The sequence below is a fragment of the Notolabrus celidotus genome, chromosome 3 (assembly GCF_009762535.1).
Source record: "Notolabrus celidotus isolate fNotCel1 chromosome 3, fNotCel1.pri, whole genome shotgun sequence".
In the NCBI taxonomy this organism is placed as follows: Eukaryota; Metazoa; Chordata; class Actinopteri; order Labriformes; family Labridae; genus Notolabrus; species Notolabrus celidotus.
Window position 1 is genome coordinate 16,110,571 of NC_048274.1, and position 144,179 is coordinate 16,254,749.

The 144,179-nt window shown below is 40.9% G+C and overlaps 3 protein-coding genes and 1 long non-coding RNA gene across 16 annotated transcripts; all 4 read right to left on the reverse strand.

The window, feature by feature from the left end:
- Positions 1–13,542: 13,542 nt before the first annotated feature.
- LOC117810824 lies at positions 13,543–14,933 on the reverse strand. Its single transcript, XR_004630857.1, has 2 exons — positions 14,054–14,933; positions 13,543–13,737 (listed from the first exon to the last, which is right to left on the reverse strand). It is a non-coding gene; the product is annotated as an uncharacterized LOC117810824 (long non-coding RNA).
- Positions 14,934–15,935: 1,002 nt separating this feature from the next.
- On the reverse strand, positions 15,936–26,427 carry LOC117810471 (retinoblastoma-like protein 2). 3 transcript variants are annotated; one of them, XM_034680317.1, is made up of 14 exons: positions 26,291–26,427; positions 24,924–25,003; positions 24,005–24,111; positions 23,597–23,700; positions 23,275–23,403; positions 22,869–23,029; positions 21,717–21,786; positions 21,496–21,581; positions 20,331–20,507; positions 19,395–19,466; positions 18,552–18,612; positions 17,399–17,559; positions 17,083–17,241; positions 15,936–16,957 (listed from the first exon to the last, which is right to left on the reverse strand). In XM_034680317.1, exons 9-14 carry the CDS (start codon positions 20,499–20,501, stop codon positions 16,727–16,729), a joined length of 855 nt encoding a protein of 284 aa, XP_034536208.1. In that variant the 5' UTR covers positions 20,502–20,507; positions 21,496–21,581; positions 21,717–21,786; positions 22,869–23,029; positions 23,275–23,403; positions 23,597–23,700; positions 24,005–24,111; positions 24,924–25,003; positions 26,291–26,427; the 3' UTR covers positions 15,936–16,726. The 3 variants fall into 3 exon arrangements, 2 of the variants coding, with proteins under 2 accessions (XP_034536208.1, XP_034536210.1); XM_034680319.1 differs by having other exon boundaries at positions 21,496–21,578; positions 26,291–26,419; XR_004630786.1 differs by lacking the exons at positions 15,936–16,957; positions 17,083–17,241; positions 17,399–17,559; ... (1 more) ...; positions 19,395–19,466; positions 20,331–20,507 and having other exon boundaries at positions 21,494–21,581; positions 26,291–26,419.
- A 1,714-nt stretch (positions 26,428–28,141) lies between these two features.
- chd9 (chromodomain helicase DNA binding protein 9) lies at positions 28,142–103,855 on the reverse strand. 9 transcript variants are annotated; one of them, XM_034678915.1, is made up of 39 exons: positions 103,721–103,855; positions 98,563–100,215; positions 77,649–78,058; positions 61,789–61,897; positions 58,275–58,412; positions 57,391–57,459; positions 57,090–57,145; positions 56,629–56,746; positions 56,257–56,343; positions 55,847–55,984; positions 54,834–54,955; positions 53,591–53,834; positions 50,841–51,017; positions 50,578–50,721; positions 47,879–48,134; positions 47,224–47,434; positions 46,117–46,312; positions 45,678–45,860; positions 44,482–44,667; positions 44,179–44,289; positions 43,837–44,036; positions 43,506–43,705; positions 43,221–43,380; positions 40,227–40,316; positions 38,974–39,077; positions 38,555–38,672; positions 38,371–38,428; positions 38,152–38,200; positions 37,710–37,956; positions 37,372–37,577; positions 35,899–36,774; positions 35,548–35,714; positions 35,173–35,352; positions 33,990–34,167; positions 33,579–33,718; positions 33,163–33,393; positions 32,736–32,885; positions 32,505–32,609; positions 28,142–32,073 (listed from the first exon to the last, which is right to left on the reverse strand). In XM_034678915.1, the coding sequence occupies exons 2-39, from the start codon at positions 100,105–100,107 to the stop codon at positions 31,087–31,089; spliced, it is 8,946 nt and encodes a 2,981-aa protein (XP_034534806.1). In that variant the 5' UTR covers positions 100,108–100,215; positions 103,721–103,855; the 3' UTR covers positions 28,142–31,086. The 9 variants fall into 9 exon arrangements, with proteins under 9 accessions (XP_034534806.1, XP_034534789.1, XP_034534820.1 ...); XM_034678898.1 differs by having other exon boundaries at positions 35,122–35,352; XM_034678929.1 differs by lacking the exon at positions 103,721–103,855 and adding an exon at positions 102,898–103,271 and having other exon boundaries at positions 33,579–33,715; positions 33,990–34,164.
- Positions 103,856–105,774: 1,919 nt separating this feature from the next.
- Positions 105,775–113,039, reverse strand: aktip (akt interacting protein). 3 transcript variants are annotated; one of them, XM_034679949.1, is made up of 10 exons: positions 112,903–113,039; positions 111,593–111,714; positions 109,712–109,923; positions 109,527–109,591; positions 109,229–109,329; positions 108,374–108,462; positions 107,997–108,095; positions 107,588–107,695; positions 107,388–107,448; positions 105,775–107,192 (listed from the first exon to the last, which is right to left on the reverse strand). In XM_034679949.1, the coding sequence occupies exons 2-10, from the start codon at positions 111,638–111,640 to the stop codon at positions 107,085–107,087; spliced, it is 891 nt and encodes a 296-aa protein (XP_034535840.1). In that variant the 5' UTR covers positions 111,641–111,714; positions 112,903–113,039; the 3' UTR covers positions 105,775–107,084. The 3 variants fall into 3 exon arrangements, with proteins under 3 accessions (XP_034535840.1, XP_034535842.1, XP_034535841.1); XM_034679951.1 differs by having other exon boundaries at positions 109,712–109,920; positions 112,903–113,035; XM_034679950.1 differs by having other exon boundaries at positions 111,593–111,711; positions 112,903–113,031.
- Positions 113,040–144,179: the final 31,140 nt, after the last annotated feature.

The following is a 144,179-nucleotide window of genomic DNA, read 5'->3' on the forward strand; positions in this document are numbered from 1 at the left end:
CCAGAGAAAACAGCCTTGTTCCAAATGTGTGTCAGATTGAATCAGATTCTTCTGATCTGAATGGATGCTTTGGAGAGAAGTTTGCTCAAATCAGCTATTCAGACCGTGTTGCATCAGGCTGGTAGAAGCCCTTTATTTGTGTCTATGGCGTGTGAGTGTGTGCTCCAGTGCTTCATGCCACCCTAGCAAAAGTCAATGCCCCAATTCAGCCACCCCACTCAGAGAAGTATAGACACACTCCTGCTGTGTCTAGTTTGACCAAAGGTTGGGTTGAGTTAGTATTTTCAACGTGTCTACTGCCACCATTTGGCTTGAAAACTCCCCCCTTCAGAAACCAATGGTGTGACATCACTGAAACAAGTGATGACAAGTGAAAGGGGTTAAGGTGACTGGTGTGTGCATGCAATGAAGCCAGTGTGTGCTTTCCCTTTCATTCTTTAATATTGTAAGTACGTCCAATTACCAATAGCATTGATATAAAGGCAAAAACTGTCATCATAGCTTCAGACTTTGCTTTGACAGCCATCTTGGTTATCTTTCAAGTGTTACACGTCTTTCACATCATGTTCTACTTAAGCTCTACAACTCTCCAGTCAGACAGGGAGGGTGTAGAGCAACAACTTTGGAGAATGTTTGGGGGAGCCGGTCCTTTCATTTTTTTGTAAATTTTTCAGGAGTACATGTGTGAAAAGGGCTTTACGTGAGAGATATTTTGACTGTAAAAAGACAGCTGTTGGTATTTCTCACTTGCAGAATATTATTAATGCATGTACAAGACAACAGAAGAAATATTGCTTGGTCAAAAATGTACAAACTTGTTTTAGGCCTCCAAAATTGACTCACTTATACAGTTCCTCAGAGTATTTTTAATATACAAAATAAAAGATACAAATATGATGGTTGTAATTATATGGATAAACCACAACAATGACTCACTTGATGAAAACGTGTTTATACTAAGTAGAATAATCGGTAAAATCCCTTGTGTGTACCTGAAATCGCAGTAGATGTACTTTGATTATTATCATGCTGTTAGTTAATGTATCTTTATATTCCAGTGACTGTATTCATACTACCTCTTCTGCTAACCTCCACCAGTAGCCGGTCACACCCAGTTGAACCTGGATAAGGGGATTAGACCTCAGGCATTATGGAAATACTACAGATCAAAAGAGGACCAGCAACGGTCACACCGCTCACGCAGGTAGACTGGTGGAACAAAGCCTTTTTAATTACCCTTTTAATTGCCCCTTTAACAGTATGAATTAGCATTTTAATGATGGGTATGTAATTAGGGTGGAAAAGGCTATGAGAGCTGCGGGCTGCTAATAATGCCTCTCAGCTCAGAGATCACAGCAACAGGAGACAAGAGCAGCTGCACCTGAACGTCACACACACCGCAGCACTCAGCAGACAATGAACAGATGCCACATTTACTGTACACACAAACACAAAGAGAGGAGACTTCCCTACTCACACACAGAAACATCTATGGGTGCACACGTGTGTGACTGAACAACCTCAGCAGGCCTGTGGTTGCATTAGAACTATTAAACAATAAAGTGATATTAGCCTTGATCACCACTAGTACTCAAACTTGATCATTTGCATCATTTATGTGATGTAGTCTATGGCTGTCCCCAATGTTTTGCCCAAACTGTCAATCATTGTTAAGACTGTGTAGTCCAAGTTTTCTGGTTAGTCACTCTAAATTTCACCCTCCTAAATGTTTTATTCTCAATCCGTTTCAGGGGCAGCAAATTCTGGAATATTTATTCCAATGTGGCGAAAAACTGTTTATCTTTAAAATGTTATAAAGGATGCTTGAAAAAAAGTTTAACCACTGTTATTTAATCATACTCATTATGTTCAACCACATACTCATAGACAGCTGTCCATACACATCACATTCATATTCTGTACTTTTGAATTCTGTTGATGTAATAACTGTATTTATATTAATTATCGATTTTGTATATTCTTATGTTACTTTATTTTTAGTATCAACTATTGTCTTTAAATGTGTCAATTTAGTATTTTATTATTTTCTTATATTAGAACACTATTTGGGTGGAAGTTTCAAATAAGCTCTCTGAGTTTTCTGCCTCTTCCTGCACTGTATGTTATTTATCTTTGCTCTTTTTTTTGTGTGTGTATTTTCTTTTAACCCTCCTGTTATGTTGCGGGTCAGATTGACCCTTTTTAAAGTCTATTTTAGGCAATATATGCCTTCCAAACCAGCTAAATACAGCATTCTCATCCTCATTAAACCATGATCTGTGAGAATTAAAAAAACACCAATGGACTAAATCTTGATTTAAATGGTTAGAAACGGTGTTAAAATTTAGGTTAAAAAAATGTGTATTGGGATTTTTTGGGGTTCTGACACTTTTGGATAATTGAATATGCCCTGGGTCAAATTGACCCAGGAAAATGATTGCTGTTCCAGAGAAACAAACATAACAGGAGGGTTAATTGTGCAAATAAATACACATAAAGTAAATCTGTTTGTTAGATGTGTATTATAATGATGTGAAAAGTAACCTTCAGACAACTTGTTTGGCCTCCAATAAATGTTGTTGCTAACTTGAAATAATTTCATGGAAGAAGCTAAAGATATTAAGATTCCCTAAGAGTGTTTTGTGTTGATTTAAAGAGTCACCATCAAGACTGAGCTTACAGCAAGTTAACTAATAACTTGAAAAAAAAACTAATAGTCTCCTAAGAAAATGTTTTGTCTGGGGCGGCATACTACAGAAAATGTTACCATGAAGAAGTACTTTGTGAATTTTTGCACATACAGACACATGCACCCTCACCCTGCTCCAAGCACACAGCCCATCAGTGCAGCAGCCTCACAGAGGAAAGCTTTAAGGACACTGGTAATTACATCATTTACAACAGGCTTCCTAACAGCTCACATGTAGAGATTGAAAGATGGTAAAGGATGAGAGCAGTTTAGCTAAAGGCTTTCCAGCTAATTAAAAGACCAACGTAGCCTCCAAACGGCTGTTAGGATTCATGCCGCTTGTGTGCAAAAAAAAGGCAGAGATGTATATCTCCTCGTGAAATGTGTGGGAGATGAAACAAGAAAGATCAAATAATGTCGATTGTGTGTGCAAATCGTTTTCCCTCACAGAAACCTTTACCTATGTTTACATGCTAATCGAATTGTTCAGCTGCTCGAGTGACATGAAAGATGTTCTGCTAATGGTCTGATCTCAAGAGGCATGATTTTAAATATGAATAAGTCATAATTTGAATAGGCCTAAAGGAGATGCAATGGAGGAAGAGATTACGTGACTTAATGGCATGAAAAACAGCAGAGGCATACGACTCATTATTATCCTGTATGATGTCTGCAGTCTACTAAATATGAATCTGTTTTTCTGTACTTTAGCAGCTTGTATTATTGCATGATTGACTCTAATGGCATGCTGCAAGATCTAACCTGACACGTGGCCTCTATTTCTATGAAATCTGTGATTAAAAATGTTGCTTTCAGTCTCAAAACCAGCTCCTCCAATGGCTAAGCTTACTCTAATTGCAACTGCCCTTTTACAGGCCACAAACTTGGTTCTATTAAGCACTCCGATTTAGATTATTTAGCCATGGCCCAGTCCGAAATATCAACTCCAAGAACAGAGGACTGGCTTTGTGCAGCGTTGCTTCTGGGAGAGACAGAGGGGGGGTTTCTCAGTATGCTCTGGAAGGCCGTCCTAATTCTTTTTCCCAGAGATGAGGTCACATTCCTCATGGCCCAATCACAGCGAGAGGAGAGCTTGTTATTAACAATCTGCAGACAAACAAACATGCTGGCTAAACGGCATCCATTCAGCAACGGAGCACTAGTCATAAAGATCAAATTCAAACCAACAAATGTAGACACAGAATGGTAAACAACCAAAGAAAAATAATCACCATATTTTGCCCATCATTGCTTTGGCTTAGAACAATAGAGGAGATTTTTCTCTTTCCCCCTTGGGGCATGCAGGACTGTGGTATGATGACACAGCGTGCAATAACACCATTAGCAGACTATTACTGTTATTTGATGTGCATTAAGCAGCTCTTCTACAGATGGTTTAGTAATGTTCAGGGGTATTAAGCTTGTTGTCATGGTAAACACAAAGGCTCTGTAGGGGAAAATGATTCTGATAATTAGCGTTTCTCTCCCTAATGGATTTGTTTCCAGTATTGTTACATGTTGAATGAGCCAGAAAGAACCCATGTCATAAACCAAACAGGCGTGCATTCAAATACACATATTTGTTTAATGTTTTCTTTGATATCTGGCATACATGCAGCATGTCAGTTTTTTTATATATCCTCACAGGAGAGTTGTCTTTTATTCTACAATCCAACCATTTGGATTCATGTCTTGGTTAAAGACGTGAGTAAGTGCTGAAGCATGGAGGTTTGTTTTGGAAGGATGCCTCAAAATCAGTTGACCTTTAGATAAACCCTGTTCCCTTTGGCTAGTGTTGCTGGCTCGATTTCCATTCGAGCACATCCTCTATGGAGTTTACAGTGATACAGGCGGAATCTTTACCCATCAAAATGACTAAATATTAACATCCTTTATTCAGTCAGAAGTGCACAGAAGCAGGTTTCTGAGCAGGCTTCACTGACTAAGAGTTGAAAAGCTGTGATTTGACAATTGAATTCATCGACTGCACAAAAGGCAAAGCAGAGACATATTACACAATACTATTCTTCCACATATGCAGACTGCACATTGGCCAATCTGAACTCATACTTACCTTACACAGGACCATCACACATTTGCTTTAACACCAACTTTTTTTCTTATCAAATCTGATATTTAACAGAGCCCACTCGTCCACATTCACAATGGAAAGAGCTGATTCTGCTGAAGGTCACCTCAACATCAGCGCTGAATGAGTGACATTTAGAGTACATTTCCTGTTTTGCACCATTTTCTTTATAAAGCCTTATTCTACATGTACGCACACATGAACACATGCACACATGCACACCAGTCCACATTTACACACAGTCATATGCAAGGCTTTTAGCTGCTCCTCAGCTTTTGTATTTTTCTGCAATGAGTTGACTCAGTGAACTCATGAGCTATTATCTTCTTCCACCAATCCAAAAATACTGCAAACAGAGAATGGCTAACATGTCTTCATTCAAAAGGTTAACTGGGGTTATTCATTTGAAAACAAAACTATATTGATTGCGCAAATTAAATAGTTTTGAGTCATTTCAGATTAATTTGAAACATTATGATTATGGGATATTACATTACATAGTGGCTTACAACTAAACAGTTCTAAGATACGTGTGACATTACTAGCTTGTTTGAAGTTTGCAGCATAGAACTCTCAATTATTGATACCCACTGCACAACACAACAATAAAACATGATATCACTACAGTAAAGGGTTTAACTAACCTCTGGACTACAATGCATGTTACTTAATGTACAACACAAGCACAACTCCATGCAAGCCACGAAGAACAAAGCAAAGGCATACAAAAATAACAACAAATGAGCATCTTCCAGCCATAAGCTACAATCATAGACTGTATAAAATATGGACATAGTATCTGTGACATCACCCATCCATTTCTGAAGCACTGTTTTGAGGCCAATCAGTGACGGCAGCCATATTGCTGCTGTTGAGCGATTGTGATGTAAAGAGGCGGGCTTTGAGCCTCCTAGCCAACAGTTACAGTGTTCCCGTCTGTCAATGAAGTCAGCTGTGCCTCTCATTGGAAGACTCGTAATCTTGATATCTTCGAAATTGCTGTGTTAGAAAAAATCCCCCCCCAAAGTGTGTGCCGATCGAGAAATGAGCTATCCAGACTACACTCGTCTTTTGTACCAGGATGTAAACATGTTTATTTCTGCTGTAAAGATCGTCTTTTTTGAATTGGTGTGTATGTGGTTTCCGGTACTTCCGGAGCCAGCCTCAAGTGATCCTCGATGAACTGCAGTTTTTAGCACTTCTGCATTTGACTCATATTTTTAGACCGGAGGTTGCCACTTGGTCACAATCCTCCAGCTGTTTGCAAGAAAAGACTGGAGCAGTGCTTGAGTAGAGAAGAACGGGTTGGTTTTCACACTTTTTACTGTTTTGGTGATTGCTCATCATCAAAACATCTTTCAATAGTCATTCCTACATTAAATTGAAGCTTAAGGTGTTGGCTTGAAATGTGTATCCCTCTCATTTTCCAACTCATTGTAACAAAGAGGCAATTAACTATCAAAGACACCCCTACCCATTGTGACAACCAACCCCATCATGGGGATGGTTGTCACACACTATGGGGTTGGTTGTCACACACTATGGGGTTGGTTGTCACAATGGTATTTCAATGGGAAAAATATTTTTAAAAAGCCAAGAAGGCAGAACTAAATTTGAAAGTTTTATTGCACTGACAAGTGATAGGCCTACATAACTTAATGCATTTTAACATAAAATGAGCAGGGAACATGAACAGGAAACACATCTTTAGGCTGGCCTATATAACAACATAAAGAACCAAACAAATAGGCCTAACAATAATGGCCTATTCAACTAGGCTACATGCAGTCACTGTCTGAGTTACAGTGATGGCAAATGTAGGGTCTGCACACTCCAACTAATTTCACCATGCATGATTTTGCCAACATAGTGGTTGGTTGTTACATGTGACAACCAACTCCAAAGAGAATGTGACGACCAACCCCAAATGGAATTTTTTGCTTGCATCAAGGCTAACAACCATCTAACAACTACTTAGCTAGCTAATAAAAATCTAAACTATAGCTTCCCCTCACACTTTGTAAGGGTAACACTTTGTTTTGTTGTTTTGTTTGTTTGTTTTGTTATAAACCCATCATTTAAAAGCCTAGAAGAAAAATATTGAGGAGCTGAATATTTACAATTTGACATGAAAAACGCAAAAAGTCCTCTCACCTCGAGTTTAGTTGTCTTACTCCAGAGAAGACTATGTAGATGAGCTCTGATCCTAATACTGGAAATGTCCATACCCCAATTGAGAGACAGTGCCCTCTGGTGGTGAGACATAACGCATGTGCCAACCAGCCCGTGTGACAACCAACCCCGTTCTCCCCTACACTTTACTATAAAGCTGATTCATTTTACATTCCTTCGGAAATAGCAACACACAACTCCTGTTAGCTAGCAGATACCTGTCACCTGTAGCTAACTTTGGTCACAGAGCATAATTGACAGGAGTAGCTTTAAGCACACTAACTGACAGTATGAAAGCACTTTCTTCTGAAGGTCTTCTTCTATACCTGATCTCAGTGTCCTCTCCACCACGTTAAATTAGCATTCTCATACTTGAATTAGCCATATGTGAGTTGCAGTTGCAAGCATCATTCATACCTGTATTCACTATCAAAATGGACATTGTCATTTTTTTTTTTCTCTCTAAATGTCACTCAGTCTCCCTTGTCATGAGAAAAATAAAAGTCTGTTATTAGCTGATACGTTGTACTCGTTCACACAGGCTTACCGTCTTTGACTAAATCTATTTTTACTCAGAAACTTCAGTTCAATAATTTTTTGTTTTCAATACAAATTAGTTAAATGCTTAAACAGTAAAGGTTGGCGTCGTCACTGGTGTTGTATCATTATGAAGAATAAATATAGTTTAAGTTAGTTCCATGTAAATCTAAATGGAAAGCACACTGATGTCTTGACGTTCAGTATGTGTAAGTTTTTTATTCTATAACACATTGATGGTTAGCACTGACGCCTCACAGGAGCAGGTTCTGGGTTTATATTCTGGCCTTCTTGTTTGGAGCAAGAATGTAACAGATACTGCTCACTGTAGTGAGAAGAGGGTAGCTTTTTTCTAATTTCTCCTGAAAACAATAATTTTACCATCTCTGATTAAGTGGCCCAATTATTTTTTTAGAAGTACTCTGACATGCATTGAATTATATGCTCACCTATACTGTCGGAGTTGAATGAATCCTCCATTAATAATTCTTTATTACTACCCTTTTCTTTGTTTGAGACAATTTTAGCAGAGACTGTAAAGCAGTGTGTTTATTGTATTGAAACTGAAGTACAGTGTATTCCCCTTCAAAGTGTTGCTGAAAGATTCTGCTGTAAAATATCCCAATTTGTATCTTCTTGTTGTTTTCCCCAGTTTGTCAGAGTGTTACACAAAGTGAAAGTTCTTTAAAGCTCTTAATGGGTCGTGAGCACAATAATGGTGTTTGGGCTCGATGTGATATCTTTACATGGAGTTCAGTATTCCTGGTGATGCCCGTGTTCCTTGCTGGCACTTTTGCCCCTGTTGTAATAAGATGGTATTTCTTGTAACCCTGTTGCAAAAGGACATGTCTCTTTGTGCTCCCATCCAGGATAATCAAGTCATCCTTGTCCACATGCCTCCCTCTATCTCTCCTCCAGCGACCTGACCTTTATCTACAGCTAAATCTTATTTGCCTTCAGGACTTTATAAGGTTTTCCACTCGTTCATAATCTATTTGCAGTGTCCTACAGACCTTTCATTGCTATGACATTTGACAAAAAAAACTTAATGGTAAGGTATTTCAGTCCCTGCATTTATTTGTGGTCGACTTTGAGTGAATCCTTCTGGAAGCAGTGAGTAGATGGATTGTGAGCAGCTTTGCCCCAGGTGCATTGTGCCTATAGTTCAAGGAGATTACCTTTTTTATGGATGTATGCTCCATTAAGCAGCTCCTAAAATCCTAAAAATACTCTAGTCCCCAAAAAGTTTGTGGAGTTGCTTTTGTTTTGTGTCCACTAAAGGGAGAGTCAAATAGAATCTGTAACAGAGTGATGAATCCTCAGTGATTCCTGTCTGACATTGTCTCATAAAATGACATGACGATTTTCTCCTTCTCTCCAGAGGGGCGCTGACAGTGACTCACAAAACCCACATTTTGAATGTTAAATGGATGACGTTTAAAGAACACAATGTGAAACACTTTATACTCAGCCTCACCTTTCTTTCACACTATCTAGTTATGGATTTTTATAAAGCATTATTGACCTTGTGTGCCACTTACATTTTTTCATTGGTTTTACCTCCAGTTTTGTCCTTTTCACTCCTGTTAGAGTGAAGAGAGTGGTTGTTGTGAGCAACAGAATTTGTAGAAGTTTTTGATTGTAAAAACCTGACAAATGGAGGATCATACTTAACATGCATCACAGCAGCTTCTTGTCCTCGAAGGCCACCTGGCACTTCAGGAATGGGAGGGGTGAGTAAGGGAGCGTGTCAGACTGCCAGATATCACTAAATATTCCCATTTCTTCACACTGTACCTTTTTTGTGGGACAACTGAAGAGTAACAGGAAATGTGAGGAGCAGAGAGTGGGTGAAGACATGTAGCAAATGGTCGAGGCTGGTAGTCAAACCTGCGACCCCTACTACCGCTGTGACGAGGACTATAGCCTCAGTATATGGGGCACGCTTAAACCGTTAGACCAATGGTGTCCCAACACACCCTGTACCTTTAAGAAAAGTTTATGTGATGTGTAATTTTCTAGTTTGACCCATGCACTATTGTTATAAAGGGAGGAGCTCTATGACCTATACTGCAGCGAGTGACCAAGAGGAGCTCTCAAAGTTATGGCTTCACTTGGTGTCGCTGTTGTTCTGTCCATTGTTTTATACAGTCCATAACTCCCACATAAAGTCTGCTTTGGTCGTGACTCAAATTCTGAACTAACTTTTTCTGATTCTGTCAGATTTGTGCTATTTAGATCATTTGTTTTAGTACTGAAGTCATTCCAAAGGCTGATTTATACTTCTGCGTCAAATCGACGGCGTAGCCTACGCCAGAAGTCCGCGTAGCTCCCGTACCTACGCAGAGGCCTACCCATGTAGCTGACGTACACCTCCTCCAGAATGTAACCACCCGTAGAATGGACGCGGACCTCAAGCCCTGGTTGGTCCACTCGGTCAATCATGATCGGTAATCATGTCTGTATGATAAACAGCAACATGTATCAGCTGTAGATTAACATATACGCTCTGAATCGCTGTGGAAAAGTAAACCGAGATCGTAGCGGGGCCGGAAGCAGGCGACCGGCTATCAGAGAGACCACACTGCCCTCAAGCGTTTCGGTGGACAATTTCTGCGCGACACGGACACATCGACGCACAAGTATGTGGTGCTCATGTCCGCATCAGCCCCTGCTGCGTAGAGGCAACGCAGAAGTATAAATGAGCCTTAAGTCATAGTCTGTTTGTGCTGAACTGTATCATATACTTTACCATATAAATGTATGTAAATTCTGAGATCTGTTGCAACAAGGTAAACTAAAATGCATTCACATGACCATACATGATATTGCATTAGTAATGGATTTTTTTACGACTACAGTTGTAAAGATTTTCATAAAGCTCCAGCAGTCTTTCTTTCTGTACCTGATATTATAACACTGGTCAGATATTTGCTGATATGCAACGGCATGGTCATACATGTTCCTGCTGCTGAAGTTGAAGTGATCAGTAGGGTAACCACATGTATTTTTTCATTAAACCTTTTAAAGCTACTCTTAGTCACTTTTGGTTTAGGTGGATTTGGCGCCTCCTGAGGACAAAACGGCATTTCCCAACTCTATGTGATCTCAACCCAAAAATGCAAAGTAATGATTTTTGATGATAAATCTAATCCTGCTTTCTTTTAAATGTGAATCTTCACCTTGAAAATGTCAATAAAGGCTGTTTCTGCAATCTCTTCGTCTGACACCAACCCCACAGCAGGAGTGACAGACCTTAAAAAAAGAAGAAGAAGAAATAAAGAATTAATCTGTTTCCTTCCTGATCATCTCATTTGTTGTTTTAAGGTTATAAAAAGACATCAGTATTGATTTCTGTCTGTTTCATCGCAAGCTAAAAAAAATCGTCTCAGGAGCTTTATGTATTAAACTACATATTCTGTATGTGATAATGACAAGACAGTGTTCCATTCAAGCCCACTACAACACTGTTATATGCTATTACACTTTGTTTAGTACTTACATTTAATAGCTAGATGATAACTGATCCCAAAGAGAAATGTACCAATAAGTGTAAGTTAATTCTAATTAGAATAACAAGTGTAATGTCAGTACTACAATCCTACAATGGTTCATGTTGATCTGCAGTGTAAATATAAGACTATAGTGAACAGGTATGCTCATAAAACTGTTCTGTAAAAATACAAAAGACAACATCTGAAGTGAGCAGCCTGCACATCAGAGAGAAGATAGCTGTGTACAAATTGCCCTGACATTGAAACGCGCAGTCTTCCAGAGAGGTCAACAAAACAAATTTAAAAGGGGAGTAGTTCTTTGAGAAAGCCTTTTGTGTTATAAACCGGCACTCCAAAGGCCTCCGCCATACTTCAAGATAAGATTGATGTGACAAGGTTTTATATAAATATGTTTTTGTTAAATCAAAATAAAGAAACACATAGCTTTTTGAACATCCAGAGATGCTTTGCTGCATGGCAGTGTGAATAGGATGGTGTCTGTACTTGCAGTTGTGATGTTGGTGGTGGAGGGGGAAAAGGAAGAGATGGAGGGGGTGTTGGAATCAGTGACATTCTTCAAGGCCAGTGTAAGATTAAAGACCAGGGCTGTCGAGCCTCTGATCATATATTCACAAAAGATACCCTGTGAAGAACATATCTTTAAAGAGAAGCTGGCTGAAAATAAGACTGCTACTTGTGAATATTTTGTGGCAGCCCATTATACATATCATATAAATGGTCCATTACCGAGTAAGGAGATTACACCCCGGAGAGTTTTTTTTAGTTACCCTTCTCATTTTCTGTTTGCCCTCTTTTTTTTGGCACAATCCCGTGAGCAGCTGCATCCAGTGGCACGAGTTTGTCCTCTGTGATGTTTTATGTGTGGGAAACTTCATGAATCTTTGGTTTGGATTTGACCAGGAGAGCTTTATCTTTTTCTTCTTCTTCTTCTTCTTTGATTGTTGAGAATCCCTCCAACATTATAGCATAGTGGCATTGAACTTTAAGAGCACTGATAAAAGAAAAGGAGAGGAAAAAAGCTAACAGCCTTGAGTTTAATGTGCAACCAGAAGCAGTTATGCAGAAATGAAAAATGTCAATAGTGCTCCCTTCCATAATATTGCCTATTTCACTGGCACATAACACTGGCCTGTGACTCATGAACATAAATTTAGTGCACACAGTACAGTAAACTGAATAATGATTAATATAACTTTCATCTTGGGTTTGCTTCACTTGGAGTGGCCTTGGGTCCTTTAATAGTCATGGCACAGTGGAAAATTTAATAGCTCACTCTGCATGTCCTTCAAATAAATGTTTCCATAATGGATTTTCACTGGTAGCTATATGTATATACTTAAACTGCACCGTAAGATTTGCCCTTTTTCTATATTTCTAGAGAGAGTTCATCAAACTTAAACTCTGCTGGATCTCAGCGTTACAGCTCCTGGAAAGGAACAGACAATGTCTAAGCTGCTGAGACGTATTAATATAATAATCAAGTATCTCAGGTTGTTTTTAATTCAATTGTCTTTCTTAACATTCCCTGGCTTTGTCAATCAATGTGTCTGCCTTGTCTTTAAAGCGACAGAGGAGTTATCCATTCTGGCACCATTAAAACATCAATGTCTCATTTTTGCTTAATGGCAGAGGAAAGATAATTGGCATGTGTGCATGCATATTAATTAACTGATAATGAGACGATAAGGCCTCTTCTCTATCTGCAGATGTGGAACCACTAATCAATTGGCAGTGAAATGGGCTAAAAATGCGTTTCTTTTATCCCACTACTGAAATTAAAAACCTATTTAGGACCACGTTTTCCAACAAAGTGCTTTTCATTTATCTTCTCCAGCACATTATTCAATCACACTTTCCATTTGTATAATGGTAATATTTTCATGTAATTTCCCACTGCCTCTGAGATGGGTATTTTTGATATGGCTTTGTAAAATGGCTATTCCATTCCAGCTCCATTCACCAGCAGGTAATAAACTTACAACCTATATTTCAGATTAAATGTCTTCAGCAAATGGAGCCAGCCTCAGATGTCTCAGAGCAATGTATAAAAGATCACTTCTGTCCTCTGGTGGAGGCTGAAAGTACTCCATGAGTGTTAGTGCATGCCCCCTGGTGGCCAAAACAGGGAAGTGCTTGAGTATTTTTTACAACCCCCCTCTTGGCAGCATGTCATTATTTGCTATATAAACCTCTCACTGTGTGTGACTGTTCAAATGAGCAGCCTTCTGATATGCAGAGCATGTTGGAGAGCTGGGAGATATCCACGGCTGAAACATAAGCTGGCTATCTTAAAGGGTTGCTGCTTTAGCCTGCAGCAGAATTGGAAGCGTTTGAAAGAGTGTGTTGTAACTATCAGCCCTGACCAGAGGTGTGTGAGCGCTTCAGAGGAAGAGACGAGCAGGATGAACAGAAAACAGCTGTGAAAGCTAACTAAGACATGCAAATGATAAAAACACTGCAGGGGGCTTTACAAAGATCTGAACAAATGCTTAAGAAGAATAAAAAACGCAGGAACGGTACACAAAAACACCACAGTAGTATTTGATTCAGTGTGTTTATCACAAAATAGTCTGTAGGTTATGAACAGGAGCTGTAATTCTTCAGAAGTGTGTGTATTTGTGTGTGTGTGTGCGCCTGGTCCAGATGACATAAAGGTTGATGGACAGTAGTGCAGCGTCGCCTCCTCCTCCTGCTGACAGGCCCTCCTTCAACCCGGACAGGCCAATCTGTACACACTGCGACACAGACACACACAGCCCGTCTCAGTCACCACACAGCCCATTTGTCATGTCAAATAGCTTCAGAAGAGACATGGTGGTCAAGTTATAGAGGTTATTGTATCAAAGTGACCCCAATGCGATGGTCATAAATTGCTTGCTTTGTGGTGAGGTACTTCAACCTTGTTCTATTGATAGAATTGATAAGAGTAAAAGGACAAAGTCAGCTGATGGGTGAAATAGGAAAACATTTGTCATGTAGATTTTGGATACATGACATTTTATCAGAACAGAATTCAAAAACACAGTTTTTAGGTAATATATGCTGTCTTACTTTGAGAGAAGTTAAAGATGAAGTGTTGATCGTGCTCAGCCAGAACTCTCTGTTTTCTCTTCCTTTTCTTTGTCTGTTGTTCCATTAGCTTCCTCAGAAGATGCCTCTTTGGTTGAAGCGGCTGTCTTTGGCCTCTCCTCGGGTTTCTCAGAGGGATCCACCACCATGACTCCGCGGCTTGTGTTACAACCCATGATTGAGCAAAATTTAAGACCCCACAGTGTGCTGTTCAGCTGTTCAGGACTCCAGAGGTAAATAGTGTTCAAACACTGGTCATAACCTTTAAACCTGCACACATGTTGTGGAACTAGTGCCTTTGTTCTCTATGGCAACCTATAGACACCTTGAGTGTGAGTACCTGCATGTGTGTGGTTTTATTTTACAGGCCTTTGACTGTGGGCCATAATTACCTCCTAGGCAACAGTGGTGGAGCATTAACTCGGTGGCATGCCAAAGCATGGTTACTGACAAACACAGAAGGGGATTGGGTTTCTATCAGAGCAGCTACTGTCACCAGCTTTGTCATGTTTAATGTGGTTAAAATTTCTGCTTTCATTCAGTCATAGGATTATTAATTCAATGTGACCACTTAGCTAAACTAATGTATTTGTATTATGTATATAATGGATTATTTTGCACAGGGGGAGTGGATCTGACGGTGAAACGGAAACCCAAAATGTTGATCACAACTTTGGTAGAAACCAGAAATATTTGACCATAAAATTGAGGTCTGTTATAGAACTTGCGTCGGAGAGTCATTAGCTCTTTATCAACTAAAGTAGCTTTAAACCAGCACATCTACAAGGTTATGTTTTGCTTTCTTTATAAGGTTTAATAGTCCTGCACCCTTTTCAGATAGATTTACATCCAGTTAGGGTTCAGTCTTTGGACTCCCGAACGGCTCTTAATTTAGGATCTTTGAAGCCGTATGTTTTACCTTAACTTTGCAAAAAATAAGGGTTTGTGTGTTTAAAACCCTTTTACGTACACTGTTTTCATGGAAGACCTTATAATTGCACAATTTGTGCATTTATTCTGTTACAAAACCATTCTTACTTTTGTTTAGTATTTTAATCAAACTTTTTCTTGTACAGATTAACAAAAAACTGCAAACATATCCACAGAGCAGAACCAGAACCAACTCAAGCAAACAGAATCAGAACCAACTCAAGCAAACAGAGCCAGAACCAGAACCAGAACCAAACTCAAGCAAACAGAACCAGAACCAAACTCAAGTAAACAGAACCATAATCAAACTCAACAAACAGACCCAGAACCAAGTCAAGCAAACAGAACCAGAACCAACTCAAGCAAACAGAACCAGAACCAACTCAAGCAAACAGAACCAGAACCAAACTGGAGCAAACATTATTAATGTCCTCAGTGCAGGTTGGCTTAGACAAAAATCAATGCCTCAGCTTGGGATTGGCTGATCCGATTTATCCTCTCAGTGAGTATTTGCTCTGTCTTCGTGAAGACTCACTCAGAAGGAACAGATGTAGCCACGATACACAGCCTCCCCTCCATCACCTTTATCCTATATCCTCACGTGATTGGCTCTCAGAGCCGCAGCTTTTGATCATGACACATCACTAAGGGTTAGGGTTAGGGCTATGATTAGGGTTATAATCAGGGTTATGATAAGGGTTAGGGTTAGGATTAGGGTTAGGGTTAGGTTTGGGATTAGGGATTATTATTATTATTAAGACACTACAACAAAGATACCTTCAAGAGTGGCTGCTTTTAAAAACTTGGGACTTTTGACACAGGTACCGTCTGAATTGAATAAAAAATATGTCTGACACTATTTTCATAGCTAGTTAAAACAAGTTTTGTGGATTATGGTTATGAACTGTTAACACTACAAAAGTACACATGGCAAAGCAATGCAAGGTAAGTTTATCTATAAAGCACCATTCATACAAAGAGCAATTCAGAATGCTGTACAGAGTTAGAAACAAAACAAAAACCAGAACAGTAACAATCAACAAAACATACAGCAAACACTTAAAATTAGGAGGGATTATTACAAATGATCCAAATTAATCAATTAATCTCAGAACTTTTTCACAAGGATTTAGAATCAAACATTGAATCTGTTCTGTGTCGTGTCGCAGCCCGAGCTGATGATGATGGTTCATTTTTCCAAACACACATTAATGAAGATTAGACACTAGATCATGATTCCTTCAAGCCCTAAACTTCAGTTCAATTGACTTTATGTCTTCAGATGAAGCTCAAAAACCCTGATTAAAAAATATTCTTGCAGTCACAATGTTAAGGACAGATTGGATGTGATAATGAATGGGAGTTTTTATATCAAAATTATTTGATTCTTAAATTAATGTGATGCAGGACAAAAAAAGCTGAGGACATAATTCACTAGAAAGTTCTTAAATTGATTAAAACCTAAAAGTAACAACAATAAGTAAACATTGCAAAAGCTGTAAGTGCTGTATGTATCTTATAAAATATTGCACATGTACAGTATTCCTATTAATGCTGGCCTTGATCTGTTAACATATAAATATAGTTGCAGCACTTTAACTCTTTACAATTAAAGCAGCTTGGACTATAGACAGAGAGTCTGATTTTTGGAAGAATTCAGTCAAAAGAAAGCTCCATTGTGCTCTCCTTGAAGCATCTGATGTTAGTACAACCTTTGAAACAGAGCTAGACTTCACGCTCCTCTCTGCTTGAGAGCAAGTCAGGCTGTGGACCTGCTCGATCATTCTCCACATCCCTAAGTCGCCTGAACAAGGCTGACTGATTGGATGAACGACGCCTCCTCCTTGGAGGTCCATCATCTCCTTCTTCCCCCTCTTCTCCCTCCATTGATAAAGCAACACGGGCTCGCCTGACGGGGACACTGCCACTGCCCATGTCATTGATCTCACGCAGAGGCTGTGGAAGGGGGAGAGTTAAAGAAATAATTTAAGTTAATGAAGGTCTAATAAAATCAGCTATTTACTTCTGCATATCTACATCATACAGCCACTTTTATGGTCTAAAACATTTGTTGCACAGACCTCTGAACTGCCAGAGTTGAAGGTGTAGGTGGGTCCTGAGGTTTCTTGGGGGGTCATTCCTCTGTCGAGTGGTGAAATGAAGATGTTGTAGTCCCTGTGCAGCTGGCGAAGAGTTGTTCTGTTCTGCATGGGATATGGAGTCAAAGGAGGGCTGCCTACCTGCAAAGGAGTTGCAACAAAACCTCATTTTAAGAGATGAAATGAGACGGCGCATCATTAAATACATTTTCTTATAAGTTGAGTTTTTGTGAACTTGGCATTCTTTAGCTTTTTAAATTTGTTCACACAAAATTCAGACTCGAGATTGTTCACTTACTCCAACAGGTGCAGCAAACTGATTGGCAAAGTCTGACATCCTTGGAGAGTAGACATTGTTGAAAAATTTAAAAAGGTTTCCCCTCTGCTCCTCACGGGGTGCAGGATAATGCGCTGATGGTGTGTCAGGAGTTGGAATACCAGCACATTGGTCTTCATTATCTGTAATCAACAGTGAAGTAAATGATCACTTCTCATTGTACTGTAACAGGCCCACAGAATTAAACGTGTCAAATACCGTAACTCATGTGGGATTCAAAGGGCAGTAATATTAGTAGAATCCAAAGAAACTGTGTGTTTTGTGTTTAATGCTGGGAAATATAAAGGCTCCACTGTCATTTGAGAGGTATGTGAATATTTGGTGTTATTGTTATCATTTTGTGTGTTTTGAGTGCAGTTATATAACGAGGATGTGAAGTAGAGGACGGAGAGGTACAAAGGACTCTGAGGTAAACAGAGGTAGTAGCGCCAGGCTATACTGCAGCTACTGCATACACAGATTGTTTAATGATACAATAATTGTATAGATTCATGAAGTTAACGAAACTGTGTGGATGCCTGAACTAAAGGCGGATTGACATGGACCTCCACTTGGATGAAAAGGTATGTATGTTCATCATATTTCCAAAAGAACCTCCTAAGTGTTTAACACAGACAAGAAATCAAGTCGATTGTGAGTGGCAATGTATGGCTGATGCGTGCATGTTCCACCCTGTGTGGGAATGCTTAGCTAATATCTTTCTGTGAGTCGGAAGGGGCCCAATCTCAAGGTGAAACTGTTTTTGTGTATTATAAATTGCCTGTTGTTTTGAAACTGTGGCAATAAAGTAAAAAAAAAAGAAAAGAAATCAAGACGAGTGTTACAGTACATTTAGAGACGACTGTTGAATCAGAAATTACTGATATCTCTCAGATAGTACTGTGACACATTTTGGTAACAGCCTGTCTGAAAAAGGCCACTATCATCCCTGTCCCAAAGCAGACCAACATCAGCTCCCTGAAGACGACAGACCGGTCGCACTGACACCCATCCTCTCAAAGTGCGCTGAGAGACACTTACTTACATATCAACCTTACCAACATACTCATGCCTGGGAACTGAGGAAAAGTCAAACTGCCACGCTAATGGCAGTTTTCACAAAATTAATTCTTACTGTTGTTTCCGGAGAGGGAGTCTTCTTCGCTTCCTCCAGAAATCAGTACATCTTTGCAGACCTGTGAACAGGAAACGTCTGAGTTCATTCAACTCTTAAAGTAAAAGAGCCAAAACAAAGTCATGCACGCACAGAGGCAGACCATTTTAATTTGTCAACACTTAAAGCTGCTGTTGGTAGGAATGGTGTAAAAAATGTTACTTTTTTTCTGCTGGGTTTGGAGAAAAGGTCATAATGCCCATCTGTACTCATCGGGAAGTGGAGTAATTTGAGACTTTGCGAAATTTCTGCGTTTTCCAATGCCTTTGTATCAAGCAATGTTATTATTCCCCTCGTTCCCGTTATGACGGACCAATCAGAGCTAATCTCCAATCCGCTGTCCTGATTAAGGGGCGGCCCCTACTACATCCTCCGATTGGTTATGAGTCCGGCACTATCATGACTACACACACCGATCTGTGTTGGTGGGCTAAGAGGAAATCTGGTTAGGAGGGATAGTGTTGACATTCGAAGTCCCTCTCTCTGAACAGATGTTTACTCTGTGACTACCAACAGCAGCTTTAATCAAATCAAGAAAAGTCTGATCTGATAAAGCTTTTATAGTGCAGTATCACCTGAAGCCACAGTTATAAATCCAAACTAACTAAATACTAATGCAAACTATCTTCTTGGAATGAAAATGTACTGATGGTCAAGTTTCTGTATTAATCACCTGGTTTTATTCACAGGTCAAAAAGAACTGAGATATTGACTGTGATGTGAATGAGACAAGGTAATTTCAGTCTTATCCTTAACAAAGTTAGTGATGATGAGAGGAATAATCTTAAAAGAAAAGAAACATACGCTTTTGCTGATATGTGGCTGAGACTTGTAGCACCTCACTATGTGCTTAAAGGGTATCTCCTCATTGATGGCCTGTAAAAGAAACACAAAATCTGTTAGTAAATCATAGATTATATGCTTAAATACATTTCTGATTTCAAGTGTTACATGTGATTCAGTTATTAATTTGCCTTGTTTTGGAGGGATGGGAATTGCTAACCCTTGTTGCTATTGACACCATTATCAAGCCTCCTTAACCCGAGACCTTATTAATTCCATCTTTCAGTCTTTTCTATGATTTGGTGGATGGATGAGGGGACAATGTGTTTCCAACAGAACTGGTTTTGGTTTTTTATCAAGTGACTGTTTCTGAACACAAGGATTATCAGACTCGATAAGCTCTAACGTTATCAATTTTCTGCTTTTAAAAATTCTGGAAATGGGTTTTTAATAGAACTGGTTTTGATCTCCATCCCTAGAGAAGAGTGTGGGACAACATGCATCAAAGGGTTGAGGAACTGGTGACCGCTGCAACAAGGACTGAAGCCTCTGTACACCCCAGAGCTAAACTTGCGCTCCTGCAGTTACGTATTTTGGTAAACTTACAATCCCACTGCCTAATACTGTCAGGAACGAGGGGGATTGGGACGCAATTGTGACCAAGGGGTTTTTAAAGTTATCCTGAAGGAATGACCATACAATCACAAGTGTTAAGAAGGGGAGAGGGAAAAGACCAAATAATATTGAGGAGAAACAAACAGTTTACCCAAACAATAGCTCAGAAAAAGAGAAACAAAACCACTGCTGCCTTGCAGCTGACAAGAACCAAACCCAGGAATAACTCCTAATACAAAACAGAAAGGTGGCTGAAGTATGCCAAACACAAACACTTTTAGAGAAGTAAATATATGTCTCATTCAAAGAGCTGAGACTTTTCTCAGATATATTTCAGTCCACCTTGGCTATGATGAAGATGGCACACATGAGCAGCTGGTCCAGGTGACGGTCTTCCATTAGGTGAGGGAAGTTGACCAGAGAGTGCTCGAAACAGGTCCAGATCTTTACTCGCAGCTCATCAGAAATGCCCAATGTGGGAAACCGCTTCGTCAGATGCCTTTCCGCCAACATGTAAACCTGAGACAAAGAAGAAACAAAAAACACTAGGCTGAACATTATATAATATACTATATGTTATTTAGAAAAATAGGTTAAAAAAGGGGAAGAAAATGTTCATTGTGTGTTAGGTACACAAAAATTAAAGGAAATACATGCAATACATTTGCAGTGCTAAATCATTTCAGCCAGCAATACTTTGAGTAACTCTCTTAAAAAGGAATATTAGCATAATAATATTATGTTGGTGAGAGTCAATGTTTTAGTAGCTGAAGTATCCTTCTTCTGTTTTAAAGTTATTGAGATTTCCACTCATCATTTTGAACTGGCTTTGGTTGCATCAAGGAGAACAATCCTTGCAGAGAGCAGATGAGGCTTAACACATCAGCCAAAATGCAATCTTGGAACCCAGAACTTTGGCAAGATACTAGCTCTGTTATATGTCAGCATTTATGGGCAGATATCTCTATAGGCTCTAGTCCCTGAAGCTATTCAACAATTTCAATCTGTGCACCTCAAGTTGTTAATCAGCCCTCACACAATGACCAGGACAAAGAGGGGAACTCTGATATGTATACATTTTCTCATCATCTATTGGCTAAACCTGAGGCTCTGAAATAAACCCCAGAAAAAAAATATTTTAAGATAGAAAATAGAAAATAGTTGACCTGTCCCGAGACTGGCCTGTAGTCAACATTACCACATGGTAAGACTATATACTATATACACCATATACTGTGACAGTGTTCTAGGACAGGAAAGGACAAGGAGTATTTACAGTGTGGACACTTGCGGTCTGGGTTCTACATGATGAAGCACATGATGTGATGTGGACTGCATCATTTTAAATGGTCGATGATGCAAAGTACAAAAGGGTCTCTTCATACACTTTTTCCCCTCTTGATAGAAAAGTGAAGAGTTAATGGGTTCTGAAAAGTACTTATCCAGAGCCACAGGACAGATGATCATTTTGCACTATAGGAATCTACTTGTTGGTAGATTAACTGACCTTACGAGCAAACACAGTGAGGGACGTGCTTCTCTGTGGTTTTTCAGCTGATGTGGAAGGCTGTTCGTCAGTGTCTGCAGACACTGCTGTAAACAGAGTTTACCAGTTAATACTCAACAAGGACCCTTGTGGTTTCAATGTGCAGGAATATCAAATTGATCAATGTTTTTATTAATTACAATAATGTAATCAGAAAGTATCTGTTACACACTGAATCATACCTTCTGGTAGGTTTCCTTCAGGTTGCACATCAGATCCATTTGGGTCCTTCGGTCTGTTAGGAGGCGTCACCTGAGTATGACACAGACCCATCATCAAAAGCTCCATATGCTTTTGATACTACAATAACAACACATTTAGTGTAAAAACATATTTTAGATTTTTTTTTCAATATCCTTCTCACAGATTATACCAACATGAAGATAATAGAGTTTCATGAATTAACCCTTCAGTTCATTTCACACATGTACTAAATGCAAAGGTAGAGGTGGTACGCACATCAAGAACTTGAAGCGCCGGTTGCTTGACAGAGATAGCAGACGTGAAGGGTAGATGAGTCTGCACACCAGAAGCTGCTCCAATCTCACCACATGATACTTCTCATTAAATTCTATTTAGAGCAGACTCATCTACCTTTCACACATGTACAAAACCCCTGGAAATGTTCCTAAATTGTCATGGGGGGCTGCGTGTGTGAATGCGAACATGCCCTAGACCTGTCCCGAAAAGTACCATAATTTAAGAAAGCGAGAGAATAAACTTGACATGTCTTCAGCCCTCTGTCTCATTAAAAAACTCAAATTTACCGCATCAGCAAATGCACTGATACTTCCTTGTGAGTAGGAGTGATGCTACACATCTCTCATGTGTGAAACAAGCAGAAGAATGTGTGTAATGAACTCTAATGCTGATCCTACTATGTCACTAATTCACCCTTTAAATAGAAGGAAAGTAATGAACCATGGACTTTGGACCATGTTTTAGTTGGTCTATGGTGCAGTCACTTTCTGTGGTCTCAAGATAGGAATATGCCACCTGTGTGTCTGACCACACCTCATACTAAGACCTCACGTCCATGGACGCTATCATGGGTGAAGTTCATCTGCTCCATAGGCTCCAGTGTCTCTGAGAGCCAAGCCGCTTTGTGCATAGTAGACAATAGAGCCTATTATGTTTTCTGCTATTCTGTTTGCATTATGAATACATCCTTATATAGTTTCTACAGTATTGACCTGGAAACAGTCAAATTTCAGGACCTGAACATCTTTAGTTGTAAAGAAAATGGTTCATTAATGGAAAGGGTAAGAGTAAGGGTAATTGATAACTTCTGGTATTGATTTAATGTATTTCTGTGTGATTTATGCATTGGCAACCTGTTGGCAGGTAGGCAAACGGCCCTCATTGGCTCTGATTTCCTCCCACAGTGGTGAGTCACTGGTCCAAGCCAAGCTCTCTAGAATTTCCTCCTCCACTTGGGCGAGATGACTGAGTGCAATCTGAGCAGCTGCTCTGCCCGCAACACTGGCTCAATCACCTGTCAGACAAGGTAAAACAACATGGAGAAGTGAGGTGTCGTGTGGTTGTTTGATACTTGATACAATTTAACACACTGTTAGTGAAACTAAATAGGCATTGAAGAAAAAAATGACCAAAAAAAAAGAATGGTCGCATGTGAAAATTGACAATGCATTAATATTATTGTCTAAATAACAAGATGATGAATATTTGCAAATCGGGGGCATCCCCACTGTAAGCAAATGTAAAAGTTAGGAAACAAACTTTTATGTAGTGGTACGGTGCCAGGCGGAAGATCAGAGGGATTTCACATGGCAGGTTGATCAATGATAGAGTGATCTCTAGACAACAGGCCACAAGACACGACTGCTGCAGTTCATGGTTCAAGAAGCTCTGCGACAAAAACAAAAAACACACAAAATAAAAAGAACACTTTCTAAAACAGCAGCAAAAAGGTCTAAACAGGTTATATGATATATTTTTCCCTCACTTCACTCAGTCACTGCTCATACAGTGCCCTTAGTGTACAGAAAGACTTTGTTAGACAGCAGTTCTAGTTTCAACCACAGGAGGGCAGAGCACTCACCGACATGTCACTGATGCCCAGCCGTTTACTCTCTTGAATGGCAATCTTCTCCAGGATCCTGTAATACCTATTCCCAGCTTGATGACGGCACTCATCTGCTGACTCTGAGAGCAATATCACATGGGTTATTTTTGAAAGATGTCAACAACAAGAGATTCATTTCAGAATTTGATCCCTGTGTTCAAAAAGACAACCCCCTATTCTCATGGAATACGACATGTGAACAGGAAGTGTTTCCCTGCTGTACTCAAAGGGACACTTCTGTTTCTGGTATATTCAGTAAATATTCAAAATATGCTATGTTTGTTTCTCTGATAACTGCCATCATAAGAATATGGGGTATATACAGTATTTGACAACAGCAACCCCTGCCCCAAAGTATATAGATGATTTAATATATTAGCGTACCGTTAGTCCTCTCATTTTCTGCATTGTTTCTGTAGTGCTGCAAGAATACGCTTAGCATGCGTCTCAGTCTGGTCTGAATCCCCTCTGCTGGATCTCTGGAGCAGGCCCTAAATAAGGGGGGTAAAAAAAAAACAATACATTAGCGCATGCTTTAAATGAGCAGTTGGTGGAAAACACATGAAAAATAATTTGAAGACCTCTTACAAGTCCCTGCAAGTAAACATAATGTTAACACTTTGTCATTTTTTCTTAATGTATATCTTTTTTCACATACACTAAATATTAAATACAAAAGCAGCCTCTCTTACACTGCATGCAGAATCAGAAGTTGAAATGCATAATGCATGTAAAGTTTGTTTTATTGCTATTATCTGTATTAGTAGCTCTGTAAAGCCGCTGTACGCTAACATTACCTTAACCCAGGGGTTCCCAAGTGTGGGTCGAGACCCTCTGGGGGGTCATGAAATGTCTTCCAGAATGTTTTGTTTTTTTAAGTTATCTAAAATTAGTACATTTTACCCTTTATATTAAAAAATATTAACAAAAATAGTAGGTAAACTTGAAATTTAACCTTGAAAATAGAAAAAGTAATGAGTTTTCTCCCTTTCTTTTCGCCAGATGACTCCTAAGTTTAGGGTTAGTAAACAGTTAATTATCAAAAGCATCAGTAGCAGTAGGTTAATTCATAACAGCACAGGAAACACAACCACATGCTCATATAGGTAGGCTTATTTTCTGCAGACCAGCTAAATGAAGCCACGTTAAATCACTCTGAGGGACAGTGGGGGTCACAAGTCTTTGGCACCTATATTTTGGGGGTCGTGGGCTGAAAAGTTTGGGAATCCCAGCCTTAACCTACCAGAATGTTACTTTTCTATGATCCCATACAACAAAAAGGATACTGCATGAGAGAGCTTACTTGAACATGGCGGTCAGGCGATCACTCGGGCCAAAACTTGGCCTTTCCAGGTTGCCCTCAGGTTCAGCGCTCATGGTGACCTGCACACAGAAAAGGTAACAAACAGGAATCGACTTGATACACATGGTAGCCACTTTCCCTTTGGCGTCATTCACAGGGTTGGAAGCCCAAACTCTATTATAATGTCACTGTTGTTTTCCATGTTTTCAGTTAAATTAAATCAAGTGTAACTTATAATCATCTTAATCGTACTACTTCAGGACTGACCAGCAACTAAAAGACAATCAACGGGGAAACACTTTATGGAAAATGTTTAAATAATATATTTGATTAGTAGTTGTGGTCAGCCTACAGCTAACATTAGCATTCATCCCTTGCTAGATGATGAGCATTAGTTAGGCACTGCCTAATATATATTATCATCATTGATAATATATGTGCAGACTTAAATGATGAACCTTTTACTTTTTCTTCTTTTAATGTAGGGAGCATATACTTGTTAATTACACAGCTGTATAACAGCAAGCAACAAGCTGTTATTTCTTGCAATTTTAAATGTAACGACCGGCCCAATTTACATTACCCTTTACATGTTGCACTGTTCTTTTCAGAAGGGGTGGAAGCTGAGAGAGGGGTGGTACAAGTTGTGGGCTGTGATTATGCTTCTTTATCAGAAGAGCATCACATAAATACTAGCTGTCCCCATAGTCTGTAAATAAATGGCTGTGCTCCATGTGTGCAGGAAACTGAAAAAGTCAATAACTACTCTTGAGTCATTTGTTTATCTTGACAATCTTGTTATGGAGTAATGATCTAAATGACAGTGCAAATGGCACTGAGTCACGATCCTTACTTAGTATTTATTCTATCTTCTTTTTTAATTATTTTATTCTATTTTTCTGGTATTTATTTGGTTTTCTTTAAATGATTGATTTTATATCATTTTCATTTTTTAAGTATTTCATATCACGTTCCTCTATCTTGTGTTTCTACTTCCTCAGTCAAAATCTAGTTTGATCAGTATGAGGATTTCATGCTTTACATGTTGAACATTTTTAAAGGTCGCACCCATTTCCTGTTGTCTTCTGACTGCCCTGCTCTAAGTTCCTTTAAATGGCCTTACTTTCACTTTCCATTTACTTTCATTCACGTGTTTGGACCATTTAAAAAAACACATTTGATATGACGGTTGTTAAAACTTTATTTATTTTTAATATAGTCATTAGTCAACTTCAGAAGGTTAATCTATAGCAGCATTATAACACTCTGCTAAACTCAACTTTTTATACTTTATACTAAATCATCTTGACAGCTTATTCTGATATAGCTCGAGAAAACTCAAATAAAACAGACTTAAAATCACTTACCAGAGTTGGTTTAAACAGCTTTCAACTTGTTCTTACAGTAAATAATCCCCTGAATAATCTCTTTGTAGAAGTGGACTTCCTCCTTTCCGGGTTGTCAACCTTCCACCGAGTGACGCAGAATTCACATCTCGCGCCTCTCCCATCAGCTGACTATGGACAGGCCCCAACATATCACCGTACATGTGGCGTTTGATTGGCTGCTGTAATCAGGAAATGTTTAGTAATAGGTCCATGTGCGCCATCAAGGGGAGGGACACTTTACAAGACAAAAATACACTGGGTTGGAAGGCCTTCATATGTTTTTAAACTGTAGCTCTATAGCAGGGTTGTCAAACTCATTTCAGTTCAATTGGATCTCAAGAGGGCCGGACGAGTAAAATCACAACATAATAACCTAAAGAGAAGGACAACTCAAAAGTGTTTCCTTTGTTTTAGTGCAAAAAAGTACAAGTACATTCTGAAATGTCCACATTACATGAACTATCTTTTTAGAAAAACAGCTGTTCCCATAGTAAAATAAATTTAGAGAGGAGATCTCAAAAGTGTTTCATTTATGTCTCCTAGACAACAATGAGATCTGTTTGAAAGCAAAATGAGGCTATAGCTTATGTCTCCTGTTTCTCATTCTTGCCTCCAGAAAAAAGTTGCAAAAAGTCTCAGCTTAGTCCCCCTTTCAGTTCAAAAGGAGATCTCGTCAAAATCTGAAATGATTCTCAGGTATTTCTCAAGTTTTGTGACTCCTTTTGAGCTCAGGTGGAGAAATCAGGGAGCTCTCTCAATTATCTCAATCTAACCTCATCCATTTGTTTTTGTCAGACTCAGTTTATGTGTCTCAAGTTGAGCTCAGATGGAGCAAAGAGCCCGAGCTCATCTTTTCATGAACACTTATAGTGCCCTGCAAAGTTAAGATTTCAATGTCTTGTCTACAAACTTAGAATTCTCATTAAAACATTTGAACCACTTGCAAGATCAGCTATTTAGATGCCACATGCGTGTGGCACTTGGTTCCAGTCCATTAGAGCACTAAGGGACTAATGTTGAGTGTAAACAGCCAAACAGCGGCTGTCAGTCTGCATTCTGATATAGTACACAGTATATGTCTAGTATGTAGGGATGTACTGATTTTTTGCCAGTTTGTTCTCAGCCGGGCCTCGCCCTTCTCAGTCTCTTTTGTCAGGGTTGAATGTGTCCCTCTGACAACACCCTTGGCCCCAGCCTGCCCCCCCCCCAGTAAAATTGGTCCAGAACCTCCACTGTATGTTTGACACCCCTGCTCTATAGTTTTGACCATAACTGAGGGGACTGATGCAGAAGTGTAATAAGTTGCTTACACCTGTATTTCCATTAATGGTGCAGTACCAGCATTAGAAAGACCTGTGCATTATCCTATCTTATTATGACAGGGACACCTTCACTTCAGTGGGATAATAGTTATGCATACTGTAGTCTACCTGGTGACAACACAATTCAATTTATATACATGATTTGTACCATTGTTTTGGGCAGTACTTGCTGAACGCTGTATTTAAATGATTTCAGTTAGCACTGAGGAACCATGCCAAGAGTCTTTATGGCGGCTGGGACTTGTGCTTTTTTCTGATTTGGAACTCTGGCCTTTTGATAAAAGGGACACTATCACATACAAAAGGGCGTGAGTTCAGAGTTCAAGAACAATATTTCAAACTATTGGTATGTATTTTTATGAAACTGAATGCTAGTGATGCCAGGTTGAGAAGCAAATTGCAAGGGGACACTTAAGAGTGCACACAAGAGAGGAGTAAAAGTGACTGATATATGCAATTTCTTAAATGAGGACCCCCGGATAAAGCAACAAGCACAGGCACACTTAAGTGATAGTCAGAAGAATATGTTTAATAAAAATAATTAAACCTCAATTTCCTCTATAGAACTTCATAGAAAGTAATCCAATAAATTACAAACGACTTTTTAAGACAAGTTGTCCTGCACTACATAAAGAATTATTTTGACTACACAGACCACAACTTGCAAATATTACAACTGTTCAATGAAATAAAACAAGACAAAAAACTGACCAGGGTGACATTTAGGATATTATCAAGCCTGAAATAAAAATACAAACCAATGATGCTAGTTTCGTCATCTCAGTAATTACATGTATGCAAACTGAAAGAAAACCTCCCTGTACAGCAGTAGTGTGTTTTGTCTTTCCTCTTGCATATTGGTCATCGTTTACTTTTGTCTGATTCAACATTGCCTCTCTAGCATTTGCAATGTCTTGCGAATCATTGTACAGTACAAAATAAGAAAACAAGGTAAGCAAAATGAAAGCAAAAAAAAATCCAATCTTATGACTGCCATCGTTTCCATTTGTGTCCTATAGAGGTTTAGCACTGTCATAAATCCATCAACACATCATCGCGGAGCAACAAAAAGTAGCAAAAGTCATCAGATCACCTACAGCAGAAGTATAGCGATGGCTGGATGTTTTGCATAAGGGCACTACAAGTTTAAAGAGAACAGGGGTGCAGATATACAAAAATGACAGTGGCATGTTTAAGTTCACTGCTCAGACATAGAAAAATACTGTACTGTTAGTAATAATATCAAAAGAAATGCTGTTGCATTGCAAGCAAAACCCATGAGGAGGTCTAAATAACAGGCATATAAGAAAACTGCTTAAAGCAACATTAGAGATCAGACATGTCTTCAGCCACTCCAGATTAGATGCTACAGCAGTACTTAAGAACTAAATAGACTGAGTTAAGTCAGTGGAGGTTTACCAACACTGGAGGGGCGCTCTGTGAGTTCAAACACAAACCTGAACCTCTGAAATTATTTTGAAAAGTGTATCTAACAGTCCACTGTGTAACAGCAGTCCTAGAGCAAGCACTGTTGTGCTTGAGAGGGTTACAAAAAGGTACTTCGGCTCAAGTGTTTGTGTGTATCCTGGTTACAGCTGAACATTGCCATGAGCAGAGATGATGACGAACAAAATGATAAACACAGCCAAGCACTAAGTGAAAAAATGCACAAACATGGACACTTAGCACAAATCTGAGCTGTTCATTAGTCAGACGGAAGAGGAACGATAGAGCAAGGTACAGGATAAGGGCACTTCTACACCTAGCTGAAGCTCCATTTGTTTTTTAAAACACAATTCGAGCACTGAGTGAAACAAATACAACAAGCTGCAAACGCCCAGCAACACCAGCTGCTGCCAATATTTCGCCTTTCCAGAAATTAGCCTGTCTGGCACTGCATGCGTCAGATTGAATGCTCGATCAATGACAATCACCACAATCATAGGCAAGATTTGAACTATTTTGTGCTTGTGCCATGTGCGTTCTGTAAGACTTTGGTAGACAGGCGAACATGCAATGCAGAATCCAAAAAGGAACTGAAATTGCCAATCCAGAAGTGTTTGAAGTTTAAAACATTGATATCGTATTTTCTACTGGCTTGCAAGGCCCCCCTATTTTAGAGACAACATTCAGACTGAACAGTTGTGGAAGCAGTAGAAAGCAGGTGAGAGAAGCAGTCCAGCCAAAGAAGTCAGCACAGTGGAAGCTCTCAGTAAGAACAAAAAAAGAAAAGAAAAATAGCCTCTGACATACACATTTTAGCAGAGTAAGACTTTATGTACATGGACAGCAAAAGACACACCTATGCACATGTAAATCAGCACAGTGAAGCCAATCATTTTAGCACAGTCGAGGTAAGATGCAGTCAAATACGGCGGGGCTGTAGTAATAATATCCATGAGAGAGACCACTAAACTCTGTCAGGACCAAACAAGGTCAAAGGGCAGTTTTTGGCACACAGTAAAAGGTTGTTTTCTGTCCCCACAGCTCGAGGAGTTAATGAGACACTGTAGTTAAAATCAACAGATGTGCAAGTGAACGGAGTAAGCTTACTGTGAGAAGCTAAAGTGCGCCTTGGACTTGTGACATGTTCTTAAGGTGATGGTGAAAATAAGGAGTTTTCTTTTTTTTTTGAAGCCTTTAAAAAAATTAATCACAGCAGAATTTTGATCTACCTTGACGGATTCAAGCTTATGTTGTTTGTTTGAAGAAAGTAATACTTGAACAGATTTCCCCCCTACATTTGAAGCTTTGTTAAATAGGGAGCTTCAGGCAATTCTGTTTCCCGAAAAAAAGGATGTGAACAAATGCAGAAATTAACTCTCCGACATGATATGAAAGGAAGTGAGGTTGAGTTGTGCACTGGGTTGGAACATGGCAGACAGAGAATCTACAGCTTCAGTGACATTCATTAGCTGCCCAAGTTATTGCTGACATATCTAATGTATGATCTGCAAAGCATAAGTGTCAACAAACCTGTAAAAGTTCTTACTATGTACAAGAGAAACCAAAGTGTTTGTCAAGTCTCATTCTCCCAACCCCTGACAATCAAAATATATTAATAGTACAGCTCAACGAGCATGTTGATGTAGTTTCACTTTTTTAATAAAATTAAATCCTGACATAATTACAATAATGCCTTTTTTTGTTGTATTTGTACATAATCGTGTGGTACAAGTTCACAGAGTTCAGAAATCTACTAAAGTCTGACATGCAAAATGTCTCAAAACAAGTACCATTGAACAAGAACTGAAATCTCATTTCAGTGTCTTTAAGTCAGTTGTCTGTTTTTTTCATATTTTTGTGGTCTTTATTACACAACATTTGAGTTAGTTCTTGTATTTACATGTAAAGAAATCGCAACATAAGTGCTGGAAAATCCATATATATGTGAATATATGTATACATTTCTAGGCAATACATAAATAAATCTATAATTATATATTCAGAAGGTCAGTCCTCATCACTGGAGTCTGATCCATCGGATGAGGAAGAGGAGCTCCCAGACTCTGATGAAGATGACTCGGCTTTCCCCGAACCTTCAGGACCACTGTTCTCTTTTTGCTCTGCTGACTCCTCTTCTTCTTCATCTTCCTCTAACTCCTCGTCATCCTCCTCTTTATCCTTGTCTGCTGCTCGCACCTCTGTCTCCCGTGGCAATGACTGAGAGGCTGCAGGCTGAGGAGGAGGAGGAGGAGCAGGAGAAAGGGTGGGGTCACTGTTTGAGCTCTGCAGCTGTGTGGCAGACACAGGAAGGTTAAGGCCTGGAGTGAGAAGCATCCCTGGGTACAGCATACTGGAGAGTAACAAGGGGTTAAGAGACAGTGGGTGACTAGAGGCTGCAGAAACAGCTGAAGCACTTTGTGGGGCTGCGACTGAGGAAGAGGAGCTGGAAGTGGAGGAAGGGGTCGTGTTTGAGCCCTCTGTCCTTTCTCCTTTGGTGTCTGAGGTGTGAGAGGGGGCTTTAGAGGCTGAAGGCTCTCCTGCAACACCGCCGATGGCTCCCTTTGTCCCCTCTTCAGGGCCTCCAGTACTCTCCTGAGCAGGCTTCCCCAGTAAACTGCTCATGCCAATGAGGTTTGGGATTCCTGCCATGCCAGAGAGCATCATGGGAAACATAGCAGCCAGGTTACTTGCAGCCAGGTTGCTAGCATCAGATGGCAGCCCCATTAGACCTGCAGTGAGCTGCAGGGACTGTAAGCTCTGGAGGTTTTGCTGGAAGGCCTGCAGGCTGGCGAGGTCCATTCCAGAGAGGAGGCCATTGGAAAGCAGAGGGTTCAGACCCAAGGCTGCTGGGTTGGGTGCTGCTGCCGCCGCTGCTGCCGCCGCTGACGCTGCTTTGGCCAGAGGATTCTTAGGACGACGTCCACGACGGCTCACTTCCTCAGGAACTATTGGGCCTGTTAGGATCCTGTCAAACATGCTCTCTGGAAGATAACCCTGGAGAAAACACAAACAATATCACAGAACATTACAAATCATCGTAATGAAGACTCATCTTAAGAACACTCTATGACACAAAAATCCACAATTAGGACATGTTTATTGGGTTAGAACTGATGCAGTGAATCGCCTTCAACCCAGTCCTACTCTCACTTAGACTAATGATCAGTTTTGGCTATAGCTTTTGCTTTACCATCACTGATTTAAACTAAGTGGAAAAATAACACCCTAACATGGTAGCTGAACATATTATTTCTGTGAAATGCTTCCAAAGGATTACTTGCGTGGCAACTTTATGACACTGCTTTAGATTTAACTGTAATGTATCTAATGAACTGCCTGTATATGGCCACTGTCCAAATAACCTTTCTTTGAGTAAAAAGGGTCTGCAAAAGTGTGATGTGATGGATATGTAACACTTGACGCACCGACTGTTTGACAACATCCGCCCATTCAGGTGGGACTCCATACTCGGGGTTCTCTTGAAGGAACCGGCACAGATCTTTCAGAGGAGGAGCAAAGGCTCCACCGACCTGCAGGACACATTACAGGCAAAATGAACCAATGCACAAAGCTCTAAAGATGCATATTTCACAATCCTTTTAAAAGCGTGACACAAGTGTTACATCATGATAGTCTGTGAAGACACTCCAACACACCTTGCGTGCATTTCTTCTGTTGATAATCTGGACCCTTTCTTCTCCCGTCAGGCTGTTCACATCGATCTTGTTGGGGTTCCTGCAGCGGTGCCTTTTCTGCTTAGGTCGACCGTCCTGGAAGTGGAACTGCATCTGCATCTTGTTTACCCCCTGGACAGGAAATGGAAGAACAGCCATGTTAAAACAAAACTGATACATTTATTAAGCAGCCATGCTTTGTACCCACCTTAACATATGCTAATCTATCCCTCTAAACAAACAGCTCTTTCACTTTAAAGTCAACCATTTCCAAAGATGTTTCTGTCTTTGAATGATAAATGAGACTCTCCTTTATAACATAACCACATCTTATATTAACAAAAAGTCCTTCCTGTCAACAACAGCAACCTTGAAAGATGCAGCGAGGAGGACATAAAGAAGTACTCACAGGGATGAAGGCGCCTGTGTCTGCCACAAAGCCGGGATGCTCTTTCAGCCACAGATCTAGGTCCTTTCTCTTTGGAGCGTCGTCCCCAGCAAGCCGTGTTCCATCTTTGAGGTTGATGACCGGGACTCTACTGTCAGTGTCCCCTGGGATCTGATTGGCGCTCTGGCTGAAGCCTGGCATAGGAGCCACAGCCATGCCCACCTGGCCAATACCCCCCCACCCAGGAGGCACCTGGAAAAACAAGGTTCCAAAAGAGTTTCATGTTAGTAAGATAAAATGTGGTATAACTGATCATATGTGGCACATTTAGGGAAACATGACAATGATTAATATTAATTATTGTTCACATTAACAACAGACAGAAATATAAATAAACCTGTGTCAGAAGCAAAATGGAAACAAAGACAGCGGCTTACCTGCTCAGGAAGAGGAACTCTACTCCTGTTCATAAAGAGCAGGTCCATCCCCTCCACATTCTTCCTCCTTCCCCTCCTCCTCTTCACTACTGGCTGGCCATCCACTACTCCGTTTAGCCTCATCTGACCGGTAAGATCTGCTGATATAAAAACAGCCTGTCAGCTTTGATCTAGTTTCTAAGTTTTTGGACGATGGTGAAGTGTAGTTCACGTGTTTCAAACTGAGCGCACATTTTTTCTGTAAACATCTAAAAATTAGGCCTGCAAAGGCCACAGAAGATGACAAACTGAATCAGTCTTTTTACACTTTGCTGCCACCTAGTGGTTGTAAAGCTGAAGCTGGATTTTGGACTCGACACATTCTGTATTGCTCAGATCTTAAGGCGTTTGCTGCGTTTCAAATAAACTCACCAGGTTGGAAGCTGCATTGGGGCTTGGTGATGTCGGCCAGGCCTGTGTCTGAGGCGCTCTGTAGTTCATGAAGCCGGGCCAGGTACTGCTGCTGGGCCTGGGGAGCCTCCTCTGACTCTAGGGGCCTCTTCAGAGGTAGACCTTGTTTCTGGAAGGTCAGTTTAAGACCTCCCTCCTGCTGGACACAGAGAACAAAAATGTTAGACATATAGAGGGAGGGAGACAAAAAATCAGGGGAAACAAAGTAAGTCGTAAACAAGGAGAAACTTTGGGTTTTATTTATTTTAAATTCCTCCTCAGGCTGATGTCTGCTTATAGGAGCTTTGGCTTTCCTCTTTATTTATCCAGAGATTTAAGGATCATACATTTAATGTGTTTATTGTTGTTTTTATGTTGCTAATGCTTTAAGATGATATACCTACATTTCAATGTATCATTATTTATTAAACTAATTAGCTTACATTAAGAAAACATATATTTTGTTATATACTTGTTAGTAGTTTTGGGACACATGGACACAGGGAGGAGCAGCTAGCAGGGCAGTGGGTTTAGTCTAGTTATAGTTTGCACTGGATCGGGAAGCCATGCTGAAGAGATAGCTGCTGTCAGCTTTTAATGTTTTGAAGGTAACAAGCAGCAAGTGTTTGAAGGTTTAATTTGGGAAGAGATCAATTTCAAATAGAAACACAAACGCAAAGAAATAGAAGAAAAGAAAATCTGAAGCCTGTCAAGTCAATGGCAACATGCCTCGATGCATACTTGAAAACACCCACAGACGAGGGCTCCATTTCAATCAGATTATAAGCACGACCCCTTCAGTATAGAGAGGCTTCAAACTGAACTCATTATGTTCTCATGACTGAGTGATTTGTGCTCATGTAATCACAGCCTCAGAGCCCAATTCAAATTGAGTGTGTGGGAAAAGAGAGGAAGGCTGTTATTAAATTAATCTCTCCTCCTGCCAGGCAGTCAAAACCACTAATCATACCCAAAGGAAAGAAGGAAGAAAAACCAGAGAAACATGCTGAAGGCGGCAGCTAGCACCAGTCATGGCAGCAGAAGTGGTAGGGTCCTAGGATTAGGGCGAAGCAGAGGAAGGAGGTGGAAGGGGATAAGGGAGAAATCAACATACATCGTTGAGTTTTACTGAGAACTCCTTGTTTTCTGCAACATGCTTGGTCACCTTTGACCCCTGTGGTGAGGAAGAGGGGTCCTCGCTCAGGCTGTTGGCATTGTCCAGGAGCTTGGTGGTGTAGAAGGAGGCGACTGCACCTCCGGGCTCGTACACTCGGCGTGTTCCAGGCCACTTGCCCTTTAACACTGCCTGGCAGATGCTGTCCAGGCGGTTGATGATCACACGATCCTGAAGAGACAACAGATGACTTTCAGCACAATCAAACTCTTTGATCATTTAACTAAGTAAATAGAATAACTTTCATTAGATGAAGCACCCTTTATAATCTGAATACTAGGCATGTGATACAGATTCTTTGTAAATAAAGAGTGTTGTTATTGATATAAAAAGTCAAAGGAATCTCCCTGATGACCAGGATTTTACCTTTGGCCAGTAGGAAGCAGCGAGCATGTACCCTCCTCCCTGGACAGGATGTGAGGGAGTGTTGATGCCGTTCTCATCCACATGAGTGTCTTGTGTTTCATCCTGTGTAGTGCTCAGAGACGCCACACTGTCCTCATCAAAACCTTTTACAATTGTTGCTGCAGGCACTGAGCATGTGACAGGACAGAGACAGACATGAGATACAGAGTGCACACCAGCAGAGGCAAAAATATCAGGTAACATGCTTTGTTTGAACAGTGGAGCTGGTTGATATGTTCGATCTCTCCGTTGAAAAAGTACAGCACTGAAGTTTCTTGTAACCTACACAACGGGAGGATTAGATGTACTCACCTTTCTTCTTTCCTTCCTCTCCCTCACTATCACTATCATCAGAAGAGGATGAGGATGATGAGGATGACGACGAAGACCCAGAGGAGCAAGATGAAGAAGAGGAGGAAGAGCTAGACCCAGTATGTGACGAGGAAGAAGAGGAGGATGACGAAGAGGAAGAGGAGCGTGATGAGGAGCTTGAAGAGGAGCCATCTGAGTCAGACTCTGAGCCTCTCCTCGCCTCCCTGCGCGCTCTCTTGCTGGCCTTCTTGGGTTTCCTCTCGGAGGAGTTGGGTGTGAGAGGTTTGGTTCGTGCTGCCACCATCTTCTTCTCGCTCTCTTTCACCTCAGTACCCGGCTTCTCCTCCAGACCTGTGGGAGTAGCCGGTGCTCGAGGAGGACTCCAGCTCTCTCCTGGCTTCTCCTTGTCTTCCTCCGCTTCTGACGCTGGCTCCACTTTGGGAACGACCGCACCTGGCTCGGGGTCTCTCGGGGCGGGTGGAGGCAGCGGTGAGCCTGTCACTGCTGAGCTGTTGGTGTGGCACTGAGGGTGTAGAAGCGGGGTGGATGTGCGCGATTGCTGATGTGTAGCTTTCGTTTGGCTGTAGTTGCGTTGAGCAGCCATGAAGCTGAGCTCGGGGTCTCTCAGGATGTGGTAATCTGTGCGGCTGACGCCATGTTTGGCAGCCCCGATTAGCAGGTCACGGTCATGAGTGCCTGCCTCCCACCACACCGGTAGGTCAGAGCTCATCTGGCACAGCGGCAAACGCTCATACAGTAATGAATGGCGGAGGACTTGCTCCCTCACCTGGCGGAGCAGCTCTACTCTGTAAAGAGTTCGAGACGCTCGCTCCTCTGTGATGGGCTGGATGGTCAGAGACGGGTCCACCGCAGAGTCTGGAACAAAGACAAAGAAAGGAAAAGAAATGCAGTGAGTGAGAGGAAGCAGAGACTGCTCTACAAGTACAACCCAAAGACCTGTTTGTGCCTGAAGTTTAAACATCACACTGTTTGCCTTTTACAAATGATTAACCTTATCAATCCCTCGGCTGCTGGACTGTTGAGACAGCGCTCTTTAAATGTAAAACTGACCTCGTTTATGGATACAACCATTGAAAGGCAGCAATGGGAGTCAAAAATACTACATTAACTTAAGTTGTGTTAATAACACTATAGCGAAAAAACAAAGCTTAATTCAGTTTGGATAAAACATTTTTAATTTAAATTATAGTTAATTTATATAACCTGCAAATGACTGGGTTAATATAACCTGCTAAACTATACCATTTACTGATCGGGAGTTTTTTAGGGTGTCAAAGAAAAATTAAGTGTTTACACAATCTTCTTTCACTCTATGGTTGTCTATAAATAAAGACTGATAGTTATGTGTGTGTGTGTGTGTGTGTGTGTGTGTGTGTGTGTGTGTGTGTGTGTGTGTGTGTGTGTGTGTGTGTGTGTGTGTGTGTGTGTGTATAAGCTGGTAGACTTGCTGACCTCCTTCTTTGGGTGGCAGGCGACACACCCTTCGGCACATGGCGGTAAAAGCACACAGGTATTTCTGCAGGCTCTCGTCAGTCTTCTTGTGCAGCCGAGCCATCGCCCTGAACTTGGTCCAGTCAAACCGGGCCAGGTTTGGGTCAAAAACAACACCAAATGTAGAGACCACACGGTAGAAGTCAGCCTCTTCTCTTCTGGTCCATCTGGGATATTTAAAAAAAATATGTATCTCAGATTCTGCATACAAAATAATCTGACATTTCATTGTTCACTAATCCATTCCCTGTAGGTCCATTTAACTCTTTACCAAACACTGAACTGTTTCATGTTCTGACCTTTGCTGACGTTCAATCTTAGCCACCATCTTGGGGTTTAGGGTGTCGTTGAGAGTGGGGGGCAGTGGGCAGAGTGGAGCGGACAGTATCATGGCTGGCTGGGTCTGAGACTGAGTCTGGTGGATTTGGAGGATCTGCCGGCTCTTGGTGAAGCGCTGTGAGGCCGTGATCAGACGCCTCAGCCTGGCGGTCAGCACCGAGGATGAGGGCCAGTAAATGGTTTCATTTCCTGTCACTGGAACTGCATCTGGAGCAGAATATGACACAGTATAAGACAAATGCAGTTCAAACAATCAGAGTGCCTTTATTTACTTTGTGTATTAGGGTAAACACGATACATGGTAAACGTGTCTTAAAATTAAATATTTAAATATAACAACTTTTGAAATGGTCTCTTGGCTGTAGGAAGCTTCTGTTTATTAAATCTGCATCTAATACTGACCTCCTGCATTGTCAGTGACAACCAAGTCTCCAGGTGAAGAGGCGTCATCCTACAAGAGAAGAAAATAGCTTTGTTAAAAAAATGTTAAACCAGTTTACAAGGCTTCAAGACTGCGATTGATGAAAAGATAAACAAGCTCAAATACATGGCATGTAATAACAAAGAATAGTTGGGTCAAAATGTTCTAAAAAGAGACACATCTGGTTAATTTAAACTTACCTCCATATCATCCTTCATCAGGGCTGGAGCAGGCTTGTACTCCGGATCGTCCACATCCCTACAAACATACAAACAGAGTTTGTGTGATTTAAAGAAAAATATCACAACCCAGCTGACACTGTTTTAAAAAAAACTTTAAGCAAAGCCTAAGATTTACAGCTCAGGACGGGTACATTGTACTCACCCATCCATGAAATCATTGCCTCTCTGTTCAGCAGCGATGGCCTTGTCATCCGGTCGGCCCACCCGCTCTATGAAGCAAAGGGTCGAGTCTGCACGAATCGTGTTGTACTTCTCGTAACCTGTGCATGCACACGAGGATCGCAAATAACAGAGTCAGCAAATGATAAAACATGGAAACTCTTAGATATGAACTTAAGAATATACACAAGCTGTGTGATTTCCCACAACCAGCTGTTACTAAATGTGAAACACACAGACACTAAGGGCCCACATTTTCATTTCAAATGTTCCCCTCTTTTCCTCTTCTGTAAACTTGTCATAACAATTAGTCCAAGAAAAACTTCACATAACGGGTTAGTCACAGTCTTTTAAGGAGCATTATTAGAACAACAAGTCACAGTAAGAGCTGAAGTTTCTTACCATGCTTAAAGATGCCCAGCAGCAAACACTTGTCAGAGATGGCATCCCACCACAAGGCTGGCAGCTCTGAATGGTCGGGCTCTGGCACCCAGATCTTTATCTCACTAGATTGCAAAATGAGAAGAAGGAAGAGAGTTTGTCAGATACTAGCAAGAGCGTGCATGAGACGCAATGAAGTAAATCCATGCATATGAACCCTGGCATGCTGCCTTGATTGAAAGACAAGGGCTCTTCAGATTTCTATCATTTAATTTAAGTAACTAAAAACCAGTACTGAAACGATATTGTAGAAATGTTTTATCCTAAATATTTATCTGTAAACATATTTTTATTTTACTCATATCCATAACAGTGCTTTCCTTCTGAACTCAACCACTCCTGTGATCTACATTATTCACGAGAGGTTTATTGCCAAGTGAGCTCGCACACCCAAGGAATTTGACGTGGTGAATGGAACACTGGTACTTAACAACAAGACACTAAGGACAATAAATATATAAACCTCAACACAAATCCATTAATTCTAAATAAAAATAAAATACTATCTGTACAAAGAAAGGTATAGAAGTACTTTTAAAGACATAAAATAAGTTAAATTAGCCAAAGCCAGAGTACACATGTAGTAGATGAATATAATTAAAATAACTGAATTGCTATAAATGTAATTTAAGAGCCTAAACAACCAAACAAAAAAAAGGAATGGAAAATAAATTAATATAATATAAATAAAATAATTAACAGCTTTCCTAACTTGATTTAATTGTTCGTGTTGGTTTTGATGTCTTCAACAGCACTGTCTAGCTCTGGAAGTCTGAAAAAATACCCCTTTTCACCAGCAGGTGGAGCTCTAAAACCGTCTTGTTCTTTTAGCAGAACCGTTCTTTCTTCCTTCAACAGGTTGATGCCAGATGCCAACAACCACACTTGCTACTCAAACTGAAAAAAATAGCCACTTCACCTGGTTATTGGTACACTAGGTATAAATAATTAACTATTTCCAAAGAAAGATCCTATAGTGTTGTGTTAAAGCTGCTAAATCCATCTGTATATTTGAGGAACTGAGCTTATCTACACCCTGACTGGTGAAGATCTGTACTGAAGAGAGTGTAAGGTGCTACTGTGCTGTCTGAAATGCATTGTTTGAATACAGTGGTCGTATTTCAAGCTTTTAGAGCAGTGGGAAAACGTCTGCCTGGCAAAGTAAAGGACAGGATGTGTGATGTTAGGTCTGAGTAGGTCAAAGTTGAGCTCACCTGGAGTCTGCGCCATCCAGCACGTTCTGGGCCTGGCCTCCTATCACCTCTTGTTTCAGGTAGTAGAGCATTCTGACCCTGAGCAGCACCCTGCACAGAGAAAACCCACTGGTCACAACAAAGCCCTGACCACATACAAACGCTGAGCGAGCAGTACACACACACACACACACGCACACGCACACGTACACGCACACACATGCACACACAAACCAACCTGTTGAACACCATGCAAATGGTGGAAATGTGTGATTGTACCACACAGTGTAGAAAAAGCATACATTCAGATGAATTCATCAACATCTCTAATGATTGGTGTACCAGTGATCTCTGTGTTCAGCTATTAATCATAAGCTGGCCTTCCTAAGAGCTCGCCACAATACAGACTAAGCCAGATCAATTAATGTGAATTATGGTTTGACTGAAGTCGACAGTAGTATATAGGCCTCACAGGGAGTCATGAGCATTTCCACGGCTGGGCTTTGACGACTGAATGAATAGTCAACAGTCTCTCTCCAGTCGTCATGTGGTCGTGCTCTGGCAGTAGATGAAGGCTTGGAAGCCGAGGCTGACAAGGTAGAGGGAGGCTGACTCACAGGGGAGACATTAGCTCTGTGATGCATGATCACACATCACAGCCAGCAGGCTTTGAGTGAAGACACAGTCAAGTGGAGGGAAATGTGTTTGCGCTGGTGTGCCAGGCTGTAACGTCTGGTACGCCCTGAGATTTTTTGCATTTTGTCTGAACACAAAAATGATTATTAAATTCTGTCGTGTAATGTCTGCCGTTGGAAAAAAATGGGCATGGAGGTTTTAAGGATTTCTGGCATCGGAGCGAGACTCTCTGTGGAGGATTTGCACGGCTGTGTGGTTATTAGCCGTCTTACAATTGTTCTTCACAGTGTGGTGTCATCTCGGAGGATACAGTGTGCTCCTCTGACACCGTCGAATGATCAGTGAGATTTATGAATGAGGCACTCTACAGCCCCCTGTTAAGACTGATGAGGAAACTACTCACTGAGCATAATTAAACTTGTAAACAACTGAAGTCTAAGCAGTTTTAAAATCAGGAATAAAACCCAGCAACTTGAAAAAATACCTCCAAACAAACTGTGACCCTGTCTTCTTCTTTGTGCTTGAAGCCACTCATCAACAAACTTCATCGTTCATTTGGCACTCCAGCCTGAACCTGTTGTCTCTACTCCTGCAGAGGCCTCTCAACAGAACTGGTTTTATTAAGACGGCACAGAAAAGTGTGGACTGCTTCACTCACTTACAAAGTATTTCATACAAGGCATTCCTCCTCTTTTCACGCTGTAAGTCAGCTAAATATTGTTCTAAATGAGCCTAAAATCTTCTCCTGATTCACACATAGGAGTATTTGCAGGGCTTCCATGTCTGTCTGTCTGTCAGAGTGATGAATGTCTGTGGTGACCTGTCTGCACTTGTGGCTCTGGTAAATCAAAGTCTTCAACTTCCTCCCTCCTCCACCCTCCATCCTCCTGTGTGACTGGACCCGCCCAGGAGCAGCTGCTGCTGCTTCCTCTGCCTGTCAGCACGGCCCTTCATTGCTCTCCTTCCAAGCCTTTGTTAGTCAGTGTGTGTGTGTGTGTGTGTGTGTGTGTGTGTGTGTGTGTGTGCATGTGTGTGCAATGTGGTTCAGTCAGAGGCTACGCAGGATCTCAGCCCAGTCATACACTGTCTTTCAGAGGCAAATAAGCCAAGTATGCATTACATGAGAGGCATGCAAAGAATCCCTTGTGATCCATCCACAGAAAAAAATCCATCAAAATCCAGAGTAACAGAGAGATACTAAGTCACTGTTCAACATCTGACTCACAAACACACAGACTCCATGAAATTGTTCAATGCTCAGGCTCAGAACTGTATCCTACATTTGATATTTATACAGTAAAGAGTACAAATGGGAATCTGCCTGAGGAAAAAGCCCTTCAATCTTCTACAAATCTACAAACAAATCTGTGTACCAGCTCTGTCCTACTTCAACTGTCCGGTTAAGGAGGCCAATCAACACCTCCTCCCCGCCCCCCCTTTCACCCCACCAGTCACATTCCAGGTCCTCAGAGTAAAAAATGCAGAAGTCAGCAAACCCTGCTGGGCTGTGTGTCCCCGTTTACCCGGCGTGTCACATATCAGATAATCCCTGGATTCAGCACAACTGGACCAGGAAACAAAGGAGAACTTTCTATGGAAGCGGCAGTGCTCTGTGTCCAAAGCCTGATGAGCACGAGCACCCCTTTTAAAAAGGACCAGCAGCCTTCTATTCAGCCTTATATCTCCGCAGCCCATGTTTTGATAGCAGCCATCTTTTTCCCTCTGTCTCTAAATAAGAGAGATCTATGGTGGCCATTAGCCGGGCTGAAGTCTCATTAACAATCATATCAGTCAGCTGGTCTCGAAGTGATGAGTGTCCGTTAATGAATCAGTCTGCTGTCAGCTCCAATAGATGTTTTAGTGTCTCCTAATTACTGTGGCTTGGAGGTGCCATGGTTAGAATTTGAGCCACGTGCAGATTGTATTTTCATTTTTCACTTAGGCTTCATTCTATTAGAAATAAACTGATACAATCTGTGCTAGAAGAGAATAATGACCACCTGCCAGTTTCTATAATAGCACAAAGGTTTAAACACAGACACAAGAACAGACAATCACACACACTCTCTCCCACAGGCAATGAAACAAACCAACCCTTGACTATTAATCAATGTGTGCTGTGAGCAAGTTAAATGCAGAAAAACATTCAACGCTACAAGTCTCTCTTTTTATCTAATGACACTATTTTAGATCATTCATGAATATTTATCTGTTTTATTGTGGTGGATGCCTGTAAGGGACGTTTATTCTCATACTCTTTAGGATGTAAGTGAATTGGCTCTTCCTCTAACCAGATAAGTTAAATAGTATCTCAGCTGTTGTAAAGTGAACTTGACTGAAGTGTAAGTTACATGCTAGGTGGAATAAAGAGCCGCCTACTTGTTGCAGTGGTGTTTGAGGTGTTTCTTGTAGCCATCGTCCTGAAGCATGTGCTCTGGGTTGTGTTTCCGCAGCCACTCTGCTTTGTGAATGTCAAAAGAGCTCGACTGGGTCTTCATCTTCTTTCCCTTTCTGCCACGAGGGACCGGGGCAGACAAACCTGGAGGACACAAGGAGATGGAGCGTTGTAGGTGCCGAGTAGGAAATGCAACCTGAGCCTCTATATGAGTGACTGTGTGTTAAGATAAGGTTAGTTATACTCAAGCTGCAAGTCCTGAGACTCACCCAAGTGGTTCTGCAGCTCTTTGGTTTGTCCATCCTCAGTAGGGGCGATCAGGTCCCACATGAAGCTTTTGATTTTGTCGTCTCCACGGTAATGGACCAGGCAGTAGGCCAGCAGGGCCCTGCAGATGGACTCCACATCCCACTCCGTCAGCTGCTTCTTAAACCGCCCATGGTTCAGAATATCCTTCCAACGACCCCAACTGGACAGCAGAAGGAAGAAGACTAATTAAAAAAAAATCCTCTCAAAAGGACTTACTTCTCTAACTTTTCAAGAGAGTTTACACTTGTATAATGGAAGTTACAAAATACAAGGCTGCAGTCATCATCTCACCCATAAACCAGCAGGTTCTTCTCCACTCTGAAGCACTCTGTGCGTCCATAGCTGTTGAGACGGTCGTGGTTTCGCCTGAGCTTCGGTTTGGTGTCATCACTCTCGCTTTCGCCCTCTGAAAGCTCGGCTAATTCGTCCTTCGTAGCACTGAACGGCCTTGTCTGCTTTCGGACACGAGGAGTGTCGATCACCAAGCTGTTCTGTAAAGCGGGAATGGAGATCAAACAAGATTTCAGCAAAGGATCCTTACACAGATACACAAAGACTGCAGCTTGACATCTCCAGTAATGTTCTCCTCATGGCTAGCTTTGTAAAAACAACTGTATACGTTGTATAACTTACTCTGCCATTGACCATTTCCATGTCAATATCAGCCTTTTTGGCCCACTTGTCCCAGAAGTTGGGGTCATCCAAAGAGATGTCTGTGCGGTTTCCAGATGCCACAAAACTAGCCTGAAAAAAAACATTAGAATGGCACTTTAACAAAACATTATCAAATCGGCAATGTGTTTTAAATCGTGCATTTGAAAAGTACTCTATGAAATGTTAAATGTGCATTTTATCTTACATGTGTCTGACATGATCTGAATGTTAACAGAATCAAAACAGAATAAAGTTTCAGTTTTAGGGCTCTCCAACTGTCACCTTAGCGAAGGTCGACCCTCGTCCCTCAGACTCGATGGTGATGGTTTTTGTCCTGCGCTGGAGAATCTGGTCGATATCCTCCTCACAGAATTTGGCCCCTTCATCCTCCTCATCCATGATTGCCCCATATGCACCACGTCGCAACAGATCCTCGATCTCTTTTTTAGACAGCTGCTGCTGCTGAGCCTGAAGACAAAGAGTGTGTATAGATGAGACAAATGAGAATCAACAATATTGGCCGTACTTATTAAACAATTGATCTGAGTTACATCATTGAACAATGTTGGGGTACAACGCAGGGTACAGAATTAGAACCCTTCAAATTTTGTGACACACACAAACAAAAACAGTGCAATCAAACACACACCTGTTGTGTTATTAGCTTCGTACCACCAGCAGCCCTGCATCTAACCCCAGCAGCTGTTTATTAAGCACAGTCGGGTGTGGAGGCCTGCTAATAGCTCAACCTCCTTATACTTTAGATAATTCTCGGAGAACACCAACCTCAGTTAAACATCCACCTACACACTTCACATGTTGTTGACACACTCCCTCACAAAGAGATTAGACTCTAATAGGATTGGTTACACTTTAAGCAGAAATTTCAAGAGCAAGCTCCAAGTTTGAGGGTTTGGGCACATTTGTTTTTCTTTGTTTGCCATCTTCTTGTTGTCTGCCATCTGTTTAAGCGTTCATCTGATATCACTCGGGACTGATGATATAGGAAACTGACAATTGACAATTAGAAGGAATCTGTTCACTTATTCTCACACAGTTAAAACAGTAACGTCTGAGAATGTGAGTGAAACAAATGCTTTCATGATTTTCCCCAGTAATAACTGAAGCTAAAGCGAAGTACTAATTCAACATCCGTCTTGATTTTAAGATTGATTTCTTTATAAAGTGCTTATCTGAGGAGGAGAAAGGGTGGATAGATTCAACCAATAAAATAAACAAAAACAAAACAGCACTCTATAATTATCACAGTGCCACACCAGGCTTTTGCGGTTTCCAGCTTCTGAGTGGAGCCGTTTGATAGTGAGATAGCTGAACCGAAAAAAAAAATAATATGCAGCCAGAAATGAAAATCCCAAACAGACCCTCCTCTTTGAAAATGAACTGAGCATATTAAACATGATTAAATGATTTAATTCCCCATTTCTGTTTCAAATCATTTGGAAAATTCTCAAACTTACCCCTCCCCCAGTGCCTCCTCCCAGACTGTTATCCCGGCCGCTCATGCTCTGCAACACTGCTTTGTCCAGGCCCAGCTTGAGGCTGGCTCGATCAAACATTTCTCTCTCGTACGAGTTCCTGGTGATCAGACGGTACACCTTGACCGCCTTGTTCTGACCGATCCGATGGCAGCGAGCCTGAGCCTGAAAAGGAACAGAGAAAATGAGCAGAGGCAACTACATCTGTTGTCACATATCCAGATGATGGTATGTTTTATTATTGACTGATATCTGCTTTTGATCTTGATTGGACGCACTGCATAATAAACAGGTGTTTACCAGAGCAGATGTCAGATATGAGATTACTATCACAGTGCCAACCTAACCAGTGCCAGAACATGAATATCAGTTTGCTGTAACTGCTGCTGTGAGTGAGTCAGTTTATGTTGGTCTTTCCTACCTGCAGGTCGTTCTGCGGGTTCCAGTCAGAGTCAAAGATGATGCAGGTGTCTGCTGCAGTGAGGTTGATTCCCAGGCCACCAGCCCTTGTACAGAGGAGGAATACAAAGCGCTCTGAATCGGGCTTACTGAAGCGGTCTATCGCTGCCTGCCGCAGGTTCCCTCGAACACGTCCATCTATCCGCTCGTACAAGTACCTGCAACACAGGACATTTGAGCATAAGGTATCAAACCACTAAGTGTAAAACATATTGTGACATATTTTTATTTTGGACAAAAATGACTACTGAACATCAACATATCAACATTGTGTTTGTTTCCCTTGTCTAATTCTTTAAGTTTGCAATAACTTAACAGCACTCTGGTCTTTAATTCTTTAGATCTTCTACTTTCATTTTACTTTCCCTCCACACTTTGGAAACAGCACTCTCTAAGATAAAACTCTGTAGGTGTTATGCTCTTTCATCTTGTGTCCATTCTCATCCCCTCCCACAATCCGACCCCCTGCCCTCCCTCGGGTAATCCACTTCCAGTCAGGAGAAGACTCACAGAAAACACTGCTAGTCTCACGCAGTGGAGCCCCGAGGGCTTCAGTAACCTGCTGCTGAACCCTGTCTGAGGTCTGTGTTGCACTGCACCTCGCATGTTTACAATAGTTTAGGGTTTGCGCCAGCTGCTGGTGAGACGCCAGGAGAATGAAAGAGGTAGAAACTGATACAAAGTCAGGAGAGAGCTCAGATTGTAGACACTCATATTGTAGCGTTATGGGTTTGATACAAGACAAATTATTGATCAGCACCTGAATAATCTACCTCTGTGCCCTGTGGACAGTCTGTCAGTCTTGGAAGAGACACACTATGAGATCCAGAGGCAGATCTATCAATTGTTTTGTACAGTAACAGGTAAAAGGCTGTAAATTGTCAATAGTAAAATCAAAAGTTATTGTATATCTCCACGTTTCACTTTTTTTGTTTCAAAGCTGAAATTGCACATAGAAGCTGAGAAGTTGAAGACACAGGGACATCCCCCAAAATTCAAACAGTATGTTTGTAACCTGAAAAAGTAACATCCTGCTTTTCCCCCCAGTACTACAGTCCTCTTTGTTTACCTTCTCTGAATGAGGTAGTCTTCCAAGATGTCCAGGCAGCGCACCATTTGGGAGAAGATGAGCACCCTGTGCCCTCCAGCCTTCATCTTAGGCAGCAGCTTATCAATAAGGACCAGCTTTCCTGCAGACTGTACCATAGCCTGCAGGTGGAAGTCCATGGCAGTGGGGCTGTACACCTCCCTGAAGTCCTCCAGGATCTTTTCTTCAGCCCCTGACACACAAAAGACACAGAAAAATCAGCAATGCTGCCCTTCTTGCTTCAGATGGTTTTACCCAGATTTTGTGTATCAATCCATAGAGATCGAAACTCATCTTTTAGATAGCATATGAAAAAGAACAGCTGAAGCATGTGGTGTTGTGTTTTTGTTTAGATGAGATCAAAAAAAAAAACTGGACCGATTCTGTGATGAATGATAAGATTTAAATGACTTTTTAAAGGTACAATTACCAGGTGTGGAGTCTTATATAATGATCACTTAGGTACCAAATTACAGTGAGTACCTTAATCTTCTAAACTGAGCTCAAAACACTTCCTGAAGACTAAACAGGAAATTGTTGAATTGCAGACCTTCAGCTGCGATGCTTGCCAAGATCACAACTTCCCATTCCAGTACCTACATGAACCTGTATTTAAGTAAAATAGGGACCATCCTACCTTTGATGAGGTAGGGGTGGTTGCAGCACTTTCTCAGCTCCATCATGGTGTTGACCAGGTTGGGCATGTTTGCCTGTCCAGCTCCTTTAGCCAGGAAAGAGAAGTTCTTCTCGAGGATCGCTCTGTAGTATTTCTTCTGAATATTTGTGAGCTCGACCTCGATGATGGTTTCCTCTTTAGGGGCCAACTTTTTCTCCACGTCCTCCTTCAAACGACGCAGCATCATGGGCTTCAGGATGCCTTGAAGCTTCTGTACCTGTGGGCACAAAAATGAATAGACAGACAAGAATCAAGTTCTATTCAACAGCAGCTGCCTCTTCATTTCTTGTTGTGGAATCTTTAAAAAATGGACAACAAGACTTTCTGTTTACATGTTTAATCCAGTTATACATAAAAGCAGGATTTACCAAACATTAAAATACAATCGTCTACACCTAATAAGTACATTTCAAAAATTAGATTATCATGAAAAACTCATCTTTCTTTGTAATCTAATCAAAAAAGGCAAGCATTGAAATATTCCACAATCACTGGATGTCAAGTGAAATATTTAAATCCAATTTGTTTTAATTATGATGATTTTGGCTTCTAATTCATGGAAATCAGAGATCTAATATCTTAAATTATTAGAATAATTCCTAAGATCAATCAAAAATTGCCACATTAATGCAAAAAAAATACATTTCTGTACTTCAACTTATTCTAAAACACAGTAATGTCAAATTCCTGCATCAATGTGGCATGGCATGGAGGCCATCAGCCTGTGGCACTGCTGAGGTGTTATGGAAACCCAGGTTACTGTAATAGCAGGCAGCCTTCAGCTAGTCTGTATGTTTTGGGCTGGATGTTCTTCATCTTCCTCTTCACAAATATCCTTCATATTCTCTATGGGGTTCTAGTCAGGCAAGTTGGTGAGCTAATTCATTACAGTAATATCATGGTCAGAAAACCATTTGGTGGTAGTTTTGGCGCTGTGGACAGGTGCTAAGTCCTGCTGGAAAAGGAAATCAGCATCTCCATAAAGCGTGCTCTAAAATCTCCTGGTGGACGGCTGTGTTAACTTTGGACTTGATAAAACACAATGGACCAACAAGAGCGGATGACATGGCACCTCAAATCATCACAGACTGCTGGACTTCAAACACAGCTTGGATTCTGTGGCTGTCCCTCCAGACTCTTGGACCTTGATTTCCAAATGAAATGCTAAGTTGACTTTCATCTGACAAAAGGACTCTGGACCACTGAGCAACAGTCCACTTCAGTTTCTCTTTCACCTGGATAAGATGTTTCAGACATTGTCAATGATTCAGGAGTGGCTTGATAGTAAGGAATGTGACAGTTGTAGCCCCTTTCCCTGAACCAGACCTGACCCTCATCCGTGGTGGCTCACCAGCCTCAGTCCGCTCCGTGTGAAGCTCTCCCAAGTTCTTGGATCAACTTTTCTTGACAAATCCTCTCAAGGCTGTGGTCATCCTTGTTGCATGTGCAACTTTTCCTACCACACTTTTCCCTTCCAGTCAACTTGCCATTGATATGCTTTGATACGGCCTTCTTTGAACAGGCTTTTTTTTTTAGCAACGACCATCTGTGACCTGCTTATCTTTTATTTTTTTGAGCTGTGGGGCAGAAGAATTATCCAAATGAAAATAGAAAAATGCTTGCAACATTTTTAAACCGTGTATGAGTAATTCTCAGTTTCTTAAATAACATTTGGAAAATACTGAACTTTTTCACAATATTCTAATTATTTGAGATGCACCTGTATATGTATTCTTCTTACAACAAATGTCAGTATATATCCTTGTAATGTGTTGATATAGATTTAGTGTGTGGGCTCACTACATTTCAGATGCCTGTATTCAGTTTTAAAACGTCTTCAGTAGTTTTTCCTTGTATTTGATACACACCCCCCTACCCTTAAATCAAGACTTTGTGCCAACAGTACCGCATCACAGCTTAGTAACCACTAGATCCCCAGAGGCAGGTCAGCTTTCCCCAACCACTGTTCTCTTTTTTATTGCACACACGGGCCCTTGTCTAACATGAGTTATGTCTTGAAAAGTTCAACATTAAAGCACCAGCAACTTTTACTATGAAAAGGATTTCACATTCCCCCTGGCACAATAAGCTTCTAGATTTAGTACCGCGTGGTGAGTGCTAGATGTTTCAAATATTTCAACTTTCAGCATGAGCACCAAACTCCCAACATGCTCTAGTGGTCTCTCCTTGAGCATCTCTTCCGCCTACGAATAAAATGCCAAGTAGCAATGTAACAAGGTAAAAAGCCTTTCCTTTGTGAGCAGTTGTGTCAATACATAGTCCAACAAAGACTGGCATTAATATCCCATTATCTGTTATCACTATTCACCAGATGTTGCGCGTGTGTGTGTGCAGAAAATGTCACTGTGGCCTGGTTAGAAAAAGCTTAACTTCAAGAGTTCCATGTGTACCAATAGGATCTCATATCTGAGTAATGATGTGTTTTGTGGAGCTATGAAACAATAATTCGTCCATCCTTTTATCTTAATTATAATCACTAAAACATATTGTTTCCTTCTTTAATATGTATATTTTCTATGAGACAAAAAGGAAGCAGACACTTAAATGCTGGCCTAAATGTGTCACATGGAATTTCATAGCTTTATCAGTTCAGAGAAGACACATATGATGTGCTCTAGTCTGTGTAGCAGCGAGCTCACCTGCTCCTCAGTCTTAAGGTCTCCAAACTCCTGCATGAAGGTGTTTTCTGATGGAAAGCGTGCCGGCTCCAGGAAGTGGAGCAGACTGAAGAGTTCCTCCACAGTGTTCTGGAGAGGAGTACCTGTCAGCAGGACCTTGTGCTCCTGCATGAAAAAAAGATTGTTTAATTCTTTACAGCACATTTAATTTGTTAAGAGCACTCCTGAATGTAGATATTATCTTATAAAGCTGCAGAAAATTGTCATGATTGATGTGTGTGTACCAGGTTCATGAGCTTGAAGCCCTCTAGCAGCTTGCAGTTTTTGTTCTTTAGTCGATGGGCCTCGTCGATGATAACACAGCGCCACTCTATGGCATTGAGCTCAGGACATCCTCCAAGGATCATCTCAAAAGTGGTGATAACAGCCTGGAACCTATAGGCGCCTCTTATCGGACGGCCCTGTGAAAAAAAGAGAGCAATGGAGAATACAATTAAAATTGGAACATTTAGCCTTCCTGAATAAAAATTAAGAATTCCAGGAGATTATATTTCTGTGCTTTTTTACACACGATATCACGTCTTATTGTTTTATAAAGATTTTTAAAGAGATATTTCATTTTAGAGTTGCTAAATAAAGTATCACTGATGATGCTGAAAGGGTATACAAGTGTTTAGAAGGTTTTGTAGGTTAGCAGGTAGGAAAACCAACACCCTTATCCTTCTTTTAAGTTCTATCCTCATGCCTCTGTCAGAAAAACACATGGCTTACTTTACTCGACGTTTCCCTGACACACCTCTTACATCGGAAATTATCTACAGCACAACCAGGACACAGCACAAGCCGTGGTGAGTCGAGCTGTTTGTTTATTTGTTTGTACGTCTGGGGAGGCTTTGCTTCATCCCGCCTCTCCATTTGTATCTATCGCCTTGACAACCCTCCTCTAGGGATACTCAGTTATCCAGTAACCTCCTCCCACAGCCAGCCAGCCAACAGACTGATGTGGAGGAGCCTCTCTCTCTGATATGCCTGAGCAGCGCTGACAGAGAGCTCCCCTTGGGGGCTGCTGCGGTGACATCACAGGCTGCCTGGGAGATAGCCTGGTGGCGGCATCGCTCTGTTCTGCTCTCGCTCGCCTTAATTCCTCCCACGGTTCGTCTGAACGCTAAGAGCTCCTAACTGCCTGTTGTGGCACATCACATGGCCTGCCAACCACAGGAAGTCTTAGCCCATGGCTCACTAACTACCTAGCAGCTTACTTATTGTGAGGCATGTGGCCTTCTTTGAATGAAGTTCATTCTATGTTAGTACTATGAACCTATTATACAGAATAATGTTCTCATGCTCAACAGGCCTCTCTGGCACTTGAACTTAAATTCAAATTATAGACATTTTTCTCACGACTTTTCATTTTACATGTATTCAATAGAAATCATTTTTCAAACATGACACAATAGTTCACACATTTACTTCTCCTTTTTCCACTCACTGCTTTCAATCAGACTTTTTGTTTATTCCCTGAAATATTAACTCCCCGTCAACAGCAGGCTGCTTTCCAGTTTCTTCAGATGATTTTTTTCCTCACAAACATTGTGCTAAGTGAGTTTGGATCATTAGACCCAGAGATCCTGTTGTTTTTTTTCCTCTTCCTAATATCCCTCTTCTATTATAAAACACAGGTCCCCTGTTCCTAAACATATCATTGCATTACTCAGAAGACTTCATGCTGTTGTTGTTTGATGAAAGAAAACACTCTGGTCTTTTTAATTGAAATGAACCACCGCTTTCCAGTCTGGAGGTAAGCAAGATGATGCTGCTCTCTGCTCGCCTGTCTTTAAAAATGGTAAGATTAGATTGGGTTAGGTCGGGATGAACAAAGCAGCCTCTCAATCCTTATTATTTTCTGTAAGATCAAAACCAGCCCTTGTTTCTTTGCACTTTGGAAGCTGGTAGCTGAATTACAAGGAAATATAGGCAGGGCTTAAATAAGCATTTTGCCTGTGCTTATGCCTTTTCAGTCATCACTTAATACATTATGATGAAAATTATTTAAATATATATGATAACTACTACTACTACTACTACTTCTACTTCTACTACTACTACTACTTCTACTACTTCTACTACTTATAAACTAGCCGAGCTCCTCATGGCTTAAAAAAATACAGACTGCAGTAGAAAAGTGAGTACTGTTCATTAGTTCTTAAAACATGCAACAGCATCTGTAACCTATAATGTAAATTATATATGGATGGAATGTATCTAATAAGAATTGTGTGATGTTACTGTATATTATTTAGAAAGGGGTGGGAGGGCCGGGGGGGGGGGGGGTTACTATTATTCATTAATCACTGTTCAATTGATGCCGTGCTAAACACAACCAAGCCTTTTTTCTATTTATAAAAACTAAACTATATAACTGATTGTTTGTTTTTGTCCTGTTTTTTTATTATTATTATTTTATTTTATTTATCTTTTTGTCTATTTGACTAACTGATCATTACCTTATCGTTTGTAACTTATCTGTGGCTGTTTTTTCTGTACGCCAACTGTCATGCCCTTTTGTGTTTTGTCATGAGTGTTGTTGTTCAATAAAAAGACCACTGAAAGAAAAGAAGTGTGTAATGTATGCTGAAAAGTACATTCTTTAGCTGCCATGAGCGGACTAAAAAAACTGTCAGTTTTTTAAAGAGCTTATTTCTGCTTCTTAAAAATATAAATAAGTTCTTGCTCAAAGTGAATACATTTTAGAATGACATGAATTATAGGCTACAAAGAGGTATGTCTCTGTATTTAAAAAATTGTATTTTGTTTTCAAACAAATATAAACACAGAAACATAGTGGCAAAAGTATGAAGGAGCCTACATTTTAATTGTTCCACTACCTCTGTGTTATATGATGATGGTTCTGCTCAGATATTTAGCGAAACACATTCATAATTTAAGATCTTAACATGTATCACTGTGAAGGAAAAAAAGGGGCAGACTAGAGTTTTCCAGGTAAGTTGTACAGTAAGAATTGAAAGCAGTTTACCTGTGTATCCCTGAAATGCATCTCGTACTGTTGGAGCATCTGCCTGCTGACCATGCTTCCGTGATAGACAATGACATTGAGATGGGTCCACGTTCTGAACTCGCGCTCCCAGTTGGCTATGGTGGAGAGCGGGGCAATGATGAGGAACGGCGCTTTAATACCCACACGATAGATCTCCTCTAGGAATGTGATGGACTGGATGGTCTTTCCCAGGCCCATCTCGTCTGCCAGGATGCAGTTTCGTCTGAGGAGGGGTAGAGATGACGAGGAGAAAAGGAAGACATAATTAGGGTTTCATGCTCTGTTTCAATGTGCATACAATATGAGACAAAAAAAAGGTGAAACGTGGAGAAATAGAAGCACAAAAGGAGGCAAATCAGAATAATCCCACAATGCTAAAATAATAAACAGTGAACTATGGAGGAGAAAAAGACATCATCAGCAGTAATAAGAGACCAAAGAGAGGAGAAACACCATAATGGCAAATACTACTGCCTGTGCTGCGTGGTGTACTCCAGCTAACCATTTATTCAGCTGTCCAGTGGGTGGGGGTATTATATCTTGATGCTAATTGCAACGTGCAGATATTCCCACTGGCCTCTTAAGCAGCCCTCTACTTCTGATGAATCTCTCTGCGTAGGCAAACACAAAATCCTGCATGCTCACACATAAAGCCAATTCCCAGGGTTAATGCAAGCACACTGACACCATGTGCTCCCGGATTCTGCACTGTGCAGCGCTTCTTTTGTGATCGTAGGCGAAGAAAAGCTATCACTGCTGCAGCAGTGTGCACCTTGACAGGAAATTTGACTCTCCTTGCAGGCCCAACCAAATAATGTGAATACAGCCAAAACACGGTGTGGTCCACACACAACAATGGGGAAAGTGATTCATTATTCATTATCTGCAGTCTCAGTGCACCCAGAGGATTCCTCTTGAAATATAAAATGCCGGCGTAAAATCTCTGAATGTACATCAATAAACACACTATAGTCTTCCATTCGCCTGGGATTACTGAAGCTTACAAGCATATACGGTATTTAAAGAGATGCCATTTTCCTTGAGATTTAAGCCATGTGCTAAACCTTTTACTTGTCTTTCAATTTAGAAGTGTGTCTAAGCTATTCAGGATAGGACACACATGCAGAATAGCAGCTAGTCCCTGTCACAGTGAATTAGCATGGCGTCTTTATGTATACATGCAGACAACAAAAGTCCATTCACAAAGTATTAAAACACTGACCTGTTGTACCAGTTGAAGAGGAGCCAATTGACCCCCTCGAGCTGGTAGTCCCTGAGGCTGTTGCTGTTCCTGTATTCCCTCGACTGATCCCTCTTCTTCCAGTGATTGGCCGGGGGCCTTTCCTGTGGAACACATTTTGAAATTCGCTTTACAACTCCATTCTAAAAGGGGAGAAAACGTTGCATGTATTGTTCACAAGGATTGATACAGGGTTTTATTGGGGTTGAGGAGAGCTGGAGGGAGCTAGTGTTTCATAGGAAATGCAAGTCAACAGGTAAGAACACAATCAGGATGAAACTGCTCTTGGTATAAAGTAGAGACATGGCTGTAAACCTTATGTCAGATTTTTGAAGGAGGTGGACTTAGAGGCAAAACAACAGGTGTGTCAATGACTTCAGCTGATGAACAGAGGAGATGGCATGAAAATCTCAGTGCTCATATGAGAGAATAATTAAATGCTGCTCTGTGTAATCTGGGTGCTAAACTATGCTACAAAAACAACCAAGTTTTGTTGCATGGAATCCAACCAATGAGTTATGGTTTAAAAAAAGATTTATCTAAGCCTTAAGCGTTTGTTTTCTCTTCCCTTCCATTTGTATTTGCAACACTTTGTCCCTGGTAATATGTTAGTTAAGAAATAGCTTCTGGGAATTAACAATTAAGGTTTTAGGGATCACTTGCTGTTCTTTAATATACTTGAAGCAGGTGTTTGCTGAATCTGCCGAGATGGTTCCCTCCCCAGTTTGAGTGTGGTTCGGTAAATGCTGGGTAATGAGGCTTAATAATTTCATGGTACAGTGTGTTGGGTCAGTGCCGTGTAAACACATCCTCACCAAAGATTTTTCTACATCAAATCTACACTTCAAAACAACACCAACACACTTTCTAAAGATGCAGCGTTTTTAAGTAGCACTTTAAAATACATACAACTGAACTAAAGAGCATGAGATCAATAGAGGAAGAGAAAAAAAAAACATGGTGAGTGGTTAAGATTGCCGGTTGTCATGGCTTACCATCCTGCGAGAGTCTGCCTTAGCTGCCTGCAGCTGCTCAAACTCCTCAATCTTGCTCTGATCTACGTCGTCTTTCAGCTCCCAGGTGCTGTCCTCGTATGGCAGAGAGCACCACTTCACCAGGTAGTACACCACCTCCTGCAGCAGGCAGACGAGAATTAGCACAGCAAAAGACTGGAGCGAGGCCACGATCTGCTTTTATGATATTAACAAAGGCTGCAAGGAAGCCCATTAGGATGGCCTTGGGCACTTCTGGTATACAAAGACATCACTGAAGTGGAGGAGATACTGAAAAGAACGGCTTCACAAAAAAACTGAAAAAGAGTAAAACCTGTTCAGGCATGTCGACACAAATAAACTCACACGCAGCGCACAGATATGATGAACCAGTGAAAGACGGTTTACTTTACCTCTCCTGTGTCTTTGTCTTCACAATATGACACCTCCAGTACTCTGTCTACCTCAACATAGTCGGGGTTAAAGGGGTCCTCTTCCATCTGAGAGAGACAAGAAGGACAGAAAGAGATAATAAACCCGAGTGCCTTTTCACCATCTGGAATCTGAGAAGAGCATCACTACTGTATCCACCGGGAAGTTAAGAGATTCTAATCTATGCACACAGATGTGCCAGCCCACACAAACAAATAGAATATAACAAATTAAACATCTACACACACAATATCTATATGCACAAACACTCCACACACACCTGCTGTCACCAAAATGAGGATGACAGCATACAGTATGTCTGCAAACACAAAAACACAAACAAAGAGCCTTACATCTGCAAAGAAGAGTGCCCTCTGTGCCTGTTTTATCTTGAAACGTTTGATCTTCTGCTGAATCCTCTTGTCCTTCACCAGCTGCTGCTCTGTGGCCCACTCACAGTGTAGGTAGGAGCTGACATCCAGGCACACACAAACACAAAATAACAAAAACATACATTCAGATTGAGGCAAGAAACTCGAAAAAACACTTCAAAGTAGATTCCCAGGTACAAAAATCGAGGCCAGACGATGTTATCAGGTCTGTCGCTGACTACTCATTCATATTTGGTTATAAGAGTGTGTATGTTTGCATATATGATCACACAGTTCTTCTCTATCATCCTTTGTCAATGCCTTTACTAAACACGGTTTTCTAATCATACATATATCATGACATACATACATTTGTCTGGTGTCATTCATGTTTACAGTTTCTAACTAACAACCAAGAGATCAAAGCTGAATAATGAACTCACTAGTTTTTGTATTTTACAAAGAACTCCTCCATTTCGACCACCATGCCTGGAGAGACCTGTGTGGAGATTGAAGTAGAAAACATAGACTGTAAGAACTTAAAAGCTGTATTAGGTTACTACAACTACACCTTTTAAAAACACAGTTTTACACATGTTTAAGATTTTATAAAGACACAGAGGTTACAATTATGTATGGAGACATGCATTTAAGTTCTCACACCCTAGCCAAATACGTTTGTCAGAGATGAACTAAATCTTCAGAATGACAACATTTCAGAGGAACAAAAAACAACAGCAGTACCTCCTTTTTGGTGATGCGTGAGGACATGATTTTGTCGACAACTGCAGCATCTTCTTCACTTGGATTCTCCTGCAAATGTAGTGGACAGATATCTTTTAATATTAACTTCATTCACTGTTCATTCAAATGACATATTATACAACGGCTGAAATGTTCATGAGCCTGAGAAAAGGTTACTACACACAAGAAACGCACTACAGTGTGGAAAGCGTATCTTAACTGAATGAGTGTTTTTTTTTTCTTTTGTGATTTTCAAAATCAAGAGAGGAGGTTAGAGGCAGCTGTGTGTTGTATAAATGAGTCCTCCCTTCATTTTCAGTTTGTATGGAAAAGAAATGCCACTCACAAGCTGCCTCCTCATAGATGAGCCACTGAGAAATGTCTGATTTAGACAAAGCAAACCAGGATAAGAGTGTATGATTCCATGTTTGATGTAACCATGGGTCTTTTTTGCAGAGCTGTTACAACACTGCCCTCTTAATTTTTCTGCTGTTAAATCTAAATATAAAAAATGGGCAGTGAGTGTGTATCTCTCCTCTTTGTACGGGGAGACTGCAGGGGTCCTGGTTTGCACGTCACAATGTGGTGATGAAAAGAACAGGCTGTGCTGCACTTCACTGAGCATGTAGAGCTCCTCAACAAATTGTTTTTTGTTTGTCAGTACATAGTCCTTTTCAAGAGAATCTACATGGATCATTGCTTCAAAAAACAGTCCTGTGCATAGACTGCTGTTTGGAAGACAACAAACACTTGTGTGTAATAGCTGTATTATTTATCAACAATGATGATTTTTAAGCTGTTTCTGCACTTTGCTTTCTTAAAAATAAGAATGGATATGAAGCTGATCGCTGAGCTTTGACGGAGTTGTAGGCAGAGACACTTACTACAAAGAGTTGAAGAGAAGACTCCTTCGATGCTGCTTTCTTGGCTTTGACAATAACCTTGACTTCATCATCTGACAACCTGGCCTCCAGCTCTTCAGCGTATTTCTTTCTCTTCACCTGGCGATTAGATCGCCTCTTCTAGAAAAAAAAGGCAAGGTGGAAGAAACACTTAATGATATTCAAATCTATTAAAGTTCAATTTCAAATCTAAAAATTAAAACATACTGCATAGGCTACAGGGTACAAATTTAGTGACATAAGTGAAAGGGAAAAAAAGAATCTCTTAGTCTCTCGAGTGCAAGTGAAATGGAGTGAGGTTTCATCTGGACTGAGCAGGTGTGAAAACGGCTTGAAACCATGATCGGATCAATGATCACTTTGCAGACCGATTAACTGCCCCCTTACACAGCATTACATGAATATTCTCCTTTATTGTTAATGACCACTACTGTGAGTAATAGTAGAATACAAGAGCTCAGCAGTAAATCACTGACAAAAATAGAAAAACAGAGTACACTGCCCACACATTGGTAGTCATGGCTGATGTACAACCACAGTTCCATAAGAGTTGGATGCTGTATAAAATGTTCATGGTTTGTAAATCATTCAGAGCCTATATGTGAATTAAAAGCAAAGACAGCTTGTGAAATGTTGAAACAAAAAAAGTAATTGTTTCCAGCTTCTGTAGTTTAGAAAGTTAAATGTTGTCCCATTCTTGCCTGAGATAAGAATTTAACAGCTCAACAGTTTGGGGTCTCCTTTGTTGTAATTTTTGTTTCTGTCAGATTCGATCTGTCCAACCACAGGGCAGATTCCATTTTGCCTCAGTCCATCTTAACGGGTTTGGGCCCAGAGAAGTCACCGGCTGGATTATGTATATATATACATGGTTTCCTCTTTGCATGGTGCCATTTTAACCTGCATCGGTAAATTGTTATTAGATGTGATTTTGTGCTCATGCAGTGAATTCTACTACAGAGTAATGTCTGTTTTCAATGCAGTGCCACCTGAGGCCTGAATATCAGAGCCATCCAGTATTGGTGTTCTGTTAATGACATCATATATTGTAGATGATACAATCCACAAATTCCCAGCAATTTTACACTGATACCGAAACTGTTGAACCATTTGCTCACGCAGTCTCTCACAGAGCGATGAATCTCTTCTCATCTTTACTTCTGTGAAACTCAGCCTCTCTGGAATGCTCTTTTTTATAACCAGTCATATTACCAAACTGTTGCAAATTAACCTAATTAGTTGAGAGATTTTTCTTCAGGTGTTTTTTTTTCAGCATTACAAAACTTCTTCAGTGATCTGTTGTCCCTTTCCCAACTGTTTTGAAAATAGTTGCTGGCATCAAATTAAAAAATGAGCATATCTTTTTTGTGAGTTTTAACATGATGCTGTCTTTGCACTATTTTCAATTGAATACAGTCTCCACATTATTTGCAACATTTTACCAACTCTTTTGAATCGGGGTTGTATAATCAAGGTTTTGCTGAATCATGTTGTTGTTCCAAATATGGGATCAATTAAAATCAAAGTGATGGCAGCAATGTCCTAACATTGAGGTGGGTGCTGTTTAAACAACATTTAGTTTTTAAATTCTTAAATTTCTTACTTTTCTAGTACATCATTGACGTTATCTATAACTGAGATGCAACACATAACCCTAGACGTCCAAATGTTTAGCAAAAGCCATTTTCTTTGATATCCCTGTATGAACAACCTTTACATCCATATCATGTTTCTTTGTAGAGAGAGGAAAAAACAAACTACAGAATCATTTAGCATCACACCAGTTTAGTAACAATTATGAAGTGGGCTCCCCGTCCTCCTGAGGGTCATAAAAGCACAGAACACATAACCAATCTGAATTTCAGTGAACCAAGGGAGGAATTCAGAAAAACATTCTACTCAATAATGTATAAAAACCCCACACAAAGCTCAAGCGCTTTAAAATGCAGCTTCTTTCATATCCTTCCTGTCAAGCCTTTCTAATTATCACATGCGTGGGCTGCTGTATCCTGCATCAATACATGAGCCCCTCCTAATGATAATATGTAGTTAATTAGGAATAAATGCCACTGAGCCAAAGTTAATTAGGTGTGGAGTACAATATCCCCATGGAGTTATACCCTCACATCCTCAAGCGCGAGCTGACCAGAAGCTGGAAAGTCAAATCAGCCACATGCCATGACGATGAGGCCGAACCCCTGCGGCGGCCATGCTTCTTTGCTAGCTGTCGGCCACGCTACCTTGACTTCTTCAACGGGATCATCCTAAATGAGTCATCAACAGACTGTTCTAATTAAGGCCAGGGGCGCCTGTTAACGAGTTTAATTAGATCACAAGCAATAGTCCGGATAGGACGTGAACAGGAGAGAGAGAGAGAGGTTGTGGGGCAAAAAAGGGGAACAAAGTTGCTTTGCATCCTCACTCAATCAGACAGGTCACTTCTAACAGAGCAGATATCTGTCATGACTTGGCAGTGAGCAAATCAGCTCAAAACAAAGGACAATGCTAAAGTGCAGTAAGAATTCAGACGTCAACTACATCAAGTATCAGTACAGATCAGAGCAAACCAGAAACAGAAAAGAAGTTGCTGCTGAGGTTCATCAATACCACACAGTAAAGGTAGATAGATAGATAGATAGATAGATAGATAGATAGATAGATAGATAGATAGATAGATAGATAGATAGATAGATAGATAGATAGATAGATAAAGTTTTTAACATAAATTGAAGGAAACATTCACAGCTTTATCTCTATATTCAATAATTAATCATTTCAGATAGGATCACATCATAACTCATTTTGCATTGACTAATATTCAATATACATGATATGTGCACTACCAAGTATCTGACTTTTACATTCAAATAAGAAACTGTAAAATACTGCCTTGCTTTTTCACTGTTGGGTTCATCGTGCTATTTCATTAGGAAGCTTCTAATAATCCCCCACGGTATTTTTTTTATGTGTACTTAAAAAAAAGAATTCAACCTCTGGTGGGCAATCATTAATTGTTTCAACAATACCTTGTGTTCAGTAGAAAATAGAAAGTAGCTGTGATCACTCTGGATGTGAAAAAAACAGAGTGATAATTTAATTTAGCTAAGTGTTATGTTATCAAACTAATCATAAAAAGGCCTGCAGATTTTTCAATTTCAATGGCTGCTGTGGAAACACAATTTCCTATTAAGTAAAATTCTAGTTAATTCATGTGTGTATGAGAGGTTTCTATTAATGCTCTGTAAGCTGTGATTCTGATCAAGAAATCATCCACGCAGACAAAAATGTGATCTTGGGATAGCCACCCACTGCATGACCTCCCTGTGAACTACAGAGTCAATCCTCCCGGGCTCAAGCTAAAGCTGGGAAGCCTTTCTCTGAGCAGTAAGCAGTCAGACTAAGGACACCACTCAGTAGTGACTTAGACTGTCTAGGTCTATATGTCAGTTGGTGTGTTGTTAAGTGAAGATGTCTGTTTGTGTGTGTTGGATCTTACAGAGTCGACATCTTTAGAAGTGTGTCGAGTGGGAGGGTCATCATCCGACTCCTCCTCTGAAGACTCAGGCTTTCGTTTTTTCTTCTTCCCAATCTTGATGACAATTTTCCTGTAGGAGGGAAACAAATACCCATATCATTAATATGATGAGGAAAAGACCACAGTGATTAAATCATCTATCACACAGTGATGTCCTTCACAATATGTGACCAGTATCAAGATTTAAATCATAGCTGACAATCGAAGTGTTTGTGAACTAAAAAAAAGGCCATATCAACAGTTTTGAAATACTTTTTCTTTAAGACCCTCTCAGAATATGCTAAAAAAAATCCTTAATCCAGATTTATGCATGTATGTTAGTGGTGCAACGGATCACCGTTGATCCGTGATCCGTTCGGATGCTTCTCCACGGTTCGGCACGGACGTAGTCCGCGGATCGGTTGATGAAAAAAGTTGCGCGTGTTCATGTGATGACTGCATGTTCAATCCACTCTCACTCGTCAAGCGCAGCGGTAGTCGTGGTAAGTGAAGGAGCAGAGGAACTTGAAAACCCTCCTGCATCTCTTAAGTCACATGTATGGGAGCATTTTGGGTTTCCCTGTGAAATACAGTGAATGCTGAATGTGCTTGAGCCACGTTATGAAATTCCGTTGCGCACCCACTAGACCAGAGGCCGTCAATACGCGGCCCGCGGACCGCATCCGGCCGTCTATTTGTGGTCCCCGAACTGTTATTCCTTCACTCTGTGTTTTGGTCGGGTCACCGCGTGTTTACTGGGACTTGTCTCCATGTCAACGATACGCAGACAGGCTGTTACTGGGTCACTAACTCGGGGAATCCACAGGATGCGTGTGCGCCGCGTTACGGCTGCGACACGGCTCTGCTCCGTCCCGGGGCTTTCGCCCTGGTCCATAGGATGCGTGTTTGGAGCGGCGCGCACTCCGGAGCAGGAAACTCAAGATCCCTGGAGAACTCCAAAACGCGCGAGAACAACACAGTATAAACTTTTCCTCGTCCATGGTGTCGGATATCTTTTGAGACTGACGTCTGGCCCGATGCCACAGGTTATGACGTAATGTTGAAGAAGTGGTGAAATTTACGATCTTGTGTTTGCACATGGTGTTTATTTTGAAAGTGAGCGGATGTTGCATACGATCCTCGTGCCTGACTTCCGGGATAGTTCGATCATTTCTGTGTCGATTGACGCGTGCTGGGCGCGGGGAGCGGCGAAAATAGACTCCCCGCGTATCTCTGGCAGAGCGACGCGGCGGAACGCTCCAGAGACGGAGCTGAGACGCGCCGCAGCGCGCCCTGTGGACTCTAGAGCATTGACTTGAATGGGAACCTATTTGCTGCGACGTGCTCGGCGCAGCCGTAACGTAACGCGACGCATCCTGTGGATCTTGGGCTTCACTCGGGGAATCCACAGGATGCGTGTGCGCCGCGTTACGGCTGCGACACGGCTCTGCTCCGTCCCGGGGCTTTCGCCCTGGTCCATAGGATGCGTGTTTGGAGCGGCGCGCACTCCGGAGCAGGAAACTCAAGATCCCTCGAGAACTCCAAAACGCGCGAGAACAACACAGTATAAACTTTTCCTCGTCCATGGTGTCGGATATCTTTTGAGACTGACGTCTGGCCCGATGCCACAGGTTATGACGTAATGTTGAAGAAGTGGTGAAATTTACGATCTTGTGTTTGCACATGCTGTTTATTTTGAAAGTGAGCGGATGTTGCATACGATCCTCGTGCCTGACTTCCGGGATAGTTCGATCATTTCTGTGTCGATTGACGCGTGCTGGGCGCGGGGAGCGGCGAAAATAGACCGCAGCGCGCCCTGTGGACTCTAGAGCATTGACTTGAATGGGAACCTATTTGCTGCGACGTGCGCGGCGCAGCCGTAACGTAACGCGACGCATCCTGTGGATCTTGGGCTTTAGAGTCCAATGCTGCGAGTACAATTTTTAACTTTCACTTTCATTTATGGAGCAGTTCGCATATTGGCACTTTGCCAGCTGTAGGACCCTAGAATCAAACGGTGTATTCCAAGTTTGCAGCTCAAAGAAAAGTGGACGGTGAAAATCAGTGATTGAAAGAAGAATAGAGTGAAATTTTAGAAGTTCCTCTGCTCCTTCACTTGCCATGCCATGAAATGCAGTGAATGAGGCAGGACGGCCCACAGATAGGGTGCTTTGCACATGCAGTACATTTTGAGTTGAATGTTGTTTTTATTTAATGGGCAAAGTGTTTTACAAAATAAATGGAGGGACAAAGTTATATTTGTCTTGTCTTCTTTTTTTTTTGCTGATCCGAAAAATGATCTGATCCGTGACTCAAAATCGTGTTTTTTGATCCGTTGCACCCCTAATGTGTGTGAAGGCAAACAACAAAACAGAACCCAAATACTGATAGAGATCTGAGTTTGCTGCGTCGAGATCAGAGCCTGAAATTGAATTTTACAGTGTGTCTGCATGCAAAGACTAGGTGAGGTATGAAAGTGAACGCATGGACAAGGTATTTCATAATAAAAAAAAGAGCAGTTACTTTTGTTGACCCCTTGATGTGTCTCCCTTAAACTGCTGCAGCATTTTATCATTTATTCCAGCGTAGCTTCAGATTGCATTTTTATAAAGCAGGGACCGTGGAAGTTGTCCCCCATCACTACAGAGAGATGTCTTTATGGCCGGAGAGATCAGGAGCAACAAATACAGCATCCTATAAACTTTGCAAAATACTATCCATGGCATGTGTGTGAGAATTGCAGAACTTTCCAGAATATCCTAGAAAGAACAGGTGGATATTTATGAATAAATACTGAAAATATCCAGTAATTTTAGCACTATATCTTAAACTATTTTGACTCCCTTTAAGTGGGGTGATAAGGAATTGCCTGGATAAAAGACCATCTTGGATTAGAAGATAAGGATGAGCCCGTGTTGTCACGTAGACATTAAAAAAAGGAATACACAGGGAGAAGGTCTGAGGAGAAGTAAGACCTCTGAAACAGTTTGTGGATCTACTGTGGACTACATTTAGTCCTCTGCAGGGGCAACAGAGTAAAGCAAGAAAACATAGATTTGTATCCACTGCATTGCAGTCCATAAACAATATGCATATGCAGCAGTCGCCTATTCTACAAGAATGGCTCTTTGTAAAGCTGTCAGCATTACATGTATGACCCCAGCAGTCATACAACGACTGCTTGGGGACCAGCTCAGGTATGGTGTGGAAATGCTTACACGTATTAGCGAGCTCACTACGAGTGCTGCATGAGTTTATGGGGAAAGGAATTCAGTGATTTACTAAAGCTCCCACAGAGCCCGAGGATTGAGACAGGCATCATTTGATAGTCATTTGGCAAACATTTTCTCTTTAAGCCACCGTGGCTAGATTGCAAGTTTTCAAAATTCTCACCACGGCCTCGTGTACAATCGCAGCACAAAGACAGACTGCTGGGATCTAATGATATCAGATAGCAGCAGATTGCAGTGTGAACAGACACAAGCTTATATTTTTCGCCTGTGCTTCATCCTCTTACTCTCTCTTCCCTCTTTCACACGCAGTCGCACATTATTTCAGTGACCCTTCTCTATATATTTTCTCACCACATATGCACACACTTCCTATCTTTCGCCTCTCCACATGTATTATCTTGGAAGGCACAGGCGCCAAATCTCCAAGCTTGGTGTGATATTAATGGGGAAAATAAAATACAAACACTGCTATCGTACTGAAGGCATCGTTCCTCTCTCACTCTCCAGTGTGCATGCATACATGTTACAAAGGCACACAACCAATCATGCTCTGAACAGCACACACACACACTAACAATCACATGCTCTCAGACAGACTGTTGCATGAGCGGGTATGTCTCCAGTGAGAAAGATGTCCCTGTGGGGCTTGTTCACATGAGATAACATTAGAGACTCATATCATGTGTGAACACAGATTCCCACGCTAGCCAACATCTTCTTCTGTTAGCCAACAAGACATTCTGTTAAGACATCAAGCGGGCCAACGAGACTGGATGTTAGCCCTCACAACAACCAATGAGCTTGTTCTGCAAGTCAGACGTTAAAATTACACATTGCTCTTCCTTTAAGCGGTGCATCATGTATTAGATGTAGATATAATGACCTAATATGCTTGATTATTGCTCTCCCATTAGCGCTCCTAGCTTTAATAAACAGTGACAAAGAGAAAACTGAGCAATGTTGGTGTCTCTCTTCTTACAGTGTGGATATAAAACACAGAGTGAGTAATAACTATACTAGAATATAAAATGAGCACCTGCCACTTGCTAAATGCAGGGTGAATGTTTGCTGTGGAGGGGACATTTTTCAGGTCATCTGTCACCACAGCAGAGAGGATATTTCCTTTGTTTCATGCTATGTATACTAGAAGCGTGAGTGAACAGTAAAACTGTTTGGCAAACTGCCATGGTGGTAGAACCTTGCAACAACAATACAATTAATATTTGTTAACTGTATATGTGTTATAAAGCATTGAACATATTTTCCAAGTGCTCTTTTGGTCTCTTTTTTACTCACTCGTTTATGGATTGACTATTTCTCAATGTAACTGAGATAGAAACATTTTCTCAGTCTGTGAAAATGTTCTTGACCTGCCCGAGGTTAAAGACTTCACAAAAGCGTTAAAGGTGGCTAAAGCTAGGGTTGCAGGGGGTGGAAAATTTCCAGTAAATTTCCATAAAGTTTGCGGTAACTTTCCATGGGCATTTAAGCTGGGGAATTTTGGAAGTATTCCAAATTGGAAACTTTTCATGGGAATTAACTGGAAATTGAGGGTAATTTAATTGAAATGTATCATATCCAAGCATAAATATTTGTTTTGTTATAAGCAGACATCCATCCAAAAAATAAATCATCTGTGCATGTGATGGAGGAATGCACAGTGCATGTAGGGGGCATGGTCTCAATAGCCCTGCAGTAAGCAGTGTGCTATGTGCATGTGATTGAGGAATAGATATTCAACTGTACTTGCATTAAATCTGGTTGTTTTAGTCAGGATTCTGCTAAAATATATTTTCCTAAACTATATTTAAGTTCCCTATTAAGAGCCAACCTTCAATTTAGTAAATCCCTGGTTTATTTCCATAAATTCCTGTTAATTCCCATGCAAAATATCTAAAATTCACGGAAATTTGAAACCCTAGCTAAAGCTAAATCAGAGATGTGAGCATTTTTAACTCTTCTATACTGATCTATAACAGTTATTTATTTTTTTACCACAGTTGTTATTGTATGCATGTTATTCGATGTAATCTTGATATCTTTCTTTCTTTTCTTTATCAAACTAAAAGCCAAACTAGCAAGCTATAATCTCTTTATGCAAAGCATCAGTTACTACAGATGTTTGTAACAGGCAGAAGTTGGACTGTAACTTGCATTCTCCCTATCAAATGAACTATATAAATAAATAAACCCTGATATCTGTCCTGAATGATGTATGGAGTATTCATATAATGAGAAAAATAAAAACAGAAAGCATTGTAAATGATTCTCTTTAGTTTCTCTGAACGTTTCTGTTGTGGAAATAAAAAACACAGAAACAGAGGACAGCAATATTTCCATATACAGCTCCAAGAGCTGGATATACAAACATGCTAAGCTTGTCAAACTAACTCGTCCAGTTACCACATAGAAACAACACCTGGTTGTTGTGGTTTTCAACAATTCACCCACATTAACGCAGTTTCCGTCAACAATGAAGGCTTGACTGGAAACAGGATAAAGGCGTCTGAGAGGCCGTCTGGGTCAAAGACATCTCTGGGCACATGATACCTTGAAGACACACCTTCCTTCAATGAAGCTGTGGATTCCTCCAGCAGCACCGTGCTAAAGACATGTCCCATCTTTTCAGTGTCCCGCCCCCTCTGCATGATATTACGTTTCACAAATCCTCTTGACAATGACACTTTATGGTTGCCAAGCAACGCGCCCTTGGGAGGGTATTTGGCAATGTGGGCGGTAATGTTCTTGGTGACATCACTTCCTGTGAAAAACAACACCAGTACATGTCCACTCACACTATGAATGGCTGAGGAATGTGCCAAGTCAGAGTGTGACACAATGGAGAAAAAAAATTAACCAGCTGTGCCACCGAGAGAAGAATAGAGTAAAAAAAAAGAAGATAAAGCAGCTGAATGGCACAAAACACAATGTTCTTCCTCCACCAAATAAAAGCTGGCTGGGATACGGGCCTTGCAGAATAACAGTGTCACATTACCAGGCAGCAGCTCAGCAGCTAACAGAATATAACAGGGCTAAAGCATCTATCTGATCCACATATGGGAAAACCTGAACTGTGAAACGAGAGACTTGAGGGCTGTGAAATCATCAGTTTGGCCAGTACAGGCAGAGAACACTGGTGGCTCCTTTGCACTGTGATAAACTGCCCGTACGCATGGCGTTTACAAGAGCAACATGGCATAGTAAAGCTTGATATAATGAAAGGCATATATTCCACACACACACACACGCACACGCACACGCACACACACACACACACACACACACACACACACACACACACACACACACACACAGACACACACAGACACACACACACACACACACACACAAAAGACATAAGCCACATCTTAGTAATGGTTACAGCCTGTTGTTGCTGTGGCTGACACACAGGACCACCCAGGGGTTTACTAACACCAGCACTAACGCACACGCTCCGTTCAACTGGGAAGCCTCCCCACAAGCTGAAATATATCAACTCAAACGACAAGGAGGAAACGATTCAATTCATCATCATGGTACTAAAAGGATGCAGTTAGTTCTTCTCTTTAGGGTCAGAAGTGGATAAAGAGCTTCTGCACAGGAAGTTCCAAATACTGTATGAAACATATGCTGACCTTGAAAAATAAAAGAGAGATGTCTCTGTGTCAGTTAAAGAGTGTAATTATAAGTTGCTCTAAGAACATGGCAATCATAACAAAAATCTAAGGGAAGAAAATTGAAACACTGGCAAAATGAGGGTATATGTTTTCTTGCAATGTGAAATGAAATTCAAGCTGAACTCAAACTGTCTTCTCTTGTAATCCAATCATTTTAAAAGAAGTAGAAAACCTGTGATTGGCCACATACATAAGATGGACTTGCTGTTAAACCAAGCAAACATATGTTGAAGTATTTCAGCGCTGGACTACAACCCGCTCAGGGCCTTGAATGTCTTGCATTCTAATCTATAAGAGCACTCACTTCACTCATGCGATCTTGCCTTGCACAACAGTATGGTGTAATGTTCAAGTTTGCCTTCTGAACAGGGTGAATGATTTTCGCAAGCCTGCTCTTAAAACTGGTTTCTGGCACACCGAGGAACATTAATAAATGCCAAACCATTTGGCAGGAAGCTTTTTCAACAGCTGTCATGTAATTTTTGTTGAATCAAAATAGTACAAAAAGAATATTATTGTGTTTTGTCAAAAGATGTAATGCAGAGACACTATTTCAAATATGAAAACATGGCTTACTGAATCTTAGTCTGAAAGTATGAAGATATGGAATGATCTTTTATGGGTACTTATGTGACTGATCAACCAACACTAAGCAACTATAACCCGGCTGTGTTCTGGTGATCTAACAAGAAAACTATAGGCAATATTCTATAAGTAAAGAGGAGGTGACGCCCTTCTTTAGAATCCCTGTAATGATTTAACTGTATAGTAATTTATCCATCATGATATTGGTGTGCTTTGACTTTAGTAAGTCATGCAATGTTTGTTTTTCTGTGATATACACAGTAAATGGCACTTGGTGATTGGAGTGTCAACAGAACGTCCTAAGTATCTTTTGTACAACATAGCATCCTCTACCATCAGTGAGTGAATGGGTATGAATGGGTGAACGTGACGAATAGTGTAAAAGCACTTTGAGTGGTCAGAAAGACTAGAAAAGTGCTATATAAGTACAAGTACAATTTACCATTTATAATAACAAAGAAATGGGAATGAAATCAATTTGTTTAGAAACACCTCGACATAAAATGAAATGAAAAGCATTTTAAGCACAAAGGTTTATATTCTATTTAAATTATCCCCTTCAGGAAAGTAGCCTGTGGTGGATACAAAATGAATGTCTTATTTTAGAATTCATATTTTTAGATACTACAAAACATATCATCTTTCAGTTCTCACCGCCCCCCATATCTTTGATCTCTAAGAAGCATGTGTGTTAGCTCGAATTTCACAATCGCACACTCTGACACCACCTTTTTCCTTTCTGTACAGTTAGAGATGTACAGTATGTGATTATGGCTGATGACCTGATATGCTGATATTTTTTTTTATTAATTTTGTACTACACTGTGATACAGATACTAATATTGATCCAAGTAGATCAGTAGCCTGCACCTTTCACCTGAAAGGCTGGTTATTGGGAGCAATGACCTCAGTGACATTTTTTAGATAGCTCCTTTACCTTTGGGTGCTCGCTGCTATATTTCTCAGCGTCATCAAATAACAAAAGTAGAGGCAGCTGACAGGTTTTGGTACCGACGCTATTTTGTCTATAAACTCTTGGTACTTCAGGATGACAGTTCATGAAATGCACAATTAATTTGGTAGTGTTAAAAGGAATGCTGTTTTGCACCTCCTTGCATCACTTGCGCAAATAGCTATTTCATTGGCTGTTACCGATCCCAATGTTATGCCTGTAATATTGTGCTTCCCTAAGTAGAATGAATCTCTTTTCCACCTGGTTGGTTCCTTAATGTTTGTTGCTGGTGGAGAGAAAAGTGATTTATTTGCCTCTCCACCAGGATTTAAAGAGGCCATCCTCCAGACATAATCTTGCATCTCTAATTAGACTACAGCTGCCCCTGATCTGACATTACAGAGCGATCCTCGATGATAGGCCACCATTAGCTTTTTTCCTGAGAGTGATAGCCTAGTTGCTGTTGGAGGCTTACTTGGCTCCCATCCTCCTATTGTGCCAAATAACCTCCATCCCTTGTCCCCCCAGTGATGTCCTGCCCTACTTGGCATGCTGCCACCGGGAGTGTGCGTGCGTATGTGTATGTGCGTGGCTTTGGTTATGATGGATTCAAGTTATGATAGTGCTTCGTAGGCCGACACTGCAATGTGGTGCTTCAGCATCTCTGACCGGCCTTTATCGCCTCCAAGTGTGCCTACCTCAGAGATTCTGATTGTGTGTTACTGAGTCATCCCGGTAACAGCAGCTAAGTGTGGCGTGTTAGTGTGTATTTTTCTCATCCTGAGGGGCTTATTGAGACAGTAGAGCTGGTTCTTGACAGGAAATCCCCGTTCTTATGAATGGAAGGCTATAATCTCAGTGCCACACAGCACACAACTGGAGACGGTAGTAAAAGCACCATCAAGCCTCCTCTCAAAGACAAATACTCTATCAGCACAGTGCACATGGACACACAGGGGACTGCTGCTTTATACAGCAAACATTTTAAAAACGGGCAACACTCTCACACACACAAACACACACACACACGCACAAGAATGTCAGCACAAAGACATGCAACACAGACCACACAAACATGTTAATATATCCCACATAGGCACACGTGTGAACATGCACGCATCCACTCCCTAGCAAGGGATTAACAAGGAAAACACTCAATTAAAAAAACAGCTTTAGCCCTTCCTAATGAAAAACTGGGGGAAAAAGAGATTAGACGGCTTGCAGGCAGGCACTGAAATATGAACAGCTATATGCTGCAGCATATACACCAGACTTGAACCTCCATTTTCTATCATGTAATTGATCTCACAAGCACCATTTTGTTTGATATTTTGCTGCAACCCTGCTGCTTTGTAGTATCAGCATATTTAGGACATGCCTGGTAACAGCAAACATCGGATGCACTGTGCTTTGAGCAGGCTGATGGATCCAAATTTATATGAGGTGAAAAATATGTAAGGAGGAGGGGGAGGGAGAGACAAAAAAAAGGGAGTAAGTGGCACTGCGCTTTCATCTGATGATTACATGAGGTTATTTTTCAGCAGGTAGGCTTCCTAGAAAAGTAAATTCCTGCCTGCAGAGAGATGTGATCAGTGAAGCCTTGCCTGCTAAATAACCCTTGCCTTACCCAAAGGTAGGTGTTTTTGGTAGATATTTCAATGCACAATATTTTACTGTACAGCAAAACCTACAAATGCCTTTGTTTCATTTGGTAAAAATGACATGGCAGAAGATTACAGACTAAAACACAGTCTGTTTGTGTTAGAGGTATCGCCGTACAAAAGACAGGACGGTGTGTCAAACCCTCCTAAAAGCTGAGGGGAAATCTGTAACATGCTCAAAATGATGAATGACACTTCAGTTCTTATTTCAATGAAGGCCTTCAAATGTGAAAGAAGAGAAGATGAAACAACCAGGAAACGAAACTGAATTCTTGTTTTTTCAGAGGACATAGAACAGAAGCTGCATCAATGTTATTTGTTACACCAGTTACAAATTCAAAGACCTGAAGAGTGCAGATTCCTACATCTTTCAAACTGCATCATAATGAACTACTTGTATGTATGTCACTGATCAGTATACATAAAGTTGTATCAGACATTCTTAATCAAAATACTCCTGATGAGTTATGAGCTTTCAGGAGACACACACCTGTATTAATTGTTGACAGATCATTTGAGTTCGTCCCCAGGGTGACTTCCCCTTTACTTGTTGATGTGTTTCATGTCATTTGTCTGAAGGCTTTTGGATCTGGAGTCTGTTACAGCTTTGATAAGGTTCAGATCCGCAGTTATTCTGCTGATAAAGAATGCATCAACTGAAAAATGTACAACTGTTTCTGAAGCTGAGGCTGACTTTAATGTACTCCATTTATTTGAGCAAAGTAAAACATCAGTTGGAACTGGAGTAATGAGAGTTTGTTATGTAGTTATGCTTCACTAAAAGACCTCCGGGTCAGGAGCTTGATATTGAAGCACTTTAATATCCAAGTAAAGATGTTATTTTTTGTTTTGTGAGTGATCTTTTTCTTGGCTGTGTGTCATGTTGCTCGTCCACCTGTCAAAGCGGCTGCTGCATCCATATTTTAATCAGCTGCTTTCTTCTGATGTTTCATCAGACAGACAGATTTTCCATATGATGATCTGACCTCTAACTTGTTTGCCAGGCGGCTGGCACAGCGAACCAGCGGAGTAATCCAGAAGGCATTTGCCAGCAATTAAAAGGAACTGATGAATCTAGTGGAAACGCAGGTAGTAATGACAGCATGGTGGTCTCAGAGAAGCAGACCCTTAAGTACAGAAACAATTAGGTTAATAGTCTTATCTCAGGCCCCATTCCCTGCTAAAAGAAGGGTCAGATGTAACCGAAGAGCGAGCACACACACATATACACACACAACCTCTCGCTCTCTGAACACAGGCCAGCACACACCCTCAACAGGGCAAAGTAATGACTCTAGTGGAAGGTTAGTACCTCTGCAGCTAAGATGCATTAATATTGTATGGGGAGATCCTGGGTGGTGCATGCATGTGAACAGGACTCTCCTGCAGAAGACACCTCTCCTTGGAGCTTTTGTTATCATACACACAGACTGTCTTCATCACCTCGCATTAGCAACAGAGAAGCCATCCCTGACTGAAGCTGTACACACAACATCCTCCTCTATGGAGATGCACACACACGCACACACACACGCACACACACACACACACACACACACACACACACACACACACACACACACACACACACACACACACACACACCCTATTTTGTTACATCTGGTGGTTCAGAATACATCTGGAGCATGAAACTCAGACTCACAAACATTTACACAACTCTCATAGGACATGATGTGTAACAGAAACTACTGGAATGATTATAAATTCACAATGTGGATGTAACCCTGGCTTTCTTAACCCTGCTGCAGAGTTATATTACAACGTGTTTGTTTGTACCACTAATCTAGCAGGCATCCTCTTGTTAGCCTTGTGTGAAATCGCAGTTACTACAAGGCTAAGATGTCGTGATTTATTGTGTGCATGTCTCAAAAGTGTCAAGTGAGCCCAATTTCTCCTTCGCACAGGAATTTCTTCTTTCACATGCATTCCCCTTTATTCTCATTCATTCAGGAATTATGTACCTTAATGGTGCTGAAAATTGTACATCTGTCTTCTTTGTTTACTTCAAGTTGTTCTTGTGCATTAATATGTCTGATAGAAACTGTGAGCAAGGATAATGAGGACACCTGGTGTCTGATAGCGTCGTATGTATACGTGAGTCCTCGTGTTTACATTACAGTGTCATTAGCCTGTGACTGTTCAGAGTCTGACTTCTCAGGATTCTTTGCAAAGACTCGCCTACATCAGGTTTATGATCTATTTTTAGATGATTAACACTTTAAGACAGAATTGAAACATGTACTTTGCTTAATTGTCTTTACTTTGTTGTTCAAATTTTGATTGAGAAGATGAAGCCCTGTTAGAATGAGTATTTGCTAGCTATGAATATTCACACTTCAGACAAAAAATTTCACACACGCCCACGAGCCTCTTGTCATATAACGAGGGAGATATACGTCTCTTCTATGTTACACCAAGGGTTGGAAAATCCGAACTTCTTCCTCAATTAAAACAAACTGAGAGGAGCTCAGAGGGTGTGACAGCATCTTATAACACAGTGAAAACATTCTCAATCACTCCTGTGCAACTACTGAAGTGTGAGCATTCAGGTTTCACCAAGAAGGACAAACTACAGGTTCAAATTCAAGTGTGGCAAATCCCGGCATATCAATTGTCGCAAATCACGACTGGTCAGAGGATCAGCTAGATTATGAGCTCACTGTCCAATAGGGCTGTCAACGAATATTCTAAATTCGAATATATATTTGAATATTTAAAAAAAAAAAACGGAGATTCGATTGTGAAAATTAATATTCGACTGTGTAAAAAAACACATCGGCGGCTGTTTTGCGAGTGGGCGCACTGCATGACGGGTCAGGGACAGGTCACAGGAGTCGCACATGCACAGCGTGAAGCAGACTGCAGAGAGAAATCTTCCGTCCCCGGATCCTCAGTGCGCTCTGAACGCGTCTTTTCCTCCGCTGGGAATACAGTGAATACAAAGAGATCGGGCCTCTTCACACTGACTGTCTTGTGTTTTTGGCAAATAACCTGTCAGGCCTAAGACCCTACATTGACAGTGGACTAAAAGAGCCCAACAATCAGTGACACTGGGATAAAATGCAGTTTTTCCTCTCTTTTTTTTATACAAGCGCCAAGAATGTAAGTGGACTACTTTTTCGTTTTTAACTTCAATTAATGTTAATAATATTTGCTTCAATCACTGAATGAAGCCTGCCTATATTAGGGACAAGGGTCAGGACCTTTAATTGTTCGCACAAGTCTTGTTCAGCACTCACGCAGTGAATTGCGCACAGAGAGGGGAGGGGGGCGAGCGAGCGAGCGAAAAGTCTCTGGTCTTAAAAGTGTTACGGTATAGACCATTAGGTCATTTACTTGTTTTGTAATGTGTAGGTATGTTTAAGGCATGTTATATCTGAAATAAAAACACATATATAAGTAGTTATCTTTTTGTATTAGTTTTCCCACCTGTGATTGACATAATGCGCAAATATAGATATTCGAATGGTTCGAACCTATGTTTTTTTTTTAGAGCGAATATTCGAACGTCATTTTGGAGCAATTTTGACAGCCCTACTGTCCAATCAATAGTGACCTTCATTGTTTTCTGAAGACTGCAGTCGTTTTATAATCACATTATAACCGTCATCATAGAAAAATGGGGGAAGTAATTATGATTTTAAAAGAATTGTAATGGAGCCTTTTACAACACGTGACTAAATGCTGAATCTTAATGACACTCTTACCTGACAGTTTGAGGAGTGTCTTTAAGTCTGACCTGAAATAACAATACACCTAGAATGTGCATAGCTCAGGAGTATTCACTGATGCTGTTAAGCTAGTGCTTAATACAAAGCAGCACAGACGTATTTCCTTCCACTCCACTGACTGAAAAACACTGATTAAGAAAAAGAAATCCATCCAAAAATATATCAAACAAGCATATTACAAAGGTCATGGCATCTTCATTTATTTAATTATTTTTCTGATGACTGTGTGAGTCTCTGATCTGGCCGCAGTGAATGATCTGAATGTGGAATGCATGATGTAATGGAGGCTATAAAAGGTTGACTGAGACAATATTAGGCTCCATAAGCAGGCTACGTTTCACCCTGATCTAAAGCTGTTTCTGTATGTAGGCCAAGTATGGTTACAGTGAATCGAAATGGGTTACACAGCACGTTACCTTGGAACAACAAGAACTGCTATCAGTGACACATTTAAAGGACAGATTTCAGATCACTTTCCAGCTGCCCTTCATGTGAAACAAGTCTTGTGTTTCATTTGATTAAATGCAGATAGTTTAATCCGCTGTGTCTCCACCACTGCAAAGTGGTGAAGAAGGGAAAAGGAAATTGGTGTAAGCACTAACCCGACGAGGTAATGTTTAACTTCCTGATATCAAAAGCCATTTTTCGGTTGTCATTTTTAGTTACACAACCAAATTGGGCTTTCATTTATTCAAAAATCAAAGATCAAAGATGTCCCAAGATCAACCAGACTACAGAGACGCCTGGGTCACAGTCAACTTCACAAGGGAAGTACATCCAACCAAAGCTGATAAGCTTGCGGGACTATCTGAACGAGTGATTCCTCCATCATCTCATTGTCACAATTTTCTCATTTATTACACACACAAACTACAAGTAAAACCCATTATCTTCTACAGCTCATCTCCCTCTGCATAGCTCATCTAATTATTAATCAACACAGCTGCCAGCAACACATCACTGTAGACCGTTGTCAGTCATGGCTCATGCAAAACACAAGCCCTCTCAAACACTCATGAATGTTGCTTTTTCAGAGACACATCCTGACACTGCCGTTTCCAAACGTTCACCTTTTTTTTCTCAGCTCTCTGCGACGGCCCTCAGAATTTGCACCAGCTGATATTTCAAAAGCTTGCGCTGGGTGTGGCTTATAGCTGCACACTGCTTTAATAGGGGGATGGGAGGTGGATCACTGTATCTATACATCAGCACTACCCGCCTGAATATACTCAGCAGCAGAGTCTCACATGTAAACGCAGCCTTTGTTTGCTCCTCCTCTGTCTTTGCTGATGACTGAGCCTGCTTTATTGTTATTACATGCAGTAAATTCTGTTGAACTTTGAGCGTCCATCCTGATAAGCATGGGCAGAAAATGTTCACTGAGTAAAAAAAATGTACCAGCAAAAATCAAGCTGTATAGGAGCAAGTCAGATCAGTGAAACGACAAGAACTGTACGTGCATTACGTGCGTGTTTGCAATCCATACGAATGCAATCTACGGTTATGCATGTTAACTAGAAAAATGGTGAGATAGATCCACCGCTTTTCCTCCTCTTAGAATGATAGAAATATCACTGTAAAATAAAGACTTCAGTTTTGTGTCCTTCTGATGTTCTTTTATGTTTTGAGTTTCTCATTATTACTGTTATCATACTGACCAACATTTGAGTTTAAGCAATAGATTTACAGGTTATGGAATAACAGCTCACTGCAGCCCTGTCTCTGGGATGTAATGTGCGTAAATCTCTTTAGGTATGCTGGTACACTGACTGGGGGTTTACCCACTGCAGTGGCATATGTCACTTTTTTTATTCGGGCTCATTAAACGCCACAGTGGTTAGGCTCTGGTTGTGTTAAAGGAATTTCTACACTGCTGTGGGGAGGGGAGGACCTGATCAAAGCTCTACTTACTGGATTATTTTTTTAAAATAACGAGCATTTCAGAGCTTTACAGAAGAGTATTAATGGCTGCGATTACATACCCGATCTTGGCCTTCTGCTTGGGCTTGGAGGAGGGTACAATGCAGACCTTCCTGGATACCTTCTCTTTTGGCCGTGCTTTGCCGTTTCCTTTGTGCTCGCGGTCACGGTGGCTCTTGTGCTGTGACGAGGAGCTGGGGAAGCTCTCAGGGCTCATAACTCTGGGGATATTCTTCTCCCCGCGCTGCCGGGCCTTAGCGATAGCCTCTGATATTATTCTGTTTGCCTTCTCCTGCTTCTCCAGTAGGTTTGACTCCATCGGATGATGCGTCCTCCGCTGCGACCTCTTCTCCGCTGGGGAGCTGGATGAGGATGAAGATGATGAGGACGAAGAGGACGACGATGAGCTGCTCTTCAGTGGGGGACTAAGGACCCGTACCTGGCTACTGGGACCATTGGCATTCTTCCGAGGCTTAGGAAAGAAGGGGAAATATAAAAAGGACAATTAGAACAAGTGGGGACACATCTTCTTAAATACTACAGACATGGTGCTACAACATATCTATTGTAGAGGACACACATCCAACATGAGATGCAGGGATATACTCGCTGAAGAAGAACCTATAACACACAGACCTATAAAGCTGACACTTGACCTTTAAAGCAGAGCTGAGTGAGTGAAGCTCACGGTTTCCACAGATGCACTACTGTTCAGCAACAATTCTAAAAAGTCAGAAAGACACAACTGAACTTAGTAGATCTTAAAAATGGGCAAATATTTAAGTGCTGCATGCACAGACTCAAGTTTCGGAGCACCTTATCACCAGGCAGTTTTTGACATATAGAGGAACCAAATAAGCCTACCAAATTTGGGGCTATAAGGATCCCCAATATAAGGCTACAAGGGTGTTCTTCTGGCATAAAGACTGATGCTATTTATACCGCATGACTCCATGTTTTGTAACATGCAACATGTAGGGTTATAAATATAAACACTATAAATACCAAGTGTTTTAATCATGATGGCTGAGAACATATGAGGCCAGTATCGAGTCATACAGCTCCGCTAGTACGTGAGTAACACCGGAAAACATTCACTTATTTCTGAGAAAATGGTGCCAGCGCATTGAGATGCCATTTTACTCTACAAAGAAATATCCTAAACTGTGACTAACCCTTTATGGAAATACAATATACTGTGATGATACAATGTCACCACTGCAACTACCACTCATTCAGAAAAACTACAAACTACTGGAGGCTGTGTGTGAACCTCTCAGACAGCAGAGCTAGTTGCAGTTCCCGTCACAGATGCTGGGGGTGGGGGGTGGCCCGCATAGCTCCGCATGATGCTCACTTCAGCTCTCAGCCTCACATGTACCACTACGAGCAGACTTTCACTCTGAGTAATGCTACTACTTCCCCGCAAGACTTCATTCAGATCAGGTTAGAGAGGGCTCTGAAATTCTTACACAATGTGACACAAACACTCGGGCCGTTTTTGAAACACCTGAAATTCTTTCTGTTGTCAGCTATTCAAAAAGGGTAGAGTAAACACAGACTCCATGTAGCCGGTTACAGTGAGCCTCACAGACATAAATAATCCAGCCTGGCTGATACATGATAATACGTGAATAATAGATGGTGTGGCTGCAGTTATGCCTACACAAGCGCCTTGAGGTGGGCCTTGGGCCCAGCAGAGAGGGAACCCATAAATGGATGACCTAATCTAAAAATGTGTTGCGTATGCCTACATGGCCAAGGCACAGGCAGCTGCTTTTTTTTTTTCCACACAGCTCACTAAGTAAAGAGAATTAGTTTGAAACCCACCAACAAAGTGGGGGAGGGAGTTGAATAAGTAGCGATTCATTTGGAAGGAACGGGTAAAACACACACACACACACACACACACACACACACACACGCACACGCACACGCACACGCACACACAAGACCTGCATTATGATTTTCACGTGTGCAACAGTGCTGAGACTATTAGGAAAACATTTACTGGATCTTGCTGGAATGTTCCCATTCAAGTAAAAAGGTAAAAGACGAGAGGGGGAGGGGTTGAAAGTAATGCTTAGGAGCGGAAGAACATGAGAGCACATGAAAGAAGCAGCGAGAGGAAGAAAATATGAAAATAGGCTCCTATCAGAGGGAGAGAGAGAGGGAGGGAGAGGGAGAGAAAAGATAAAATGCACCAAATCTGAGAGCACTGCAGCTGTGTAATACATCTATAAATAACTGAAATTACAGCCTGCCAGCACTGCAGTGATTTCAATCTCCCGAGCAGCACGTAGTCCCATGGAAACGGTGGAGACCATTACAGCCTATGAAAAGGTAGAGTAAGCTCCATTTGGGCTGGCAAGCTCACCCTAGTTCTCACCCCTTCTTTTCCACATGTAGTGAGCAGTCTGATGACTGACAGGTTCAACTCACGGAGGACACACACACACACACACACTCTGGCACACACACACAGACACACTCACACACCATGTACTACACTAACTACAGTGAAGAGCAGCTCAGGGGGAGGAATTCAAAAAAGTACAGGAATGGGATGTATGGAATGAGTAGACAGTGGGGGTGGGGTTGAGAAAGTGTGCCTCGATAAGGTCTAGCACAGCAGAGCAAATGAGTATGGAGGGGAGGAAAATAAGCAGCAATGAGTTCAAGATGGCGGCAGTGCAGCATGAGCCAGTAGCAGAGGAGGTTGTTCAGTTCCTGCCGGCCCCTCCTCTTCCCCCCCTCGTCCCTCCTCCCTCCCAGCTCTCAGAGCAGCTCACTTACCCTTCCTCTTGGCCTCTTCACTGTAGACATGGTGTTTTTTTTTTTTCTTCCTCTTTCCTCCCCCCTCTCCAACCGGCTAACAAAAGCCTTGCCCTTTCGCCGGGTTTTTTCCTCTCTCTGTTGCTCGCTCACGCTTTCCCCTTCACAAACACACACTCTTTTCCCTTCCAACAGTCGTTTTCTCTCACTCTTCCTAGAGCCGTGCTGTCCCCCCCTCCCCTCCCTCGCTCCTGGTTTTGCCTCCCCTCCTCCTCCCCGGTCAGCTTCTCTCCTCAGGCAGTGTGAGAGCGCTGGAGCCGTTCGTCTCCTCCTCCCCCAGCGGGCAGGGCTCAAGAGGAGCGCATGGGAGCTCTCTCTCTCTCTCGCTCTCTCGCCCTCGTTTGTCTCTTCACAGGGTGATGAGGGAGCAGCGCTGTGGGCGGTAGAGGAGGTGCGTGGCAGTCCAGGAAGCTCTCATTCTGCCGCTGCGTGCTGCTTCACCGTCGTCCGGCTTCAACCAAGTCTCCCTCACTCTTTCTCAGTGTGTGTGTCGGAGTTGCCTTCCCCTGCCTCCTCTCTCCTCCCCTCTCATTGATTCCTCTTTCCGCTTGCCTTTCGAGTGCGCTCTCCGCTCTCTCTGAGCCGTTTCCTTGTATATCTCACTCTCTCTGGCTCTTTTTTTGCTCTGCCGTTTCCCCTTTTGAGCCTCTCCTGGTCTTCTTCACCAGCCAGGTAGGTTACTCCATTTATTACTCACAAAAAAGGCTTTTGTGTTGGCTTGCTCGCTTGTTTGGCCGGTTGTTTTTTCCTCCTTTTTCCCACTTGTCTTTTTCCTTGTTCTCCCTCGCTGCCCTCCCCTTCTCCCCGGCTGGGGCGTGTATGGTGAGCTCGAGACTCTGGCAGGCAGAGCGGCGGAAAATGAAAGCACAAAGCAGCAAAATGCATCAGCATGAATATTAGAGATGTCGTTAAAACCCAGACTCGTTTTTCACTCTCTCTCTCTCGCTCACTCACTCGCTCTCTCACTCTCTCTCTCTTTGTAGGGAAGTAGGCCAGCAGATGGTGCTAGCAGTTATTACATTAACTTTCACAACTTAACCCCCAAAGTACTGGATTTTGCCCACACCACAGATTGTCAACATTGACGCTTTTTTTTTTTTGCACCCATGAAGGTCACTGCTGATGATTTGCTGATTTATTTATGAAGGAGCTTCATACAGAAGGGCTAGATGTACACATAGATAAACAAAATAAGGAACTGACCAAAGGCATTCTGATATTATCAGCACCCAGAGAGACAAGAAATAAATGCAGCAGACTTTCATTCCCTACCAGACACAGTGTCCAGGGTTCAATGACTGGCTTGAACCCTGCGAGAGGTCAAGGCCTCATCACCCTGCTGTGACTTAAAAAAAAAAAAAAAAAAAGGAAGAAAACAAGAGAGGAAACTGTGATTCCTCCAAGACATGCAGCTCTTCCTGTGCCGCAGAAGAGATATTGGAGGAGTGAGCCAGCTTCTGAGGGGACTCCTGTCACCATGATGCAGGAGCCATGTGCACTGGCTGGCACATGGTATTGGGACTACACAGAGATACAGGGCTGGCCTGAAGCCAGGTGCAGAGCACAGCAGTACTGGGTCAGGGCCTGAGTTACTGACACATACCCCATCAGCTTTTAAATCTTCCTTTGCTCTGCAAAATCATCTGGACAGGCTTCTTTCCCAGTCAAAACAAAATTCACTTTGCACGCAGCTGGCAACATTAAAGTACAGTTCTGAGCAGGACTGCTGCCCAAGAAGCTGATTGTGGGGATCAAATCATGTTTAATGCCTCCTGATGAGTAAAGCTGATCAGAACACACATCTAATATGTTCCACCATATCTTCAAAAGCTAAATAAATCTTGAGCAAAGTATATTTCGGTGCATTTTCAATGTTTAACTTTTTTTGTTTTTATGACAAGGGCCTGACATCCAGAAGGGAACATATGTTATTTTGTGTTATTTGTCTCTAATGTGTCATATTTTTCCTTCCCCTCTCAGCCTAAAGCACACAACACTGGTGTGAATTATGTGGGTGAGCTGAGCAGACTCCAAAACAATATGGCCATACATTTCATGTTGCACAGATAACCTTAATAAAGTTTCAAGCAACTGACCAGGAATGTTGTGGACAACCTCATTTTAACTGTGTGTGCGTTCAGTGTTTTTTGTGTGTGTGAGTAAGTAGAGAAGAGGGAAATAAAGAGGAGCTTTCTACCTATCTCAATGAGGTGTGTAGTTTTACATTTTACAGCACATGAAGAGGCACGGACTGCCACAACAATGGCAGTTCCTTTCCAAGCATGTGCAGCAGCAGATCCACCTGCCAGACCAGGCCTTGGAGTTTGGACTTTAAAACAGACCATATGCTTGCTGGGAGCTGAGAAGCAGCGTCCTCTCCAATCTAAACAGATAATGCCCGCCTGGGTACAGTACAGAGCTTGGGGGTGAGCATAGTCTATACACGCAGGGGACAGGGCAATGGGTTTCAAACCTCATACGGGCACTTGGGCCTTTCTAAAAAAAAAACTGAAAATCTCTTCTATCATGAACAGTTAAACTAAAAATAAAACCTCTGTCCACTATTAGGTGTTCTTGGTTATGTAACCTCTTAAATCACAAAAACAAAAAAAGTCCTTTCCACTGATAAGGTGGAAAAAATGTCTGGAAAAGGTGGAAGCAGAGTATCATCTCCCTCAAACCACCGAACTAAATTCCTCCAGCTGCCTACTGGGTATTTGAACGGGTAAGGAACGAAACAGACATTTAGAGAGTTTGACTAACACCTTGTTTAAATCCATTGAAGTCGTTCACCATTTTCGCCATTATTAGCAATAAACCAATTCTTCTTTACTGGTAAGGTGTGCTTTTGTTTCAAAAAATAGAGAAGAGAAAGGAAGAAATAAAAAAGAGAATAACAGTCAACACATGCTTCAACAGTCACATGGCACAAAGCCACTTGGCAACTAAACGGTTAATATGCAAACAAGCCTGGCAGCTCTGTATGAGGGGGTGTGGCTTCATTTTAGAATAGAGGAGGGAGGGGAGAGGAGGAAGGGGAGGGGAAAGGGAGGGCTGGTAAAAGGAAGCAAAAGGGAAAAAAACTGTGTATGTGTGTTGAGAGAGAGAGAGAGAGAGAGAGAGAGAGAGAGAGAGAGAGAGAGAGAGAGAGAGAGAGAGAGAGATTTTGGAGGCACAGGTGTCTGTCTCTGTACATGCCATTAGTTCCTCACCAAAGGATCTGTGTTAGCTAATAACCACAGCTCCCTTTTCTCGATAGTACCACCATGAGAGTCTCCTCTAAGTCACCATTAGGGAAATAAAAGCTTAGATCAAGCAAAGGCTGAAAATGACGAGATGGCTAGCTCTCACCGGTGCTTCAGAGAATACAGCTAGCTGCTACTCTCATACACAGAGACTTAATCCTTACAAACAGGAAGATAGTGTCATTAAATCTCACCGGTACTGAAGGACAATACAGGAGATACATAGATCAAGTGTTTGATCCGTTATTCAGTTTAAAACTTCCTCATTAAAAGGAGTAAACAGTGCTTGTTTCACATAAAGCTGCTTGCTGTGGTGAATAACCCGCTGTAGTGACCTTGGGAAAGCCTTTCAAAACCACACAAGATCATGGACACTGTTTTGTGTCTGCCTTCCACGGGTTCAGAGATAATTTGAAGAACGATTTTACGAATAAGACTTTGAGTTTAAATAGGTTAAGCTTCAATAAGAGTCAGAGTTTGAGTTACTTGTATGAGAAAAGGCCCTCTCCTGCAAGTGTACCACAAACAACATAGATAGCATGTACACATCAGGCCTGATAACTGTGTTTAAACACCTTCACCTTGAACCTTCGTCGAACCTCGCCTCCCTCTTCACACTTTGACGAAAACATTTCTCGGTGCTGTTTACTAACAATAGACTTGGCCTTTGGTCCTTTTTTGCGAAACTAAAGTATCGCAGAGACCTCATCGCCAGATCTCAAACCTATGGCTTTGTTAATAAACTGTTAAGTCTAGGTGTGAAAAAAAAAAAAAAAGTTGAGGCCTTCCTAATTAAGCCTGTGACAACAGGCCAGTGTGCCTCCACAGTGGAGTGTAAGGCAGAGGCAGGGGTTGATAAATGAAAGGAGACATGATGCACAGCATTGCTTCCTCAACCAATTAAATACAGCACCATGCATTAATGATCCTTTATTCAGGGCCAAGAGGAGCCAGGCCGAGCGTGTTCCCCTCCAGAGAAGCTGCTGTAAGTCTAACAGAGCATCATTACTACAGTCTGGCCTGCTGGACTGTGAGCACACAGCCGTACCACGCCTGGTAGAAGAGATGTGTGAGGGGGAGCAGGATGGTTATGATAAGAACACAGAAAGGGGAGGATTGTTTGTAATCTCTTTGAAGGAAAATAAACAGAAGGTAACTCATTCTACTTTTGAAATGACTTCCAAACTCATTAAGGGACACATATCTGTGATGCTGCTATGCAGTCCCAGCAAAAATGAGGATCCCAAACTAGATATGTTCAATTTATATGAACAGTTTGGTTCACGCTCATTTGACAACAAGTAGGACAATTAAGGATGGGTACCGAATTTGGTACTTTTATAGGTACCGACCGAATTCCGTCGGTACTACCGAGTACCAACTCACGTAAAATCAAACGGTACCATGTTTTGGTACCTGAACGCATCCCTTTGACTGTGAGGGAGTGGAAGAGGAGGCGAGTTTCCATACTTTTGCCCTGTAATAAAGTTCAAGACTGACCGGGTGGACGTCTCTGCTCTCTGCTCTGTGCATCTGTGCGGGAGTGCGCCAAACAGAGCCTGCAGCTGACAGGCGCGCACTCACCGCGAGGCAGAACTGCAGGATTAAGTTTATTTTATACAGTCTATGGTTGAGAAGGACTCTCTCGCTCCGACTACCTGCCCTGTTTGTAACCGTTCCTGTGTGCGTGAATGCCCAACAAGTAAGTTGTGTGTCCTGTTATTATAAAGAGACGGAGAACTGACTTTTCCCCTTCCGCAGGCATTCACGTGTGTTCATTGATAAACTTCAGAAAGAGCAATTAGACACCACAAGCACGTGTCAGCTAATATATCTAATCACCTATATAATCCTGTTTCTGTTAATTTCATGTTAAATTAAATAAAAATGTTAAATTAAACAATTAAACGATTTCATTTTTTTTAAATTAACATTTACTACCACATAAACACAAAAGTACCGAAAATTTGTACCGTTAAGTACCGGTACCGATTCCCAGGTACCGGTAATCGGTACCGTATCAGTTCAAATGTGAAAGGTACCCATCCCTAAGGACAATAAAAGCTACATGATTACATTTGAACATACAGGCAACAGGTACTACTAAATATTTCCTTTGATGCTGCCCCTTATATTGATGATCAGTTTGGGAATTGTCTGCTGACTGTAACTTTCTGTTGGTTTAATATTACTGTATCCACAGCATACAGGTCCTCAGTGTTTACATCCAATGGTCCACAAGGTAAAAAGAAGTAAGCACAGTTCAAGCATAACGACTGTTTCCCTTCAGAAGAAGTGTGTGTGCATCTAACGGCAGTATTTTTAGTTAACACACAGTACATACAGAAATACACACACACACACAAACACACACACGCAAACACGCACACGCACATGACACACACGCACACACACACACACAAAGCTCAAATGAGCATAATCACAACAACAAACAGCAACATTTTCACAGTTCACACTCAAACACCTTGTTTCCTTCCCCCTTTCACACACACACTTGGTTAACCATGTAAATAAAGAGTAATGTGGGTACAAGTGACCAGCTGCTGTACTGTAAGAAGGGACAACATCCACACTGCAGTACAAGCAGCTTTAATCCAGCAGTCCTTAATAAAGATGGCACACAACCTTCTAATTATTTATTCTGCTAATTAACTCCCTTAAGTTAATCAAAATCAGCTAAGCCGTTTCCACTGCTTACAAAAATGTTCATTAGTGCAGACAGATCTATCTGAGATGTTAAAGGCATCCCATGATGTGCCTTGTTGTCTTGCTTGGACGGAATGAAACACTAGGGGGTGACTGTGAGGAGGGAGGAGGAGTGCATAGTAAGGAGAGAAGGCATCAGCCTTCATCACCTTGGTGTGTTGGCTGCCATATCAGATGCAGGACTGAAAGTATACATTCTTCATGAATTCAAAAAGACAAAGGAGAAGTTGGAAAAGTCAGACATAACCCATTATTCTATCTTACAAGGTGTGAAATCATTGATCTTGTCCAATCTCTTCAGAGCAGTCTTATGTCTTAATTCAGTCTGACTTTCTTAAGACGCTCACTGAGGCCGAGGTTTGAGAATTGTGCACAACACAAGACTCTCATTTGACTCTTTGTCAATCAGACCCAGTGACTGAGAAGAGCAGGCAGTGGTTCTAACTAGGGCAGCCACCCCTCTTGCATCTTTAAGTGTCAGCTCAGAGGGCAGTCACTCAGCAAGATTTAAGACGATATTTCAGGGGTCAGGCCGGTGTCTAAGACAAAGCAAACATCAGCTAAAGGGGAAGCAAGACGCCGTCTACCCACAGAGGGACGCTAATCACAATCAATCTGACTGGTATACAAAGCAGCAGAGGGTGCAGACAGTGGACCCTTTTCAAACACAGCTCCCCACTCTCAATACAACTCTTTTTATAAAACTACAGATGTTTGTTCTAAAGGTAGCTAGTGAAGTTATCATGTACTATCAGATCTTTGTTTTCACCACAACATAACTTGTTGAATTGCTTCAAAACAAACAAAAACAGTAACTGCGTGCTGTTTTTCTCTGAGAGGAATACTGAACTTCTGCTCAGGTGTTCGTCAAAGCTAAACTGTGATGAGCATAGATATTTTTCACTGAGAGACTTTTTACATAGCTCACTTTGCATTTTGATTTGACTTCGGAAACACAACACTGACATTTCTCTGTGGGATTCAAACGGTACTTCTAATTCTAATGAGTCCTGGTTCCCAGATTTCAGTAGTTTTATTGTACAACAGAATCATAATCAGAGAGGAAACGGCCAAACCTAGGGGGGAAAATGTGTGGTAGAAAAAAAATTATACTTTGAGCTATAACTGGCGTGTACTCATTCAGAAATCAGAATTTATCCAAAGGTAACTTATTTAAGGTTTTATCATTTCTTTGAGACTAGACTCTTTTGCGAGCTAAGCGGACCTGAAAGTACTGTTGGCCTCCACACCAGTGACAGGTGCTGTATGATTCATCTGCCCCTGAGGAGAGAGATTTGTTTTGCATACTGAACAGCTCAAGGTTTTCATGTACTTAATATGCTGTGTCACAAACAGAAACCATAAAGCTTCTCTGAAAAGGGCTTGTTTTTAGCAGTGGATGTTCTGTGTAATGACGCAGCGCTCTCAGAGATGGCACAGCAGGTCAGACACCAGGCAGTGAAGTGAAGCTGAATTGTGCAAAACAAGCAAGCCGGATGATCCCATTCATTAATGGGTACATCGGCGCAAACTAAAGAGAGGAGCTGAGAGGAGGTCCCTGAGGAAGAGAGAGAAAGAGAGAGAGAGAGAGAGAGAGAGAGAGAGAGAGAGAGAGAGAGAGAGAGAGAGAGAGAGAGAGAGAGAGAGAGAGAGGGAGAGAGAGAGAGAGAGAGAGAGGGAGGGAGAGAGGGAGAGAGAGAGGGAGGGAGAGAGGGAGAGAGAGAGAGACAGACAGACAGACAGACAGACAGAGACCGTGAGCAGAGGGTGGTGGTGGTGAAGGAGGGGAATTCAGCGAGGGGGCTGACTGCCAGACCTTTACAACTCCTTCATTATCAAAGCTGTGCAAAGTGAGAGCAAGGCCAATGCCTGCTTAAAAAAGGAACTCACACAGAGGCAGCTATGTACATCTGCACAGGAGAAAGACAGAGCGAGTCAGTAATCGTCCTGCAGCCTTTAGGATATGATGAAGAAGGGATTCCTCTTCCTCTGCTCTGTTTTGAACCTCCTGCTAAGTGGACTAAAACATGTTTGTGAAGTGAATATCTGCTGGGATAGCAGAGGCCACACACTGGTTTCAGATAACAAATATGGGAATATCATATGCAGGTTATTAGACGAATCAGCTTCTGTGGAAATTATAAAAGAATACTGTCAAAGGACTCCAGATTTAAATTAGCTCTAAGCTAACTCTGGTACAATGCATCAAATGGCAACATTTATGTTCAATATTCTACATGGTCCTAGAGCTGGGCGACATTGAAAATGATGTTATCACAATGACATTTTTAATTTAAGTTGATATTGATAATTACCACGAAAAATATCAAATCATTATTTCATTTAAATTTTAAGGCTGCCTTTTGGTCCCGAGCGAAAGTGGATGAAATCAGACAGTTTGTTAGCTTGTGTCTGGATTAGGGATGTACATTTTAAGTATTTCCCGTGATCGATTTTTGGAAATGTTAACGATCAATTATCGATTAATCAATAAAGAATATATACATATTATTCTTATGTGGAAAAACAAGGCCGGATATGTTTTTTCGACCAAAAAAACACTGATTATCAACAAGCAGGCTCAAAAAAATATTCTCTGTGGACATAGACTTATAAAGTGAAGGCTCATAATACTAACAGAAACGTACTTCAGACTCTCAGTGTCCAGTTTTCTGTCTACTCGTTCTTATTGAGAAAAATAAACGTGTGTATTCCGTGAGGTGTCAGCTGTGAGCGCAACCGGGTCAGAATTAGTCTAGCTGCAGAAAAGCCCAGACGTCTCTGATGTTGCTGCTCTGCAAACATAGCGTACTAGCAATTCCCACCAGTCTCTTGGATTTGTATCTAAAGGTGGGGAAATGTCCTGTTTAAAGTTGTCAACTTTTGTGTCGTTGTTGGCAGCAGTTGCGCATTGATCCTCTTTAAAAACGCGAGACCTGTCACTCAGCTGCAGCCGCCAGCTGAGCGTCTCCGCTAAAGGTGCGCAACACCTTTAACAGCTGATTCACATCAAAACATGCTTTAAACTTACAACACCTCCCTGATAGATGAGTGTAAAATGAGACCACATGTTGTCCGTTCCACGTGACGGAAAATTGAAAACAAAAATGCGTGTTTCGAGTAATGTCTTAACAATCAATTAATTGATAATCAATTAATTGTGTGCATCCCTAGTCTGGATTTCATTTTCTGATAAGCTTGTTGGATCCATCATTTTTGACGGCACTAACAGGAAGCAGGTCTTTTGTGCATGATGAGATGTTTGTGAAGTTTTCGTTAGTAGATTCTTATTTTTCTCAGGTTGAGGTAATTTACATAATTTGATTTAAATTTACAACAAAGAAATATCAAATTGAATACTGTGTATCAGTTTATAGATTATTATTTTGAGTTGTGCATACTAAGGGTTACGGACGAAGTGATAATTTCACACAGTTCAGTGAATGCATCACGGTTATTCATGACAGTCGTGGTGTACATTAAACGTGAAGGTGTCTCCGTGCGCTTCCTTTACCCACATCCTGAAAGTATATTTAATGGGGGGTTCAGTTGGGGGGTGTAATTATAAGTTTAAATATATTGATTTTTTTTAATCAGACATATTATATTTATATTGAGAAAAATTATATCATATATATAATTATCGTTATTGAATTATCGCCCAGCCCTAAAGGTCCCTTAATAAATAAAATTGAATAATACAGACAACAGGTAAAACTGAGGGAGACAGCTGGTGTGACAAATTTTGTTTTGTCTTATATGTATGTATATAAAATATATATTGGATCAACATAGATATTGATATACACTTAATTTCATTTTCATGATTATTATTAAATAATTAATTAATTAGTTAGTCTATATATTTTGAGCCAACAGAGAGATAAAAATGACAGTTGAGTGCTGTTAAATGCCCACATAAAGGTTGTGTAATCAAACTAATGCAAAATGTTACATTCATGAAACAAAATATTAAGTCTACTATTTAAATCCTCAGTTAAAAATGGACAGACTGGACATTAAGGTGTTAAATGTCCTCCTGTGCTGTAAGCCACATTACTTTGACATTATAGCGTGATTAAGTAGTGGACAAAGCAGATGAAGACTTTGCAACCTACAACCATTTAAACCGACAGAGAAAGCTGTTAGAGGAGGACTGGATTGATTCAGTATCCCTTAGTTTCTGCATTTCATCCAATTGGGACTGTTAATACTCACAAATCCACTCATGTGAGTACAGCCAATCGTGGTGACAATCAGAGTGACTGCTCAGTGTGAGACAAAACAGACGACAAGCCTCCAGTGATGACACAGAAAACGGCTTGATGAAAAATAAAGACAGCCCAGGCTAAAACTTTCCCATTGAGACTGACCATATCTCTGTCACTGACCTGAAGAAATCTACTGATTAAAAAAAACTAAAACATGAGGGCCGGTGTTTAGTCAGATGATACTTTAGTTAAATGACACCAACCCCACACTGCTTTTGAGTGTTTTTAATATTATACACTTTTTGACTTTCACAGGTAGTGATGTGTGACTGTGAAAAGAAAACGGGATGAGATTCTCTGTCAGAAAATGTGAATTTCACATGTACGAGAGTAAGTCAGAAAAGATTTAGGAGATCACTTAATGCCAAAAACAACACAAACGCAAAGTTACTCATACTCTACAGGTAAGTCAGGTTAGTGAAGATTTGATCAAGTTTAACAACAACAAAGTACCCCCATTTGTTTAATTAGATCTTGGCATTCTTTTCTATATAAAGGGGAATGATACTAAAATTATTTAATGTGAAAATACGGGAAAAATAAATTGTATTATGGAAGTTTAACAGGCTTTCTTTAGCAGCACCTGCAGTTTTGAAGAAACGTTACAATTGTGAATTTTTTTTTTTTTTTGGGGGGGGGGCATTTTAAAAGAGGAGTCAGACTGGGTTAGAAACTGGGATGATATGGATTCAATTTTTATTAAACTCTTGCTTGATAAAGTAAAAAAGTTTCATAATCAGTTCAACGTTACATTGAAATTTACACCGGCAGCAAACTTTTGCAGAAAGTTGCATTAATCTAACATTTGACACGTAATAGATAATACAGTGATTATAATATAGTGTAAGGTCCCAGTCATTTCGGAGGAGAAGTGAAACGTCTTCAAGAATTTCTACCAGTCCAGTTGCCTTACGGGTCAAGCTTTGAATTACCATGACCTGGATGACCGACAACCTTTACATACAGACATGCACAGATTGATACAACTTTGCATGTTGCGATTTGAGTATATAAAAATAAAAAACAAGATTTTTTGTTCCTTTTTTCTGTTTAATCATTTCTTACTCAGCAGAGTGGATCTCTTTTAAGTGTAGGAATGCTGACACAAAAAAGGTCACTTCCTATGAAGGAGTTATATTATTACAGCAATGCTGGGACACAGCACATATTACTGCACAAACAAAGAATAGGCACACATCAATCAAGATGGACTACAATAGATTGACTCCTGTGTGGAGAAAGTGAAGTAATTTCTCAACTCTGTTTTCTTATTAAAAAAAAGGAAAGGAAGATTACTTTTGATGAAGTACACTAGCAGTCAAAAGTTTGGATACAGCTTCTCATTCAAGGGTTTGTATTTATTTTAATTGTTTTAAATTCTGTAGATTAATACCAAAGACATTAAAACTATGAAAGAGCACATATGGAATTATTTAATCAACAAAAAAGTGTTAAACAAAACAGAATATGTTTTACATTTTAGATTCGGTAAAATAGCCCCCTTTTTCCTTCATGACAGCTTTGCACACTCTTGGTATTCTCTCAGTCTGCTTCATGAAGTGGTCTCCTGGAATGGTTTCTGATTAACATCAGCCTTGTCAAGAGTTCATTTGTAGAATGACTTGCCTTCTTAATGGGTTTGAGACCATCAGTTGTGTTGTTCAGAGGTAGGGTTAGTGGATAGCTCAATTTGACTACTTTTGTAATCCAGATTATAGCAAAAGCAGATTATTTCATAGTTTTGATGTCTTCAGTATTAAACTACAATGTTGAGAATAATTAAAATAAGTAAAACCCATAGAATGAGAAGGTGTGTCCAAACTATTGCCTGGTAGTGTATGTTAAGATATGAAAAATGCCAGTGCTTATTGATCAGGGCTTTTTACATCTCTACAACCATTCAAAGCCACATTCAAAGTTAACAGTGAACTGAGTTCATTGTGTCAACTGGACTCAAGTGTTATAGAATGCAATCATAGCGCTCAATAAACAAAGTCTCGTCTTACAACACTGGCACCCATGGCAACAAGCTAATGACTTCCTACTGACATGAACCTGTTTGCTGAACTTACAAATCAGTAACCAGCAAGCCAACCGTCGTCTCTGTTGACAGTGTGACCGACACTAAGTCTGTCAAAGTCAAATTGTGTAAAAGGAAGACATGTATCGAGTGAAACAGAAAGGTGAAGTAAAGTAGCTATAATCTAAAACCCTCTTTTTAACTTTTCCTTCATATTCAGGTGTTTTATTCCATTATGTTGTCAGGCAATCCTTTCCTTACACCACAACATGAAATCTTGTGTCACTAACAAGGACAAAGGGGTCATCAGATTACTCCTTCATGCTTTTTTACAGTCCTCTATAGCAGCCTAAACTTAGTCTCTAATACAACAGATTTCCATTTCCTCTTCCTCACGTGAGTGTAGAGTTTTTCTAAACATGGACCACTATGGTGGTCTAACCTCCCGGCGTTTATGCCAGTCAAACGTCAGAGAACCAGTCCAAAAAAAAGGTTGTGTCATCTCTCACACACACTCACAAATACACACACAAATCATTCCAGTCACATACAAACAAAAAAAAAACCATCACATTTGACTGCTGAGCAAACACTCACCCAGCCATCACCCCTAAAAACTATTCAAAGCCATTTAATCCCCAGAGACATAGGCAAGAGAGAGAAGGAAGGACAGAAAAGCAGAGTAAAAGAGCATACTTTAAATTCAGACCTACTGTGCACTTTTGGCTGGCAGCGTTCCCACATGCTCCTGACACACTCAATCCAAATACAACTCCCTCCTCCCTCCCCCCTCTCCCAGCTTCTCCCCCGCCCCTTCCACTGAGCCCTCCCCTTCCGACCCACAGCAACGACCGCCTGACTTCCTGTTTACCTCTGACCCCTTTCGTCATCCCCGCCTCTCGCCTCTCATCTGGCAGGCCTCCAAACAGACAGGCCAATGGGGCCGGATGCAAACAGACAGAACACTTGACAGAGAGAGCACGCTAGAAAAGGAGAGAGGGAGAGGGACAGAGGGAGAGGGACAGAGAGAGAGGGACAGAGAGAGAGAGAGACAGAGAGAGAGAGACAGAGAGAGACAGAGAGAGAGAGAGAGAGAGAGAGAGAGAGAGAGAGATAGAGAGAGAGTGAGAGAGAGAGAGAGAGAGAGAGAGAGTGTGTATGGATGTTGGGGGAGGTGATCAGAGAAAGTGTGTGAATGACACAGCCTATCACAACGCAGCCACTGAAGTAGCAGGTTTCTCAAGGGTTTTTGTATGTGAGTGTGCAAATTGTGTGTGGGTGGCGCATGTGGGTGGTGGGGTGAGGGCCCGGGTGATGCATGGTGTCATGTTTCAGGGCTGATTATGGCATAGCTTGCCCAGTCTGGTTACAAGTTATATAAGCCTGAGAGAGGTCAGCAAGTTAAGTAACAAAGCTAGCATATCAAACACTAGTACACTGCCAACCATACTTCCAAGTGCGTACACAAATATGTTCTAAGTTGCTTACTCGCACAACAAGCTCAGAGGCCAAGGCAGGGTAGAGAGCAATGAGCAGTGATACCCAGTCAGATAATAAATCCAACCCAGCAACACAAGCAGGCAGGGAGGAGGCACCTGCTCAGTGTCACTGCCAGGGGGCCTGTAGTGGCTACAGCAGCTCAGACCATCAGTATCCATCAATCTCCACTTCCATCTGAGTTTATGTTCTGGTCAGCAAAAGAACCATTCACACTATTTGAAGCTTAGACCTGATCAAAATTACTGTAGTATCAAGTTAGTAGCAGGGGAAAAGACCACCAAGCAAGGCATCAAAATAGCTGTATTAGGAGTACTGATATACTAGAAAAAACTGAACAGACAAAAGCAAAACAAGAATAATAATCGCCTAAAATCAGAAACACTTGACTGCAAGTTTTGGGCCCTAAGATTTCGGAAAAAACGGAATCTACTGTTAAACATGTTGAAGCGGCCAGCAGAAACACCGGCTACGTTTGCAAAAAAACTACGAAACTCATCTCTTACTCCAAAACACAGAGCTGAACAGTTCCCAAATGACTTCTATGTGTCAGGTGACGTGCTTATTTGCAAATTCTGCCTACATACTGTTGACTGGAAACGTAAAAATACGTGTGATGACCACTCGTCCAAAAGCCATGGGAAAAACAGAAAAAAAATGAGTGCTATAAGCACGTTGTACTTAAAACACTTATTGGTACATTGTTATGTTGCAACATTGTGTTTTGACTTGAAATACTGGGCAAAATTGTGTAATGATGTGTTGCATCAATAAATGTAAGGATTTTTGCATTTCATTAACAGACATTTTATTCACTGATACAAAAAGCACACACTATATGGTGGTAAATAAGTGTAAAGGGTAAAAACGGAATTCTAAAAAAATGTAATGGAAAAAACGGAATTTGGAAAAAAATAAAATTTCACAGGGCCCTAAGGCTAAATGGGAAAAGAACAACTTTCAACTGTAAATGTAATTAAATCTTGTCACCGTTTAGTGTATTTATTCAAGTACAGCATAAAAAATACACTAAACTTTGCCAAACTCCCCTCAAGAATATAGCAGAGGCTAGTACAATCATTGAAGAGAGAAACAGCTATGTTCAAACAAACAATGTTAGTTTAATTTCAGATGGCTCCTTAGGTACCAAAAGATAGGACTGATAACAGGATGCTACTTTGTGTACAGCAGGACGAGGTGTTTTGAATGTGCTGCTGTTGCCCCACAAATCTACAGAACCAGTTTCCCTTTTGCCTTTGGGGCTTAGTTTAATTTGTTTCTTTATATAGCTCTAACAGATCCGGAGGGATTGCGATCAAGGAAACAACGTAAGGAAGACACAAATCTCCCATTGACAATAAACCCTGATTGGAAGTACAAGTTTTAATCCAATGGAAGAAGTTCCACCACGTCAGGCTGGGCAGAATGGCCTTAGAATGATATCTCTGATTAAGGTTCATCACAGCTGATTAACTCTTTAAATTCATCTTGTACTGCTGCAGGTGTTTACAGAGTTCAGTTATCTTGTGCAACTTGCAGCGCCACACACAGCTTCCAACTGGCTGCCTGCCCCTGTGGAGAAGCCGTAATATATAGAACATGCTGCGGCTTCATTTGCCACAAACTGAAAACACTCTTTAAAACTGATGGTGCTTTGCTCCAAGTCAGACCCTGCAGAACAGAACCACTTCCACACAACACTGACACTTCCCTAGCAAAATATTCCTGACTTTTATTTGGGCTAGCACATGCTGCATTGCTGAAATGTTTTACCTGTGTTTGAAGACAACATGTGTTGCTATTAAATACAGCATGGAGTCAACACTATGATGACCTATGGGAGCTTTGTCCAAGACCTTTACAAAATCCTTCAATGTGTGATCACACCGCTAAATATTGCAGTGAGGATATAATTATATTAAAGCGGTCAGCTCCTCTGATATTAATTGGTGCCAATTAAGGGATTTAAAAAAATGGATTCATGGAGGGTCTTGATGCAAAATTATGGGGAAAACCAAACCTGTGTTTGCATCAAGACCCTCAGGAATCCTTTTTTTTTCTAAAACACTGAATTGGCACAATTTAACATCAGAGGAGCTGACAGCTTCAACTTTAACTAACTGCATTAAAATTGTGTGAAAACATGGGCACAACACCCACACATTATTGAATGGAGTCGTCTCCATCCATTTTTTAAAACTGTACACTACTTTTTTATGAAAAAGATATATTTAAATTTTTTTAGAACAAATTTATTTAATGACCCATCTGCTCACCGTAAACAGGCATGGTTTGTTGGGTTGACACTGGTGGAATCATGTCTTGGTGCTTCGCTGGACCAATGACAACTTTCAAATGTTGTCCTTAACCACAAATTCAGATTAATTGATTAAATCTATTAATTGTCAGGCCCTACTGCAACGTGGCATTGATTTCTAATATTGTCCACAATGTTTCAACTTACACACACCACTTAAACATGCACAAAAACCCAAAATAATTCAGTCTTGAGTTTTTGACTGTTCGAAACATGAAAGCCGACTGCTAATTCACAAGAACCACTGAGAACTACAAACTGGCATCTGGCTCAGAAAGGTCTTACCACAAATTGCAGACAATATTTACAGGACAGGCTTGTGTTAAACACACATCTGTTCATTTGATCCATAGCAAAAGACATTATTTTTGCCCCAATTAATCTGTGAATATGGCGACCTGGGACAGCTACTCAATCTTGAAACCTGCGTTCTCATCACAGCTGCAGCTGACCATTAAACCACTGGAAATCCTAATTAGCTGCAATCACCATGGGATTGAGGAGTGGGCAGATCCCCTGATGCCTTGCCTGTTCAGCAAACACACTATCAGCAGGCTCTTCACACATCAGAGCACATGAATAGCACAGTCAGCCTGTAAGCATCAACACAGGGCTGGATGTTGACACAGACAGGGGAGAGGCTGGCTCGTATGGCTGCAGTTCATGGACCCATTTCAATCAAGGACCTCTGCAGTGGTCAAATGGCCGGTGTGGATGGGCTGTGGTTAGGCAGATTACCAGATGTATTGTCGCCTTGTCCCTGTTGTCACTTGTTCAGGATATTGGGGGATGTAACGAGCATACTGCTAAAATGATGGCATTGACATGACATAAAAGTGTAGTGTACGAATGCATGTGTTGACTATTCTATAGTTAGTGCAGACTAACCGGTGGGTTTGTTTAGGGTAATGTCAAAAAACACTTCATTGTTTGCCTTGGCCTCTACTACTGTGTCAATCTTGTGCATTAGTGGGCCATTTAAACCACAAACATTTTTGCACAAAGGTTTATGAGTTCCTGCCACAATGGCTAATTAACAATATTTATTTTTTAGAAATGGTACTGCTGAAATTTCAAAGACATCATAAAAAAGAAAAGGGTAAGTCAGAAATCACGTCTTTCTTTAATGGGTAGACCGTGAAGAAACATCTGTTGCTTTGCTGCTGGTCATGTGTCACTTGTGGCCCAGGTGACAGTGCGGATGCTGCTAGGATACAATCCAACTGAGGTCCAGGAACCGCCTGAAGCCTGTTACAGCCAGCTAATGCACTCTCCCAACCTCCCCCTCTTCTCCTCTCCCTCTCGTGCTCTTCCTCTCTGTCTCTTTCCCTCCCTTTCTTTCATAAGCTCCCCTTTTTTTCCATGAGCTACTGCTCTCTCCATCTCCAAAAACCCCTCCCCCCCCCCCATGAAGTGCTAACCACTCTCCCTCCACCACGCTCTTTTCTTCCAACCCGCTCTCTCACAAGTGCATGTGCACTCAAACACACACGTATACAGACACACAGAGACTGTGGCAGCTACCACAACAGTGCGCAACCTCCCCCACACTCCAGCGAGGCAGTGTGCAAGTGCCTCTGGCTTGCCCTGACCCACATCTTGATATAGCCCTAAGTATGCTTACAGCTAAGTCCTGAAGACACTCCTGCCACTCTTAGCCTAATCAGGCTTGACCTGCTGTCGGCACACAGGGCAGATACAGGCCAGGCTGGACAGACCATTATCATATTCAGAAGCCTTTCAGATGGCTCTAGGTGCTGCTTCTCCACCTTCCCCCACTCCACCACTGATTGCAGGTTTCCTACCAGACATGCACATGTGCTATCTGGGATAGTTAGTTAAACATTACACAAATGACCAGATTCTCTGCCATGCTGTGCTGAGAAGAAAACCCCCAAAAAGCTTTACGTCAGCAAAGAAAACTCTCCAAAAGTAAGGAAATGCATCTACATCATTCAGTTCATTCAAGGATTCCCTCAAATGACTACTCTCATGCACTAAGCTAAAACAAGCAATGCTTTAAAAAAAAAGTTAAAATTGAACAGCCAAAAAATTTAATCATACCTTCCCTCCTCTGATCTCCACAGGTGGGGGTTTCCTCTCCTCTTCTCCCCTCTCCTGGCAGGGCTTGGGCCAGGAACAGTTGGATTCATCCTGTTGGCTGAGCGCAGCCTCCAGCTGGGGCATTAGGTCAGGCAGGAGGTCAGGAGGCTCCAGGCTCTCCAAGTCTCCATCCTGTGCCTGTGATTGCAGGAGATTGTCTCCCTGTGCTTGGTATCCATTAGTGTTGATGGCCCTGCAGCTCTGGGGCTGCTCCGAGGGCAGGTGGTTCATGATGCTGGGGTAGCAGCTCATAGAGTCACCAAACATCTCAGTTGACTTGCAGTTGCCTTGGGTTTCCCCAGGCTTACTTTGGGCCCGGAAGGGACATTCCTCTGCCTGGCTGACTGAAGTCCTAGAGTGCCGCTGACTCATAACAGCTGTGGGTGGAAACTGACATACTGTCCCTGATAGCTCCAGCACTGTAGTAGTGAGTGGTGCGGTGGTGGTGGTGTTGGGCCTAGACGCTAAGGCTGTGGGCTGCTGAGAGAGAGGGGATAATTCAGGCTCTCCAGGGTATGCAGGGTACTGAGCCGGTTGGTAAGCAGTGGCGGAACTGACAGAGCATGTGGGCAAGGAGTGAACCATAGATGATGAATGCATGGGAAAGGACAGGTTAGGATCTTGGGGTCCTGATCCAGAGAAAGCTTGACCTCCCCTAGTCAGCCGGTAGCTCCCCTGTTGCTGCTGTGGTTGTAAGCATGTCCCACCCAGAGAAGCGTTCTCCTGCTCCATATAGGGCTTACTTGGTAGAGCCCTTGAATGGAACCTTGGTCCTCCAACAGCGAGTTGATGTTGAACCTGCTGAGTATGGTGAAGTTGCTGTTGGCTCTGAGGTTGACCCCCCTGATGAAAGGAGAAGTTACGCTGCTGCTGTTGCTGCAAAGACAAAGTCTGCGTGTTAATTTGATGGTGCTCGTGCTGGTGCTGGTTTAACAGCTGCTGCCGATGGCTTTGCTGTTGATGCAGCTGCTGCTGCCGCTGTTGTGGATGCTGACACGGGTGGTGCTGTTGCTGCTGCTGTGTTTGTTGTTGACGGACATGTAGTTGCTGCTGATGACAAAGCTGTTGTTGCTGTTGAGATAAGGGGTGGTACATAATCCCATTCTGGTCTTGGTTTCCCCACATTGGACTGCTACTGTTACAGTAGAGCCCATTGGATTGGGATACTTGGCTCATGGCGACATTGTGGTACTGACCATGCTGATCGACATTCATGGCCCCGCCTCCACCACCTTGGCCCCCAGGACCAGAAAATGCCATTGGATTCTGTCCCTTAACACCGATGTAGTGACCCATCTGCTCACCGTAAACAGGCATGGTTTGTTGGGTTGACACTGGTGGAATCATGTCTTGGTGCTTCGCTGGACCAAGAGGCCCCACTTGGAGGGGCTCAAAGTCAGCACTAAGGTTTAGCTCATCCACAAGTGAAGGTGCTGAGGGGAAGCCATCATCATCCAGCCCTTCCAAACTCCCAACAAAGAGGTTGGGATCATTAAAGAAGTCCATGGCAGTGCCTGGAGGTGAACTGGAACCTCTGAAACCCTACTGGATCCAAGCTGGTCCCAATGAGCTTCACTGTGGCCAGAGCTACAGCATGTCCATTATATCATGCACCTAGCCAGAAACAGAGCAAAAGAGCATTTAAACACAATTATTATATGAGGAAATGATAACAGGGAGTTTTTGGAAAGTCATGTATGGTCTAGATCTAGATGAATATCAGATCAAAGTTTGTAATCAATCACACATCATCAAACCCAAATCATTTTCAGTCTGATATGACATGGCAACTTATTAAAGACACTTTTCCACTATCAATTTTTAATCACCTCTTTCCTTTAATCGGATGATTGCTGGCTAACAGACATGCATTAAAGTCTATGGAGTAAAAAAAGAATAAAAGGGTTCCAAATGACAGGTAATAACTAGGCCAAAAGGGTCTGGGAGAAATGTGGTACTGCCAATCAGCTATCAGCCCTGCCTTTCATGTGTGCAGCAAAGCAGCTGGTGCAAAGCAACCACCAGCCATCAGCAGGTGACTCTTCCTGTACCCCCCCCCCCCCCCCCCCCCCCCCCCCACTTAACACACACACACACAAAAAAAAACGCACCTCAAATCCCCCACCCCCACAACCAATGGTGCTGCCTGCCCTGCTACTGCAGAATGTGTGGGAGGTGCAGACAGCTGATAGAATTTCAACAGCTAGGGACACAGGCAGATGAGGTCCTTTGAGTGTGTGAATGTGTGTGTGTGTGTGCGCGTTTGTATATGTGCTTGAGTGTGTGATCTGCAACCACAGACCAGCAGAAGATGACAGAAGCTTACACAGGTCAGTCATTATATGCTGACTTGCCAGGCACACAAAATCATAAATAAACGCACTGATATTTCTCCAGTATCTCAGACTCACTTGTTGAGGCACTTATTTTATCATTTGCAAATGTGAAAGCTGAAATTGCCATCAGATTGATGCGTGGTAAAATACATAGGATTAGGTATTTTCTATCTTCATTCTAAAAAAAAAAAAAAATACTAGGATTTGGTCATGGTTGTGAGAATAGAATGTACTGCTTGGTGTAATTCAGTAGAGGACAAAGGCTAGACAATAAAGTAGAATGCTTCTGTTTGAATCCCAGTACTATCTTTTTTAATTTAATTCACACTGATGAACTAATTTAATTGGCACAAGTACACTAAAATTTAAGTAATTCAACCTGAATGAACATTCAAACATTAACATTAACAGAAATATTAATCCTAGACAACACTTCAACCACTACCCGGGTGAAGATGTTTTCACACAGGCATGAAGTCTGTCCTGTTTTTAGTCTGGGTTATGCGTCCAACCTCAGGTTTCCATCAGTGTTTTGTTTACTTTTCTCTTGAAATGTGACTCTTTCACTTGTCATTTTCTTCACTTGGATGACAATCTTCTTAGGAAACATACTTATGATTTTTATCAACAAAGAACACAGGAGGCACGTGGGGTTAGCTTCAAGCATACGGACAATATAACGTATGTGTGAGTACAGAGAGGAAAATGAGCATGAATGCCACATGTCAGGTATGATTTTAGTATTGCAGAAAATTGCTGCAATAGAAATCATACTCACATGATATCTAAACTATATCAAATGAAAATTGTATTTAAACTCTACAAATAAATCTGGAAGTCTTTTTTTGGTTTATGCATAGAAAAAAGACAATGTATGGACTACCAGAGTCATCTCCTTTCATGATTAAAACATATCAACTAATATGTACCTTTTTCTCAAAGTGAGAAAAGAGTTTACTTGCTGTTTGCATAATCCAGTTGAGATCATTAAGACTTTTTAGAGCACTATAAGATGATCCACTAACTGCGAACACTAGCACTATACCCCTGCATACAACACTGTCCAGCAAGCAAACCGTTCATGCTGGAGCTGAGGGGTCCAAAATAATCAACTTTACCTTGTTCATCATTATAACCGTTGCTCTTTTGCAGTAAAGATTACACACTGTATCAGGTGAATGGGTAATTTGTATTTGGTGTGTTCACAGCAGGTTTAAGGGCTTAAAGAGTAAAATATTCGGCCCACTATGAGACTCATCATGGCAAAAAAAACAACAGCTGTTTTTGTAGAAAGATAGTTCATTAAATGTGAACATTTTCAGAATGTGCTTGCACTTTTTTGCTCTAAAACAAAGGTACAAATTTAGAGTTGTCCCCCCTTATAAGTTATTATGTCATGATTTTACTGGTCCGGCCCACTTGAGATCAAATAGGGCTGTATGTGGCCCCTGAACTGAAATTAGTTTCACGCCCCCGCTCTAAACACTCCCAATCTGACCCTGAGGCACACACATGCCCGCCTTCCAGCTGTTTCCTCCATAATTGTGACGTTGTACGCATCATGCAAGCACGTGCAACACAATATCCACACCTGTGCGTAATTGCAGGCCTACCTACGTCGCCATCGCATCCCTGGACTTATGTTACACATTTAGCCTAACTACAACTGAGCACCTCAGTTTGAAAGCTTTAAACCAACAATTTTAAACTAAACACAAATCCAAATTATAGTTAAGCCTTTAAAAAGAAAATTTAAAAGCATAAAGTTTGTCACATTTGGATGAAAAGTAGACAAAGTGTTGCTATGACTGGAGCTGCATTTCACTTGGTAGTCCACTGAAGACTTACAGTGTAGTTGAAATAGTCACAAATATGTTAATTAACACTCGGCAACAGGTTCTTCACGTTGTCATATCTTAAGCAGAACATATCGTCATCATCAAAAAGACACCGGGCTCACCTCTGAAGTCAGCCGCATCCTTTCATCTCCAACCAGCAATGGCTTCAGCTCCAGCCAGCGCGGTGTTTGATAAGCCAGCGAGGCGGCAATTTGTTGCGCTACTTTACGCGCAACTGCTCACCAAGTGAAAACAAACGTAGAAGCACAAGGGAGAGTTGATTTCCCCCAAATATATTCGTTACCCCCGGGTTGTTTTAGGCAGACGGTTCACATGTGCTCTTCAATGGAGCCTCACTCGAAAAGCCACGGGATTCAAGAGGTGTCGTGACGCTTCCACACTGAGAAAGAGGAGGAGGGAGGAGGAGGAGGAGGCCGGAGATGGATGGAGAGGTCGACAGTGACGGTGTCCATGATAATACTGCCAGTTAGTTCTCGGCTGACTTTCCGCTTCATTTAAAGTGAGGCTGCCAGTGAAACAGCTCCTATAGTCATTGCGTTCACAGGTGCAGTTCTGGTTCAGCCCGGCGGCTGGTCGCTGTCAGTTCAGGACCACCTTGTACCAAGAACCGTACAGAGTAGTGCTTATGAGCTATACGCGCATTTTTAAGTTCCCCGGCAAACTTTGCGAATGAATAATGACACTTTGGTGTTTAAAGTGCGAACATACGGGGAAACAAGTGCGGACAAGTTTGTGAAGTAAACGATCTGACTCTGCTGTTGACTGGAGATCCACACTCAGCAGGACGGTGTGTCATCAGACAGCTGAGGCGAGCCCTACTCACTGACTGTCAGACATTTGACAGCTCCTTGCCTGAATGAAATCCAAACTCCACGAGAATCAAACACCTCTCAAAAACTCACCAAAATAAGCTGTATTCCTTACCTCAAGTTTGGATTCAAGATGTAAATAGAGGGAGAGTTATCAGCGAAGTTGTGACTGTGTTGTTAGTTGTACTCCTGCTGGCGACCACGGCACAGCGGCTCTAACGCTGCTGCTGACGTGACTCTGATAACACCACATTTGCATAAAAGTGACCCTCTTCGTGATTGGACCACCGATAATTCGCCGTAATTTCACCTCTTCGTATAAAATAACAACCCGGTTACTCCGGTATGAATACTTTTGGTAAGGTCCCGCCCCCAGCGATCCCAGCAGAGCAGCTGATTAAATCATGGATTCGTGCGTAAAGTCCTTATGTTGACAGAGTGCATAAGATGGCCGCGTACAAGCCAGAGCCAATCCAGAGAGGTTTTACTTTCGCACATGCACCACAGTCTCTCCTCAGTATGAACATGACAGGAGTGGGAGAGCTGCTTTCCTCTGTGGTTACATACTGACATCTGCTGGCAGGCTCGGTGATTGTCCTCAGAGAAGTGATTCCAGCTTTCTTAGTTTAGTTTAGTTTATTCACACATCATAAAAAATGTACATCTATATATGTCTGTAAAGGTTCTCAGTCGTCCAGGTTATGATAATCCAAAGCTCGATCCCTAAGGCAACTGAACTGGTAGAAATTCTTGAACGAAATTCTCTTCTCTTCAAGAATTTCCACCAGTGCAGTTGCCTTACGGATCAAGCTTTGGATTACATCTATATATATTCAGTAAATGTGTTCACAATGGTTGGATGTGTGGAAAGGTACGGAAGAGGATGAGGGTCTCTGGAAAAAATGTTTTTTTCAAAAGAAAAGGTCAGTATTATTATTGTTCTGAGAAAAAAGTCAGAATTCTGAGATTAAAGTTAAAATTCTGGGATTAAAGTCAGAATTCTGAGGGGAAAAAAAGAATTCTCATATTGAAGTCAGAATTCTGACTTTCTTCTCAGAATAATAATAATAATAAAAAAAGGTTGGCCTTAATCTTTTTTTCTGAGAAAAAGTCAGAATTATGACTTAAACCTCAGAATTCTGTCTATTTTTCTCAGAATAATAATATATATGTTAAAAAAAGTACTTTTTTTCCAGTGGCCCTAATCCTCTTCCGTAGAAAGGGGTGACCCCAAGGAAGCTACTTCAAGCTTTTAATAGGAGGCACAATTCCCCACGAATAAAGTGGCAACAGACAAGATACAACAACATACTAACAGACAACAAACACACAACAGACAATCCCAATATTGTGGTTACACACATAGATTAGTGGGTGCGTGGTTTGATCCAAATTGGGCCCAAAGTGTAAATATTTTGTGTGGCCACCATTATTTTCCAGCACTGCCTTAACCCTCTTAGGCATGGAGTTCACCAGAGCTTCACAGGTTGCCAATGGAATCCTCTTCCACTCCTCCATGATGACATCCCAGAGCTGGTGGATGTTAGAGACCTTGTGCTCCTCCACCTTCCGTTTGAGGATGCCAAACAGATGCTCAATAGGGTTTAGGTCTGGAGACATGCTTCACCACTCGATCACTTTTATCCTCAGCTTCTTTAGCAAGGCAGGGGCCGTCTTGGAGGTGTGTTTGGGGTTGTTATCATGTTAGAGTACTGCCCTGTGGCCCAGTTTCTGAAGGGAGGGGATCATGCTCTGCTTCAGTATGCCACATTACATGTTGGCATTCATGGTTCCCTCAATGAACTGTAGCTCCCCAGTGCCGGCAGGACCCATGCAGCCCCAGACCATGACACTCCCACCACCATGCTTGACTGTAGGCAACACACACTTGGCTTTGTACTCCTCACCTGGTTGCCACCACACACACTTGACACCATCTGAACTAAATAAGTTTATCTTGGCCTCATCAGACCACAAGACATGGTTGCAGTAATCCATGTTCTTAGTCGGCTGTCTTTAGCAAACTGTTGGCGGGCTTTCATGTGCATCAGCTTTAGAAGAAATGTGAGGGGTGTACTCTTGGTTCAAGGGAACTGATTACTCTGCACGTTAACATATTTTAAATTGAGGTGGTATCAGAATGCAAAAACAAAAAAAATCAAATCACAGTAGTTTTTGATCACTTTATTGATTTCAGAGGAAAGCATTAATTCTTGTGACTCTATAATGCACTTTCATAAACTTGAGCAGGAATTATACTCAGGTTTGGAGAAAGCAACAGCCCTAATGACAGCATGTCAAGTACACTGAGATTTTGTCACATTTTTTGCCTTTTATTGCAATTATAAATAGATTAAATAGGTCAAGCACCAAATCTGCTTTTGTGATCTTGAAGTAATTCTCACCAAGCCAGAGCCCTCAACATATGAACATATCAAAAAGTGTGGAAACAGTCTTACACACCAGAAAAATGTGTATTCTCATAGCTGGAGAAAAACTTAAAGATTTGTGCTGATCAGACACTACTTATTAACTAAAGCTTATCAAAATACATGTCTGGTTTTTACTCAGACCTATGTAGGAATCCTGCAGTAACTTCTTTGACTTTTGAAAAAGAAAAAAACTATAAAAAGAAAACTTAAAGTAACACTTTCAAAGAAAGCTAAAACCAAGCCATTCACCTCAAAGACCCAAGCATTGACACAGACACATCTCTCAAAGTCAAAGCTGAGCACAGTATCCATTATTTACACACCAAACCTTTAATATCAAACGATACAGGAACATTCAAAATGATTTAAAATCAGACAAAATAAAATAAATGAGCTTACTTATTTAGCATCTCTTGAAGATCCATACTTTCCTGCTCTGCGTTATACATATATATTAGGAACTATGTAAGACAACAGTTTACACAGTGGGACTAAAAAACGAAATCATTGTCCAATAATAAAACAAGTCAATAAAATTGGGTTCTGTGAGGAGTGTCGATTTGGATGTTTTACTCACACAGCTGTAACTAAAACATTCCAAGTCTGACTAATGAACAGTCCTGAGCCAATTTCACAAAAGCAGTGTAAGTCTTTTTTTTTTTTCCCACTCAACTTACCATGTGATTGCTATCTCATACTTTTTAGCTCCTTCAAGGACAGCATGACATGCCACCTTGCCCAACATGTGCATGGATCTGATCATCTAAATGAGAAAGCTCTCACTGCATCACAGCCTAAATGATGTTGCTGGGACATCCATTTGTCGTCATTGATTTACATATGATACAAACTTTGTTTCCTTATTCTAAAGCTGTTTTGAGGAGATGCCTACAAAGCTTTTAAAGCTGAGCAATAACGTAGAGATTTAGTGTAAAGTTCTCCCACTGTGTCAAGGACCCAGATCCTATAAACAGCTGAGGTAAGCCAATGGCATGGCATTTGATGCATGTGGATCCCTCTAGTGGCTGCTTCGAGGACACTGCAGCCTCAGCTCTGGGGAGAGCTGTCATCTTTGCTGAAGGGCTGCGTCGATCCAGGCTTCACCCAAGACAACCCTGACACCTGTGTTCCCTTGTGGTGATCCTCAGGCCGTCTCTGGAACAACAAAAGCAAATTAGCAGTGACACAACAGACACAGATCGACCTGAGTGCTGATAGCTCCTGATCTTGCTTAACCAAACCCAAGTTTTAGTTCCCAGAAAAGAACTGCAAGGGACTAAACTCTGCTGCTCATAGCTTTTGAAAGAAATAGAAATAAAATGGTATACTTAAATGTATTTTTTCACTTACTTTGTATGTGAACATTCGCTCTTTCGCCTCGTCATGTACAGCTGGGTTCCATGGAGAAAAACTTTCAAATGGGAAAGAATGGCAACGTGAGATATCAACTCCCTCCCTGTTGTTGTGTAATCATATACAGTAAGGTAACAGGAAGTCTCTTTGTGGTGATTAGGGTGGAAGAATGCTGAAACCGTGGTAAGTTCACCAACCTTATTGCGTAGGGGTCATCTATTTTGGGCTGGTCAAAAAGATGACTGTTGCATAGTTTTACGCTATCTACCACTTTGCTTTTGAACAAATGCACATCCTTTTCATACCTGAAAGAAAAAAACAACAAAGTTAGCCTTCAAGACCAAAATGAGGCGTGGAATTTGACGAGGGCTTCTAAAATACGGCTGTCGTTAATAAAGTCTCCAAAAGTTTGTTTATGATTTAGCTGTATGTATGTAGATTGACACTTTTGGTATGTATACCCCAGGTAAAGTAACTACCAGTGTAAACATAAAATACAGACTCAATGAATGGCTTGTTAATATCCCACAGCATAAGGGATTACAGTTTGAATGGTTCATCTCTACTTATGCATAAGAGCAATTGAAAGAATGCCAAGTCACTCACAGCACTGCAGCCTCTGGGTTAAGGGGTTCTGTGGTATTGATCTTGTAGAAAATTGTACGTGCATACATCAGGACTTGCCAGATGTGGTTGTGGTTCCGTCTACAGGAAGACAACATTAGCAGTTCACAAGAAAGTTCACCGTCACAAGCAAAACAAAAAAGGAATAAACTGTCTTCATACCATTTAAGATTTGTAGTTGCAGTCATCATAACCTTGTTCTAGTTCAATTTATATTCAAAGATATTCTCACATGGATTAAAACCACACATATCCAGCTCTTCTTGCAGTATACTGAGTAATTTAGTTGTCAGTTAAACAATGACTTAAAGAGAAAATGATAGGGGAGTAAATTGAGAGAGAATAAAAACAGAAAATACCTCCATTTGGTGAAAGCTCTTCTGACATCAAGCTCTCCAGACACAGGGTCAACAAGTGGATGGAAGACTGGGATGTCAAATACTAATTTCTGAAACAAAGCATACGAAAATTTAGCTACTCTACGAAACAATAGTACAGGCATCAGCTAATTGTTAGCACTGAGGAACCTAACTCAGTCCATTTCACTGAAATTAATGAAACTAAAAAAGAAAGAACATAAAATTGTTGTTTGATAGCTCAAACATGAATTAATGGACATATTAAGGAAACAAAACATGGACATTTAATCCTAAACAATCACAGACTATTTCAAACAAGACCTAATAAACCCTGGCCATAAGACTGAGTCTTACCCGGTCTTGATGTTGGGTCTTTGCTAATAATTTCAGAGAGTATGGTCTAGACCAGGGGTTCCTAAACTTTTCAGCTGCGACCCCCAACATATAGATGCCAACGTGAGCATGTTGCTGTGTTTCCTGTGCTGTTATGAATTAACCTACTGCTACTGATGCTTTTGATAATTAACTGTTCACTAACCCTAAACTTAGGAGTCATCTGGCAAAAAGAAAGGCAGAAAACTCATTACATTTTCTATTTTCCTGGTTACAGTTCAAGTTTAGCTACTATTTTTTACTATAATGGGTAAAATGCACTAATTTTAGATAACTTAAAAAAAAAAAAAACATTCTGTAAGACATCTTACGTCTCCCAGGGGGTCCCGACCCACACTTTGAAAACCCATGGTCTAGACCTGCTATGTTTTTTAAAGCGTCTTGAGATAACCTTTGTTGTGATTTGGCGCTATACAAAGAAAGATTGATAGAGATCGATTGATAAGAAGAAATACAACTTACTGGACATTCTCCATCTGGATAGTTGTCTGGAATATACACAGTGAATTTGAAGACTCCATCTTGGTACAGTCCATGTCTGATGAATATGACCCCAAACCACACTAGACAGCAGGAAACACAGAGTGTTTATTAACACAGGTATGAAGCAAGCTTAACCAAGCATAGTGAATGCATGGAGCATTTTGAATTGAGTCATTTATTTTACAAAGTAGATGTTGATCATTCAAGAGGAAATCATCCGTAGCCCCATTTAGAGTATGTACGAAACATGCTTGATATTCAAGATGAGGGTCCTTACTTAGTGCTGATTTGTAGGATGGCTGGACATAAATTCCAGGGAGCTTCTGCTTAATCACCAGTGTACTGCAGGTCACAGGGAAAGAAGTCAGATAAATACAAAAGAGATTTCAATCCATGAAACTTTTCTTCTTCTACTGAAGTATTTGGAAAAGTACTCAAAGTTAAATCCAGACCAATACGTACAACTCAGCCAGCAGAGAGTACTCCAAGTAAAAGGGGCCATAGGACGCATGTGTGCCATTGGCCGACTGCACTGGAGTGCCAGCTGATGCAGGTTTGGTAACCGGTGCTGCATTCTTAGGAATAGGTGGAAGCTGTTTTTTGCCGAAGGGAAGCCGGGCTGGACTGGCTCTCTGCTCCACGTGCCCGCTCTGTTCCTCGTTGTCAGGTCTCTGCTGTTTTTAGAAATGAGTAATATAAAAATGAAATAAATACATCAGATGAAGAAAATTTAGCTGTGTAAAAAAACAATAGGCATGTCTTAACAGCCAGATGAGAAAAGGCTACAGTTTGAGAGCCACTGTGTGCACTCAGGGTAGTGACTGAGGTGTGCAGTGACAATATTAGGTTTCCATCTAGTATGCAGCTTATCAAGAAGCAGTGTCTAGACAAGTACCTGTACAACACCATCACTACTTACTGATGCTCTTCAGAAAGATAAGAGTATTTACCATACAGGGTCACTGTACACACTGGGCATACAGCTGCAGGATGCCAGGAATGCATCAGCCTCAACCAATGTTCTGATGTTTACTACAAGTGTGCAAAAAATGCTGAAAGTAAACTTTCAACTAGTCGTCATTGATGACTTCACCTGACTGCAAAATATTTTTGGAATGCTCATCTGACTAGGCAGGAAAATATTAACTCACACACTCAGGATACATTGTCACCTCCCTGCCTAACCAGGGTTGCGCCACCATGCCAAATACACAACCCCTCCCTTTGTTTACAAAAATTCACACAAGAACTTGCCAACTGTGTTCAACTACTGACACAAGCAGGCAGAAGTAGTCTGGAACACAGAAGTATTTGGCCACCAAAATGTAAATAGTACTACTTTGAAGGAAGTAGTGAATTTCTAAAAAGGTTAACTTTTCTTCCAAATGAAAAATAAAAGGAACCACACCCTCAACTTGAGTGCTTACAATTCTAATCCAAAGATTCCTCAGGAAATTAATGAAATAGATAACAGGTACAGGACTGAAGGACTCTAATAAAAGGCTGAAGGTTCTCAAAACATACACTGTTCAGAGAACATCTGAACACCAAGCTTTCTAAATTATTAAATCACTGTCTAAATTAAATTCATACAACAGTTCTGAAGGTTGAATCTTCATATGTACAACATCTTAGTGATGCTGTTACCATATTTGTGGAATTTGTTTAAGTTTCAATACAATTACAGTTTAATCTTCCATTTTCAGCAATCATATATATTTACATATAATACTATAAGACCTTGGATAGATCATTTAAATTATTCTTTTTTGTAATTCTCTTTTTATTTAAATATATTTTCATTATAACACTTTTCAATACATCTTAACATGAAATGTTCTCTCTTTTTTTAGTAAAACAAAATATGTATAAAGAAAAAGGAACCAAAAAAACCCAACAACCTTCAAATCAATTGATATGATGAAGTGACTGATAATAGGATGTTGTTAAAACATCTAGTGAGAATTCACCTTTATGAAAATATATATCCAAATATCTCAATTCTAAAATCACTTCTTTTCCAGTCATATAAATCAACTGGCCCTTCTTTAAAATTGCACTTTAAAAAGGTGGTGTATATGGCTGTTCCTTAAAGTATTCTAACAGAGTCAAGGCATACATTACATAACCAACACATAAAAATAACCTTTTTTTTCCAAATACAAAGAGTTGAATGCATTTGCTGTCCAATCATTTCACCCATTATTGCTAATGTAAAAAAAAGTTTCGGGGATTGAGTTTGTTTTACAATGTATCCACAATCATGTTTTATGTTATTCCACAAACTATTCCTGAAAGTTTTATGATTGGTTTCTGGTTGCTGTAGTTTGAGTGTTATATTACCTTACGACTTGTATTTGCAGACATGCTCCAGAAGGGGTTAAGGTTCATTACTCATTAAGAGGTTCGGATTGGTGTCCCTCTTATGTCGGTCCTACGACAAGTGCTGTCCGGGCCATCCGCTGCTGTGATAGAAAACAAACATGTTTAAATAGACTTGTGATGCAGTTTAAGTCATTAAAACACAAACAATGAAACAGATATAGGAGTGAATGATGCTGACTCAATAGTATGAAGATGTGATTGTAACTACAGGACATGATCAAAACTTGACAGCTATCATTAACCTTCCTGTCGTGTTCGGGTCAAATCTGACCGATTTAAAATTCATAAATATTGTGTTTTACATCTGATTGCCATAAGGCCTCATGATATCCTTCACACTGTGCACTTGAACATATAAAAGTGATGATCACCACTTTCGTTGGATTTTGGGTGTTGTAAAGCAACCTTGTTACCTTGTTGCACCCCAACACACACAACTTCATGTTTAGGAGTTTGGTCTCTGGTTTTCCATTTCTTCTTGTCCTCACATGTTCAGTTTGGAATACATTTTCAGTGCCTATTTGTATTTTCACTGCAGTTATTCTTGTTAACCATTACTCTGAGACATTGTTCACATCTAAAAAGGGTGTTGATTAAAAACTTTGTGGTGATTGATGTTTTTTTGTGTTAATTTAAGAGCAGTTAAAACGAACCGGTCAATTTTGAACACTAAAGTAAGGGGAGGAGGATGAACATGACAGGAGGGTTAAAGGGTTTGGACTTCCAGTGTTGACAGATTTCAGAAGATTTTAAAGAGCTATGCTAACAGAGTTACTGTCCTGGAATGATTTAAAATGAGCGATTGTTTGGGATAGCTTAGCTTTGTGCTAACTTGGCTGTTCCATGAAGTATCCCTACCTACATTGAAAGCGTGTTTTTGTAGCTAATGTCATCCACCGAGGGATGTTAGAAGAAGATACCATTTCATTTTGTATCACTTGCTATAATTATCAAAGTACCCCTTACTGTTTATAGTATCATCTCACACAGTACGAAGTTGTTGTGCTAACGTTGCGTTAGCTTACATTACAGAGCTACTTGAAGTTAGCTTGTTAAAACTATAGAGTAAACCCTGACTAAATACTTTACAACACCTTAGATGAGCTAACGTTAGAGTTAGTGTCCGATGACTGACATTGCCTCACCTGCTTTTGTTCACTTATTAATGTTACCTTTAACGTTAGCTTACAATGCTGCCTTTTGCATTGCTAACTATTCGATTATTTATACATTTTCAGCACCTCCAACATGTAACTAATATAACTCACCGTAGTTGGTAGATAGCTGTTGAGTCTCCTTAAAATGGGTGTTAACGTGTTTCCTGGTCAGATTCTTTGGGAGAGTGCTAAGATAGCGTTAGCTAAATACTTTGACAGACCTGTGACAGACACACAAACCGGAGTTCAATCTAACTTAATGAGGGGCGTTTCCGGGGTTGAGGGGGGATTCCTATTGGTTGACGAGACAAACGTCCTGTCAGCTGATTGGATGGCACTTCCGTCATTTTAACATTAAGCGTCCTTCATAAAAACAGGACTATGAAATCTCCCCCCAAATGTATTGTTTCTCTAAATTATTTCAAAATATACCTAAAATCATTGAAAATAATGAAAGGGCCAAGAGCACTTAAAATATACAATCCCCTAAAATAATTCCTCACTGAATTGTGTTGAATATTTTATTTTGCTTTTTAGATTTAAACACAAACAGAAAATAGACATATATATATATATATATATAAAGTACAGAAAAGAAGAGAAGGAGGCCTACTTTATGAGAGTTAATATTACAGAATAAATATAGACAATAGGTAGTTCCAAAATAACGTAAAAAGAAAGTTATTAAAACAGACGAGAGACAAAAAACAAAAGATTTCTGTCCTCACTGAATTGTAAAATGATTCCCTCTCCTTGCTCAACTAATTTTCTATATATGCATAATTATCTCATTTACCTTAAATTACCAACTGAAGCTATATTGTTTATGTATCCTTAATGATTGTTTATGTATGATGCTCCTTCTGAATGTACCCATTGTTTGTTATGTACATCTAAAATAAAGTTGAAAAAAACAAACAAAAAAAACATTAAGCGTCCGTGGCAGGGGTACGGTAACTTACTGCTGGCACTACTTTTGGTTTCCTAAAAAACAAAAAAAAAAAAAAAAGAAGAGAGAGAGAGAGAGAGAGAGAGGAAAGATTATACAGGGTCACATCCTACAGTTTTTGATTAGGTTGTTAAAATATTCACACCGCAGACATTTTAAATCTGCAAAGCAGGTAGGCACAGGTGTGTATTAATCAAGCTTATTTATCTTAGCCCATGTCCACCAATTTTCCCTTATTAAAGCTGCTATTGGTGGTTGTAATATAAACATCAGTTTGGAGAGAGATTTCGAATGTTCTATGAGGAAGTAGTGCAAGCTTCCCAGACAATCAGGACAACCTAGTAGGGGCCGCCACTCGACCGATTGGGACAGAGGGTCGAAGAGTAGCACTGATTGGTTTGTGATAACGGGAATGAAGGGGAATAATAACATTGCTTGATACAAAGGCATTGAAAAACACAGAGATTTGGCCGTAATCTCAAATACTTTAATTATTGATGAGTACCAATGTGTATTGTGACTTTTTTCCAAACCCAGCAGAAAAAAGTATAATTTTTACCCCATTCCTACCAACTGCACCTTTAAGTGTTAAGCTCCCAAAAGTGAGATAGCGTGCAAAGTAGGGTAATCTAAATGGTTTTCTATTGTTATTAAAGCAATTGATGTCCAAATGTTTGTTTTGAAGAGGGGAATTTTTGTGTTACCTGGCAATCATCTTGCCATATTGACAATGTTTTTAATGAATAGGCTTACAAGAAAAAAAAAGTGAATCAAATTCTGCATTTATTTCTGTTTTGAAAAGTGTATTTATTTACAAATATTATATATTACATTTCAATTATTGCCTTTACTTGATTAAAAAAAAAATCATTTATTTTCGGTGGATAATGTTTTCCTTATCATTTACATCATTCTCTTTTTATTGTCGGTTCCATTAAAAAAAAAACATTAAATAGGCTCATTGTAAAAAACAAGAGTGTCATGTTAACACTTATTATACATATTAGTTTCAAGTACTGTATGTCAACTCTCCCATAGGAAAAGACTTATAAGAATTAGATTTATTTTAATTTTTTTGTCCTTAATTGCAAAATCCCAAAATGCATATTTTTAAAGTAGTAAATAAAAACTGTTTAATAATAGTAACAATAGGCATTGTCTACTGTTCATGTGCTTTATCCATTCAAACTCAGACCATTAATGTTATTTTTTTCTTTGCATCCTATAGATTATCTGATTACTTTTCACTGAAGTTTATTCATAATTCCTCATAGGCAGCAGGGGGCACTTTAAGAAACATTAAAATGATACACATTAACTTAGCCTTGATTGTAATGTTTCGCTGTACTGCACAGCAAAAGGCCCTTGAGGGTTAAGTGCATCCAAGCCATCTGTGTTACACGTTTCTTTAGTTTTTGACCACGCTTCATTGGCAGTTCATCCTGCTGATTGATTGATTTCCTAACAATTACTTCTAATTATTTTTCGGTGTGAAAAAAAAACTAATTTAATGCATGGGTGACTGTATTAATTGGGAGAAATGACATCGTCCAAGTTTCAGAGTAAATACAAATTATTGACTCCATTATTGCTATCTGATTGTATATTGTCCCAAGTACACTTCACTGACAAAGGTAATTAGTGTCCTGTTTCTTCATTGGGGCAGCCAACAATGCAAGGTCATCGTCACTCATTTGACACGTACAAATCAAAGACCACCTCAAAACAAATAAGTTTATGGATGCTTTGCCTTCATCGACATTGAGATAAACTGTCTCACACAAACAAACGTTCAAATATCCACACCAGTGCTTTTGTAATGAGTTTTTTGTCTTTGCCATGGATTCTTTATCTAATCAACTATGATGACCTTGTTTGGTCAAACAAATATACAAATTAATGTAATTAAAGTCTGGAGATTGAATTAACTAATTGAATATGTGACCCTTTGGATCTGGATTGTCATTTAAAACAAAAAAAAATGGTGACAAGTGCATTTAAACTTTAAACATAACCTTGCTTTCTTTTTCTTTTTTCCTTTTTGTTTTGATTTGGGCTAGATCAAGTTATACATGCTCATACTGAACATTTTTTTTCTTAATTAAAACATGTTAGACTGGATTTGAGAAAAAAAAGCCCTATTCTTTATGAAGATCCACGTCCTACATTTAATGAGGGGACGGCCAATCCACATCAGATCTTTTTAAACATATTTACATAATAATAATATAAAAGTATATCTCCTCGTCTGATGTTTGTGTCGGAAAGATTTATTTTTGGTGGTTCCAGAGGCATTTTCCAAATACACACCTCTGGTTGGCCGCACAATTCAAATTTAAAATGAAATATGTTCCTCTCTGTCGTTCCATTTCTTCTGAGAATTTCAGGCCCACTGATTCAGATCTACAATTTGGTTTAAAAGACAGTAAAGAATTACAATTGGCTGTCCCTGGTGAAACCTGTCTTGCTTGAGCAGACATAAAAAAGTGAGAAAAGATGACTCCATGTCCAGATAATATGTTATAAACGATATTAGTATGAATAAAGAAAGCCATAGTGAAATTCAAATGTAATATTCATTGTAGAAATATGAACAACTTGGGGGTGAACGTTCCAAAAAAGAAAAAAATCTGCCATATCTTTCATATAGCAATAGTATTTCCTTATCCCTGAGGCTATGGCCTGGCTAAAACCTCAATGCAGCAATTATTTGCTGTAATGACTGCGGTTGAAATAAGCCTGGAGATTTTATTAAACCAAATGAGAGAATCATCTGTGTATTATCACCTCGTGATTGACAGTGACAAGTGTTAGGCAGACTCGGATGTGAGCATGATGAAGAAGCTCTCAGCAAAGCTCTCGATAATGTTACCCCTGATAAAGTTGCCTGGAAAACCTCAGCCAACAAATGGAGACGGAAAGCTCCACGCATATTAATTCCAATTGTCAGATCCCTCCAGTGGGGGAGGGGGTAATCTGGCAAGAGGCCCTGGCTGCCCCTCCATTCACTGAGTGGCATTTTACACAACTAATGAAAAAGAAATCCATTGTGCTGATCATATGCATAGATTCCACTCTATAATAACGACGAAATAGAAATATTCATAATAAAAGTAAAGGTCACTCGCTCCTGCTACTAAGCTTCCTAAGCTGCAATCTTTGCGAGAGTAGTTGTCAGGTTACAGCGTTAAAATAGAAAAAAGGGAGAGGCGTCAAGTTTGAACCCTGCGGAGGCCAGGAGGTGAGACACTGCAACCAAGCCACTGCAAAGCACCTTTGCTCTGTGGTCATTTGTATTTGTTTTTTCAAACAAACAGTGCAGATGTCGGTTCAATGATGAATGCAGCAGATCAGCCTCCTTCTGGGTCCAGTGAAGAGGTTAAAGGTCAGCCACATAGTTATGATTAACTGTGGTCCTCTCTCTGACGCACAGAATCAAAGCTAGTGTGTACATTCTGCAGGGATTTGTCTAGTCTAGTTAATAAAACACATGGAAATATGAACAGCTGCCTCACCTCTCCTCAGCACTCCCATCCTGCCTATCTCAGTATGTAGGTCACCTGGGCTTCTTCAGGCATATGAGCAGAGGAGTGCAGGGGTGGATAGAGGCATATCTCACCTCTGAAGGGCAGTCACAGCATTATTATTGCCCGTGTGCGACTTCTACACTGAGCCCCGTCCTCATATGCATCTTACATTGGCATTTATTAGTGCCATGCACTAAGTACAGGCCATGTTATTGAATTTGAATATCAGCTCCTAGCCACATTCGCAGACCCTGGAAATATATTATAATAAGATGAAGCAATCTCATTTAATAACACCCAAACTAATAAAAGGAGAGCAGATTGGAAATTAAATTTATGAATATTGCTTGGCAGCAGAAGTGATCCAAAAAAAGCCCAGCTTGGTCTGTCATATGCAGATATTTCTCTAGATGTACGCACAGGTGGAGATACTTCTGACTGTCTCCTCATGAGTATCATGTGTTGAGAAAAGCAGGTAAGTTTCAGTCCTTTAGTTTATATCATCATTCAAAAGTAGAACGCGAGGCACACTGCAGAGTAACTGGACACGCATAACATATATAAAATCAGAATCAGAATCAGCTTTATTGGCCAGGTATGCTTGAACACACAAGGAATTTGACTTGGTCAACTGTGCTCTCTTTTTACAAGGCATAAGAATAAGGCATACGAATAAAAATATAAATATAAATATAATAATAATAACATCAACTATAAACACAAAAAGAACAACAAATAGGCATTACTGATATGTACAGGCTAAAATAATATGATAATAGTGCAGTGGTGAGTAGTGCAGAGGTAGTTTTACATTTAAAACAAGTAAATGTAGGTGATAGTTAAATAATAAAACAAATAAAAATATGTGAATTCTGCTCGGAGAATTGTTGCATTGTATATTTACATGTTTATTTACATAGAGTATTGATCCGACAGGTATGACATTGTCAGAGTGACAGCCAGGGGGAAGAGTCGTGTTATATACACGTTTATATATATATATATATATATATGTATATATATATATACATATATTATTGTTATTACTTTGCATTGGTTTAAGTCGTAACTCATCTGTATGCAGACTAAAGGTAGAAGCATGATAGAAAGCATGTTGTCCCAAAAGTTCAAGCTCAGCTTTTATTTTATAGCATTACCCATAATGCTCTTTAGTGATCAAATGATCTTTTTACAACCCATGTTAAACTGAAAGCTGCACATCCTGTGATATAGTAATAAGGCCCCAAAAATATAGTAATTTCAATTTTGATCATTCTCACAAAACATGAAAAATGAACCGAGCCAGCTATTTGAAAAGCACACTTTTCCCTTCATTGTAAAAGATGGAAACACTGCCTTTTTGAAGTGGCTTTCATCCAACAGCAGTCATATCAGTCGGTGCCAGAGCTTAGCTGCTCAAATTATGGTACTCTTCACTTTACAGACTCCACATCACATGAGCTCGTAATTTTTCCCTCTTGTGTCGTTGATGGACAACATTCTGCTCGTCATTATTTCAACTGTTGTGTGTGCATGTGTGTGTACAGCAGCCTTTCACCAAGACATCCGACGGGGGCCGGTCCATCTGCGTGTAAATGTTGACTCCCGCTGGAGCTGTGACTGTCACTCATTGCCCGGCCAGTGTAGTGCCAGGCATTGATCGCTACATATATCTTGCTCTGTACTTCGCAAACCTTCATCAACAGATGCGGCTGCAGAATTGATTAGCAGCAAGTCAATGACCAAATCTCTTTGGAAACATTTTTATTTATGTGTGTGTTTATGTGGATAGCTTAGAGGGCCATTAGCGGGATTACCTTTGAGGCTTGGCTGAACAACAGATGTTCAAGGACGGCTCAATCAATTTGACTTGCAGGCAGGAGTTGCCGGAAAAAAGTCATAAGTCTGTAGAAGGGGGGGAAGAGGGTTGAATAAAAGCAGTTCACAGTGGTTACATACAGGTACAGCAGAATTAGGCTTGCAGCAAGTCCATTATTTGGAGTGAGATCAAAACAGATTCACCTCTGACTAGAACAGACATTGAAATGATCAATCTTCTCTTGACATTTTCAGACGAAACAAAACGTCTGATGGTGTCTGATTTGTTGTCTATTGTTAGCTTGAAGCCCATTAAAGTTATTAATTTAAGTCAAGCTTCACTTTTTGTGAGAAATGCATGTGACAATTTGTTATTTAAGTAAGCACATTTTGAAGAACTATGGATCATATTTATGTTCTTGGGTCTCAGCTAAAACTGTTCAATCATTTGGCTGAGTCATACACAAACAAAGTTAGTTTGGCCATTTATTATAATAAATTGGCATTGCACAAAACACGTTTATTAGATGGATTTCAGCCCTAGCAGAATTGCACAAGTATAACATTTTCAATATAAGCAGCAGCAGCCTCCAGAAAGGCCCGTTTTAATTTGTGCTGATGCATTGTGCGAACAGTGCATTCAATTATACACATCTATATTGAATTCAAATTAATGTCTGATATGGATATTTTTATTATATTTAAATAATCTCAATTCAGCAGAAAATGTATTATTTCTCAGAGAAGATCATGTTCTTTCATTCTTTTCAATTTTCCCCCATCCTCTCATGAATGACGCAGAAAAAATGTGTTGCAGAGACTCACGATCTGCCTTTCAAGCCCCTGCTTATGCTTCCTTATCTGCAAACTTATTAAAATTAAGTCAGAACACAAAATGGTATTTAAAAAGTTTAAGTGAAACAATTTGCATTGGGAGTGTGTGAAAATGCTAATGCATTCTTTCACTAAGCCTCACAATCACTGTCATCCATTTCGAGCTCTGATTGTTTTCCACATGGATGCCTTCATTCATTATTGCAAAATTATAAACATAAAGAAGATCTCTGTATTAATATTTCTGCTTTTTGTTAAAGCTCAATCAACCATAATGTTCTAATTTTTTCTCTGTGAACCTCATTTTAAATTATCTCACTACTCAAGGAATGGATGTCCCAAAAGGGATTTATTTCATTTATCAGGATTATTGAATTAAATTAAACTAGACACTTACCGCAAGCTGAACAGAGGTACCTTATCCACTTAAAAGGAAGGCCTGCTCTTCACTGCTATTTAGGCAAACACATTAGGCAGCAAATGCCTTTTGCTGGCTGAGCCTAGGTTACTGCATAATTCATTTGTTCATTAAGGAAAAGCATTGAAAGTGCTTGAGGTAAGTGGAAAAGGTCATGTATTGAATGGATCTTTAATTAAGCTACTTTACAACCACAGTTACACGACTGGTGACATATGCATCATGTTTGTTTACATGTCAAATTAATGTGTGGAAAGACAATAAATGAAGGAGAAAGGATGGAAAAGAGGTTAGTGAGGTTGATTTGACCCCATTATTTAAGACTAAACAACCTTCAAAAGGGTCTAAACTGTAAAAGATCACTCACTCTCTCTCTCTCTCTCTCTCTCTCTCTCTCTCTCTCCATCTCTACCTGTTTAAAATGTACCTTATAAAATAACTTTCTATGATTTTTTTACTTTATACGTTGCTCTTCTCACTGCAGAAAATGCTTTACATTGTTAGATAATTTGTTTTACAAGAGCAACTCTCTTAAACAACCAGTCTGGAGAGATTTTCCAAAGCCTCTGTCATTCTCGTGTGCAGCAGCAGATGGCAGGCTGTTTCCACTGTTCGACCCTCTTCTGACTACAGCACATGCTGAACTCCTGTACCCTGTCGCAGTGATGTTGGCTTCCCAGACCTCGCTGCTCCTGCCTGTGAAATGCATTCCCATTAAAAAGGCATTTTTAAAGCCAACACTAGTGCTATAACAATCATCTCTCCAAAGCCAAGCCTCCACACCCGGGAGCTCGGCACTGCCACACAGGCAGACATGTGGCGGCTGCCACAAACAAAGGCCCCGTGCTCTCCTCCCCAATTCTATTCCCTAAATCTCCACATGGTTAAAGACCAGCCTGCCAGGGCCAATTACACCCACCACCCAATGTGTGAGGTCTCACAGAGACCCCAACACAACTAACAAGATCAAGGCTTACACCCTATCACATCCACGGTAAACAAACACGCATATACCTGCATATGTATATGCAAACACTTTGTCCCCTTTGCGTTCACCCCGCCTCTCTCTCTCTCTCCCTCTCTCTCCCTCTCTCTCACCCACTCTCTCACTGGCACGCTCTAAAATCATAACACTTTTTTGAGTGGCTGTGGGTAGAATATAGCTTTTTTTAAGAGCAACAAAAATAACAGGGTGACAATCAGGCTGTCAGATGTGGCTGTCTCATTTCACTGTAAGTCACCAAGTTCAGCACTTTGTCTTGGTGACACTGCTGCAGAAATTCATCAACCCTTTTCATTGTAATACATGGATTATATAAACAGTATAGTAAGGTAACAAGTACATGACTTGCTACAACCAAAAAAAGGCAATCACCCTTGCAGAAAATGATTCAGTTTTGGCCTTATTTCCCTAAAAATAGAATTTAAAGATAGATTATATTCCCTTTCTTTGAAATGCATAAGATATAAGACAATGGAAAAGATCATGTGTGCTAAATGTTTGATCATTGCCAGTCCAGTTCTTACAAATCCTAATATTTGCTTGAATGCTTTCTCTTGAGGTATTTGTGTCACTTTAAAAAGTGGTAGGTATCTAATGCGGAGTATTCTTGCACTAAATCTGTTCTGTCTTAATCATTCAGGGTGAACATCTGACCTGTATATTCAGTCCTTGCCAATGTTGACAGGCTGGACAGGTGACCGGTTAGAGAAAATGTAGCCCTGTACCCTGATACAGCCATCAATACCCATGAGCCTGTGTGTCATATGGCAAGCAGCCTTAGCAGAGGTTCACAAGCCTCCTATGATACCTCAGTGAGAGCCCATTCTTCATGTCCTCACACCAAACACCGATGTGGCAGCTTGCTAAATAATTTGTGCTTCTTTACCGGGGTCGTTGGATAGAGAATCTGGTTGTTGAATAATTAATCGAGACACAATCTAAGCAGCCGACTTCTGTTTCCTTCTCGTTTCAGCCAGATTGTCTGCCCACGTCCCCCGCATTCATACCAACTTGCAGTCTAATTCATCTGGATTTAAACCTCCATCACAATATAGCTGTAGGCAGACTGGTGTTAGGAGGTGCATGTCCTAGGCATGACCCACAGGATCCCAAAAAAAGAAAACCGCACACAGCCGCAGAATCTATTTTCATTTAGAGGATAAAAATAAAACAAAGGCCTATTACCGCCACGGCTTTGTTTAGCTACATAATTGCTTTTCATTATTCAGTGCAGAGTTGATACCCACAGTGTTGGTTGAAAGAGCCGCTGTTGTTTGAGTGCGGCTGGAAATGAGATATTTTATTGATACTGCTGTGTCTCAGATCTGATTCTTACAAATGTTGAGTGATAAAACTGGAGCCTGATTGTCTGTCTGTCTGTCTCTTTGAATACTAATGCAGCTCTTTAGACTGTAAGAGGGGCTTATGGTAGCCTAAAGGTTGGCAAAGCAGACTTGTTATAGAAAGTTTTCCCATTCAACTCAGAAAACTGGTTGCAAAATCTGGGTCAAGCGAGATGAACCAGTTGTGTGAACCTTGACTTTCCCCTTAAGGGATTGTTGGAAATAACTTTATTTGCTTACAAAGAGATGAAGGACAGGATCAGTACCGCTCTTCTGTTTGTAAATACAATGCGGTCACAACACCACTTAGCTTAGCCTAGCTTAGCACAAAGACTTAGCTTAGCTTAGCACAAAGACTGGAAAGGTCAAAATGGCTTGCCTTTTTTAATGTAAGACAATTAAAACTATCACAAAGGCTTTCAGTACTTAATTGTGTTTAGCCAGTGTTAAGCATGTGAGTAAAGATGACAATTTAGCATTTTACATAGTATGAAAAGTCCAACAACGTCTATCTAAGAGCTGGCTAGCAGTGGCGTTTAGTATTAAGTCAAGAATGGCTGGTAGTCTGACCTAGTCTTTGTGCTAAATTGAAAGTGAAACATACTTTATTAGTCCCCAGGGGGAAATTACATTTTTCCACTTGTGTTATTTTTGGTCATGCTACACGCACAGTTTAGTGTATATACATACCATTTTTTTTGCACAAACATGCAGTGGACATGCACTTAGGGAGAGATGTCAGAGTGAGGATGCTGCAATCAACCAGTGCACCCCGAGCACTTGGGGGTTAGGTGCCTTGCTCAAGGGCACCTCTGCAGTGCCCAGGCAAGTGAACCAGCACCAGAAAAAGCCACCAGTCCACTTGCCAAACTTTGTCCATGCTGGGACTCAAACCGGTGACTCTCCGGTTGCCAAGCCAAGCCCCTATGGACTGACCTACTGCCGTCCCAAGCTAGGCTAAAAGGCCATAGCTTTATATCACTGGACAGATTTGAGAGTAGAATCAATCTTCTTTTCTAAATTGTTGCTAAACAGTTATTATGTACTTATCTAATGCTGGTTCCAAATGTATCACATTTAGAGGATAGGCTCCCCTTGAAATTTGATTGGCTGCCCAAGGTGCTACCTAAATACTCTAGCTCTAAGCCATGATTGGCTATTTGGCTTGTTGAAGGAGGGACTTCAGTTAAAGTCAACAACTGGGGCAGTGCTCCATCGGACTGCTAGAAGATTCCTAATTTCAATATATTTATTTTTGTTAGTACTCCAAATTGTGACTTTGGATACAAATCTTCTCTTGAGGTCAGTGAAGTAATTGAAGAATTAAACTAAGAAAATGTCTGTCTATACTCTTTTGTGTTACTTTTAAATCTCATTTGTGTTTGTGTGTGTGCACATAGTACTAAATCCAACCTCTCCATAAGTCAGTTCCCCAGTTGGGCCACCCCAGTCAAAAAAGTCAGTAGATCATGTTAACATTAAACATGGCTGGCCCTGGTGGGAATCACAAGCCAAAGCTGGCAGGGATAGGCCCTGTGTACTATGGGTGATCAGATCAGATCACATTAGGTAGAATAGCTCTACCTAATAAGCAGTTATTGGCAGTGCCTTATGTGCATCATACCAGCTGTGCTATTCTCTTGGCAGTTCATAGTAGCACCTAAAATAGCTGAAACTTGCATCCTTTTGTCAGCGTTGCACGACATTAACTTGTCCGTTTTTACAGGAGAGTAAGCTACTGTAACCAAAAGTAATCAAAGCTGTATAGAGTTTGTATCACCTAACAGAAAATTTGACAGGAGCTTTGTGATGCAGAGACACAGAGGTTCTTTGTTTGTGTGACACAATGACGTCATTTTTTCAATTAATGTGTGATATGAAAATAAGCACAAACTCCAACAAGTGACAAAGGGGAGTTCCGGCACTGGTTATTAGTTAAAGGTACGTTCACACCTGCACTGAAAGATGACACAATAAACCTACACTCTCTGATTCCTGTGTTATCATCCCTTAAATACCTTACAATAATTGAAAATCCTGCTCACACTCATCTGCCCCTGTGCTCAGCCCTGATCAATTTCCACATATATGAAAATTTCAAGCCTATTCTCTTTCATATCTTTAGTTGTTTCCAAGAGAAGTGGTGTAAGACCAGGGTCATCACCTCAGGATAATATCAAAACATAGTTGTCAGGGTCGTTGTCCCTTCAGAGCAGGCATGAGGGATAGGACTATGAGTCTGAGGCACGCAGTAAAAAGGACAGTTAGAGACAGAGCTCTTTAGAAAAATACACCAAGACAGGAAGAATGACACTTAGCCCTTAATCATCTCTGTGTCTGTAGGGATCCCCTGTACTTTTGTGTCTATTGCAGATAATGGTCTTTCCTTACTTGACAGCATGTCTTCACCGAGCCAGAGCTCTGTAACCAATGCTTAAGTGTATCAGGGTGACAAAGCGCTGCTAGATTCGGTGGTGTCACGGCTCATCATGTAGTGACATCGCTGACAGCTGTGGTGTTAAGACAGGGAAGCTGTTGAATGGAGTCAGAATGGATTCTAGTGCAGTAGACCCAACTTTCATAACAATGCCCTCCCTAAGGATCAAGCTGCAATATGCAATCCAGCAACACCAGCTGTAACCACTGGAAGACAGGGAGGGGAAGTAATGGAAATCTAGGATTGCACACCAAATTGCTGCTTCAGTTATTGGAACGCGTGGATGCCTGTGTTACAGGAGAAAAACCAGAGGCAAAAAGACTACAAGAATGACAATGTTTTCTGAGGGACAGATCTCTCACGCACTGCAGTGTCTGGCTGGCTGTCCATGTCTACTGGCTCTCTCCTCAGAAAAAAAAAGTGGGAGGGAAAAGTCCCTGCCATGAGATACAACCACACCATCTTGAACCGGTCCAATCCCATCAGTCCTTTTCTGGGAGCCTGTTGGAGGACACATGTCCTTGCCAGATCCTCTGCTGGTTTGAAGGAACTTCCTGTTTGTTGAAAACAGAACAGACAAATTGTATAATGACAAAGGGTGGCCCAAACATCGTGGGAGCATGCTGTCTCGGGACCTCAAACTCAGTTGCAACTAATTTTGCCCCAACCCCAAAACAAGCAGAACAGCATGACAATGAGCAGGCTTTGTCTGTTTCCACACAAAAAAGGTCTGAGGTTTGGCTGAATGTAAAAAGAACTATACTTGTAGTTATCCACTTTCTGCTGGGTTGTGAACAGTTTTTAAAGAAAATGCACTTCACGTGACCATGAAATGTTAATTTTACTTTACTTTTTCCATATCACTTGTAAAAGGGTCAGTCTGGCTCCATGGTGTGTTTTAGGGACCTCGCTACTCACTGGGTTCTCATTTTCATGATGCTAATCAGGACCTTTGGTTTGCACACACTGTTAGAAGACCTGAAGAATTGCAAATGTCATAGAGTAATTTATTCAATAATATTGTCAATATAGTTGTATCACGACCAGGGCTGCTGCCAGGAATCCTGGGCCCCATTGAAAAAGATCATATTGGGCCCCTAGACTGTACAAAACCTCACTGATTGGATTCTGAGGCTGAGTTTTGAAGCCTATTGCCAGGAGTCGCCATATTGAAGATGCTGACTCAACCTAACTTTCGGTCGACCTAACATGAGGCAAAGAGGAGGAGTTGAGGAGGGCTTTTAGCAACCAGTCAGTAAAGTCAGCTATGCCTCTAATCATGCAAAATTCTTAACCTTAATAGCCTCAAAACTAATGAGTAATACAAAAATTCACCCCCCATACAGTGTGCAATAGAGATATTAGCTATTCACACCAAAATATTTTTTTTTACCAGGCTACAAACATTTTCGCTGTAAAGATTGGCTTTTTTGAATTGGTGTGTATTTGGCTTCTAGGGCTCCTGCGTTGGCCTCTGCGTAGGTACGGGAGCTATGTGGACCTCCGGCATAGGCTATGCCGTCGATTCGACGCAGAAGTATAAATCAGCCTTGAGTTCTTATCCAGCCTACGGACTCTTTCCCACATCATTCCCCTACTCTCTCTCCTGGTTTCCTGCTCTGTCCACTGTCCTTTACTCTGAAAATAAAGATGTAAAAGCCACAAAAATTGAAATATTCCACAATGTTGTCCGACCAGCAATCAACTGCCACTAATTAAGCACGGACTGCAGTTAACTTCTTCAACTTCGTTTGATCCACAGGTCTGTGATGATTCTCACACTCAAACATACTGCTCTGCCAGCTTTTGTGATGCTGTTGTCTGCTGAGATTAGTCTGATTAGATGCACCTGTATGCTTAGCTTGTAGGTGGTAGTTCAAACTTGGAGTACTCAGGTGATTAGTGGTGCAACGGATCATCGTTGATCCATGATCCGTACGGATGCCTCTCCACGGGTCGGCACGGACATGGTCCGCGGATCGGTTGATGAAAAAAGTTGCGTGTGTTCACGTGATGACCGCATGTTCAATCCACACTCACTCGCCAAGCGCAGCTGTTGTCATGGCAAGTGAAGGAGCAGAGGGACTTGAAAAACCTCCTGCATCTTGTAAGTCACATGTATGGGAGCATGTTGGTTTCCCTGTGAAATACAGTGAATGCTGAATGTGCTTGAGCCACATTATGAAATTCCGTTGCGCACCCTCAAGACCAGAGGCCGTCAATACGCGGCCCGCGGGCTGCATCCGGCCGCCTATTTATGGCCCCCGAACTGTTATTCCTTCACTCTGTGTTTTGGTCGGGTCACAGTGTGTTTACCGGGACTTGTCTCCATGTTAGATACGCAGACAGGCTGTTACTGTGTCACTTAAGAGTCCACTGCTGCGAGTGCAATTTTTAACTTTCACTTTGGTTTATGGAGCAGTTCGCATGTTGGCACTTTGCCAGCTGTAGGACCCTAGAATGCACAAAAACGGTGTGTTCACAGTTTGCAGCTCAAAGAAAAGTGGACGGTGAAAATCAGCAAATGAAAGAAGAATGGAGTGAAACTTTTGAAGTTCCTCTGCTCCTTCACTTGCCATGCCATGAAATGCAGTGAATGAGGCAGGACTGGGCCCACAGATAGGGTGCTTTGCACAAGCTGTACATTTTGAGTTGAATCTTGTTTTTATTTAATGGGCAAAAGTTTACAAGTGTTTTACAAAATAAATGGAGGACAAAGTTATATTTGTCTTGTCTTCTTTTTTTTTTTTTTCCTTTTTTTTTGCTGATCCGAAAAATGATCCGATCCGTGACTCAAAACCGTGATCCGATCCGAACCGTGAGTTTTTTGATCCGTTGCACCCCTACAGGTGATACTTGAATTCCATTTGGCACAAAGTCAGACATGGCAAGTTTTCCCTTACTCAAAAAAATTTCTGTGGTGTCTTTACTCTGTCCTTGCTCAGTAGTTAGTTACCCATATCCCATATCTAAGAACCTATTGGTTGAGGGTTGGAGTTCACGTGAACAGGATGGTTCCATGAGGCTGGGACTTTTTGAGTGTTCTTTGCAGTCAGTAGGGTTTAGCTATCTAATAATGAGCTGTTAATGCAGACTGTGTGTTTCACAGATATGGATGTTTTTTCTCTTCACCTTCTGCAGTTATACATGGCATGGGGATAAATGGCTTTGGAGTAATTAAAATGCATCATGAAGAAAATTGTTCAGTAATTAAAGTAATTGAATGGGTCATGGGGAAATATAACATGATAAATAGACATTGTATGGCAATTTCGTCTAAATGCTTGAAATTCAAAAGCCTAAACCCTGGTACCTGAGATTTGCATATGTATCAGTTGAAGGTCAGTATTGGCACTGTTGACAGACAGCAGGCCCTCAGCATATAATGAACCATATACTACAATGGGCAATGTTTATATGTTGTGTTGCATCAATTTACTGCTGACAAGATAATTTAGCTAACTGCAGATTCTGAAATAAGGTTTTTTACTGTGCAAAATAAGTCACCTTTGGCCAAATTCGGATTTGTTTTCACGGTGAAACGTGAAAGAAAATGTGTCAGTATTATCTCTGAGAAAGATCAGCAACATTCAGGTGAGTACATCAATACTCAAACTCATTTAAAAAAACTCCAACATGAAGAATAACAATGAAAAAGTCATTCGTATTGTAATCTGTTGAAATGTTTTTTAAACATCAGCATTGGCTCTGATTTTCAAAGTCTGTGCATCTCTAAAAGAATCACTTCAAACAAACAATCAAATCGATGTCCTTTTATGATGATAGTGCCAACCATGTGTTAATACTAAGCAGCAGCACATTGTTGCTAAACTGTAATGAATGTTATGTTAATCCATTTCATCTCCCGGCCATTAGCAAGATGTGAACACTCTCTAATATCAGGCCAGGCCTCATTTTCCAGGCCTCTGATCACACTGAGCAGTGGGCATCTAACTCGCTCAATGAAATGGGGCATGCGATTATTGAGGTAAAGATTTGATATAGCACGGAAAATTAGGCCGTGTTTAATAAATTACCCATCCCACAGAATAGTCCACATATGCTAACATTAGAGGAGGGGCTGTTGTGCCAGCAGAAAGACTAGCAGTTTTCCTTTGCGTAATAAAGATCTGGAGAAGGGGTGGTGGAGGAGGAGCTGGAAGGTTGGTTGGCTTGAGGGTGCCACCATTCAAATAAGGAGTGGCAGCACTTAAGTTTCCTTTGAATCCTATTGACAGGAGCAATTAAGACTTTGGCATTATCTTCATCTTAATGGATCGCATGGACCTCCACCTAAATAATCTATATTCATAGCTTACTGGACCTCCCAAAAAGCCAGGGGCCCTCCATTGTCACACGGCAGCTTGTCACACAATGGACAAGTAAATAAAACATGATTTAGTACATTTTCACCATGTAGCACAGAGTGTACTTTACTTTTACAGCAGCATATTTTGTTCATGATGGAGGGTGAGCGCGAGAGGAGTCGAAATGCTTCCATAAATCATTCCTTGCGTTGTACCTCAAAAATAGTGCTCACATGATAAATGTGAGTTTACTGGAAGCATTTTAAACCTGAACAATGACTCTGTGTGTGTGTGAGTGTGTGACAAATCTGGAAGCAGTTTATGGTCAGCCACAGAGGCCTGTGTGATTGGACAAGCTATGTCACTCCTGGTCTTAAAAGGCTTTGCACAACAGCGGGGGCATCCGCGAGTCATCCCCGCCATTTGTGGGAGAAGAAATTCTTCAGGATTCACCACACAGTTAGTTTCTATCCAAACTGCTTATTCAATCTGTTGCAGACACATGATTCAGCGCGGTGACTTCTGATTGTTCTCCATAATCAATACCCACAGCTTCCATGGTGCATCACACCAACTAATCTGGAAATGGTTTAGTCAGTGTTAGAGGATGATAGTGTGGAATCAAGTCACTTACACTCTGATGTGTGTGTGTTTTTTTTTGTACCAGTCACTCAGGGGACTACAGCTTTTCATCTGAAAAAACATTATGTTACTGAGTGAATGATTTGAACTATACTTGCATAAAGCCCGCCATTCGCTGGCTTTATTTCCATCATACCAAGATTCACTGTCCTGCTATCATCTACAGCACACAATAACTTGATTTAACTGCAGCTACTCACATACCCTGTGAAAGAACTCTGACTAAAAGGCTCAACTCTTAAAAAGAACCTCACATTGCCTTACAATTAAATCACATTTTAATTACTCTGTTCTTTTGTGCACTTAATTTTTGAACACAACCCTCTAACTGCCTATTTTTTACCAGCTGTGGCCAGCACAACAAGCTAAAATTACAAAACGGAAATGTTGTATCAGATTAAGTTTTTATGTCTGCAACATGTTAACCATCAGTTGCTTATTCACAAATCCAGATGATTTGGAGGAACATTCATTTGTCAGAGTGCATGTTAGCTCTGTTTTCTCCCCCTCTAACAACTGATAGCATTTCTTGCTCTTCAGCTGTTTAACGCCCCATTTTTCTCATTAGCTAGCTAACTTGGTCTTAGACGGAGTCCTGAGGAAATGCTACATTCAAATTCATGCTAGCTTTCTGTGGCTACCAACCCTAGCTGTAGCATGGTTAAAATTAAAAATCTTTATCACTGTGGTCTGCATTTATTTTCTATTATCGCTAAAAGAGTTGATGCACGCCGTTCCAATGGCTGGTATTACGCACTGGTGGAAAAATGTGCTAACTAACATTACATTCATAACATCCCACTGCAGTCAAACCCCATTAGAAGACTCACTTTAGCTAGTATTGCATGTGGATGCTTACTGTGATTTTAGAAATGAATTGCAATATACAGTTGAAAAAAAAAAAGGTTTTCCTAGTTTCTGCCATGATTCTGAATCATATACTGCTCATGGCTGCTCTTCCTTGAAGGTCTGATTCTCAAGAGGTTTGTTTGGATTTTGCACCAACTTCATGTTGGAGTCTTGTGACACCCTGTCAGGATTCTATTTCACTTGACCAACTGCTTACCATACATTATCATCATACATTTAAAATCCAAGACATAAAGAAATTGACACAAAACATTGGTTTAAAGAGGATTTTATTGAAATTAGAGTGATTTATGTACAATTAATAAAAAAAGGCCATTCGAATCAACTGTTGGTAGCACTACGAGTCAGCAAATTCTGATCTTGCAGCACGAACAGACGTCAAACTAAACATTTCAATTGATGGCCAAATTAAAACATTAGAATACTTATATAATAATTAGGGCTGGGTTTCACCAAGTCCCTCGCGATACGATACTATCACGATATTTTGCCTACAATAACGATACTATCACAATACAGCGATCCTGCGATAATCGATATATTGCAAGAAATATCAACCACGATACACCGCGGTATCTGTGTCACTGAAGAAATTCAGAATTTATTGACTGCACTAAATCCATGTCACAGGAATTACAAAACATTGTCAATCAATGTCACATGAGCGACAGCCAAGTAAAACAAAGTATCTACTGCACATATGGTCTAAGATGTTTACAAATAAAGCAAGCAATGGACTTTGTAATACTCGCAGCCCTGGGGGATGCAGAAGAAAGCTTTGCTTTAAATACGGTGTTGATTGTAGGCTGGCTTACAGAAACGTTAGCATTAGTGTCATGAACTGTCCTCTCCTCCACTGTAAGCTCTGCTAACTCTTTATCAAGTGTTGTTCCATTGTCAGTATAGTAAAGCCGAAGTGGGCCCAGACTTTAGATTTGAAATTCGACGATGCATCTTTCACGTGTTTTTCTCTGCTGTTTGCTAATCCTCCGTTTGCTAATCTCTCGCCATATATCGTAGTATCGATATTTTGGCACCCCCCTAATAATAATCATCAATTAATAACCATTGTCAAGAGGTTGTTATGGGGTTTTGATCAATCAGAATCAAGTAATTAACACAGCAGGGTGATGATTAAGAAAGCTGGGTAATAACAGGTGTTGCTCACTGTGTGTTGTAATGTAAGCTCAATCATGCAAAGGATTGTGTTGCTGTAATTTTGACATCACAACAGTAAAAATATAACTCACTTCCAAACAACATAAATAAATGTATTTAAACATACATAGACCTGTGTTTTAGAAAATAAATGATAGAACTGTAGTCAGTATTATAGTTAGCTGTTTGTGTTCCGCTGTCAGCTACGTAAAAAAGAGAGCACAGGAGTGAATATGGTAGAATGAATTGTACAAAATCAGGCACGAGGGAAGAAAGAGAGAAAATATATGAAGCAATTTTTTAAAGATACAGTTTTAAAATGAAAAATCACTTCAGTAATATGTTTACACATTCCCTACTGCTAGTGGATGTTTGTTTGTTATAGACTCCGAAAAAGGCACAAGGGGCTCCCAGAAATCTTCATATCACCACATTGCTCCTTCTGTGTTTCACTAACCCAATCCAAATAGCCCCCCTCCCTCCCAATTCAAGATAAATATGAAACCAAACGGAGAAATTCATGCTTGAAGCAAGGGAACTAATCTCCCTCCTGCCTGTTTCACTCCTCTGTGTTTAATTGATAGAAATTGCACGCATCAAAGAAAACGCACACTGAGATTTAATGGGCATAAAATGGACATTAGCATTTTAAAGAGGTGGATTAACACATTAATCCGGGCAATTTTCATCCAGCACTTCCAATGAGATCGTCACAGCGCACAGGCTCCTAATGGGGCTTAACTGGCTTTCTGCTTTAGTGCTGCTCTCAGGGATAACACCAAAACTTTTAGTTTTTGGAGAGGGGAAACGAAGGGGCTTAATTTGTGTGATGGCTCTCTCAGAACTGAGCTTTCTCTTCCAAGAGAACAGTCGTCCAGATGACAAATTACTCAAGTTGCAACAGTGCCACGGGTGTACTCTGAGATCGGCAGAGAAAAGACAGGGATGTGGGTTTGAGATGATGAAATTGCCCATGCTTGAGGAGCTGTAATCAAAGGGGCTGTTGTTGGAAGATCATCATAGAGATGACTCTTCATCTGAGCTGAACATATGTCGTTTTCCTTGAGAAGATACGTAGTCTTTTGAGCACGCTTTCTGTAAGTACATGGTTTTATCTTGATGTGGGGCACTGATTTTTGCATGACAATAAAATTATCTCCTACAGGCTGCCAGATGAAACTCATCTGAACACATTTTTGCGTATTACATCCATAGTTGCACATTATTTTGAGGCTTCCATCCCCATAGATGCACCACACTGCTGTGGATTCTTTTTACATATAACTTGTCAAACCCGAGAAGGAAGTGGCTGGCAGTTGGTCCCAGAGGAGCACTCGCTTTGTTTCATGTGTGAGGGACAAACTCATGATGAGCACATCCACGTCCTGTATGTATGCACTCACACTCTTGTATATAAAGCATGTTCAAACACACGTCGCACCAGTGCGAGCCATCATCAGTGACATGAACCCTCAGTTGCGGTGTTTAGACTACACCGAGCTCTCTTGATGCAGTGGGTCCCCTACAATGGTGTGCACTTTCATTTCCATCCCCGTACAGCTGCTCCTCCCTTTTGTTCCTGTCATTTACACCGCAGTTTATGCACACACAACATGTAAGCCCGCTGTACCTCCATGCAAAGAGAATGTAATGTAGGTCATCAAACAGAGCCGACTGGGAGAGGGGCTGTTGTTTGTGAGCAGCGAGGAAGCCTCCAGAGTAAAGGACTGATGTGAAAGGACGGGTGTAAAAAAACAACAGAGGGAAAAAACACAATGGAACAAACAAAAGCTTCTTCGACAAACTGTTAAAACGTAGAGTGTGTCTGTTTTGGGTGTTGTCACTGGTGGGTAGAGGTAAAGAAATACAGAAACACAGCTTTCTCTCACTCCCTCCCCTCCTACCTCATGCACTCTGGTGAATAGTTTATGCTACACACCTCCTACTCACCTCTGCTGTGCTTTCCGTCCCATTATCGCTCCAACATGAGATTGCACTCAAGACAGTGTTGGAATTTTTGATAACATGGATTGTGAAACTGAAACACAGTTTTGAATTAATAAACAACATAGTCTGGAGCTTTTAGAGTGGAATCTACACTTCTATATTCCGCATGCTGTATTATTAGTAATATTATTTCTCATCCTCGGCATGTTGTCCAGTACCATCTGAGTGATATTAGAGAAAGCTTTCAGCTTCCTGGATGAGGACCAGAGATGGCTGTTTCCTGAAACATGCTCTGGCAGGGTGCTGTGATTTGAGTTATACCTGAATCTGCAACGCAAGTGACATCTGAACAGAGTGTATAGTCAAAGCACGGTTTCCCCATTCTCTCCACGCTACCTTTTGTCTAAAAGCCTGGGACATCTCCACGCACAGGTGCCATGCTGGAAGTGTCTGAATTGCTCTTTGGCCTAGATTTGAAGCACAGAATATTCACGGCATCCAGCGAGAAACCTTTTCACAGCAGTGGACACGGACCAAACAGAGTCTTTGGCCAGCATAAATAAGGTTATTGCAGTTTCATAAAGCTCCTCTCACACTGCCCCAACAAATACAGTAACTCAATCAGCCTCCCATTTCCAACACATGTTTACCAGATCTCCTCTGTGAGAGATAATGTTCAAATTCCTTTGGCAACCGCTCTCTCATGGTCAGCGGATTCCTGCCAGACAATAAAACACACAAATGATGTGTGCCGAGCCAAGATATGGAGGACAACAAAAACACCAACCACCTTCCTCAAAACTACAAATCCAATCCTTGCTTTTCCTAACCTTCTTTTGCTGCCCCTATATCTATATGAATTTAAATTCTCCCTTTTTGTAAACAAAACTTGACTCATCCTGATCTCTATATGGAAATGTTTCAAGAGTAATAATACCAAGTCTGGTACTGATTTGATCTGAAAGAGGAAGACAACTTATACCTTTTCAGGAAGATGTTCACCCAGGGGCGAACCGTGGCCAGTATTTGAAACACCATCAAAGATCTGGTCCTCTCTCCGTCCTTTGAGAGTAATTACACTTACTGTATCTGCAGCTCAGTCTGATTCGTGTTAGCATCTTGAGAGACAGCCAAGGCACTTGGACGAAAAGGACAGAAATTTATGGTGCAACGCTTGTCTTCTCATTTGCCTTGGCCAGGCTTTTGACAGCCTCAAAAAAAAGCTGGTAAGCTGGGATACTTTGAACTGTATGATAAGGATCAGCTCAAGTCAGACAGACGCTATGCTTAGAAGAATCCAATTTTACATAAGGGCTTTCAAAGATGTGCGACATGCGTAATTGAATATAGAGTACTGCGATAAAGTGATCAAAGCGGGGAGCTTGCAAAGTTAATGAAAATAAATAAAGCTAAAAAGTGCATTCCTCTTTAGTGACAGACAGGTTTAAAAGGATGCTGTTTTATCCTTAGTGCTGAGACCTGTCTTTTAATAAGGATCATAATGAGGGGTTTCCTTTTCTAAAAAAAAAAAAAAATCACAAGCTTGTGAACAGGACAGAATTTGATTAGGACAGCCAGCTCTCGTTGTTGTGAATGTGTGCACATGTATGAATGTGAGTGCGTGGAATAGATCCATCCGTTCCTGATGTGGCTCCCAGCAGTCGACAGCTCTGCCAACCGTTGTCATTTTCTGGCAGCCAGATTACTCTTGGGGTGGCATTTTCACAGTTGTCAAGTGAGGATTTAATGGCCAATTATCCTCAGATAAATATATCTCTGCTGAGAAGCAGGAGCCGTCGTAGGAGTGGGAGACTATTGCTTCTAATTGTGGGCTAAAGAAAGAGGAAAACATGTCTGGTCAAAGCCTCCAGAGACTGTCCAACTTGCTATATCTCTCCGCTGCTACTTCATCATCACCCAAGAAGGCAGTTGGATCCCTTAAAATAAAATCCACTGCACTGTAAATCATGTGTTACACTTACAGCACAAAGTACACGCCGTCGTTAAACAGGGTGTCGCCATCTTCACTTTAACCATAGCCGTTCTGTCGATAGTTTTTTTTCTCCTTACTGGTTATCATGACAGGGAAGGAAGTCACTCACAGAGAAGCTGTTTTGGCCAGTAGAATGACTGAAATACAAGAATGAAAGGATTTCAGAAAAAATACATTGAATAAACAATTTAGCACTTTTCCTGTTGGGCTGGAACAGTGACCAGAAGGAAAACACCAGATGATGAGTTTTTCTAAAATATAAACATGTTGTTCATATCAAGTGTTTTTTTCTGAAACCAGACCCAATTTCTGATTTACAAAATATCTTCATCAACAGCTTCTGAAGTTTTTAACGACCTACAGAAATTGTCCTTGCATTGCATCAACTATTTCAAATCCATTTGATTGCACAAAGTAAAAGACTAAAAGTATTCTGATACCCCTGATCATATCTGTTTGAATCAAATAACGGGGATCCACAACACTTTCAACTTCATCTTTCTCCCTGAGAGGATCAGTAGTAACTTCAAGAGGTCAGACTTACACTCGGACAGAGAAGCTAGAGTTTTCGGAGGCTGCACTATGAAAATAGTCTGGTTGCAGGCTCTAGCATTATACTGACATACGTCTCAGTTGCTGGCAGGTTAGCAGTGTGTAGATGTCAATGGGGATGGAGGCTAACAGGCTGAGCGGCCTGCACCGAAGTCACCTCAGGTTAATGACAGTGACAGTCTCAATCGCCAGGGTGGTGGAGAGGATTTAATGCTTCCCCTTTGGCACCATGAAGTGCCGATAATGATGCTGGGTGGCATGGAGCGTGTCCCTTCTGACATCAGCAATGATTTAAACTCCTGCAATGGTGTGCAAGTTCATACACACACAGACACACACACACACACACACACACACACACACACACACACACACACACACACACACAGACACACACAAAGAGGTAGACTGACACACATCGTTATTCCCTCCATATGCTGCCTCACATAACACTGATCTCATTTCTCATTTCTCTCATTTACACATTAATCAACAGACTGGCCAACATATAACATAAGGAACAAAAACTTTGCACAGTTACACGCTCTGTGAAGAATCCATGCAAGGACATGATAATGTAATGACAAAGAAATGTATTTCCAGTTTGACCTAAAAATACAGAAGTCTACTAACATGTATGCTAGCAAGTACTTAACTGATGCTATGTTTCTAAGTCTTTATCCCCCCAAAAACATGTTTGAATTCTAAATAACTAACAAAATGAATGGTTGTTCGCAGCTATATGTTCTACATCAGGTTTTTAACCCTCCTGTTATGTTCGTTTCTTAGGGACAACAATAATGTTCCTGGGTCAACTTGACCCGGGGCATATTTAATAATTCAAAAGTGTCAGAATCCCCCAAAAATCCCAATACACATTTTTTAAATCTCATTTTTAACTCCATTACTAACCATTTAAATCAATATTTAGTGCATTGGTGTTCTTTAATTCTCACAGGTCATGGTTCAAAGAGGATAATTCACTCGTTTTTCATTAAAATTCATGTTAAAACTTTTTTTATGTACATTGGAAAGTGATTTGGGTGAAATATGTAACACAGTTGCAAAGAAAACTTTTAGTATTTGACACTTCTGATCCCTTTTAGGCTCCACTTTGACTGCAGGGTCAAATTGACCCACAACCAGTATCTATGTAATATAAACATGCAGTTGGGGTTGCAAATGTATGAAATGAACCATTTTCATTTTATATGTTGTTTACACTAATTAAGCCAAGCAGAAGAAGCTTCATAGCAAAAAAATACCTTCAAAATGGGTCAATTTGACCCGCAACATAACAGGAGTGTTAAAGCCAAACTTTGTGTCACTTCTGCATTTACCTGAATTCACATTGCTTCGCCCAGCACTAGCCCATGCTAGTTCTGACTGACCATAACACACCAACAGCGGTTTAAGATACATTTCAAAAGTAGTAATTGGCTTTTTGTGACAGGAGTCTTCAGCCTTTGTGCAGTATTTTTGAGCTAACAAGCTACTTTGCTAACCAGCAATCAAATACAACCATGTGCAATGACCTGTGCTACACATGTCACAGTCCTAGCATGTCAAGCTAGGAGCCAGACATATTTTATGCACATAGCTCATTATTTCAGATTGTTACATACAATTGAGGGGTGTTTAAAAAAGTCCAATTACAATTCAACGTAAGGCTGTCACAATGCACATCATGGAGATGTGGATTTATTTGACTTAAGGTACCTTTTCTGTTCATAATTGAACATATTGTGCAGTAGTGTCTTTGCCAGTGAGTATAATTGCTAATATTAGCTTGATTTGCAATACTGCAGTGATAATTTAGTATAACCATTTATTAACTATAACTGTGATTTTCCAATAGCATGGTCATAACACCATCACCAAAACATGACATATTTCCAGAGTGAGTGAGAGGGATTCTTTTAATTTCTCTCAGCTGTGGCCATTGTTTGATGATGACACATTTGCTCAAAGTATACCCAAAAAGTTTCATCAGACCTAAAATGTAGCCCTTGATCTTCACCCCGGCACAGTATGTTATGTGAGCTCTCTTCCTTCCACCTTATATAAAGTAAGCTCAGTCTACCTGATCAATATTGAACTGAACATTTTCATGCTACATCGTTTGTGCTAACAATCCCTATTTTTACTCTCTCAGTTAGGCTTTGCCCATCGTTCCCTGCTTCCCTCTTCTACCTCGTCTTTCCTTGCCTCCACTCTTTATATTTACATTATCATCATTGACACTGTAATGATTGGTGTGATTATGCATGCGGACGGGGCTGTGAACGGGTGTGTTGACACGGTGTTGACAGGCTGCCGCGGTCACATCTCTCCCACTGTCTCAGGTGGGAGCTCTGGTTATGCACAGCCTTCATTTAGATTCGATTACAGTGATGCACGCCTTATGGGTGTCACTTCTCTTCCGCTTCACAATTTAGGGAGAGAGGATGTGCAGTAATTGTGCTACCTGGGTTCCTAAGCCCTGGTGGCAAATCAAGCAGCGGGTGCGCGATGGCATATTGTCTGGCTGCCTTTCCCCAGCTCATTTATTTGCCTCCAGTTGTCAACGCAGGAATATCACTGTGTGCAAATTAGTTAGCTGGGCCTTCAAGGAGCCACAGTGCCTTTTCCCGCCCACCTTACCCAAGTGATGCCTGTTATGTCCAATTACACACCCAGTAGCTGTGATTACCATGTGTAACTACTAGCTTTAGCATGAGCATTCATGCACATGACCGTATGAAGAACACATATACAGGCAAACCTCACTGTAGATGCAGAGAAGTGTGTTCTAGTGGTTTTCGTCTCATTTATTGAGCTTCCTTGGTACCTCATTGTGCTCTGAAATAAGCTGATGGATGCTATCAGCAGATTAGTGTAGGGTTACCACCTGTCCTGTAAAATACGGAATTATCCTGTATTTCACAATTATGCATTGCGTCCCGTTTTGAATCAATACGGGACGCGCTTTGTCCCATATTTCCAAATTGCCTTGAACGCAGCACCATTCTGATCAAAGTCAACATCAGATAGCTCCCGCCTACACACATAGCGGCAGTTGGTTTGGTTGGTTGATTTTAGGCATGAGGAATAAGTGCTCTTCATTGATTGGGTTAGAGAAAGTCATTGGAAATCAGAACTAAACATGTCTGCGGCTGCATCTGGTACTCTGCCCCGTGCCCCATTGATACGCAAACGGATGGAAAAATACAGACATGAGTGGAAAAATTTGTACCTGAAGCATCTGCTGGGGCAGATACAAAAAGCTTATTAATAACTAATAATATATGATTGATTTGGAAAAATCTATCCTACTGATGAATCAACAGTATGAGATGGTAAAAAGGAATAAATTATGTTTAAGCTACCATAGTGTTTCACTTCATATTTTTCGTAGATAGGTTATTTCTCATCAATACATCAAGAATAGACATTTCTTTAATACAATGAGAAAAATAATTTAATACAATATTATTAGTACAATTCATGATTTCATGAGACAACAATAAAAAGATAGACAGGACACGATAATTAAAAAAATACTATAAAATCATTACTGTTTATCTAATTAGTCAAGCACAACCTCAGCTACAACAGTTCAGACTGTGGACACAAACTTAATCAGAAGATATTCAGTGATTCCAAAATTGGAAAGAAAATGTCTCTAGGAAGTTAAGTAGCTTGTAAGCATTTACTCATGTTGTATGATGTGTATTTAATTGTTGTATCTGCTTTTACACAGTTTATGTTTGCAGATTTCTTCTGAAAAACAGTGTGTTACAAAGTACTTCAAACTTTAACTAATACGTTATTAAAACTATGCCTTTATTATGATTTACCATGATTTAGCTCTGAATCGCTCTGTTCCTGAATCGCACTGTTCTTCATACTGTGCATGTTTTTTTAAATAACCTGGTGCAATTTTATCCGTGCAATAACATACCTATCTATTTATTAGATAGAAGTGTACATAGTGTGTATACATCTGTAATAGTTGCCATAATTTATTTTATTTTATTTTATTCTTTTCTACATTATTCTATTTTATTGTATTTTATTTTATTCTATTCCATTTTACCTTTATCATTGCTATTACTATTGTTATTATATTTTTTAACTATGTTAGTACATTGTTGTATTCCCCTGTCCCGTGTTGTAAGCTGCTATAACATAATAATTTCCCCCAATGGGGGACCAATAAAGTATATCTTATCTTATCTTACCACAACTGGTGCCCCACCCCACTACTAGGCCATTGGTAGTCTGGGGTGTCCTTTATTTTTCTGCTTGGAAGTTGGCAACCCTAGATGAGTGACAAGATATATATACATACATATATAATATACATATAATGTACATATTTGACATCCCATCCCAGCCACATCAAGTGTTTGTAAAGGAAATGCAAGCAAGCATAGACATCGCACTTACAACAATACTATTATGTGACACATGCCACTATGACACATATTCCCAAAGTAAAAGAATCTGCAGGGAACAGAAAGATCACAGTTTCTTCTCTAGTCAACGCAGTAAATTCTCATCTTACCAGCTCCAAAGCCTTTGGGTATTGCATATTGCAAATAGCCCACAGCAGTGCACTTATGTGGAACAGAAAAGAAAAGCACGCTGGTTTTAGCTTGGTTAGAAATGAAATGTTAGATCTGTAGCGTTAACTGTCGTACAGTTGTTGTTATTTCAGTCTGTAGATTCTTGTGGCGCGTCTCTCGACATGGCCCGACCAGAGAAGCAGCATTACTTAAGCTCTGGCCACATGTGAGCCGCACATTACGATGAGCTGCGCTAGCCTCTGACCACCCCCTGCTCTTAAACTGCAGTGAAACAAAAGAAGACAGAGAGTTCAAAGTGGTGTCTGTTTTGTGTGTAGTCATGGTGGCCTGCCTGTGGATGCTTTCATCATATCTCTCTGAGATGCCACAGTGCCCAGAGGGGGTGATGTCACGGCGAGGTCAATGTCAAATATGAAAGTGGGAGAAGTGGCTGCCAAGGACATGTGGGAAGAAACAAATTTAACCAGAAGTGTCCTGAGATGGGAGGCAAGAAGGCACCATGTGTCACGTTCGCCTACGCGCCTGCACATCAGGCCTGTATACTGTCAGCTCACCAAGGCCTCAAGGCCCGGGGCTGCAGATAGTAAACCACATGCTTCCGTTTATGTCTCTGTCACTCTTTGTCTCTTCTCTCAGTCTATCTGGAACGCAGTCAAATGGACAAAGTGCTCCATGAACAAAGGGAGCATTGGTATATCCTCAGTTCGTCGCTTACTGCTCGGAGCAGCTCTGGAAATGTCAAACAGAGCTGAGATGAGAGAAGTGTTGCTAGTGGAAGAAACTGCTGACACCTCATTTCCTTTCATTCCCAGATCTGAAGCTACTTTTGTCACAGAATGTTTTATATATACGTAGATCCTATCTCTCGTCACTTGCGCTTTTCACCCGACATCAACCGTGGAAACACAACACATACTATCACGCAAACTGCTCCTTGTGAGCCATTTGTTCTGCCGTGGTGGGGTGCTCTTTGTTTGAACCTATACCTTCTGCGTCTCCCCAAATCTCCCTTCCAAAGGAAGTACACAGAGGGAAACACTGTTATTCAGACCGGCTCAGGGTTGTTCAGTGTGAGTGTGTTGTGATTGCTGTCTCTTCTATCTCTATTCTTTTCTTCCCCAAAAACGTAAATCTCATGTTTTAAAGATTCCTTTAATGGGAATCAAAGTCTAAATATTTCAATACAGCTATTTTATTATTCAGTAGACTCACAGGCATTTTCCAGCCATCTAACTGCGAGAAATTCATGTGCCTTACGTCTTAGCAGTGCAGGTACATGGCTTCAGCTGGCAATATTACAAGGATTAGCATGGCATATGAAATATTTAGTGGATTTCTTCTCCCCTCACTCTAAAACCTAATAAATCAAATGACTGCCAAATGTCATTAAAGTGATGGTCTTTGACTGGGTAAGAGAGAGTCCCTTTTCATATTCAAATTCGGGCTGCAAGAAATGAAAGAGCGGAAAGGTTACTTGGTTTAGCCGACAACCCCCAGTGCCCCTACGCTGGTGGGTGAAGACTCGACGAAGGGCAGATGGAAGGAGGAAGAAGGGGTAATGGGGCACTGCGACAGAGCAGTTATTGTCTGACATGCCAGCCGGGCGTCCTCATGGCATTGGTCTCCTGTTGGCGCAGGCAGGACGTCTGGCCTGCTGTTTTGATTAGTCAAAGATGTGTTTTTTTCCCCCACTTTCCTTCCCTTTTTTCATACAAGGTGTCACCTCACAGTGGATCACAGGCAGGGGCTAGTGGGACAACCAGCTGTCTCTGTCACCAACTGTCACCAGCATTGTCCTCTCTTCCCTCACTGGCTGAACAGATGACGGACATCTGAATGGCAGGCACAACTCTGCACTCCCCCTCGGCATCTCCGCTAAACCCGGCATACAGAGGAATCATCGATATTCATCCCCTCGCCCACCTCCAGCCTCCCTTTCTGTGTTTTCAGTCATTCATATGTAAAAGCAGAGATAAAACATATGGTGCTAATTTGCAACAAATCAACAGTGACCCAGGCTGACTTTCTACTCAGGATATTCAGAGTGAGAGTTACTAGACGCCCAGCACCTGTCTGTGTTTGAAGCCCTGCCTTATTCATTACCAAAATGTGTTGGCAAAGAGTGTCAACAAAGGCACAGCAGGCCTATAATTTGCATTCTTCCTACAAGTTGACATAATGATGTAAATTATCAAAGAAAACTGATTTTGTGTAAGACACTGAGCTTGTTGTAATGCCATTGGCATTGGTCTCACGAGACTATTTGAAAAGGAAATTATAATAGATACACAAGGCACTGTTTGTTACCTTAACTCCAAAGGGAAATCAGCTTCAAAATCATGTGAACTCAGTGAATGGCAGCTGTCCTCGTGTCAACACCTCACGAGAAATGACAACACTGATCTAAGAGAGATACAGTGAGGCAAACAAACTTTGATTTCTCTTCACTTACATCACTACAACTACTCATAAGGTCACGGCAGAGGGAGTCAGATTGTGGAACATCATAAAAAACACAGCAAGATTAAAAAGAAACAGCATTGACAAAGTTAATATCCATTATACATCAAATTGATATTGTTAATTTTGAATCAGTCAGAGGTGTGAAATATTCATGCAGAGCTGTCCAAAGTTTTTTATATTCCTTTTCTCTCCACCTTCTTCTTCTCTTCCCGTTGACTCGACTTTCTTCTCCATTAATTATCATGCCCAGGAGGTTTTTCAGGGAGAGGAGCAGCCATCAGGCTGAATCATCTTGACAAGGCGGCATGGCCCAATTACACCAGAGCTCCGCCGGGCTTTGATGTGGCGGAAAAGCGGAGAGATAGGGGCAAATTGCACAGCCATATTATGGTAATGATCTGATTTAATCCTGCCACTAAACTTTATGTAGCTTGTTTAAAGAAGATGCTAACGCTAATTACAGAGGTGCGCAGAGGTGCTGGGTGGGATCGGGTGGAGAAGGCTGAGCCGAGGGGGCTTGTGGCAATGGTGCTGCCTCAGTGGCTGCTGGGAGTTT

Excerpts from the sequence above, each read along its gene's own strand:
- aktip (XM_034679949.1), bottom strand. The coding sequence starts at position 111,640 with ATGAACCTTAACCCCTTCTGGAGCATGTCTGCAAATACAAGTCGTAAG. Across the intron at positions 109,924-111,592 it reads CTGCAAATACAAGTCGTAAG|CAGAGACCTGACAACGAGGA; the intron begins GTAATATAACAC and ends TTCTAAAAACAG. Across the intron at positions 109,330-109,526 it reads ATCCTACAAATCAGCACTAA|TGTGGTTTGGGGTCATATTC; the intron begins GTAAGGACCCTC and ends CCTGCTGTCTAG.
- chd9 (XM_034678898.1), bottom strand. The coding sequence starts at position 100,107 with ATGGACTTCTTTAATGATCCCAACCTCTTTGTTGGGAGTTTGGAAGGG. Across the intron at positions 78,059-98,562 it reads TGGAGATCAGAGGAGGGAAG|CCTCGGAAGAATGCCAATGG; the intron begins GTATGATTAAAT and ends TTCTTTCCTAAG. Across the intron at positions 39,078-40,226 it reads CTGGATGGCGCAGACTCCAG|TGAGATAAAGATCTGGGTGC; the intron begins GTGAGCTCAACT and ends TTTGCAATCTAG.
- LOC117810471 (XM_034680317.1), bottom strand. The coding sequence starts at position 20,501 with ATGTTGGCGGAAAGGCATCTGACGAAGCGGTTTCCCACATTGGGCATT. Across the intron at positions 19,467-20,330 it reads CCATCTTCATCATAGCCAAG|GCCATCAATGAGGAGATACC; the intron begins GTGGACTGAAAT and ends TTTCTTTTACAG. Across the intron at positions 16,958-17,082 it reads TCAACTCTGGCAGTTCAGAG|CCTCTGCGTGAGATCAATGA; the intron begins GTCTGTGCAACA and ends CCCCTTCCACAG.